This window comes from Muntiacus reevesi, chromosome 4 (genome assembly GCF_963930625.1).
Source record: "Muntiacus reevesi chromosome 4, mMunRee1.1, whole genome shotgun sequence".
In the NCBI taxonomy this organism is placed as follows: domain Eukaryota; kingdom Metazoa; phylum Chordata; class Mammalia; order Artiodactyla; family Cervidae; genus Muntiacus; species Muntiacus reevesi.
The window spans coordinates 146755508-146863746 of NC_089252.1; the positions used below are offsets into that span (position 1 = coordinate 146755508).

Below are 108239 nucleotides of genomic sequence, written 5' to 3' on the forward strand. Positions count from 1 at the left end.
ACTCCCCACAGACATTTACAGTCAAGATGCTGCACGTTATGTCCCTTCCCCAACAAAATTGAAAGTAATGGGCACAACCAGATAAGTCTTTCTGTAGAGAAGAAATCTTAGAGGCCCGTTGTGGTTTGAAAATACAGTGTTTCAAAGACCTTCACCGTTGTTAACACTTCCTAAAGCTAAAAATGGTGGATTTGATTATTATGGTATAATTGTTATTTAAAACAATCTATAAAGGAGAGTGAAAAATAGAACCCTATAGGGGCTCTCTTTCATTTATCCCATCCTGCTTTATTTACAAAATAATAAAAGTGGTGATCAGAAGCAAATTGGAAAAAACCAGGCAGAAGGTTGAATTTCAAGGTGATTGTGCTTATCATTTCTTATTATGGCCCCTCATTTTTATTCCAGGGTTGTTGCAGTTTCATTTCTGGAATCCCTCCTCCTCTCCCCACTTCCTTTTTCTCTTCACTCATTTGACAGGAGCCTCCGCAGTCATCGGCCTAGAATACGTCATCGTCATCCACTGGGAGAGAAGTGTGGTACCACCTTTCTCCCCCTATGGCTGAAGCCCGCGGAAAGAAGATGAATGTTGCGTTTCTGCTCCTGACCCAGTGCGATTGTTGGGAACTGTTAACCTGCAAGATGATGCCAAAGCGCAGCCTCCCTCCTTTTACGCTGTATAGAGTTTTAGGTTGCCCTTCATTAACCTGATGCTTTCCCCTACAGAGCCCTATCCTTCACATTGCCCAAATGATGTGCTAATAACCTTCTCCTCTTATACTTGCAGAGAGTCAGTGCATTAAGCCTAAGAGTTGTACACCGCCCCCCCCCCCCCCACACACACACACTTTGTCTTCTTTTAAGGGAGTTAAGACCCATAGGTGAACAATTTCATTTAGATTAGTCATGCAGTGTATCAGGTCGCTGTTCTCTTGACATGAAAATTTCCATCTCCCATCAAGGCATAGCTGTAGGCACTTATTATAGGCTCTGGTTCAAAGTAGGCCCTCTCTTTTGAGCAGGAGCACCAGAAATTAGGAACCTGACTGGAAGAGAAGCTTCATGGGGGTCCAGAAGGAACGTTGGGCTCCCAAGTCCTATTTATGACTGCTGTATCCTTCACAATCTGGATCCGATCAAATGAACACTGAGAGCACAGTGTCTGGAGTACAAAGAGGAGTGATGGATATGTAATAACTTGACTGAGTAGGGGACAGGATCCAAGACATGCCTGACATTTGTTTATCAGCAGAGAAACAGAAGTAAAGGAGGAGATGTCTCCCTCAGTCTTACAAAAGTGTACTTCGGGGAGACGATACAGGAACAGGGCGCTGATAACATTAATACTGTGCAGGCAAGCACACGCCTCCCCACATCCCCAGGACTGCTGAACCGAGTTTATTAAGCTAATCGGCAGGGACACAGCTCTGAGCCTCTCCTGCCACAGTCCTCAAAGGGAGTCGGCTCAGACAAAGCAAAGTGGCTTTTCCGAGGGGGAGGGGTGCCCGCTTTCTCTTTGTTCTTCCTTGGAAAATAGGCTCTCTCTCAAGTCTCATAACCAGCTGCTTTCATCTCTCAGAGGAAGGCAAAGGAAGTTAATTCCCAATAAAAATTTGGACAGCATATTTTTTAGAGCCCTGAACTCTGACTGTAAAATGCAGGGGCAAACTCATTACAATTCTAACACGCTATAAGTTTTATTCTGGGTTTCTAGGCAAAAATTTCAAACAGGTGCCTCTCCTTATCAAATAAAAATATAATAAAAAGGTCATCTTCAGAAAGGGGTAATAGAGACAGTGCTTTGAGCCCTTCTTAACCAAATAATAGATGTCGTGCACTCTGTTCTTAAGAATCTCTTCCTCAGAGGTATGATTTAATGAACATATTCCTTTGTCTGCTAAGAAATAAGGGCTCTCTGAGAAGTCACACTTTTTTATACTACAAGTGATTTTTTTTTTCATAAGAATGATTTAATATAGCTCCTTTAGAGATAAAAACATTTAGTATTGTCTGTGCCTGACTTACGTGTGGAATTAAGAGAAAGGATGTTTGTCCTTGTATCAGGAATAGGCCTGCCACACCCCAGGCACTCAGAGCATCTGCTCCCTGGACTGATTCTTAAACCAAAGCTGCACAAGGCTTCTGTGCTTGACAGCTGAGGTGGCCTTTTATATCCAGCTGGAATTTCTGTTTGGGCCTGCTTGAAAGGGTTTGCCCATGCAACAGAAAATGGACTCTGTTGGTCAGAGAAAGCTTAATGGGCTGAGGACTAGGCTAATATTTTGGAAATGCTGTAGGTTCATTTCCTGGGAATTTACCCCCCAAAATAAAGTACCTTCGGTCCCTTCAACTGGCATTCTCAGGCTCTTTAAGACAATTCCATTTTGGGAGGATTTTAAGTGCTCACTAAATATCAGGTATTTTGTCCAGAGTAACAGAATATCTGCACATTTGTATTCAATCCTTGGGCCCTGTGGAAAGCAGCTGTCTACCAGCTCCTGGGGAACCTCGTTTTTTCCAGCAGGTTAAAGAGGAAGTGAGAACAACCTCCAGCCAGGGAACCAGCCCAGTGTAAGTACGTGATCTGTTGGCTCAAGTTCTACAGGTAAGCTTCTAAAATGATTCTGAAGCTAGACAAGAAATGAATGAGCAGGTGTTAAAGGATTATATATACCTTTGTAATTAACAGGAAAATTGGATAAAATAGCACTGGGCATGTATAGTCATAATACTACCCTGTGTTTAGGTTATTACCTGTTACCCAGAGACTATATTGCAGAATGCCTTTCATCTGACAGGTTCAAAGTTCTTTCCAGTGTTAACCTCATACATTAAGGCATTTCAATTTAACAACTAATAAGCGTGTGTGTGTGTGTGTGTGTAGGCTGTGCTGTAATCCTGAGATTAGGCCTGCCTTCTTTGTCACATGTGAAGAAAATGGATAGTGATACTTTGAGGACAGAAAATGAAAATGGGGCTATTGCAGCTTCTCTGATAATGACCATAGCAGCTGACTTTGCTATACCAGAAAACTGTGTAAATGCTTCACACAAATTATCTCATTTCAACCTCACCACAACCCTACAGGCTCAGTTTACTATTATTACTATCGTTATTTTACATATGACAAGATATTATTCAAGTCACGCAACTAATAGAGAGTCACATCAGGGACTTGAATCCAGAGAGAGATCCGTCTCCAAGGTAAGTGCTTTGAGGCTCCTGCTCCAGAATATCGAATAGGGATACTTCTAGTTCCATTTACTACCTTCTTTGAGGGGTTGCCTCACAACATAATATCTGAAGTGGGAGGGAGAGAGGGAAGAAACCAAGTAAACACACTTCATAATGGACACATTTCGGTTTGAGTCTGATGTTCTTTCCTATATGTTGTCTCATTTAATGCCCACGGCACTGTCAAGTATGTTACTACTGTCTCTTATATAAGGAATATATCTCTGGAGAACGGGCTGATTTTTTAAAAAGCAAATGCTCAACTTCTTAGCTGAGAGGCAACAAATCTGATAACACTGTCCTTGCCCTAAGCATCTCACCTCAGCTGAGAGTGTTGGTACGCGTTCTTATGTTTCCCTCCTTTCTTACTAACACTCCAGTGAGCCATACAGCTTACGCTTGTCTCTACGTGTCCCATAAATGCAGATACAATTAAATGTTGACTCACATGGAATAAGCCATTTCAAAAGCTGAGGCAAAGTAGAGAGGAAACAGTAAAAGGAAATGCTATGTGATGTAACAAAAAGAATGAATTAGATTTAAATATGTGGCTAAGAAAAGATCTCCACAAGGCATAGTAAATTAGAAAAAGAAAGGAGAGCAAGCTGCAGAATAAAAAGTACAACAATGGTACCATTTATGTTTTAGAAAGATATGAAACCGTATAATATGAATATACACACATCTATGCAAACACACATAGAAAACAATTAGTTTCACCTCAAATTGATAATAGGTTTATCCAGAGAGACAACTGGGTCCAGGCTGAGGTGCGTAGTATTGGCAGACTTCTTTGTTATCTTTTTATTAGATAATTTATTCAAATAATGTGTATGTAAAAGGGAAAAAAAAAGGACAGAAAAGAAACAAGTAATGCTGTTAGAAAATGAAAGATTAGCAACAAAAAGTAAATGATACAAATACACAAACTAAAATCCACTGCCTCATTCACATCCATAAGAGACTGAGAGATTCGAAGAGATTCCTCGTGCTGGCATTATCATTATCAATTGTATGGTTTTTTTAATGTAATGTTTCCTGACTCTACCAGAACTACAAGGCTGCGAAGGACACTAGGCTTGGAGCCAGATGACTGGGTACAAGGCCTGACTCTGCATTTCTCTGTAACCTTGGGCTAATTTCTCAGGGCCCTAGTTTCCTTATCTATCAAGATAATAGTAACATACTTCAGAGGGTGCTTTGAGGAGTAAATGAAATAATGCTCAGGAAAGAACAGCAAAATCAAGCAGAATGACATTTATAAATGTGTTTTTGCATCTTTTCTTCCCATTCTCTCTCCTCCACTTCAGATAATGATTATTTTATGTACCTTTAGATATTTGAATGCCCCACAATGAGGCAGAGTTAAATTAACAAACCATTAGTCTTCAGATAACAGTTGCTAATAATAGGCCTCCATTACTTGAAGCTATAGTTATGCACATGTGTAGTTTTTAAGCTTAAATAACCCATATTCATGTATTTATTTTAAGGAATATATCTGTTTGACTCCATATATAAAACATATTATTTTCTTATAAAACCTTACTTTTGATACAAAAACTAAAATATCCAAACAGAGAGGCCATTTAAAATATAAGCCAAAATGCATTACACTTTTTTTTTTTTTTGCATCTTAAAATGTGCTTATTTGTGGTCCTACTGAAATTTCAGGCTGTTCTGAAATTTGAGTAGCCAATTATAAACCTTATAATAAAAAGGATTGCAAAAATAATAAGAGAAATATTATCACCAATATAATTAAGCACAAAAGAGAAACGAACACATTAATAAATATCAGTTGCCTACAGACAGCAGCACCATGTCCACGCCGCATGATCTATTTTCAATTACAGCCTCACCTTTGAAACAGAGCCAGGTTCTCATCTGCTTTTGCTGGATGTGCCTGTGTTAAAAGGCGCAGGGACCTGAAGATTTCTAGTGAAGTAAGTAAGAATCCAGTTTAAGTTGTTTTGCAGTTTGAGTTCAGAAGGGATTCATATTTAAAGGAACCAGTTCCAGGCAGACAAAGCACGCCTCCCTCCCAAGCTCCTCCACACCATTAAACTGGGCTGTCATTTTAGAGGTGGGCGCTCATTGTTCACTTTCTTCTCCTCTAATTAGACTTGACAGATTGCTCTTTCTAGCTAGACTGGCTATTGCCAAGAACAGAGAGGAAGAGAGGAGGCCAACCTTGTCTTTATGCCCTTGGAATCAGCTCCCCACCCCCATTCCCAGTCTACAGACACAGAAAGGCATCCCCAGCCGCTCAAATCTCTTCTCCTTCTCCTCTAGCCTCCTTCTTGCTTGGCCCCTGGCAGTCTCAGCACCACTGACTTTTCTTACTTTCAACACTGTGAGATTCAAAGCCTTATAGGCTGTGTGAGTGGAATGAGTGTACACTAATATTTAATTTATATCTTTCATATTAATACTCTTTTTTTTTTCCCCTCCTGCAGGCCTGGGGGGAAAACAGACCAGCTTACTAAAGGAAAAGACACAGCAGTTCTACCCAAGAGCAGCAAATACTCATTGCTTCATAAGACAGAGCTCTAGAAGGATTCGGGCCCTGGCACTGCGTCCTGCATCCATTCTTCTGAAGCAAATCCCCAGCCCCCTGCCTCCAGTTTCCGTATCTGTAAAATGCCATTAATAATTCTTGAACCTTTATCATATCATGTTACACTGGTATTATATAAGAATTAGATAATAAAATTTTAGGACTGGAAAGAATCTTAGAGATCATCTAGTCTAGTATCTTTGTTTGGAAGACATGAAAAACACAGGCTGAAAGAAGGAGGCGACCGGCGTAGTGTTATGAAATTAGTTCACAGGCTTTAAACACATGGTGCTGAACAACAGCTTGCTAATCAGCTTTGTCACTAACAGGCCTTTTCCTAGTTTAGCCTATGCTTGATAATAAGCTTTATTGGCCAGGAAAGCAACTTTCTTTCTCCAAGGAAGGAATTCCCCTCACCCAAGCACTGTTTTCAGAAATGCTTCCCTTTACTAAGAACCAACCCAGTGGTCTTGTAATAGAACCTGAGTCACCCAATGCCACATGCCTCTCACAGTGGCTCAGGATGACACTCAATAGGCTGAGGTCTGGGGCCCTGCTCTCAGATGAGCGTGGGCCTGTCTCTGACCTCAGCCTGGCCGTGCCTACAGCCTCAAGAACTGTGCGCAGTAGAGACTGTCAGGAATTTCTTCTTGGAACAAATCTAGTGTTTCTAGGTTGAAATGTAAATCCCTTCATTTATCATTCATCCACTTACAACCTTTTAATAAAAGCCCATGTTTTGCTAATCCCCTGAAAGCTGATAAGACTACTACAATGAGTAGGACCCAGCCTCAAGGAGCTTTAGAAAGAACCAGAAGTGTAAATTGCTTAGGTGCAGTGGAGCATGGGTGGGAACCTGTATGGAAGGAGGAAATGGTCAGTTTGCCTTGGTGGGGGTTTAAGGAATCAGAAAAATGCCATAGAAGAGGTAATACTTGAGCTGAGCTTTGGGAAATGAAGGTTATTTTCCAGGTGGAAGTGAGGCGAGTGCATGGCATTCAGATAGAGAGTGAGTCTGGTGCTTGATGGTGGGGGGGAGGGGGCGGGATTTTTTTGGTCTGCTTAGTATAAGGAAGCATCGCACTAAACTGGAAATTTAGGTAGAGATCAGTGAAAACATTATATGACAAATGAAGAAGTTTAGATTTTATTGTGGCAGGTCATGGGGACCTTTGAAGAGTTACAAACAGGGGAGTAACATGATCCAAACTGCAGTTTTGAGAGATGGCTCTGACAGCAGCGTAGAAGATAGAAAAGGAAGAGGTGGGAAGAAGCAAGACCCAAGGCAGAGAGACAATGCAAAAATTTAGGTGAAACAAGACAGCTAATTCAATCTCTTTAAAGAGCCAGGAGGGAGAATTCCCTGGTGGTCCAATGGTTAAGACTCCACACTTCCACTGCAGGGGGCCCAGGTTCAATTTCTGGTGGAGAGACTAAGATCCTGCAAACCACAAGGTGTGGTCAAAAAAGTAATTAATTTAAAAAAGATTTCAATGGGAAGGATCAAAGAAGGGGAACTATTTTACTTTCCAAGAGGCTTCAACTACATGCAGTGTGTGGACCTTGTCTGGATCTTGATTCAAACAGGCCAGCTGCAAACAGAAAATCTGGAAGAAAAACATAGTATTAGATAATATTAAGGCATTCTTGTTAACTTGGTTAGGTGTGAAAATGCTACTGTGGTAATGTAATACAACAGCATACTGAAATGTTTATGAGTGACATATCATGATGTCTGGATTTGCCCTAAAACACGGTAGAAATAACAGATGAAGTAGCTATGGCAGGAAGATAATAATTATTCAGCTCAGATGATGAATATGTAGGGTTTTATTACACTCCATGTATATCTGACAATCTTCAAAATAAAAAGCTAACATTTTGGTAAAGGATCATGAAATGCTAAGGCTTCCCAGGTGGCCCAGTGGTAAAGAACCCACCTGCCAATGCAGGAGATGTGGGTTTGATCTCTGGCTTGGGAAGATCCCCTGGAGAAGGAAATGGCAACCCACTCCAGTATTCTTGCCTGGAAAATCCCACGGACAGAGGAGGTTGGCAGGCTACCATCCATGGGGTTACAAAAGAGTTGGACACAATTTGGCAAATAAACAATGAGATGCTAAATTAAAGAAATTATAATGAGAATGGAGAGAAAGAGCTATGAGAGATACTAAACAGGCAGAATGAACAGTACTCAGTGACTGATTATAAGTGGTTAGTGAAACAGAAGAACTGAAGTGACTTCCAGTTTTTTGCTTGGGTGGGTGGGGAGATAGGAAAGAGTTTACTCTTTCAGGGATGCAGAATTAGACTTCTGGTAAAATATCAACTCAGTGCTGCATAGTAGGCAATTGGACACACAGCTTTTTAAAATTCAGGATAGCACCTGGGGCTGATGGTATGGATTTGTGAGCTGTCAGTTCACCAGCACTTGGGTGATGATTCAAAGCATTGAAGGAGCATAGCAAGTGAGAGGAGAAGATGGCGGAGGAAGAAGCCCAAGGCATACTTATATTTAAGAAGTGGAGATAGGAAGAATTTGCACAAGAGATTGACAGAATGGCCAGAGACATATGAGGAGAAACAGGAAAAAATAATTTCTAGAGAATCTGTGAAGAAACAATGGGTCAATAAAATCCCCAAGTTAAAACATGAAGCCCATTGGATTTAGCATCTAAATGATAATTGCCAAAAAACATTCAGTTGAGTATAAATTGAAGAGGGAAGAATAAGTGAAGCCTGGAAGATGAGGGGGAGGGTTGGATGGTCCTCAAAAGAAGAGGGAGGTGGCTAGAAATGGTTTTTAAGTGGATTAGTTCTAGTCCAGTGGGATGATCAATTACCTCTGCTCAAGGGGGTCAGTAGAAGTGAATTCTTGAGAGAAGAAAACAAAACAAAACAAAAAACCAACAAATTTTAGTTAAGGCAAGAGAAGGGTATATTCTGTAGATTAAGAATGTAGGGTTGGTCCAATAAAGCAAAGATTTTAGACGGCATTAGGAAGAGCGTTTACAAGATCAGCAAGTGTCTGAGAGTCACAGGGGCAGAAGGGGACTCTTGACCTCTAGCTGGCATACTTTAGCAACCTTTGTCCATATATAATTCTTTCTGCTCTCTGACATCTTGGAGGTACTGAATCTGGAAAATGTTTATAAAGTATAGCTTTGGTCAGGTCAAACCCTTGCCCTAAAATTTCCATTAGCTCCTAATACCTACTGAATTAGGTATACTACAGATATTGAAAGCCCTTCCATACTCTGATTTCAACCTGTTTTTATCAGGCTGATCTTTTGGTGTTTGTTTACTTGTTTTTGTTATGTTTTGTTTTTCTTCTCATGCACCTTCCTTCTAGGATGCTAGGTTATTTGATATTCTCTGAATATATTAATTATATGAAATATAATTAGGAAAAAGGGCTTAGGAAAAGGACTGAGAAGTGTCTAGCATATAGTAGCATTCCACAGATGTTAGTTTTGGGATACTGAACTATTTATAATTCCCCTCTAACCATTTCATTCAGTTTTCTTTATCCTAAAGTCTCTTTCCACCTTCTTCATGTCATATAGCAAGATTCAGCTCAGGTGTCATTTATTCTAGAAAAACTTTCCTGGGTTCTCAGGATGTGGGTGCCCTTGTCTGGGGTTCTGCAGCAAGCCCACCTCTCCTAACACTCAGCCTATTAGATCTGTTTACATGTCTGTTTCCTCATTAGAATATAAATTTCCTGACAGCCAAGGCTGAATTTTTTTTAACATGTTATAGCATCAGTACTCAGTACAGTACAAGGCATTATATATGCTTTTTTAAAACTGATGTACTGAACACAGGGCTTCCCTTGTAACTCAGTCAGTAAAGAATCTGTCTGCAATGAGGGAGACCCAGGTTCAGTTCCTGGGTTGGGAAGATCCCTGGAGAAGGAAATGGCAACCCACTTCAGTATTCTTGCTTGGAGAATCCCATGGACAGAGGAACCTGGCAGGCTACAGTCCACAGGGCCGCAAGAGTTAGACACGACTGAGCACCTAAACTACCACCATATTGAACAAAACTTCACTGCCTCTCTTCTTTAACTGCATTTATGTGAGTGTGATGTGGTTTCTCCTATGATATCTTCGCTCTACTCCTGAATGGAAGTGGACATTATTTTTGTCACCACAGTGTCCCTTCCTGTTCTTTTGGCAACAGGCTTGATTTTCTTCCTGAATTCTCTGCTCTCGAGGTTTGTAATCTGGATGGGGCTTCCCCAACACCCTGTCCCAGGGTGGAGGAAAAAACACAGGCCTAAATCAGCCAGTTATTGTCCTGTTTCCGGTGGCCTAACTGGTTTAGGGGAGCCCTGTGCTCTGAGCCTTTCCAATCATAGTAAATCTCAGGACTTTCTCCAGTTACTAGAAGAGGAATTCTTTTCTTTCTCTCCCTCTTTCTTCCACACATAGTCAGTAGGGCGCAGGGCTACAGTCATTTTCATATCACAAGAGATAAATCTGTTTGAAAATAAAGGCACTAGTTGGAGAGAAGACAACCAAGAGAAAAAGAGAGAGAAACAAAATCTTGGTGATGGAAACAGAATTGAATTCAGCTATGTTTGGAAAGAAAACTATTGCTTGTCAGTTTGTGTTGGGTTTTCTGTCATTTGCAACAAAACCACCTTCACTAATATAATATTTATGGGTAACAAATATACTACTTGACACATGAGACTATTCAACAAATGTGTGTTTCATAGATAAATAAGTTGTGAGGAGCAGCAATTATTTACTTCTACAGTGCGATTTGATCATCCTTCTGGAGATGGATAACCGTGATGTATTCACAGCCACATGAATACACTTAATGCCACTGAACCGTGCACAGAAAGATGGCTAAAATAGTTAACTTTATGCTGTATGTTTTACTCCACTAAAAAAAAAAAATGAATAAGAGAAAGGAAAAGATCATCATGAGATTGGAAATAATGGTTTGCAGCCCAGTTATCACATGAAAACATAGGGAGAGGAAAGCTTGCTGCATTGTACCCGTAATGCAGGTAATCATTCTCTGCTTTTAGAAATGCATCCTAGGGAAATAAATAGGTAAGTATACAAAGCATGTCTATCTGAACATTATTTGCAGTATCAGTAGGGACTAGCTAATAAAATTATATTCAGAGAATAGAATATTATATAGTCATTAAAATAAGGTAGACTTATGTGTCACTTCTTATGAATATATATGTCAGAGTGCTATTGGAATTATATTAATATCAAATAGTTTCACAAAAATAATGTAAGACTTTTATGAGATTTAAGGGCTTCCCTGATAGCTCAGTTGGTAAAGAATCTGCCTGCAATGCAGGAGACCCCAGTTCAATTCCTGGGTCAGAAGATCTGCTGGAGAAGGGATAAGCTACCTGCTCCAGTATTCTTGGGCTTCCCTTGTGGCTCAGCTGGTAAAGAATCCACCTACAATGAGGGAGACCTGGATTCAATCCCTGGGTTGGGAAGGTCCCCTGGAGTAGGGAAAGGCTACCCACTCCAGTATTCTGGCCTGGAGAATTCTATGGACTGAGCAACTTTCACTTTCATTTTTGTAAAATTTATGAATTAGAACTAAATTTGGTTGGAAGGAAGAACCTCATTCAGTGGATGGTAGGAGGTAAAAAAGCTCACTCAAAAAGAACTTACCAAAAAAAAAAAAAAAACTTACCATATTTCACTGAACTTCAGATACCACTGGTTGTGAGGTGCTTCCTGACTTCAGAGATATTAAAGTGTGAAAAACTATACAGCAGAAAATTGTGCATAAAGGTAAGTGGGATGAGGGGAAATAAGACATGAAAATCATTAGATAAAGTAAACTCAAAAGCCAAAATGTCATAAGATTTATGGAATAAAATAATTTCATACCTAGTAAAAGGAAGCTTTGAGGAGGAGAGGGCATGGCAACCCACTCCAGTATTCTTGCCTGGAGAATTCTATGGACAGAGGAACCTTGCGGGCTACCATCCATGGGGTCACAAAGAGTCAGACATGACTGAAGTGACTTAGCACACACTCGCATAAGATGGCCACAAAACCATGCGCTGAAGACTGATTTTGTAACTAAACTAAAGTAGGAAGCAAGCAACTCTCCCTGCTGTTTTGAGCACTGCATATTAGGTAACAGTGAGTGTTAATTCATTTACATTTGTGAGGTTTCTTTCTCTATTTTTTCTTAAGTGGAGGCCAGGCTTATAATTTTAGCTTCGCCTTCTCCCGCTTTAAGAAGGAGTTTGGCAGCTCAAGAGAGATAAAAAGGAATGAGAGTGACGAACCGCTAATACTCAAGGAGGTCAAATGTCTACATTTTTCTTGTAAACAGAAAGTACGGAACTCAAGACTTCCCCTAAAAGTGTTCAGTATCTCTTCCCATCTTGTTTAAAGTAGCCTCACAAGATAGGAATTTGACCAGTTGTCTAGGGGGAAATGGGCTTTTAAAACATCAAGTATTCTCTCTCCATCTGCCTCTCTCCCTCTGTCTCTCTTTCACACACACACAGTCACAGATTTCAGTGCTTAGGAATACACCACACGTATGCTATCTACTCACATAGCTTGTTCCTTATTTTCAGTTATTTCTGTCCTCAGTAGAGAGGGAAGTATTTGGGAACGCAAATTGCTCTTGGTTATTTCTATGACTCACAATGAGTTCAAGGCAGGCACCCAGGACCACTACCACCAGAAACTGCTGTATCCAGAGCATCATCACAAGGACCTCACATTTGATGTAATTACTGACCACAGACAGAGGGACTTCACCAAAAGCCACAGGTATGAGTCTAGGCAAAATGCACTGGTAAATAAATTTACCTCACAGGATGTCAGATCTAGAAGGAAACCTAAAGAACATGTAAGCCCTGAAATACCTAACGCCTGTCAAGCAACAAACTCACCTTAGAAGCTTTTGAAATATCTTGGGGTGAGATCCCAGGATTGCTTTTTTTTCCAAAAAGCTTCACATGCAATTCTATTGTATGTTAAAGGTTAAGGATGGCTGTTCTAATCCCATTCCTCTTATCTTACAGATGGTGACCTGGGGCCCAGAGAGGTGCTGCCTTGCTCGCGATCACACACCTGGTTAAGAGCAGAAACAAGACAAGAACTCAAACCTCCTGATTCCTGGCCTAGAGTCTTTATCCTTATACTACTGTCCTGCCCCACTGACTGTTTTCTGAATATTTACTATTATTACTTCCTAATACAATTGAAAATGTATAACCATTGGTTATTTAATGACAAATCATGAAGTTGCAAGATCTAGCATTTATAAAAGAAGTCAGTCACAAAAGATCACATATTCTTTGAATCCTTCTATATGAAATGTCCAAAGTAAACAACCCCACACTGATAGGAATAAACTAGTAAATTACTAGGAGCTGGCAGAAAAGGTGGAAATGGGTTTCTTTGGGGAGGTGATGAAAAGTGTTATAAAATTAATTGTGGCAATGTTTGTGTAAATCTGTGAATATATTAAAAACCACTGAATTGTACACTTTCAAAATATGTATTGTATGGTATATGAATTATATCCCAATAAGACTGTTTTAAAAAAAAAATCTAGCACTAACTTCTCACTGGATTCTGAAAGATAACTTAAATTTTTTACTTAATTTGTTTTTCAACATATCTCTAAAACAATACATAGTTTCCAAATGGATCTTATCCTTTAGTTTAGTTTATCCCTACTGAGGTCTATTTCCCAGCACCCCATACCCTCAAAGAGATTAATCTTCCCAGAGCTTAGTCTGGCATTTAGGATCCTTGTTCTTCTTGCCACCAGACATGGTGCCTTTGCCAAGATTGTTCCCTCCACTAAGAAGGCCAAATTGTGTGTTCAAGGCCTGGCTCATACGTCATCTCTTCAAGGGCCCTTTGTATCCGCCACACTGGAGGCTGTCTGTCTTCCAGGGTGTAAGAGGTGACTTTTTAAAAGAAATTTATTTATTTACTTATTTTTGGCTGTCCTGGGTCTTTGTGCTATGTGCAGACTTTCTCTCTAGCTTCGGAGAGCAGGGGCTACTCTCTAGTTTCGGTGCATGGGCTTCTCATTGCAGTGGCTTCTCTTGTTGTGGAGCATGTGCTCTGGGTCACACGGGCTTTAGTAGTTGTGGCACCTGGGCTTAGTTGCCCCATGGCATGTGGGATCTTCCCCGACCAGAGAGTGAACCTGTGTCCCTTGCATTAGCAGGTGGACTCTTAACCATTGGACCACCACGGAAGTCTTAAGAAGTGACATCTTGATCAAATGTTTAGATACCACAACAAGGTCATCAGCCTTCCAGCCTGAAATCTGGGCCCTCACCACCCACTAGTGATACCCGTCACTAAGTTAACACCACCTTTGATTTTTCTTATTGCATCACCTCAGGTCTAGCACTAAATTCTGTGTCTGTTAACTTTTTTTCTTTCTTCTGCCCATTATGCTATCCCCCCTCTCCCCCTCCATCTTGTTCCCACCTTCTCAACCCCATCCCCATTCCTACCTCCTCCCTTCACACCTAGCTAATTCTTACTAAATATTCAGAACTCTGGAAAAATGTCATCTCTTCCAGAAAGGCTTCTCTGATGGCTCCCTTTTCCCTTAGGATGGTAGCCAAACTAAAGTAATGGCAAGGAAGTATAGAGAAATGGACAGCTTTGAAAAGTATTGTAGAGATCAAATTGGTAGAACTTGCTCATGTGAAATAAGGATAAAAATAAATCATAAAGATTATACAGAATAAACCGTGAATTTGAGAATAAGAATTGGTAACAATTTAGAGTAATTTCATACATGTTTTTCTAAGCTTTATATCAATCTTTAATTGGTGGATTTTAATAAGAGGGATCGTCTATATCCTGCCAAGCACATCTTCCTTAAACATTCCTTTTCTAATGGGATAGCCCAATATTGCTTTATTGATCCAGGGCCTTTAATGACTCCCTCCCTGCTGCTGCACAAGCCTAAACTCTGCTCTGCTTTAAAGGACGTCATAGCCAGTCCAGCCCCTCCCTTCAGCCCCACAGAGCTGTGGGCAGGCTGAGTGCTTCCTCCTCCTGCACAGGTCTTGCTCACTCTTGCTTCCAGCTCTTTTGCCTCCTTCTTGCCTGAGGTGGTCTTTTCTCTGTGCACGTTTCAGAGACAATTCAAGGATCAGCTCCAAGAAACCTTGCCTGCCTGATCCATGGCTCCCTGTGCCTCCTGAACTTCTGAAGCGTTCACAGTTGATAGCATCTAATTTAGCACTTGATTATATACGTGCATCTAACATAATTTACAGTCATTTTAATGTGTGTTAGACAGGTTTCACCCAACTAGACTATAAATTTACTGAAGGTGGGAATCATGATGTACAGTTCCTTAAGATCATAAATTCTGGAATCAAACTATGCTCAAATCCTGGCTGTCCCACTTGCCAGCTGTATGATGTTGGGCAAATGACTACCTTCTCTGTGCCTTAGATCTAATGTTTAAGGTGGACATGGTAACGGGACCTATCTCATAGGAGTGGCTATAAGGGCAAATGAGGCAGCTCACGTGCTAATGCTCAGCTGACGCTGGGCATGCTGTAAGAACTCAGTAAACATCAGCTATTACTATTGACCTCCATACTACTAGGTGTATCACTGAACACTGAGTCACCGCATCACTGCGTGCATGCTCAGTCGTGTCCAACTCTTTGCAACCCCATGGATGGTAGCCCGCCAGGCCCCTCTGTCCAAGGGGTTTCCCAGGCAAGAATACTGGAGTGGGCTGCATTTCCTTCTCCAGGGGATCTTCATTGGCAGGCAGATTCTTTACCACTGAGCCACCTGGGAAGCCACTGAGTAGATGCCTAAAAATTAATTTTTATTGACTCAGTTGGTCACATGTAAATTTTTTTAATTGTCTTTTATTTTTTTGGCCATGTGACATGTGAAATCTCAGTTTCCTGGTCAGGGATCAAACTTGGACCCCCTGCAGTGGAAGCATGGTGTCTTAACCACTGGCCCGCCAGTGAAGTCCCATACATTTCTTTTAGATACCTGAAAGAATGAGAAATTCTTGTGTTGAGGCAAAAGGGTGTATTTATACAGACATTAATCATTTTAAAACATTTATGTGGACAATTTTACTTCCCCAGCTTTGAAGAATATCTCTTCATTTCCCCATATATGCCCTCACCTAGGTCTTGGAGACCAGGTGAGGAAAGCAAGAGGATTATTACCTCCCTTCCTCTATAAGGAAATACGGAATAAGCATTGGATGACAAGATAAAACTCAGATGCCTGGAGGATTCTGGGTGCTAGGTACCAGCCATCTGTTAAGAATCCAAACTAAATAGTCCCCATTTGTGTCATTCTTGTTTTTTACAGTGTGTACCTCAAAGAAATAAACATAAATTACTATATTGGCTTGTTGGTAGTTGAGGCGACAGTATGTCTAGTAGACTACAAGATGATAATAAAGGTGAGAAGAAGGTAATTAAAGACCCAAGGCTGAGCTCTAGACAAACACTATTATTATGTTTTATATTATACCCATTACCGTGCATGCCCCTCCCCCAGTATACTACAAATTAAATGGTTTCAATCGGTTTATCTGGAAGAGCCAATACCTTAAGTCCTTTGTGATCCTTGGACTGCATCCTGGTAAAATCTTTGGGATTCAGGTTAATACAAAGAACAAACTTATTGTAGGTGGGGGAGGGGATATGAGACTGCAGCAGATGATACTACAAGTGTGGGATATGTGTGGATCCATACCATAATAAAAGATCATAGAATGTGAACTGCTTTGTAGAAAGATCTTTTAGGACTATTCTTCTTCTTTTATACTTAAGTGTCATATTTTCCAAATGAAATATTAAGAAAATAAGAGCTGGTGGAAAAACAGAACTGATTTACTTGTTTTAGGATGAGATGATATAAGACAGAAGCTGAAGGGTAATTGTACTGAGTCAGAATCCCACCTGCTAACTGTTCCCTTTGTCCAAAACCTCTGATGGATGAGGGGCCAGAGCTGTCAGGCAAAGTGGGAATCAAACACAGATGGATGGGAAGTTAGGGTTTTGTGACAAGAGTCAGCACCTGGCATCTAGCCCTGTTGTGCCACCACTTGGCACTGCGTCTTTGGACAGGTCGCTCCACTTTTCCTCATTAGTAAAATGACCAGTGAGGGACAGGAAAATCATCTCTAGAGCTCTTTCTAGCCCCACCATCTTAGGATTCTGTTGTGTCTAAGAAGACCTATGTCTTCCTCCACATTGTAGATGTGCTGTTGTTTAGTCACTAAGTCCTGTCCAACTCTTTTGTGACCCCATTGACTGTAGCCCGCCAGGCTCCTTGTCCATGGCGTTTCCCAGACAAGATTTCCCCTCCAGGGATCTTCCTGACTCAGGGATCTGCACTGGCAGACCCTTGTCTCCTGCATTGGCAGGCCGATTCTTTACTTCTGAGCCACCAGGGAAGCCCATGTTGTAGATTCAGTTCAGTTCAGTTCAGTTCAGTTCAGTCACTCAGTCGTGTCCAACTCTTTGCGACCCCATGAACCGCGGCACACTAGGCCTCCCTGTCCATCACCAACTCTTGGAGTTTACCCAAACTCATGTCCATTGAGTCGGTGATGCCATCCAACCATCTCATCTTCTGTCGTCCCCTTCTCCTCCTGCCTTCAGTCTTTCCCAACATCAGGGTTTTTTCATATGAGTCAGCTCTTCGCATCAGGTGGCCAAAATACCGGAGTTTCAGCTTCAACATCAGTCCTTCCAATGAACACCCAGGACTGATCTCCTTTAGGATGGACTGGTTGGATCTCCTTGCTGTCCAAGGGACTCTCAAGAGTCTTCTCCAACACCACAGTTCAAAAGCATCAATTCTTCAGTGCTTAGCTTTCTTTATAGTCCAACTCTCACACCCATACATAATTACTGGAAAAACCTTAGCCTTGACCAGACGGACCTTTGTTGACAAAGTGACATCTCAGGTTTTACTCTTCACCTAAAAACTTGATCTTTCTCTCTCCCTCCCCTGCTCTCTTTCTTCTTTCCCAAACATCCCAGCATGTACACACTGTCCCTTCCTCCCTCTGAATTACATTTCAGAATCTGAAAAATATTCCCTAGCCTGTAATTACTGGTTATTAACAATGCTTTCCCCAGGAGGTTTCTAGGAAGCATTTGCTGAAAGTTTGAACTTAAATCTGTAGTTTCCAAGGAGGAGGAAGATGGTGGTACTGAATGTCTGGCCATGTAGAGCTGTCTCAGGGCAGTTTCCCTACAGAAACTGAACAGTGGTTGCACATAAAACTAATGATTATACTGCTTCACCACTGCCCTTTAAATGGTCCCTTAGAACTAGGATTGCTCTAAAGTCTCCATAATTGTCTTAAATCACTGGGTCTTTCAATACCGTTCTCTGATATAATTTCTGAGTAGGCAGTCAGCATAAAAAAGGACTAGGTCAGCTCTCTTTGTGTGTCAGGACTTGGCAACCCAGCTCCTCTGGGATGTCTCCTGGCAGTCACCCAGCCTAGCTATCAACAATAAAAGCTTCTGTTTGTGCTTCCAGTAAGTCACAAATAAATCTCCTCAATCCCACCTGCTTTCTGAGAAGAGCTTCAACCGTGTCCTTTATCTTGGGGTTGAAAGAGAGAGACATGATTGTAGCTTTAGGAAAATAGGTTTTCAATGTCCGCTAAGCAATTGTTCCTTTTCATTGTTCCCTACTCCCAGTGTTTAGATGTGTGATTTGAGCTGCAGTCCGCTGGCTGCCAAGGTTTTGAGACTGCTTTCCCACTTAATGTTAATTGCCTTTTTGAAGCTGCTCAGCCCAAAGTGACCCTTCTGGGTATGGAAAGTGTTCCTTGTGGAAAAAAGGCTCAGAACCCCAGAACAGGAAAGGCATACCCTCCAGTGGCAACCACGCAAGGGGCAGAGAGGCAGTGACCTGCCTGGCTTCGACTTCAGGAAGCCTCATTATCACCCTCAGAAGGTGAGAGGGCCAGGACTGTTGGCCTCTGGGGGAGTACCAGGCACCCAGGCCGGTACTAAAGGAAGAACAAAATAGAATTCCTGTTTAGCTAAACAAGAAAACAGGTGACCTCAGTTGCAGCTCAAACAGGTTGAATTTCTTAAATACCACTCATCAAAAACCTCCTCTGAAACATTAAGCCTCGTATTCCTGTTCTGAGGTAAACATTAATCCTATTTTCTGGCAAGATGGAGAATGAGGTCAATCACATTGTTTTCCACTGCAAGTCAACATTTTGGAATTAAAGAAATCTTCTGAATCTCTTCTCAATTGTTCATATGAGCAACCTATTTCCTGAAGCATTGTCAATGGAAGCAGGGTTTTCCCCCCATGTTGTGTTCCACTGGCCATTAAAGATGCCCAGAAGGACTAGAAGTGAATGTTACCAAAGAAAAATCTCCTATGCATACTTCGGTCCTTATAAAAGGAAACAGATTTCTGTATTTGCCCATACTTCCTTCTCTTGTTGTTATTGACTTTTTTTTTTTTTTTTTGCTATGCTGTGAGACATGCGGGATCTTAGTTCCCCAACTTCCCAGCCAGGGACTGAATCTGTGCCCCCAGCAGTGAAAGCAGGGAATCTTAACTGCTGGACCTCCAGGGAAGTCCCCATACTTCCTTCTCTTGTAATGCCAAACTCTGCAAGAGAACTTTGCACGTGTTCCCACAATTCAGATGTGTCCAAGTTTCCCCTTTTCATAAGAATCCCAGGGGATGAGGGCCCACCCTAATTACCTCGCTTTAATCCTCCTTAGAGACCCTATCTCTAAGAAAGATCACCTTCTGAGCTACTGGAGGTTAGGACCTCAACATATGAATTTTAGAGTGGGATACAATCCAACCCAGAGAAGGCAATGGCAACCCATTCCAGTACTCTTGCCTGGAAAATCCCATGGACAGAGGTGCCTGGTAGGTGCCTGCAGGTGGCTGCAGTCCATGGGGTCGCACAGAGCCGGACACGACTGAAGCGACTTAGCAGCAGCAGCAGTACAATCCAACCCATCAGACAGTCACAAATAGGATTCCCAGGGAAGCAGACTCTGAGATGGCATTTAGCATGCACAGTGCTTTTTCTTATTTTTATTTATTTTAAAATAATTTTATTTATTTATTTTGATCTGTGCTAGGTCTTCGTTGCTGTGGGGGTTTTTCTCTAGCTGTGGTGAGCAGGAGCTACTCTTGTGTTGTGGAACACGGGCCCGAGGGCACAGGCTCAATATTGTGGCACATGGGCTTAGTTACTCCACGGCACGTGGGATTGTCCCAAACCAGGGCTCGAACCGGAGTCTCCTGCGTTGGCAGGAGGATCCTTTACCACTGAGCCACCTGGGAAGCCCTGTGTTGTGTTTTTAAATTTATTCTATTGATGTATAGCTGATTTACAATGTTGCGTCAGTTCTTACTGTCCGGAAAAGTGATTCAGTTATCACACATATTCTTTTTCATATTCTTTTCCACTATGCTTTATTACTGGATATTGAATACAGTTCCCTGTATTATGTACAGTAGGACCTGTTGTTTATCTATTCTATATATTAATATAATAGCTTGCATCTGCTAATCCCAAACTCCCAGTCCATCCCTCTCCCACTTCTTCTCTCCCTTTGGCAACTGTAAGTCTCTTTTCTATGTCTGAGTATGTTTCTGTTTCATAACTATGTCCATTTGTGCCATATGTTAGGTTCCCCTCGATAACATATAAGTGATATCATATGGTATTTGTCTTTGTCTTTCTGATTTACTTTACTTAGTATGATAATCTCTAGGTCCATCCTTGTTGCTGCAAATGGCATCATTGCATTCTTTTTTATGGCTGTGGAGTAGTCCATCATACCAGAGATGGCAATGGCACCCCACTCCAGTACTCTTGCCTGGGAAATCCCATGGATGGAGGAGCCTGGTAGGCTGTGGTCCATGGGGTCGAGAAGAGTCGGACATGACTGAGCGACTTCACTTTCACTTTTCACTTTCACACATTGGAGAAGGAAATGGCAACCCACTCCAGTGTTCTTGCCTGGAGAATACCAGGGACGGAGAAGCCTGGTGGGCTGCCGTCTATGGGATCACACAGAGTCAGACACGACTGAAGTGACTTAGCAGCAGCAGCAGCAGTATTCCATCATATATACATATACTACATCTTTTGCATCCATTCCTCTGTCTATGGACATTGAGGTTGCTTCCATGTCTTGAGTTTTGTAAACAGTTAATGCACAGTGTTTATTGAGACTCATCCTTGGGCTCACCATCTGGAGAAGCGGGAGAAAGGAAACAGACAGGATGGGTAGAGGGATGTCATGTCATCATGCAGACCCCACAACTGCCAATACCACAGGGTTCTCTGGAGTTAGAATGATCCTTCAGGGTTGTACCAAGTTGGGCTGAGAGGGCCAGGGCTTTATACTGCCACATCAGTCAGTCACTGGAACTTGTCACCTCAAAAAGTGGTATGACCCTGGTTGAGGCAGCTCTCTACAGCTGAGGCGGTCTCTGAAGAGGCTGACAGCTGAGGGCATCAGCCAGGGCAACACGTCCTCAGTAAAGGGAGATCTCGACAGTGTATCATAGAGCCCACCACACTGGCTACAAAAATGGAATATGATGTATGTCTTTTGCAACTTGCTCTTCAAAAAGGTTAATGATTATTTTCAAATATATTCCAAATAGAAAGAAGAGTATAATTAACAGCTATATATCCACTGGGCTTCCCTGGTGGCTCAGTGATAAAAGAACCTGCCTGCCCGTTCAGGAGAGGCAGATTTGATCCCTGGGTTGGGAAGATTCCCTAGAGAAGGAAATAGCAACCCACTCCAGTATTCTTGCCCAGAAAACCTCATAGACAGAGGAGCCTGGCTGGCTAAGTCCATGGGATCACAAAGAGTTGGACACAGTTTAACAACTAAACAACAAAAACAACCCATTATCTAGATACTTCGATTATCAAGATTTTGCAACACTTGCTTCATCTATCCCTTTCTCTTTTTTGATTCATTACTTTGAAGTAGACTTCATATCATTTCATCCTTGCAACTTCAATATCCATCTCTAACAAATATGAACATTTTCTTATATAACTTCAATGCCATTTTCATACCAAATAAACTAGTAACAATTCTTTGATCCATATGAAGATTTTCCTAATTATCTTTAAAAATTCAATTTTATAATAAGCTTATATTAATTAGAATCTATATTAGGGGAACACATTATTTTGGTTATGTCACATTTCTTTGAATCTAAAGTCCTTCCTTTTCCCTTTTATCTCCATGCAATTGTCTTGTTGAATAATTAAAAGAGTGTGAGCCATTCTTATTTATTTGCTTCTTAATGGTTCACTTAACTTGTTCCCCTATCCTCCATATTTCCTGTAATTTTAAGTTAGCTCTAAAGCTTGCTTAGATCCAGGTTCAAGGATCATAGGTAGCAAAGAGTAAAGAAGTGCCATTTGATTGCCTGAAACAGTCCATATGGAAAATATAGGATAAAGCTTAATTCTTTCCCTTTATATTGCCAATTTTCAGAATATCTAAGAATGTTTTTCACTTTCTTTCTGTAAAATCTCTTAAGAGATCATGATTTTTAAAATATGGTAAGTGCTTTCCATCAATTGCTGTAAATGTTCTTGTGAATGCTTATGGTATCCAGTTTTTTTTACCAAGAAGAGTCTCTTTGTGCCAGCTTCCTATGTCCTTTTGACATAATCCAACTGATTTTTTTGAGAACTTACTTGCTTTCTAGAATAACAAGATGTTTCAGGCTATTACTGTACATTTTATTCCTCAAACCAGGAATTAGCCATTTCTTCAAAAAGCTCTGCTTCTTTTTAGTGGGAAATTGGTTTTTTTAAACAAACTTTTTGTTGTGGAATAGTTATAAAGAAAAATTGTGGGGATAATACAAAGAAAAATCTCATATACACCATACAGTTTCCCTCATTATTAGCATTATTAGTGTGGCATATTTGTCACAATTAATGAACCAATACTGCATTTTTTAAAAATAATTTTACGTATTATTTATTTATTTATAGCTATTATTTATTCATAGCTGTGCTGGGTCTTCATTGCCACGTGACTTTTCTCTAGTTGCTGTGGGTGGGGGCTACTCTCTAGTTCCAGTGCGCAGGCTTCTCATTGTGGTGGCTTCTCTTGTTGCGGAGCACAGGTCACAGACGTGTGCACTTCAGTAGTTGCAGCTCCTGGGTCCTAGAGCACAGGCTCAACAGTTGTGATGCATGGTCTTACACGCTCTAAGGCACGTGGGATCTTCCCAGATCAGGAATCAAACCCATTTACCACTGAGCCACCAGGGAAGCTCTGCTGCATTATTGTTAACTGAAACCCACACTTTATTCAGATTTCCTTAGCTTTTAAGTAATCTTTTTTTTTGTTCCAGGATCCCATCGATAATACCACATTACATTTAGTCAACAAGTCTCCTCAGGCTTTTCTTGGCTGGTTTTTTTGACTCAGTCAGCTTCTCAGACTTTCTTTGTGATGACCTTAACAGTTCTGAGGAATTCTGGTCAGACATTTTACAGACTGTCCAACAACTGGGGTTTGTCTGATGTTTTCCTCATAATTGCCCTGGGACTGTGCGGCTTGGGGAGGAAGATCACAGAGTTCTCACCACATCCTATCAGAGGTTCATGCTATCAAGATGATTTATCACCAATGATGTTAACCTTGATCACCAGACTGAGGTAATACTTGTCAGGTTTTTCCCACTGTAAAGTTACTCCTCTCCTCCCTCTTTGGAAGTTATTATGCACAACCCACACTTAAGGAGTAAGGTATGTTCCTTCTCCTTAAAGGGGGAGTATCTATATAAATTGGAATTCTTCTGCATGACAATTTTGTTTATACTCCTCCATTTATTCATTCAATTATTTATTTATTTATAGCACTATGTATTCATAGATATTGATTTTATATCTTGATTTTTAATCCAATATAACTTTATTTATCTGTGCTCAAATTGATCCAGTTTGGGTCATTGAGCTCTTTCAGTTGGCACCTGTGTCCATTTGATATAATTCTACCATTGCAGGTTTCTTGAACACTTCATTACTTTCTGGCACTAGGAACATCATGTATATTTCTTGCCCTAGTGTTAGAATCAGCCATTTCTCCAAAGAGCTCTGGTTCCTTTTACTGGATAATGTTATTAGAAATACAAGACAGGAGTGCTTGCTGCTATTGGGGTGTGTCATTGCTTCTAGGCACTCTCAGCTGACAGAGAAAGAAAATACATGTATGGATATATAACACATGGACATATTTATTAATATTTCTATATATAACCATTATATCTATATCAAGCTAAAAATGGGTTCACACTGATGTCCCCAACTCTAATCCATTATCACATGGATAATTTAGCTTCTTCTTGCCTTTCTGTAACTTCCAACTCCAACACTAAGAAAGAAATCTGACTCTCACCATTCTCCATCCATTTACTTGATTGTTCAGTTCCAGTATGGATGTATATTGGTTTCAGAATTGTTAATCTGTACCCTTGAGGGAAGCATCTTTATTGACTATAGTACTTATTATGTACAATTCCTTTCACTTTTATTCATACAGACTCCACCCATTTCCAAAGTTACTGAGGTCAGCACTTTTTCTCCCCATCCTTTTCAGAGAGGTTGGTTCATTTGTTTGTCATACAGCTAGATTCTTTCATCACATTCTATTCTAGGATTCTCTGACCTCCTAAATGTTTTGGGAATAGTTTGTCAAAACTTACAATCTTGGTGCTGAGGGAGCTCTTTGCTACTGGTATATAATTATTTCTAGACCTATTCAGTAAACAGAACCAGGAAATAATTTTTTTCATGGTTATAATTTTTTTTAACTTTATACATAATTAACCCATTCAATTATATCTAACCCATACAATTCACCCACTTCAAGTGCACAATTTAACAATTTTAAGTATATTCACAGAGTTGTGCAACCATTGCCAAATCAACTTTAGATTATTTTTATCACCCCACAAAGAAATTCTGTATTCATTAAAAGTCACTCTCCATTACCCCAACCCTTTCCCATACCCCCTTCTCCCTACCAGCCCCAGGCAACTATCAACCTGCTTTAGGTATGGATGGATTTGTCCATCCTGGACATTTTACATAAATGAAATCACATAAAATGTGGCTCTTTATGTCTGGTTTCTTTCACTTAGCATAATGCTTTCAAAGTTCATCTATGTTGTAGTATGTACAAGTACTTCATTCCTTTTTACTGTTGAATAACATTCCATTGTGAGGATATACCACGATTTATTCATTCATCAGTGGATTAACATTTGGATTGTTCCCACTTTTTGACTATTACAAATAAAGCTGTTATGAACATTTGTAAACTAGCTTTTGTGTGGCCATATGTTTTCTCTTCTCTTGGATATATAGCTAGGATTAGAATTGCTGAGTCATATGCTAACTCTGTTTAGTATCTTGAGAAACTGAAAAATTATTTTCCTATATGGCTGCATCATTTTATAATCCCACAGGCAATGTGTGAGGTTCCAATTCCTCCACATCCTCAATAACACTTGTTATTATCTGTGTTTTTTATTAGAGCCATCCTAATGTGTGTGATGTAGTATCAGATATTTTTAAAAAATATTTATTTATTTGGCTGCACTGGGTCTTGCAGTTATGGGATCTTGCAGTTGCAGAATGTGGGACCTTTAGTTGCAGCATGTGGGATCAAGTTCCCCTACCAGGGATCAAACCCAGGCCCCCCCCTGCATTGGGAGGGCTGGGTCTCAGCCACTGGACCACCAGGGAAATCCCAGACATTTCTTTTTATCATAGAATCTTCTAGCAACCGTGCTCTCTTCCCAACACATATTCTATGGTAAGGAAGTTTATCAGGTAAGTTTCACTTAATGATTGTAGTCTATTGTTGATAAATAGTTCTGAATTAGTAGAAAGAGAATGAAACTTAAATTTAGATATACTTAAGCTCAAGACCCAAGTTTCTGCCTTCTTATGTGTATAAAATGAATATATGTGTATAATAAGAATATTTATCTCACATGGTTGCTGAATGAATTAAATAACACGAGAAAGCTCTCTGTAAACTATAAAGCTCTACACAAAGTCATCACTCCTGGCATTGTAGTATGGTGAAAAAGTAAAAGCTTTTCCTTAATGATGCCCCTTTATAAGATGCTGCACTAGACTTTGAACTCCTAAAGAAGTAAAACCATGTATTACTCTTTAAGTCCCGGATAGTGTCCAGCGTATGTTGTGCCTGTTACCACCCTCTCCTTTACCTAAACTCTCAGGAAACACTCAGACCACAGATAGGAATCATCTGCTTGCTTTTTCCTCAAGATTCACTTTTTTGTCGTCATCTCAGATAATTAGAATTTCTGCTGGCAGGGGTTCTTCTGGGTCTCCATCTTGTTTCCCCCATGTCTTGCCTCCCCTCTTGTTTTGCCCATTTGGAGTTAGCAGTTCAGCTTTAGAATGTGACTTCCTAAGCTCTACTTGCCCGGAAACTTGATGGGCCTCTGAGTCAGGCTATTGCCTCATCTCTCTGCCCAGCCAGAACAGTGAGGACATTATGATACACTTGGGATGTTGTATTATCTGAGGAGGGACACTAGACACTCAAGTCCTATCAGTTATCAAATCCTGAAAATCTGCCTCTAACTCTCTCATGTCAGATTCTTCTTTTCCATTTTCACTGCCATCAATCTAAATGGATTTTATTACCTCTTGGATCTTTTAAAATCATGTGTTCATCTTCAAGTGACTTTGTTATTAATACTAGACCATAGGGTAACTGGAAAGGGAATAAGAATACTGTAGATTCCATTTTAAAATAAGACACCAGTAGTAAACTGAGCCCTGGCATGGAGCCACATATACAAAATTCTGGTACAGTGAATTTCAAAGAGTAGGTTTACTATTCATTAGCAAGTCAAGAAATCAATTTAGTGAATTGTGACCAGCATTCAAAAAGTGAAGTAGAATAGAATTTTAGGTAGAAAATACAAGATGATATTATGTATAGCAAACATATTCTATTTTAGATATATAATATGAATGCAAAGTGTATTTTTTACAATGGATTGATGATCAAAGGTTAAAAACATTGAACTAGTATATTCCATACATTCTTTTAAACCTAAATGTTAATCTTGATCTACATCTAACATAAAAAACATACCAGAAGGCTTATAAAGGATTAGAACTCAGACTTCTTGGGTTTGAACTCTGGCTGTAATATTTACTTGGTGACTTTTAGCAACTTATAAATATTTTGTGTCTCAGTTCTGTCATCTGTAAAATGGGCAGGCATGCTTATACTACCTCTCTGTGAGAGTTATAAAGAGGAATAAATGAGTTAATACAAAAAGCATCTAGAACAGAATCTGGCACAGAGTAATAAATTAAGAAATGTTAGCCATTATTATAAATTTTCTCATATCATTTAGTAATGGCAATCAGGATTTTAAAATTCCATGTTTCTAACACGTACCATTTTAAGTCAGGTCATAGGCTTCTCACACACAGGCCAATCATCTATAGATTAGGCCTGTCATTTATAGATTTCAATAAAGACTCTTTGGGCAATCATCTCAGAATCTTCCCAGAGCAGAGATTGAATCTGCGTCCCTTGCATCGGCAGGTGGATTTCTAACCACAGGACCACCAGGGAAGCCCTTTTCTTTTCTTTTTTTGGCCACACTGCACAGCTTGTGGGATCTTAGGGACTGAACTCAGCCATGGCGGTGAAAGCGGGAGTCCTCACCACTAGACTGCCATGGAATTTCCTCTATTAAGTATTGTGATTGAAGGGCACAAGCTGTAGGCCCTCATTTAAAACCTGTACTGTGCACATCACTGGGGGGAGGACTTCCTTCATTTATACAATATAGGGGAAGTCCAGTGACATAATGCCAGTAACACAAGGATTGCTAGGTTTCACTGAAGTTAAACAGCTGATACACTGCTCTTTGAGAAGTTCTCTCTTCGTGGTTTTCTAGTAAATGTCTAACAACTAGCTCTCCGAGAGGGAAAAAAGCCCTGATTTGTAGTGCTGGCCAATTTCCATGTATAAATGCTTCCCTTATGACCAATTTCAAGCTACCAATGTGAATCACTGAATACAGAACCCTGGGGGAACAGTCAGTTCTCATGAGCCTTTACAAGCAGACACTGCATGTAACTGTTTCATGATTTTTTGCGTATGGAAGAATGAAAGGTTTTTTAGATAAAATACTTTTTAATCATCAAATGTTTCTTTGCTTTGAAGTATCAAATCAATGGACTCCTTAGTCATGCAAAGAGAAAGGAAAGATTTATTCTGGAATGAAGATTTTGAGACAATGTGACTCCAAGACACTGAACCACTCTTTGAATAATGTAAAATGCTACAGCTCTCCAGAATGTTCTTTTGAAAAGTTTTCTTTTCAAAATTAGAATTCAGACCGAACAGCCCCTAAAAATGATCTCCTGTTCTTATTAGATAAGAAAATGAGAATAGGCGATCAGATGAATGCAGGAAGGCTGTAGGGGCAAGTCTGCCTCACACTGAAAAAGAACTGCCAGCTTGACTGGACTAGGACTGCAGAGCTCAATCTGAACCATTCATCTAAAGATCCTACTCGGTGTTATTACATATCGAATAACCTAGATTTGGGGAAATGGAAGGATGGAGAAGTTCAGGGTTCTGGAGGACTGTCCTGGAAGAACCATTACGACAAAGCCAACCACACAGGGAGCAGACATTTGAGTTTCAACTACCCTACAAAGGGACAGAAGAATTTCAGAGCCTACATCCTTCACCCTGACACAATGATGAGCTGTGCTCTGCTCAGTCGCTCAGTCGAGTCCGACTCTTTGCGACCCCAAGGACTGCAGCCCACCAGGCTCCTCTGTCCATGGGATTCTCCAGGCCAGAATACTGGAGTGGGTTGCCATGCCCTTCTCCAGGGCATCTTCCTGACCCAGGGATCAAATCCGAGTCGACCGCATTGCAGGCGAATTCTTTATCGACTGAACCACCACAATTTATTCCTATAAAAAAAGCATTCAAAAAAAAAAAGCATTCCCTATTAAGTGAAAATATAGAACAGCAGTTCAGAGCCAAACACTGAAGCAGAATAGGTCCCGGTGTGAATGATCATGTTGCCATTTATTAGCTGTGGGAGACCTTGAATATATTATTTAACTTTTCTGAACTTCAGTTTCCTCAGCTGAGGAGAAAAGGGAATATAACTGTTCCTACCTCCTAGAACTACTTTAAGGATTAAATTAGATAATACATATAAAGTACTGAGCCTTGATTAGGTGCTCAAAAATTAGTACTATTAACAAAAGTAAATAAATTTCAATCCTACTTTTGGAAGCTAGATGCCTGATGTAGTAGATACTATACTATTTAAGTAGGGATTATGTCTTAGCATCATAATAAATCTCACCCCAGATTTATAATTGTTTCCAGGTAAATTCAGAGCTAAAACTGTCTATGATTGGGCAGGAGCTGCATGGGAAAGAAAATTTAAAGCCTGCATCTGTACAGGATGCCTTGAGTAAGTCGGATGTATTGACTGTGAGGTTCAGCTAAGAGCTGACGGTTAATTTCAAGAGAAGATGTCAGTTATTTTGGGGATGATGCTGACATGGATCTTTTTTTTGTTTCAATTAAAGTATAGTTGATTTACAATGTTTCAGGTGTATAGCAAAGTGATTCATATATACACACACACACACATTCTTACAAGATACTGAATATAGCTGGCATGGATATTTATCAGAATCTTCCAGATTTCGATTTAGAATGGTGCCATCATTTGTACCACGGCTTCTGTGGGCACTATGGCGTCATGCTGTCAGCAAACATTAAAGGGACCATCCTACCTCAGAGCAGGAAGTCATCTAAATCTATCAGAATCATTCTTGTCTGCATTCCCTGTCCCAGTCTCTTCATTACATATTTAATCAAAGCTGGTGACACCAGAATATAAACTTATTTTAATTAAACCATCCCCCGGTGTGCTTCAGTGCTCTGCAGTGAGAGCACTAGCAGTCATGAAGAGGAAGCTGAGGATGAATTCTTTGTGTGAGGTCTCCATTTTATACTGATTTTCACTGAACACAAGATGGACTGTTTGCAGCAGGATCACCGGGGACAGCAGGCACTGGAATCTGTGCAATGATTTCTATCTCTGGTCTTTCTGGCATTGATTGAGGTTTCAGGCAAACAGAGGCACCGAGGGCCTAGCAACAATCGCTAGGGAGCTTCCTGGTTGCCAGCAACAGTAAATACCACAGAGACACAAAGACTCAACCTTTCACATGCGCACAATGAAACCTAGAGCCTGGTTTCTTATTTCAGATACAACAGAGTCCTCAAGGTAGAGCACAATAGCTTCTTCTTTCCCCTCTTTATATTAGATCTGTTTAATTCTGTACAGAAATACATACTGCCCAGGAGCCTAAATGATCATCTTGTTTCTAAGTTTGTCCAAGAACATTTATATTATAATCTCCCTCTCAGTATTATACTTTTTTTTTCACTATTTTGAGAGAGAAATGGAAGGAAATGGTGCTGTATATCTGACTTTGGAATTTTAAATAATGTATGACTTGTTTAATGTGTTTGTAACTGTCAGTCTTCTGTAAGAGTTACAATGGATATGCACCCTTCTGAAAATATTCAGGAATAATATTTGAAAGATCTTCTTCTCCAAGTTTACTGTCTCATTTGTTTTTAGAAAAGATAGAAGGACAAAGAATATGAGCAATTTAAGATTTTTTCATGACTCATTCAAGGAAATTGCATAATAGTCTCTCTCAGCCAAGTTCACATACTCTTCTCAAATACCTTGCTGTTTTCTTTATTCTGTTCCTTCATCCTGATCTCTTTTTCCATCCTTTCCATGGGCCATTAACTTTTCTTTCTTTTCTCTAAGGCTATAAAACTCTCTAGGGTATAATCATGTGGTTTGCAAGGTGATAAGGGAAAACTGAACTACCCCAAGCTTGCCAGTCTGTCTCCTAGCAACTGTATAATACGTTGCTTAGTAACATGAAGGGTGACAGTAAGTCTCTCTTACATACCTAAAAATATTGAAATAATTTTTAAAATATTAATCCTGGGCTCATTCACTAAAATACACAAAATTCAGAGATACTCTTACCATGAGGAGGGTCTTATTTAAGGCCATGATATCTTGAGTATATCTCTATATCTTATAATCTATATACAAGAGTAAAAGATTGCTGTTTTTATAAGCAGATGGAAAAAAACCCAAACCTGCAGCATTTTCTAATCCTTTCTCTTCAACACATGCATAATCAGTGTTTAAGGGAAATGGAGAAATGATCTTTTACGCTGAGCAGAGGAAGAAAAAGGCAGCCTTTCCTCTCTTCTGCACATGTATAATTGATTTTTAAATCTAAAGGAAGATGGGGAAATGTTTCCCAAAACCTTTTTCAGCTAAACATCTTTGAGGATTGTGTTTTTCAGGATTACAACTGTCTGAAGAGTAATTCTCTGTCAATTTATCCAGGAGCTATCAAAATTTAGAAATAACTGAATCACACTACCACAAAGCATTAAAAATCTTTAGTTTTCAAATGGTAAATAATTAATTATAAGAGGTTATTATTTACTGAATTAGACCTACTGCATCAGATTCTTCAGTTCAGGAACTAGCACCCTAGTTACTTCAGGACATCAGGAAACACTGATGCAGTGGATGATTTCCATATGTTACAAAGGGTTAGCTTCTACTATTCTTGCTCCTGGATTTATACATGTAATGCTTAAAGAGGAAAATTCAAAGGCCAACTCCTAAATATTCTGCCACATCCTCCTTTTGAACTAGGCCCCTTGGCTAATAAAATTGGTCAAGTTTTTAATTAGTCATTTCTTCATTCTGCAAATATTAAGACAGTTTTGAAATATAATTGACAGACTTTAGTGATTAGTTGGGATTAACTTAAATCAGTTAATAACATATATAAAGTGCTAAGGACAGAGCCTGACACATAGTAGGTATTACATGAGGTTATTATTATTTTAAACTAATTTGATCAACTGGAAGGATGGCGACAATGAACTGATATTGAGAATACGGAACAATTGAGAGTATAGAATACTGAGGAGGATAATGGAGAAAATAATTAATTTCATTTAGATATATTGAATTTGAGATGCCTGCATGTTATCCAGGGGGATAAAAACAAATAAGAAAAATAAATCTCAAAGTTAGGGGCATACTGTACAATACTTAAAAAATATTACTTAAAAAATAATACTTATTTTTTAATATTTAAAAAATAAATCCTTACTTTGTGTGTGGCTAGCTCTACATAAAAATGAACCAGTTATAATTCATCAGTATTTTACTTCTAACAATATCAATGCATCTATAAACACTTATGGAGGCAGTAAAAATTTTTTCTCACTAGTAAATCAATCTCATCCTGATTTATCCATTATATGGAGTTAATTAAGACAAGGACTTGAGAGGAAAAGAGAAACACACACTTGGATGACTGGGGGAAGGGACCCTAGAGCTTCTTTTGATTGCTATTAAATCCCTGAAGCCAGTACACCATGGCAACGTTCCCAGTCTGCCACCTAATTTCCATCTGCTTTGAGTGAAAGGAGGGGCAAGTCTGAGGCAGTTCAATGTGCATTCTTGTGAGCATATGTAATTGGGGTTAATGAAATGCAACTAAATTATAAATTGTGTTTCATGGAAAACTGAGATTATCCACTGTCTTTTATACTTCCTTCTCCTTCTCTTCTCAGGATGCCTTTGAGCCTCTTCCAAGTTTTGTCCCTTTTTCCAAATGTCAGATTTCATCAGTAGATGTGGGGAAACCACCTCTTCAATGTACCACAGCAAAATTACAAATTAAAATTTGTATCTCAGTACATAAATATTATGTTTAAAAGAGTGGTTCAGTAAATAACTGAACATCAGTGAGTGACCTCAAAGCATTGCATTACAATACCAGAGGTATATTTTTCATATTATAGAGTACATGTACTTATTATGTTATTATGTTACAAGTCTTACTTCTGCAACAGAAATTCATTAATATTTATTTATCTCTGCTATACACACAAAAGTCCTCCCCAAAATAGATGAAACTCAGTTATCAGAATCACCACGGATAATTCTTACCATTGTTATCCAGAAAAAAACTATTATTTAGTAATAGTGCATTTGTTGACAAGAGGTTGAAAAGGTGAATGTTAAGCTTTAAATAAAATTCTGAATTCAGATGTGGGGTCATATTCTTACCTAAACTTTTAACATTAATATCTGGCCAAGGGGGATACAGTAGATATTCCTTAAAGGCCATACTTAGCAAGAGTCAATTCACTCAATATATTGATCAGTGCTGAACCTGAAAATAAAGATAAATGTAAATTCAACATGTCAGCATAATCATGTTCATCTCCTTGCTTAAATTAAAATTTGAGGTGTGTTTTTGTTGTAGAATTTAAGGGAAATTTACTTGTTTGAATTTATCCATTTACAATCAAATATGCCTGAGGGGGACTTCCCTGGTGGTACAGTAGTTTAAGACTCTGCCTGCCAATTCAAGGGACACGGGTTCTGTCCCTGGTCTGGGAAGATCCCACATGTCATGGAGCAACTAAGCCCATGTGCCACAACTACTGAGCAAATGTATCACAACTTCTGAAGCCTGAGCATCTACAGCCTGTGCTCTGCAACAAGGAAGCCTCTGCAATGAGAACTCCGCACATCACAAAGAAGATTCAGCACAGCCAAAAATAATAAAGAAATAGAAAAAAAATTCTTTAAACCTGCATGAGGGAGGCAGCATGAGGTGACAGGTATTTTCATTTCACAAAGGCTGCAGAGGCAGTGATGACCTGGTGTGAGGCAGGGTACACCACAGCGGGATGAAGCGGGGAAATGGGACACACTTCTTTGTGTCTGAAAGCTCCTGCACTGACCTCTCTCACAGCACTCAATGTAGTTTCCATCCTTGGGACCTTGAACTCTGGGCCAGAAAACACATTTTGTCTTTCGTATCAAGCCCTTGCTATATACTCATTTCCTGGTAGCCAAATCCAATGAACACTTTACTATCCTTATTAACAACCCCTCTACGTATTTGATGTTACTCAGCACTCTATCCTGATGTGGTCCTTCCTTTGTTTTTGTAACATCAATGTCTTCAGCTTTTTCTCTTCTTCATGGCCACTGCATCAGTGTTTCCTTTTCTGACACTTCTTTCAAAGTCCTTTCTTGTTTTTAATTTATTAAGTCTATTCCCAAATCTAGTAAGTCAACCTCTAAAATATCCCCCACATGTACACTTTTCTTGCAATGCAGATCGTTCCTTCTATCCCCATGGCTTTCATCCTAAAGCCTGGATGACTGCAAGTGAAAGTGTTAGTCGCTCAGTCATGTCCGACTTTTTGTGACCCTACAGGCTGCAACCCGCCAGGCTCCTCTGTCCATGGGATTCTCCAGGCAAGAATACAGGAGTGGGTTGCCATACCCTTCTCCAGGGGATCTTCCCAACCAAGGGATCAAACTGGGATCTCCTGCATTGCAGGCAGATTCTTTACGGTATGAAGTACAAATTACTCTCCTTGTCTTTCATCTCAAATGCTTCCATCCATTATGTGATAGACACATGATAAACTCTCACTGAATGACTACAGTGAAAGAGGATGAGGAATAACTCTCCCATACGCTGGTGGGAATGTACATAATCACAACCATTCTGGAAAAATTAGCATTTTTCTACTAAAGTGAACATAAATTATCACCCTACAATTCCATTCCTAGGTATACAGCAGCAGAAATTTGTAAATATAATCACCCAAACACGTGTACAAGAATGCTAGTAGCAATGCCATTTGTATTAGCAAAAAAATCGGAAACTAAGCAGATATTCATTAACATTGGGAAATACATGAGTAAATTACAGTATAATTATACAATGGGGTATTACATAGAAAGGAGAAAAATGTAAAGAATCTGCCTGTAATGCAGGAGACCTGTGTTTGATCCTTGAGTTGGGAAGATCCCCTGGAGAAGGAAATGGCAACCCACTACAGTATTCTTGCCTGGAGAAATCCATGGACAGACCATGGGGTCGCAAAGACTCAGACATGACTGAGCGACTAACACTTTCACTAAGTAAATTTCACAAACATAATATTGAATAAAAGAACCCACATATAAAAGAGTATATTCCACATATACAAACTTGGAAAACAAGCAAACGAAATCTATTGTGCTAAGTCAGTGGGAATTACTAATAGTAGATAGTTTCAGGGTAGGGGAATAAGAAGGAGGCCTCCTAGGTAGTTCCGTTACTTGATCTACATAGTGGTTACACTAAGTAAATAATAAGTTTGCAAAGATTCATCAAACTGTACATTGGTTGATGAATATTTATGTATGTATGTTATTCTTCAATAAAAGTTCTCAAATAAAAGAATAAAAAAGGAAGTCTTTTCACCTGGTGAACATAACTGTACCTGAACTGTGTTGCCTGTTTAGCAGCATAACTTGAAATTCTGGGTTACACTTGGAGAATTCTACTCTTATACCATACTACTGGCAAATAATACTGTTGTCATTAGGTTCCAAATATACATTGTCACCCCTCTAATGCTGGCCTTTCTCTGAGCAGTGCCAACTGCAGATTCCCTGTGGCCTCTATGACTTCTTCACTTGATTCACCTACCATCTCAAACAGTGTAACATTCAACTTGTAAGATCACATTGACTGATGGGTCCTGCCCTCAATGGGCTTCCCCAGTGACTCAGCAGTAAAGAATTCACTTGCAATACAGAAGACTCAGGTGAGGTGAGTTCAATCCCTGGGTTGGGAAGATCCCCTTGAGGAGAGCATGGCAACCCATTCCAGTATTCTTGCCTGGAAAATCCCATGGACAAAGGAGTCTGGCAGTCTACAGTCCATGGGGTCGCAAAGAGTCAGACACAACTGAAGCGACTCAGCACGCACGCATCCTCAACACCCTCCTCAAAACACATACACAGGAACATCCCTGGTGGTCCAGAGGCTAAGACTCTGTGCTCCCAAAGCAGAGGACCCAGGTTTGATCCCTGCTCAGGGAACTAGATTCCACATGCTGCAACTACAAGATCCTGCATTACACAACTAAGACTTGGCTCAACCAAAATAAAATAGATAAATATTTTAAAAACACACACAAACGCATTTCCTGCTTAAACATGCATTCCTTTTCAACTTCCCTATTTCTGTAAAGAGCACAACTACCGTTTCATTCTCTTACTTCTCCAAGTTGAAAACTTCAAGGGTTAATGTCGACTCTTTCCTTTCTACCTCATGTCCAATCAATCACCACTGGGATTCATCCTTTGGGTGGTCTCTTCTGTTATTCCTTTCTACCCATTCCCATGATGGTTACAATGGTTTGACATGTTCTGCTTAGGTTATTACAATAACCTTCTTATTGGTCCGCTTATCTGCAATCTCTTTCCCTACTCCACTAACCTGTCAGATTAATTTTACAAAAAGGCTGTTCCCTTCCCTTCATTCCTTTCTATGAGAATACGAAAGCTTCATGTTTTCTATGTGTGTGAACTCAGCCCAAACTCCTTCTTCAGACTGGGGTTCAAAATGCTTCATTAACTAACTCCACTCTCCCTATATAACACATCACCCACAATTCTCTTGCATGCCCTAATCGAGTAAATTTCTTTGCCCTCCCTTATACAGGTACCACATCATCATATATTATGTCTTTGCTAATATTATTTTCCTTAAATATTATTTAAGTACTCACTCTACTCCTATCCCATTCAGTTAAAAGCCACTTATTCCAAAAAAAGGTTTCCATGATAAACATAGATCATAATATAAAGACTTTTTCCTCTCTGAAATTTCTGTAACTTTCCATTCAAGGCAGTACAGAATAAATTCTATAGATAAAATTTGTTTTCAGCATTCATAATTTCCTCTTTTTATATATCCTTTAGAAATCATTTAAGAAATTTTCAAACATATGCAAAAGTAGAGAAAAATGTAATGAACTCCTTATACCCATTATTAAAATTCAGTAACTATCAAGATTTTTGCTACAATCTTTTATCTACCACGTTTTCCCTTTTTCTTTGCTGAAGTATTTTAAAGCAAATCTTAGACCTTATTCATTTAACCTACTACTCTTCTGCATGCATCTCTAAAAGTTACAGAAATTTTCTTGCATAATCATACTACCATTATCACACTTAATAAAATTAATAATAATTTGTTGCTATTATATAATAACTAGCCCATATTCAAATTTCCCTGGTTATCTCCGCCATGTTTTACATTTGGTTTATTTGAATCAGGATCCAAACAACATCTGTTGTTATATGTAGTAGTTAGTCTCCAAAAACTCTTCTAATCTAGAGCTGTCCCCCTTCCCCACCTTTTCCACTCATTCCATCCATTCCACCATTGACTTGTTGCAAAAACAAGATAATTTGTCCTGTAGAATATCCTATACTCTGCAGTTGTCTATGTTTTCCTTCTTGGGTTATCATCTGACTTGTTCCTCTAGTTCCTATATTTCCTATAAATAGAAGTGGGCTCTAAAAGCTTAATTAGATTCAGCACAATTGTTTCTGATAGATGGCTTCACCAGTGATGCTGTGTACTTCCTATGGGATCACATCTTAGGTTCACGAGGTGTGACTGTCTCACTGTTAGTAATGCTGTGATTGCCTAAGGAGTTCAGATGACAACAGCCTATGCTTCTTTTAAAACATTCCCCACATTCCCCATCAATATTTTATTTTTCATCCACTGATACTCTTTTCCTGATCAAATTATTTTGCTAGAGGATGTAAAGGGTGATTACTCTAACTCTATTATTACTTCTATATTTACAAGCTGGCATTACTCTATAAAGAATGATTTTCTCTAGTTAATGAGGATCATCTGGTTACCTTGAAATACTGGCAATGCAAGACAAATGCTCAATTCTTTGACTACATGCCAATATATAGAGAATGGAGTTGGTGCCCTCGTTATCTCCAATGGTGCAAAGATAACATTATTTTTAGTTCACTTTTATCTTTTTTAATTTTTCTTTTGCTCTGTAGGGATATCTTTATGAACTCATGAGTTTGTACTGTTAAAATACTACATAGTTACAGTATGTTAACATACACAACTGTACAGGTGACCTTATCAGTGATATGTATTACAATAAGACCACTCTAGCTGTTGCGTGGAGACTGAACTAGACAGCAGTAGGAGTGACTGTAGGGGAAATCTAGAAGGGCATTGAGGTTGTCTGGGCAAGAGATGATATACTTATTAGAGTGGAGGCAACAGAGATGCAGAGAAAAGAATAATATTTGAGAGATATCTAGGAGATAGACTTACCAGGATTTAACTTATTCTATGGTGTTTAGAAAAGGAGGGGAAGATGTCAAGAGTAATTACTGTTTCTGATTTGAGAAACCAGATGCTTCTTTACTTACTGAGCAAGAGAAATTTGTAGGAGGTACATATTTGTAAGACGATAACTAGTTCAATTTGGGATATACGTGAGAAACCTAGCCAGAGACTGGAAGTTTACTATAAAATCTGGATCTAAAAGGAGATGTCAAGAAGCCATAGGCACACAGAAAGGATCTGCAGTCTTGGGAATGAATGCACTAACCATCCACCAGAGTAGGATCCACAGAATAAAATGAGGAAAAAGTCTAGGACCAAACCTTGAGGAGCTCCAATATTTAAAGATTAAAAGAAGAAGAAGAATCAGAAACTGAGAAGAAACAAAAAAAAAAATGTAGGAGGGAAACCCGGAAAATAGAGAATTTTGAAGCCAAAAGCACACAAAGTGTTTCAAGAAACAGATAACAGTCAACTGTGACAAAGCTTATCACAGGTCAACAAGAACCCAAAAGTGCCCAATGAATTTAGCAACAGAGGGAGCATTTGGTTTCAAGGAGTGGTGGGAGCAGAATCCAGACTGAAATGTATTTAGGGTTAAATAGGAGGTGAAGAAGTAGAAAAGAAAAAAAAAGTAGGAAAAAGAAGTGATAAATAACTCCCTTGTTTCCTACAGAAGTTATGATATTTGGGGCCATTCAATGAATTCTACAAGGCTCCTCCCCATACACATACAGAAACACATGCCATTCTTAAACTTATATACATGCACTTGTTTTATGTCTTTAATTGGAAGAATCTAGAGAAAAGACCTTTCTACTACCTCTGAATTCTCTAGGCTATATAGGATGGTCCAAGGCTTATTGTAGATAGCGAGTAAATGCTTATTGAATAAAAAAGGAAAATGCTTTATTAAATACCTCTAAACTACTGACCATGAAAAGTTAACGAAAATATGCACAGAAAGAAACCGTTCATTTAATTCAACAAACATGTATAATAATGTCTACCATAAGCTAGGCAATTTGTCAAGGACTCGGATTCACATTGTAATGGAGGAGAGATACAGACCATCAAATAAATAATTTAAATTCCACAAATACTATGAAAGAAAAATGTTTTATGCTAATTTTACTGTCAACAAGAAATAATACATTAGTAGAATATTTATACATGCATGCTGATGTAAGTTATAGAAGTCAACAGTAAATACAAAAAAAAATGATCTAGTTAAAAAAAAGTTTTGTTTCCTATAGTTTGCACGCTATTAAGCCAGATAATGAGGAACAAAAATAATAGACTATTATTTTCCCTCCTTTTCCATGTATATATTTAAGATTAACGGTGTTCATATATTTGATTTCTGACCTAGATCTTACTGTTACTTATGGCCAAGGGGAGGGGGAAAAAAAGCCACATTTCACGAATGGTTCTGAGATAGAATTACAAAGAATCAATTGCATGAACCCGCCCCTCTTTTATTGAATCCTCTGTAAATTGCATAAAGAACGGAGGCTGTTGGGGAAATGACATATTTCTTTCATATTATAAAGAAAATTAAATTCAAAATGGTGTCTCTCATTCCAAAAAAAGAGACTTTTATACTGTATCATGGTCCAAAAGTGTGTGATTTATTTCATTATTAAATTTTTGAAAGAAGTATTTTCAATGAGCTACTTATTAATCCTTACACTTCCCTATGACATTTAATTCCTATTTTTGTTAAGTGTATCTCTGGGTTCAGAAAAATACTTCAAGTCATCCTTAATCCTATGTCTTTTTTTTTTTTTGTAATCCTATGTCTTTACTGAAATATACTTCTATTTGCAAAAGGGATATATAAAGATAAGATAATAAAGACTATTTTTCCTAAAAATATGCAAGAAATAGATAAAATTACTTGTGTCGGGTCTTGTTTTTTTCTAGAGAACACTACTGCAGCAAATTTGAACAAGTAAAGCAGAGCTGGGGCTGGCAGGCTAGAAAAATCCATGGCTGCCACTGTCACACCAAACCTGCAGCAGCTGTCTCAAGTCCCTCCCTCCCACGCCCAAGCACTGCCTGCCAGCCCAGCAGGAATGAATGGATTCTGCAGAGCACTATAAATGGTGCTGCAGACCCTGAAAATCTCTTGCTAAAAGCCAAAAGGAAAAATTATCTGCCAAAATACATATTTTCAACTTCGGTGGCCATAACAAACCTCTTTACCTCTGAAATTTCATTAGCAACGTCAAATGGTACCCAGTCCAGAGTCATATTCTGCATTGTACATCCTTGTTGATAATGGAAGCTTTCTGAATAGCAAAAGAATGTTACTGCAGTCCACTTCCTTAAGCAAAGCCTTTTGTCCCAAGAGGCAGTTGAGCAACCACCAAAGTCTCTGACTGAATAGCAGCTGTATGAGGCTGGCTACAATTCCCACAGTTGGAAGCGCAATCTTACGAGGAGGAGAATTCACTGAATTTACATAAGATTTACATTAAAAAAAAAAAATGCAGTTATTGAGCTGACATCTACACAGCTGTCTATGGGAGGAGACAATATTACAAAATGGTCTTCTTTTTTACACTATACAACTCTCTTCCTTTCTAATGTGGTGTCCCAATAATTTTTCTTTCCAGAAGAGAGAACAATGCAGAATGTAACTGAATGCACAGGTAGTACTAGCTTCTAAACTCAATTCTCTCTCCTTGTATTTTCTCAATTCTATATTAGAAAAGACGATTCATTTTAAGGAACAATACAATACATAAAACACATTAACATAGACTTCTGGAATACTTCTAGTAGAGTTAGTATGTTCATTAGATCTGAATTATCTTCATGTTAGAACTACTTGTGTGCTTCCATATTTAGTATGATTGTTCTTTTCATCTACTGTTTTTGTTTAGCTATGAGGGAGAGGGTGGCAAAAGCAGGTCTGAAAAAAAATTACTTGAACCTGAGAAACCATTTTGGATGGTTATTGAATAATTTTTTAATTAAAAAAAAAACCACATTTACCCAAGTCATTTTAAGCATCATTCCCATCTTCTCTTCTATTTTATTTTTAAAGCATTTGAGATGCTGAATCTTCATCGAATGTGGGTTTAGAACACTTTGAGGGAAAAGCAGAAAGTAATTTTCCATTAAAATATTTCATCTCAAATTCTGCGATTAAATGTTGGGGGAAAAACCTTACATAGATTTTAACTGCAGTTTGAGATTCAAACAATATAAAATCACCCAACTCCAGTTCTCTTTCCCTCCATCCCCTCACCCCTTCCCAACCCCACCCCGTAATGGATGCTCGGCTGACTGTTTTTGCTCGGTCTCTTTGTCTGAAGGATGCAAGCAGTCTATGGATGCTAGGGGAAAAGGGGTGGGGGAGAGATTACCTCATCCCATGTCGCTTGCACCAATCACCACTCTTCTGTCGTGGCTCCTCTGGGCAGATTGAGGGGTCTGGACCAACAGGAAAAGGCCCCAGCCCATCCCCATGGTGACCGAGTTGTATATAGGGAGCCGCAGACGCCCATGTGCCGCAGGTTCTCTTACATCGACCGCCTAAGAGTCGCGCTGTAAGAAGTAACAACCTCTTCTCCTCTCCGCCATCTGCTCGGCAGCCGCAAAACAGCAACTATGGTAAGAGTGTCTCCTCCGGCTCTTCGTGACCCTGGGTGGGGTCAGCCTCCCCAGGGTCTCCTTGGAAAATCTTAAAACCTTTGTCCTTTACCACTCGTTTGGGTAAGAGTAGCTTTACGCTTTATTTGCGAGGTTTAGCTTTGTCTGCCCGGGATCCTTGAGCCCGGCCGCCGCCGCAGTGCGGGGTGCAGGAGCCCCGCCACGACTGCGTCCAGGGCGCGGCTGAGCCGTGAGGGGGAACAAAGGCGGCGCCTAGGGAGGTTTTGTTATCCGAGCCCCTGGCAGCCGCGTGCAGCAGCCCATCTGTCGGTCATGAAAAGGGCTGGGGCAGGCAGGGCGGTCTTGGCGTCGCCTGCTCGGCGCCCGTGTGCGCACGATAGTCGTGTGACTCCGAGAAGCCCTTCCTCGCGTTGTTCCCCGGGGACAGGGAGGGGAGTCGTCGGTCGAAAAGACGGGGGTCGGTGGTTGTAGCTGGGAAGACTCGGGGAGAGAAGGAAAGGGACAAAGCGGAGCCTGAGGTTGGTATTAAAAAAGGATCCCTCGCCAGTACGTTGGCGTTTTAGAAAGACACCCATGTATTAACAGGGAAAATGGTTAGTTTCTGTGGCGGCCGGCGTCGAGGCGGCGCAGGGGCGGAGTTGTTTGTTTCTGCCGCTTTGGCCTTGGAGCCGCTGGGCGGGGTTCGTCCTCACTAAGCCTCCTCTGTCAGGAAGACTTTTAACAAGCCTTTCATCTTTGCAGAACCGTAGGTGGTAAAAGGTTTTTCATTCACTGTCAAAAGTTAGATTACTTTTTTTTTCCCCTTGAGGAGCAAAGTCACAATTCACATGACAAGCCCTTTAATGTCTGGTCTGGGGCCGCCCCGCCCTGGCTGACTCCTGTGTGTCTGTCCGGGTAGCACGTTTAGCGAGAGAAAAAGCCGATTTTGTGAGCCAGGGTGCTCTAATGCGGAGGACCCAGGGAAACGCCCTTCCCCGCCCCCATTTGTCAGTGACTAGACAATGGACAGACAAAGGAAGCTGTAACAGTAAAGGCTACGGAGGGGACACTCTCTACTGAATGTAATGAGTATGAATATTCTGTGGTGGGTACGAAATTTCAGAATGAAAACATTATTTTGTAGTTTTATATAAATATTTCATTATTCTTTCACTGGGCTTTAAGCTTGGTAGCTTTTCATGTTCTACTTATTTCTAGTTTAGGAACTGTTGTGTTAAAGATACTAATAATTTTTCAGTTTTTTGCAGTGGAGAAGATTCTGGGAAAACTTTTAAATAATGAAAATGCTGCAGACAAAGAAGACTTATACTCTTGTGCAGCTGTCTTTTGTTCTAGTGCATCTTCATTAATTCATTTCAATTTAGGCATATGGTCCCAGGCTGGGTCAGAAGAGGAAAACTGGCAGATAGCACAATGAGATCATGTAGGCAGATGCTGGAAATAGAGCTTGCTCTGTTAAATAATGTAGCAGACAGTACAGGCTGGCACCAGGCACAGCAAATGCAGCAATGCAGGGGACAGTCCTTGTTTAGCTTCTAACCCCCTAATACTGATGGATTCTGCAGATAGACTGCAGAAGGGTGTGGCTTCTAGCCTCAGCTGCAGTACCGATGTCCATATTGAAATACCAAGTCCTATCAGGAGAAATGTTCATCTTTAAAGGTGAAGGAGGCAATAATAATGATTCCAATTAACTAGTGACTGAATTTACTTCATTTTACAAAAATTTTGTGCTTGACTTTTTTAAATATGAAAAATCTTCTTTTCAAGTATGGCTGTTGGAACAGTCGGCTTGCACAACGTGCTTAACAGTGCAGCCTTATTATTCAGACCACACCCATCTGCAGCATTTGTAGCAGGTGCTTTTTAACTGCTTCTATTATGTTATGGATATGACCTCAAATAAATTTGAAGAATACTTGTATATTACTAGAAATAGTTTTGGAAATTTACTGAAAATTGAAAATGCTAATATAACTAATTTTACATTTTTTTTCTTTTCCTTCCCACAGCGTGAGTGCATCTCCATCCATGTTGGCCAGGCTGGTGTCCAGATCGGCAATGCCTGCTGGGAGCTCTACTGTCTGGAACATGGCATCCAGCCTGATGGCCAGATGCCAAGTGACAAGACTATTGGGGGAGGAGACGACTCCTTCAACACCTTCTTCAGTGAGACAGGCGCTGGCAAGCATGTGCCCAGGGCAGTGTTTGTAGACCTGGAACCCACAGTCATTGGTGAGTTGGCTTCAGTAACCCCATAGATCCCAGGGATCTGGGACAGGAGGTATGTCCTGGGAGTTCCACTGAATCCCTGGGATGGAGTAGACTTGTGTGGGTTGTCAGTGATGGGTGGCTGCTTCATTTTCCTTTTCCAGACGAGGTTCGCACTGGCACCTACCGCCAGCTCTTCCACCCTGAGCAGCTCATCACAGGCAAAGAAGATGCTGCCAATAACTATGCCCGAGGTCACTACACCATTGGCAAGGAGATCATTGACCTCGTCTTGGACCGAATTCGGAAACTGGTAATGTTTATTCTTAAGAATAAAGTAAATCAATGAACCTAAGGGAGATATTTGAAATATGCTCTTTTTTTTCAAACACAACTGAAATGCAATAGTGAGGTTAATTATTCCTTCATAGTTTTTTAAAAGTTCAATTAAAATATGGATATTTGATGTCTTTTGATAAATATTCATGAAGATATTTTTAATAAATGCTGAGTAATTTAAGGAAGGTCTACATTTTAAAAGTTTCTGTCAAAATGCAATCTAATTCTTTGGAATTAATATGAAAAGTGAAAATCTTCACTATGATGACATCACAAAGAGCAATAACTGTTTTCTCTATTCCTCTTTTTTAACAGGCTGACCAGTGCACGGGTCTTCAGGGCTTCCTGGTTTTCCACAGTTTTGGTGGGGGAACTGGTTCTGGGTTCACCTCCCTGCTGATGGAACGTCTCTCTGTCGATTATGGCAAGAAGTCCAAGCTGGAGTTCTCCATTTACCCAGCCCCCCAGGTTTCCACAGCTGTCGTTGAGCCCTACAACTCCATCCTCACCACCCACACCACCCTGGAGCACTCTGATTGTGCCTTCATGGTAGACAATGAGGCCATCTATGACATCTGTCGTAGAAACCTCGACATTGAGCGCCCAACATATACTAACCTGAATAGGTTGATAGGTCAAATTGTGTCCTCCATCACTGCTTCCCTGAGATTTGATGGAGCCCTGAATGTGGATCTGACAGAGTTCCAGACCAACCTGGTGCCCTATCCCCGAATCCACTTCCCTCTGGCCACATATGCCCCTGTCATCTCTGCTGAGAAAGCCTACCATGAACAGCTCTCTGTAGCAGAGATCACCAATGCTTGCTTTGAGCCAGCCAACCAGATGGTGAAATGTGACCCTCGCCATGGTAAATACATGGCCTGCTGCCTGTTGTACCGTGGTGACGTGGTTCCCAAAGATGTCAATGCTGCCATTGCCACCATCAAGACCAAGCGTACCATCCAGTTTGTGGACTGGTGCCCCACTGGCTTCAAGGTTGGCATTAATTACCAGCCTCCCACTGTGGTACCTGGTGGAGACCTGGCCAAAGTCCAGCGAGCTGTGTGCATGCTGAGTAACACCACAGCCATCGCTGAGGCCTGGGCTCGCCTGGACCACAAGTTTGACCTGATGTATGCCAAGCGTGCCTTTGTTCACTGGTATGTGGGTGAGGGCATGGAGGAAGGAGAGTTTTCTGAGGCCCGTGAGGACATGGCTGCCCTTGAGAAGGATTATGAGGAGGTTGGTGTGGATTCTGTTGAGGGAGAGGGAGAGGAAGAAGGAGAGGAATACTAAAGTTAAAACGTCACAAAGGTGCTGCTTTTACAGGGAAGCTTATTCTGTTTCAAACATTGAAAAGTTGTGGTCTGATCAGTTAATTTGTATGTAGCAGTGTATACACTCATATACAATTACTGACCTATGCTTTAAAACATGATGCTTTGTTACAGACCCAAGCTATCCATTTCTCTGATGGGTTTGAATAAAGTATTCCCTGTCTTAAATGAGCTCAGTCTTGTGTTTTCTATTCAGGTGTCTAGAAATTTTCATCTATTCAGTACACTGAGAAGAAAGAATAACTATTGACTGTGGTTTATACATATTCTACACAGCAACTTGGTTTTTAATTTTAAACTGTCCTAGTATATTATAAAACAATATAAAATACATATCTAAAAATTATCATTAGATGTAAATAAACTGCACTTCAACTTTAAAAAATTGGTTTTTTAAAAAAGTAAAGAATACCATTAGATAACATCCACGCTACTCTTAAATTTTGACACCATTGTAATAGTTAAATTCCTGGTTCTTTGAGAATTTATATCTAATGCACAACTAAAATCTGGTTGCTGAGTCTCATGCAACTAAACAGATAAAATGGTGAATATTCCAAATGCATCATGAGGGCATATAAGCCTATTTTCAAGGGCCTTACCTTGGCAAGTGTCTAGTGCCATCATGCTGCTTCTGCCCTGGGTTCTAAAAAGATGTCTGCTCTCTCCAAGCAGTTTCTTACTATACCGGACCTAGTTCTTTACTTTCTTCTCTCCAAACTTATTTTCAGCTGAATATCACATTGGAAAAGCCTGATACACTTATTCACTCTAATGTATTAATCATATATCTGAACTTTAACTTGCAAAGGGTTTTCTTATTTTAATATGAGCCAATAACTTCAAAAGAGAACTCATAGTGTAATTGTAGGCAACAACCAACATGATGAAAGAAACAGTTTTGGACTAAGGACCTCAGCAATAGAGGTCAGCTGCCAGTCCAACTGAAAGGCTAAAGAATCCAGGAACAGCAAGTCGTCTTGTGCCATCTGGTTACCTTGTTCTGGGATAATACCCAGCGATGATGAAATGATTTTCTGGTATTAACTACCTATTTAATCTATTTTTTTTCTCTGGCACTGCAAACTAAAGGGTGTAATAGTATTGTAGTACTATAATCAGTTTAGTGTAAGTTAATAGAAATAAAACTAAGAAATAAGATCAACTAATTTGAAAGTCAATTCAGTATTCCTTAGCAGGTTTTTTTTTTCCTTCATTTATTTTTATTAGTTGGAGGTTAATTACTAAACAATATTGTAGTGGTTTTTGCCATACATGGATTTACATGTGTTCCCCATCCTGAACCCCCCTCCCACCCCTTTTTTAAAAAATATTTATCTATTTGGCTGTGTGGGTTTTAGTTGTGACACTCGAGATCTCCGATCTTCGTTGTGGATGCAGGAATTTTAATTGCATGGGGGATCTTTAGTGGATTCATAGTTGAAGCATGTGGGATCTAGTTCCCTGATCAGGGATCGAACACTGGGTCCCCTGTATTGCAAGTGCAGAGTCTTAGCTACTGAACCAAGAGGGGAGCTCTGCTCAGCAGTTTTAACTAAAGCTAATGAAACAGATCTGATACACAAAAGTAAAAGGATTTGCTCATTCAGATAAAAAACTAGCATGGAAAGGAGATCAGATGTCAGCATTTAATTTACATTCCCAGCATATAGCAAAATATGATACACGGTAGATGTACAATGGTCATTGGCTGGAAGAGTAAAGTGTAAGATAAAATAGGAACAAATATAAAAATCATAGAGTTAAAAGCCCTATGATCTTAATCTCAATCGTAAATATCAGAACCAGGACATTTTATAGAAATGACTGATTCCAAGCCTGGAGCATGAAATATAAAGTTCAACCTCAATTTTTTTTCTCATCCCAGAAAGCAGGGAAAATATAAAAGACCAAAGTCAAACCAAAAAGACAAAGGAGTCAATTGAACAGGCTCTCACTGATGATACAATGTATTGAAAACTATAGTGACTACACTGGATTTAACCATACAAAATTTGTTAAAATCCATGAGCTCATTATAGTTGTTGTTTATCTTAAAAAAATTAATGTAAAAAATTACTAAAAACATTGAATAGAATTACCATATGATCCAGAAATTCCATTTCTGGGTAAATACCCAAAAGAATTGAAAGCAGGGACACAGATATTTGTACACCCATGCTCACAGCAGCGTTATTCACAATAGCCAAAACGTGGAAGCAGCCCTAATAGTCATGAATTGATGAATGAACAAAATATAATATACAGGCAATGGAATATTATTCAGTCTTAGAGAAGGAAATTTTGACACATGCTATAACATGAATGAGTTTTGAGGACATTATGCATAAGCCAGACACACACAAAAACAAATATTGGTACTTTCCTGGTGGCGCAGTGAATAAGAATCCACCTGTTAATGCAGGGAACACAGGTTTGGGCCCTGAAGGATCCGACATGCCACGGAGCAACTAAGCCTGTGTGCCACAACTGCTGAGTCTGAGCTCTAGAGCCAGAGAGCTGCAACTACTAAAGCCTGCTTGCCTAGAGATGGTGATCTGCAACAAGAGAAGCCACTGCAATGAGAAGCCACATGAAGAGTAGCTCCCACTCACTACAACTAGAGAAAGCCCACATGCAGCAATGAAAACCCAGCACAGCCAAAAATATATATTTTTTTAAGCAAGTATTGTCTCATTCCACTAATGAGGTAACTAGAATGGTCAAATTCATACAGACAGAAAATAGGAGTTCCCAGGGCATGGGGGGAGCATATAAACGGAAGTTATTGTTTAAAGGATACACTGTTTCATCTGTTTGGAATGATGAATACTGGTGATGGTTGCACAACAGTGTGAATGTACTTAATGCTACAACTTCAACTGGACATTTAAAATAGGTTAAAATGTAAGCAACAGGGATATATTGTATAGCACAGAGAAATACAGCCATTATTTCATAATAACTTTTATTTTTATTGAAGTGTAGTTGAATGCCAAAGAATTGATGACTTCAAACTGTGGTGCTGGAGAGGACTCCTCAAAGTCCCTTGGACAGCAAGGATATCAAACAAGTCAATCCTAAGGGAGATTAACCCTGAACATTCACTAGAAGGACTGATGCTGAAGGTGAAGCTCCAGTATTTTGGTCATATGATGTGAATAGACGACTCTTTAGAAAAGTCCCCGATGCTGGGAAAGATTGAAGGCAGAAGGAGAAGAGGGCATCAGAGAAAAAGATGGCTGGATGGCATCACCAAATGCTATGAACATGAACTTGGGCAAACCCTGAGAGATGGTTAGGGACAGGGAGGCCTGGCATGCTGCAGTCCATGGGATCACAGTTAGACATGACTGGGCAACTGAACAACAAGAACAACATAGTTGACATAATATTTTGTAATAACTTTAAATGAAGTATAATCTATAAAAATATTGAATTTCTATATTGTACACCTAAAACTTCTATAATATTGTAAATCACCTATATTTCAGTTTTTTAAAAAGTTAAAATAGTACATTTTATGTTTGTAATATCTTGCCATGATTAAACAAACAAACAATGGAAGCATAAACCAAAACAAATGTTTTTAATTACTTGTAAGGGAAAGGAATATGGTCTAGCTAGTCTTCTTTGAAAGTATTTGTTGTATCATTTGACTGTAGAAACATGTAACTGTATTATGTATTATACAAATGAATTAAATCAAGGTGGAAAAAATATCTACCAATCAAAAGCAAAGTGAAACAAATCAATCTAACCAAGTATGAAGTTGGTGGCTTATTTATAAACTAGAGGATTATTTCAAGTGACTTTAAATCATAGTATTTTGGGAATTTCCTGGTCATTCAGTGGTTAGAACTCCATGTTCTCACTGCTAAGGGCCCAGGGTTCAATACCTGGTTTGGGGGACCTAAAATCCCACACACTGCAGGGGGTGGCCAGAACAAAAGAAATACTTTGATTGTATATCCATAGTAAGTATATAGTCTAAGGAAGAAAAGGAACTCCAAAAAAAAACCTGCTCTCAGTAATCATATTTCTATTAATAATATTGATATTGTTATTTAGAAAGTATTATATACCAGAATAAATTAAATAATTCATTAATGTTATTAGTAAACAAAAATCTTAAAAGTTATTACAATTATATGACATATGTTCAAGAAAGTAGAGATACAGAAAAAACTTCTAGAGATGAAAAATACATTTGAGATTTCAAAAAAAATAGTAAATGGGATAAACAGAGAACTTGGTTAAGATTCTGAGCTTCACTGTAGGAGGTAGGGTTGGGGAAATGAAGATCCCACATACTACAGTGTGACAAAAAAAAAGAAAAGCTGAACAGTAGATTAACCACCACAGAAGAAAAGGTCAATGAATTGAAGACATAACAATAAAAAATATCCAAAATGAAACAGAACAACAAAAATAGAGGGAAAAAATGAACAATAAATATGGATGTTAATTAGCGGAGCACATTGAAGATGACTCAGCATTTTTAAACAGTTTGTAAACCATCAAGAAGGAGATTTTAAACTTTTTGTTTTTATATTTTCTCAATTACAAACTACTTTTAACATAAACCACAATGCTATAAATAAATTGAAAATAAATTTTATAAATTTATAAGGAAATACTTTTAATATTAGAATTTAAATAACTTTAAACACTTTGTTTTGTTTATTTTTATATACTATTTATTTTAATTAATTTCCCTTTTTTTTTTGCCATGAGGATTGTGGACTCTTAGTTCCCCAACCAGGGATTGAACCCCCAGAGAACTCTGTTTTACTTTATTTTTAATTGTGGGAGAACACACATAGAATAAAATTTACTATCTTAACCATTTTTTAAGTATACAGTTCAGTAGTGTAAAGTGCATTCACAGTTATGCAACCAATCTCTTGAATTCCTTTCATCTTGCAAAACTAAAATTCCATACCCATTAAATAATTCCCACTCCACCCTCCCCCAGCCTCTGGCAACCACTGTAATAGGAAAGAACAAATCTGGACCATATTGGACCTGTTTCTTTTAGTTTAACCTTTGTATTCTACTACTTTTGCTATAAGTTAAAAATGTCACGGGAATGCCCTGGCTGTCCAGTGATTAGGACTCTGCTTTCATTGCAGAGAGTACAGGTTCAAACCCTGGTCAGGGAACTAAGATCCCATAAACTGTGCCATGTGGCAAATAAACAATGTTGCCTATATCTTGAAATAGACACAATAGCCCATCCTCAAGGCTCTGACTTTTAAAGATACAAATCTTTTCTATTCATCTAGAGATTAAAAGTTTCAGAACAAAATATACAAATAGCTCATACAGCTCAAGGACAAAAAACAAACTAACCTAACTGAGCCTGCAGGAGCTTGAGCACCTCCTCTGCTGACAACCTGGGATCTGGGAGTGGAGTGGGAGTGTGAGCTCAGGCTCAGGTGGCCCCTGGGGAGATTCCTCCTGCTGTGCGCCCAGGCAGCAAGGCAGCACAGGCTGCCCAAGGCTGGCAGCCCCCACCCCAATCCACTGCCACTGCAGTAGCAGCCCAACCCTTTGGGTCTGGAAACTGGGGCAAAGGGTGGGAGGTCCACACCTGCGGCCCCCAGCGGGGACTGTGACCCATGCTCCCCACTCAGGATGCAGTGCCCAGGCTTCCTCCTCCTTGCCCTCCTCACTCTGCTGGTGCTCACCTCAGAGGTGGCCAAAAAGAAAGACAACGTGAAGATGGAAGGCCCAGGGAGCGAGTGCATGGAGTGGACCTGGAGGCTCTGCATCCTCAGTGGCAAAGACTGTGGTGTCAGTTGCTGCCAGAGCACCTATAGGGCCCAGACTCTGTGCATTTGGTGTCAGGTGCCTGGATGCACTGGAAGAAGGAAGGAAGAGTTTGGAGCCGACTGCAAGTACAAGTTTGAGACCTTGCGGGGCATGTGATTGGAGCACGGGCACTAAAGCCCGCCACCCTGAAGGAGGCACAGTACCATGCCAAGTGCCATTAGACCATCCATGTGACCAAGTCCTGCACTCCCAAGACTAAAGCCAAGGCCAAAGTCACGAAAGTGAAGGAAAAGGGCTAGCGGCCAGGCCTGGATGCAAAAAAGCCCCTGGATTTACTGGGAGTCCCGGCCCACACCCTCCCTCCACAGGCCCAAGATGTAACCCATCAGCGCCTTTTGCCTCCTAGAAAGCTTTATCAAATCATGCCCTGCTTCCCTTCGCTCACCCACACCCACCCCAAGTGCCCAAAATGGGGAGGGACAAGGGATTCTGGGCAGCTTGCACATCCCCCAAAGGGATCTGATTCCCCTGGACCCACTTCTCTTTCCATAGTGATGCCATTACTAAGAATTAAATAAAATAAGTGTCCTTCCCCACCGCCACCCCCCATGAAAGCTTTTCTCCTAATTAAAAAAAAACACAAATTGTTAGTTGCTCAGTCGTGTCCGACTCTGCGACCCCATGGACTGCAGCCTGCCAGGCTCCCCTGTCTGAGCATAGCACCTATATAGACATTTCTCCAAAGAAGACATACAGTTGGTCAATAGGCATTTGAAAAGATGCTCAACATCACTATTAGAGAAATGCAAATCAAAACTACAATGAAGGGACTTCCCCGGTGGTTCAGTGGTTAAGAGTCTGCCTGCCAAAGCAGGGGACATGGGTTGGGTTCAATTCCTGGTCTAGGAAGATTTCACATACACTGGCAACTGAGCTTGAGTGCCACAACTACTGAAGCCTGTGTGCTCTAGAGCCCATGCTCTGCAACAAGACAAGCCACCAAAATGAGAAACCTGAACACCACAGTGAGAGAGTAGTCCCCGCCTGCTGCTACTAAAAAAAAAGCCACACATAGCAACGAAGACCCACTGCAGCCAAAAATAAATTTTAAAAAATTAAAAAAAAAACAAACCTACAATCACTTGTACCAAATCACACCAGTCAGAATGGCCATCATTAAAAAGGCTACAAAAAATTTAAAAAAAAATAAAAAGGTTACAAATAACAAATGCTGGAGAGAATATGGCAGAAAGAGAACCCTCCTACACTGTTGGTGGGAATGTAAATTGGTGCAACCACTATGGAAAGCAGTATGGAGGTGAGTTTGAGCAAAATCCAGAAGATAGTGAAGAACAGGGAAGCCTTCATAGTGCAGCCACTATGGAAAGCAGGATGGACATGAGTTTGAGCAAAATCTGGGAGATAGTTAAGGACAAGAAGCCTAGCATACTGCACTCCATGGGGTTGCAAAGACATGACTTAGTGACTGAACAATGACAACACTGGAGGTTCCTTAAAAAATTAAAAGTAGAGTTGCCATACAATCCAGCAATCCCACTCCTAAGCATGTATCCAGAGAAAACTCTAATTTGAAGACACATGCACCCCAATGTTCAAAGTTGCACTATTTACAATAGCCAAGACATGGTATGTTAGTCACTCAGTCATGTCTGACTTTGTGACCCCATGGACTATAGCCCACCAGGCTCCTTTGTCCATGGAATTCTCCAGACAAGAATACTGGAGTGGGTTGCCATTTCCCTCTCAAAGGGATCTTCCTGACCCAGGGATTGAACCTGGATCTCCTGCATTGCAGGCAGATTCTTTACCATCTGAGCCACTGGGGATGTCCAAGCTTCTGAAGCCTGAGACATGGAAGCAAGCTAAATGCCCATCAACAGATGAATGGATAAAGAAAACGTAGTGTATTTATGGAATACTACTCAGCCTCCCCTCAAAATGAAATAGTGCCATTAGCAGCAACATGGATGGACCTAGAGATTATCATACTAAGTGACATAAGTCAGAAAGAGAACAACAAGGGAATTCCCAGGTGATCCAGTGGTCAGAGCTCAGCACTTTCAATGCCAAGGGCCCAGATTCAATCTCTGGTCAGGGAACTAAGATCCCACATGTTGTGGCCAAATATTAAAAATTGAGACTTCAAAAAAAAAAAAAAAAAAAATTGAGACTTCCCTGGTAGCCCAGTGGTAATGAATCTGCCTGCCAATGAAGGGAACCATGGGTTCAATCCCTGGTCTGGGAAGATTTCACATGCCATGTGGCAACTAAGCCTATTGCCACATCTACTGAGCCTGAGTTCTACAGCCAATAAGTTGCAACTATTGACAAAACATAGAGACAGAAAGTAGCATAAATGGTGTTACTGAGTCTAAGCTTGTACTGCTTGCCACACCCCAGGTCAATAAATCAAGAGACAAGTTGTTGGGGCAAGGAATAGTGACCTTATTCAGAAAGCCAGCAGACTGAGAAGATAGTGGGCTACTGTCCCAAAGACCCATTTTCTCCAAGTTACAATTCAAGCTTCTTTTGAGAGGCAAGGGGGTGTGGTTGGTCACTGCAAACTTCTTGGTGGCAGAATCCTTTGTCCATATAGGTCTGGTCAGTTTTCCTATAAACCTCTGACAAGCCAAATGTTATTTTGTTTATCCATTCATCCCTTGATGAACATTAGGGTTTTCAATATCTTTTGCCTATTGTAAATAATGCTGTCATGAACATGGGTATATAAACATCTCTTTCAGACCCTGGCTTTCAGTTTTTTTAGTTTTATACCCAGAAGTGGAGTTGTTGGATCATAATATATGGTAACTCTATGTATGATTTTTTTTGAGGCGTCCCCAACTATTTTCCAAAGAGACCAAACCATTTTCCCACCAACAGTGTATAAAGTTTCCAATTTCTATATATCCTTGCCAACACTTGTTATTTTCTGGTTTGGTTTTTTTATTCCCCCCCAGGAATTGAACCCAGGCCACAGCAGTGAAAGTATGGAATCCTAACTACTAGACCACCAGAGAACTCCCCTTGTTTTTCTTTTTTTATTTTTATAGTAGCCATTCTAGTGAGTGCTAGGTGGTACTTCATTCTGGCTTTGATTTGCATTTCCCAAAAGATTACTGATGTCGAGTATCTTTTAATGTACTTATTGATTATTTGAATATCTTCTTTGGAGAAATGTCTATTCAAAATCCTTTGCTTACTTTTAAATTGGGTTGTTAATATTAAAACATGTTTATCTAGCTATTTAATCTATGAGGTTACAACAAACTTGAGAAAATCAAAATTTAAAAATTGACAGCAAAAAGAATATTTATCTTGAGACATCATATAAATTTTACAATTACCCTGTATATGACAATTTCTTCATATTGAAAAGTAAAATAATAACAATAGTGGTGATGATGCTCATCTTATCCTTTTCTCTGTCTTTAATTGGATGTTATTCTTGGCCTTGAAATAACACGTCTTATAATTTTTTAAATCAAATGTATGGAAAGGACATATCTCAATGTAAAAACTTCTATATTATTTATACAATGTTAAGGATTTTTGTCAGAATGGATATTAAATTTTTTTTTTTTTTCAATTAGCAATAATCGCGCCTCGGATAAACCTCATTGGCTACGATACTGCCACTGCGCAAAGCTTGGATATTAAATTTTATTAAATGTATTTCCAGTAATATTTGGAGACTGACATGATTTTTCTCTTTCGGCACATTGTAATGAATTACTCTAAAAGCTTTTCTAATGCTGAGTCATTGGTGCATTTCCAGTACAAAACACTTGATCATGGTGAGTATTCATTTTTCTAGTGTGATACCAGATTCTATTTGATGATGTCAGTTTTCACTCCCACCAGCATTATATTATTTTTAGTATAAGTTCACTAGAGTCCTGAGAATGAGCTGAAGCTAAAATATTTTCTCCCTGAGTTTTTACCAGTCTCATCTTGTGCCACTAAGCCTTGAGTAGTGTTTCCAATTGTCCTCCTTCCGGGGCGGGGTGAGGGGGGATTTTGCAGCTCTTTTACTGAAAAGAAGGTCTATGTGTGAGCATCTTTCACACTCATACACTGTCCTCTATTATCTTTTTGTTTAGGTTGGGAGTGTGGAAGGTGGTAGGTGGGAGAAGGAGGGATGGGAAGGCTTCACTGTCTTTGAAATGAAAGTTTGCTTTCACTTTCTTCTGTTGTCTCTGAGAGCTTTGGATCTGGAGGCTTGACCACCAGGCCATTGGCTGCCTGAGTGTAAAGCCTAAAGATGGTAGATGATCCCTAAGTCACAGACTTTTTCTCTCTGGAGAACTGCCTTCTTCAGAGAGGACAATAGGAGAATATGAATTGGCTATTAGTTTCTGAATTTTGCCAAATAAAGTAGAATCTAAGGAGAAAAAAAAACATTTGAGTCATATTACATACTTTTCAATAGACTGTACCTCACTATAGAAGGCATGATGTTAGCTGTCAGTTTTTCATATATGCCCTTTATCAGATTAAAGTTTCTTTCTGTTCCTAGTCTGTTGATGATTTTTTTTTTATAAATGGATACTGGATTTTGTCAAATCTTTTTCTGCATGCATCTACTGAAATGATCAAGTGAGTTTTCTTCTTTTGTCTTACTATTAATAATACCGTGAACTAGGTTCATTGCCTTTTGAATATGAAACCAAACCTGCATTTCTGGGATACACTATACTTGGTTTATATTTTAAAGCTGAGATACTTAACCTAGGACTCTGACAAACATAGATACTTCATAGGTGGTTCTCATGGGTTGATGAACTCCCTGATGTTTTATGCAAAATTCTGTGTGAATATGCTAATGGTAGATTGTCACCAAAGATAGTCACTAACCATTTATCCCATCCCTGTTGGTACATGCTATGTCTCCCATCAAGAGGTGGAGTCTAAGCTCGCTCACTCTAAAGTCCACAAGTCACAACTACTGAGCTTGTGTTCTGCAACTACTGAAGCCTGTGCACCCTAGAGCCCATTCACAGCAACAAAGAGTAGCCCTTGCCTGCAGCAACTAGAGAAAGCCTCTGCAAAGCAATGAAGACCCACTGCAGTAAAAAATAAATAAATAAATAAATAAATAAATAAAAAGATCAAGGATTAGTTACATAGGGCCTAGTGAGCTGATGTATACAGTTGTAAATTAAAAAAAAAAAAGGTGGAGTCTATTCCTCTCCGCTTATAACTTAGTCGGACTTATGACTGCTTTGACTAATAGAATGTGACAGAAGAGAAGCTATGACAGATCTAGGTCAAGCCCTTAAGAAGTCTGGCAGCTTGTTTTTGTTCAGAGAGGTCATGTGGAAAAAAAACAGGACACTCCATCCAACAGCAAACATAAAGATCCCAAACATGGGAATGTGACCATCCTAGGCAGTCCAGCCCCTGCTAAAATCCCAGCTGCATGCAACTATTACATGAGTTAGCCAGATGATACCATGTGGAACAGAACTCAGTTAATCATAGGAAATAATAAGTGATTTTTACTTTAAAGTTAACAAGTTTTGGGGTAGTTTGTTACACAGCAATAGATATCTGAAACAGTGCTTACCCACACATCTGGAGAGAAAACATAGTTTTTATTAGATCCTCCAAAACAGTTAAAACCACTAGAGAAACGAAAGAGTGAATATTCTTTAGGAAACACCTGATAATTTTTTTTTTCAGTGTTTTTGATAGATACTAGCAGCAATGTGCTTAAGATTATAATCTTTTGTCCTGTATTAGTAGATGATAACTACTGAATTTGGCAATTAAATGAAAGGTCATATGCTTTACAATCTAATGCAACTGACAACCTAAGGTGAAAAGTGAGAAAATTTATGGGACCATCCCTCCCATATTCCGAAACAAGTTCAAGGGCTATTTTAAAATTCTTCAAAACTTCTTACCAAAAAACATACATATGAACATGTGGAATAATACACACAAAAATTATATGCAGAGGAGTGAACAAAAGCAAACCAAATGAACCAAAGTTTTATATCATAAATATAGTTAAAATATGTTTGCATACATAAAACAGCTGAATGTATTCAACTGTAGTCATAACTAGTGTACCCAAGGTGGGAAGTGAGTGTGATCTGAAACTGAGCTATAACCTACCTGGATAGAATCTGGGTAAAAACTGACTGAGACATAGGGCATGGTTTCCATCTAATAACTGAGATGGGATAGAGAAGAGGGTTAGAAGGAGAATGGTAATATTGTAGACAACTAGTTCCTATCAAATAACAGGCATAATGCATCAGAAGGGTGCAAGATAATATGGCAAAGAGAAGCTGCTGCTGTTGCTGCTTAGTCGTTCAGTCATGTCCGACTCTTTGTGACCCCACGGACCTTAGCCTGCCAGGCTCCTCTGTCCAAGGGATTCTCCAGGCAAGAATACTGGAGTGGGTTGCCATTTCCTTCTCCAGGGGATCTTCCTAACCCAGGGACCAAACCCGGGTCTCTGGTATTGCCGGCAGATTCTTTATCACTGAGCCACCAGGGGAGAAGCTAACCCTAGAAAAAGGAACTTGAAAAGATCAGGCAAGGTACCCAGAGAGTTCAAAGAGAATACATCATGGACCCAGGCAAGGCTTGCTAGGCAGACTATCTGGCTCCTGTGTTAGGCATTATTTAGGAAAACAACAGCTAAATATTTCATCAAGTGTCCAGGATATTGAGAAGGCCAAGACATCCAAGGTCTGACCTACAGATGAAAGACAAACCCAGGATTCTGGGTGGTGTTCATAGAAATCCTCGCCACAGCATATCACAGAAGGAATGACACAGCCCAGTGAAAATATACAAGAGAAGATACCAAATGAGTTAATACTGGAACTCATGGGGAAACCTTTGATGAAGCAAACAACAGAAAACAAGAACCAAAGAAGCTGATCAATTGTAATGCCATACTAGAAAGACTAGAGCAACAAGCAGATGAGGAGGTAAAGTGAGTGTCAGAAATATGAGTACAGCCAGGATGGGTTCTACTAGGAAAGATTTCTCATGAGGTTTTAGTCATGCTGTCGGCCAGGGCTGCAGTCTAATCTGAAGACTCACCTGAGGGAGGATTCTTTTCCAAGCTCACTCCATGGTTGTTGGCAGAGTTTAGTATCTAGACAGCTGTTCACTTGAGGGCATCAGTTCCTTGCTGCCTCTTGGCTAGAGACCTCCTCCATGCAGTTTCCTGACACATGGACCTCTTCAAAGGGCAGCATAACATGGCAATTGGCTTCCCTCAGAGTAAGTGAACAAGAGAGCAAAAGAGAAAAAAAAAGAGAGAGAGAGAGAGCAAAAAAGAGCCATCAAAGTAGAACCCAAAGTCTTTTTCCAACCTAATCTCAGAAACAACACCTTATTACTTTTGCCGTAGTCTGTTAGGAGTGAATCACTAGGTCCAGCCTATAGTCAAGGGGAAAACATTACATAAGGACATGACTCTTAGAAGGAGGGGTACAATGGGGAACCCACCTTAGAAGTTGTGTATTATATTATGCAGCTCTAAAAACTCTATCTCTATATTTAATTGTCACATATGTCAAATTTCTGATAGGGAGGATTTGACTGGACCAGTTTGGGTTAGGATTTCTCCTGTGGGCCAGTTAGCCTTGGCTAGATGGGGCAAGATCATGTAATAATTTTTATTATTGTTAGAGATTTCTAGAGAATAGGAAATTGTTGAAGGATTGTTAGTTAAATGAAAGCTTGTTACAAAGATACACTATCAAGTTATTATTGCAACTATATAAAAACTAAAAAGATTACTTGAGATTTAGTATTGGAAAATCAAGCTAAGGAATGTTTTCACTCAGTCTCATTGATGATTGGCTTATTCTCTAGAGCTAAAGAGAGACAGTGAGCCATCATTTTATCACCTGCAGATATAATTTAATGGGACAATTTAGACACATCTTGCCTGAGTCAAACTAGAGACTGAGAATTATGAGGGAAGTAGTGGGGGAAAGACTAAAGAAAACAGTAAATATGGCAGAAATAAGACCAACAAGAGAAGAAATTCTTAAGGAAAAATTCACTTGTTGCCCTTAAAAGTCAAGGCATCTCAAAGGTAAATAAAACCTAAACTTTGCTGACTTTGACGCAGTGTTTACATAAAGGCAAATAACTTAAGGTAGGCTCTGAGTATCATTGTCTTGCATCAGTTGTCTTATTTTTAAAGTTATTCTGTAGGGAGTTCTGCTCTCAGTAAGGGTGCAGTTTCTTGCATATCAATTCTACAGCAAAAAACAACTGGAAAACATGAACAAAATTTAAAATTGAAACAATCTATTTGTAGATATCAAAGCGGGACCAAGGCAGCAAGGACTTGAGGGGTTAAAATCTCAGACAGAAAAGGAGTTTGAAGAGATAAGCCTAACATTCAGTGTTTCTTTTCCTTTTAAGGAATTATTGATTCAAAAGTAGTAACAAGAGGTTGAGAAGGTGAGCAGAAAGCAGTAGCTAAGTGGCTGAGAAACTAAACTGGTCTTCCTATAGTCCTACAGAGCTTTCGGGGAAAAACCTGGAAGTTCAGGACGTAATAAGATAGAGGCACCCAGGCAACCACTCCTTACTTTTAACTGAAACCCTCAAAGCCCTAAATCAAAGGAGAGACCAGCTCCTATAAATGCTAAAGTTCAACTTCTCATCACAAAATCCCTGATTAGATTAAAATAGTCAGAGGCAAAAGCAAACCCTTGCAAGAAGAATATACCATCCACAGCCTCAAATTATCTCTTTGTGAGAATGCTAAGTCACGTCAGTTATGTTCAACTCTTTGTGACCTCATGGACTGTAGCCTGCCAGGCTCCTCTGTCCATGGGATTCTCTAGGCAAGAATACTGGAGTGGGTTGCCATTTCCTACTCCAGGGGATCTTCTTGACCCAGGGATTGAACCTGAATCTCTTGTGTCTCCTGCATTGGTAGGCAGATTTTTTACCACTGTGCCAACCACCATGAATAGGTTTGATAAATTAAATGACAAGACAGACAAATTCAGTAGAGGAAACTGTATGGAATATAGAATGGAAATTCTAGAACTGAAAAATAATCACATTTAAGAATTCAACAGGGCTTATAACAGCACACTGCACACAAAGGTGAAAGTCACTTAGTCTAGTCCCACTCTTTGCAACCCCATGGACTATACAGTCCATGGAATTGTCCAAGCCAGAATACTGGCGTAGGTAGCCTTTCCCTTCTCCAGGAGATCTTCCCAATCCAGGGATCAAACCCAGGTTTCCCACACTGCAGGCAGATTCTTTACCAGATGAGCCACAAGGGAAGCCCAAGAATACTGAAGTGGCACACAAATGAAAGGTAATTAGTGAATTAGAAGGAGGTGAGAAAAACCAGACTGAAGCTTAAGAGATTAAAAAAAGAAAAAGAATGAGAACTTCCTGGTGGCCCAGTGGTTAGGAATCCTTGCTTCCACTGCAGGAGGCCCAAGTTCAATCCCTGGTTGGGGAACTAAGAGCCTGCAAGCCACCCTGCAGGGCCTGAAAAAAAAAGAAAAGAAAAGAAAATACAGGGGGAAAAGCATAAATACATTAAGAGACACTAAAAACAAAAAACAAACAAAACTAACACAGATACAACTAGAGATCCAGAAGACAAGAAAGAAACAATGGGATAGGAATATTATTTGAAGGAAAAAAATGGCCAAAAATGCTCAAAACTAATGAAAGTCACAAATAAGAGATCCTATGAAATCAAGCAGGATAAATACAAAGAAAAGCACAGTTAGGTATATCATAATGTAGTTGCTGAAACCAAAGATAAAGAAAAAATCTTTAAAAAATGGAGAGGAGCAGTTAGGAGTGGGACACATCTTCAAAGGAACAACAGTTGACTATCAGTTGGCTTCTCAATAGTGATGAAAGTCAAAGATAATGGAATGACACACTGTGTTGTAAGATAATAACTGCCAAGCTAGAACTCTAAACTCAATAAAAAATACCTTTCAAAAATAAAGTAAAAAGAAAAATTAAATATATCTTCAGACAAACAAAAACTGAAGAGAACTCACCACTTGGCAGACTTGTATTAAAGGAATACTAAAGGGAATTCTTCAAGCAAAAGAAAAATAATCCTAAATGAAAGCACAGATATGCAAGAAGAAATTTAGCAATAAAAGGGGTAAATAAGAATGTAAATCCTAATGTGTAATGAGCTGACACTTAAGGATATATGAGAACAGGTAAAAGTAAAGAATTTATAGAAAGAAAAGCTATGGTTGTTCAAGAAAATAACTTGCAGGTGAATTAAAGGATAGAATGTTTACTGTTGAGATCTGAATTGTGGCTGGAAAATTAAGCAGAAGAACTATCACAAATCAAAGAACTGAAATATAAACAGAAATCATGATAAAAAACACAAGACTTAGAGGATAGATCCAGGAGACCTAATAAGCAAATAATGGTAGTTCCAGAAGAGAAAAGAGAACAGATGGCAATACTTTAAAAAACACTATAACTTGCTGGATATAAAAGTCAACTACATTTTTATATATAAAAAAAATTAGAAATTTTAACTTTACAAAGGATATTGTTCATAACAGTATCAAAAAACATATAAAAGTGCCTAGGGATAATATTACAAAATACACAAGACATATTTAATAAAACTTTATTGAAAGACACTAAAACACACTTAAATACATGGAATTATATACTTAGCCTGTGAGTAGAAGGGTCACATCATAAAATATGAAAAGTGAAAGTGTTAGTCACTCAGTCGTGTGTCTGAATCTTCGAGACCCCATGGACTGCAGTCCACCACGCTCCTCAATCCGTGGAATTCTCCAGCAAGAATACTAAAGTGGGTAGCCATTCCCTTCTCAAGGGGATCTTCCTGACTCAGGGTCGAGGTCAGGTCTCCTGCATTGCAGGTGAATTCTTTACCATCTGAGCCACCAGAGAAGTCTTGTCAAATCAATCTATAGATTCAATACAATTCCACATACATTCCGTGTATGTATGTGCACATGCCATCTAAGCGTGCACTAGACAAACAGCGTATATCAGAGATGGCATCTTACCAGATTTTTTTTTTCTAATATAGAAGGAATAAAAGTCTTGGTGGACTATTTTATACTAAACGGGGAACAGTGACATCATGAGACAAAGTACTTCCAGGGGGTGTGCTCTTTTAGAGCAAACCTCTTCATCCTTCCAAGGCTTGAGATCACTTATGTAGGCACTACATTTATTTAGACACTGTGCTATAAATTGCCTTTCTGTTATAAAACTGAAGGATAAGAATAGTTATTACTCAGAAAACTACATATTTTTTAATCTGGCTATTCCAGATAAGGTGAAGGACTTAGTTAAGATTAAATTTGACTATGTTCTGTTCTCTGTTCAGAAACAGAAAATCTGTTCAGATTTTCTCTGCTATAACAATCTTTTTGACAGATCACATAAAGAGACAATGATTTTGTAAGTGTGTGTTTGAAACTATTATGCTACTAGTCTATCTTTACCACTCAAGACTTGGGATAATAGCAAAACTTTTATAATATGATCTAGAGAATTAAAAAGGAGAGTCACAAATATGTCCATTAACTGATTTTTGTTATACCTGATTTTCGTTATAAGTTATAATGAAATTATCAGTCATATGTATCAGTTATATAAAACTGATTTTCATTATACCTGATTTTTGTTATAAGTTATAATGAAATTATCAGTTATACCTGATTTTCGTTATAAGTTATAACGAAATTATCAGTTATATAAAACTGATTTTCGTTATAAGTTATACCTGCATTAATCAAATAAGCTAGTAAGATGAACTTACTAGCTTTATTCTCAGTTCAGTTCAGTCCCTCAGTCATGTCTGACTCTTTGCGACCGCAAGAACTATAGCATACCAGGCTTCCCTGTCCATCACCAACTCCAGGAGCTTGCTCAAACTCATGTCCATCAAGTCGGTGATGCCATCCAACCATCTCATCCTCTGTCGTCCCTTTCTCCAATTACCTTCAATCTTTCTCAGCATCAGGGTCTTTTCCAATGAGTCAGTTCTTCACATCAGGTGGCCGAAGTATTGAAGCTTCAGCTTCAGCATCAGTCCTTCCAACAAATATTCAGGACTGACTTCCTTTAGGATACACTGGTTGGATCTCCTTGCAGTCCAAGGGACTCTCAAGAGTCTTCTCCAACACCACAGTTCAAAAGCATCAATTCTTTGGCGCTCAGCTTTCTTTGTAGTCCAATTCTCACATCCATACATGACTACTGGAAAAACCATAGCCTTGACTAGACAGACCTTATATTTGTTGGAAAGTAATGTCTCTGCTTTTTAATCTGCTATCTAGGTTGGTCATAGCTTTTCTTCCAAGGAGCAAGCGTCTTTTAATTTCATGGATGCAGTCACCATCTGCAGTGATTTTGGAGCCCCAAAATATAAAGTCTGTCACTGTTTCCATTTTTCCCTCATCTACTTGCCATGAAGTGATAGGACCAGATACCATAAGTTTTGTTTTTTGAATCTTGAGTTTTAAGCCAGCTTTTTCACTCTCCTCTTTCACTTTCATCAAGAGGCTCTTTAGTTCTTCTTCACTTTCTGCCCTAAGGGTGGTGTCATCTGCATATCTGAGGTCATTGATATTTCTCCCAGCTATCTTGATTCCAGCTTGTGCTTCATCCAGCCCAGCATTTCACATGATGTACTCTGCATATAAGTTAAATCAGCAAGGTGACAATATACAGCCTTGACATACTTCTTTCCCAATTTGGAACCAGTCTGTTGTTCCTTGTCTGGTTCTAACTGTTGCTTCTTGACCTGCATACAGATTTCTCAGGAGGCAGGTAAGGTGGTCTGGTATTCCCATCTCCTGAAGAATTTTCCACAGTTTGTTGTGATCCACACAGTCAAAGGCTTTAGTGTAGTCAATGAAGCAGAATTAGATGTTTTTCTGGAACTCCCTTACTTTTTCTATGATCCAATGGATGCTGGCAATTTGATCTCTGGTTCCTCTGCCTTTTCTAAATCCAACTTGAACATCTGAAGTTCTCGGTTCACGTACTGTTGAAGTCTAGCTTGGAGAATTTTGAGCATTACTTCGCTGGTATCTTAGCTCTTTACTATTTACTATGATATTTATTATTTACTATGATATCTTAGCTCTTTACTATTATTAACTTTAAAGATTTATCAAAGGATACATGTATATAGTTTAAAAATGAAATATTATTCATCTCAACTCCAGTTTACATAGGTTTATTCACTTTGGTTAATTTTTTTTTTCACTTTGGTTAATTTTTCAAGCTATACTTTTACAAGCTGTCCCATTTTCTGTATTTAGGTTGTTATATACATGTTATATTTCAATTAAAAATTTATGAAAACCACAAATCAAGTACTATTATTTTAAAACAACAGCTTTCCTTCTTCATTCCTCCTCTAACCTTTTCACCAGAGGCAATTACTCCCAATTCAACTATTTCCTTTGGAACTAACCTGTTTATTTCTAAATAATATGCCTATGCTGGAATGTTTTGATTTATCACTTTTAGACATTTTTTATCTTTCACCATATTGGTTGAAAACTTAGTTCTTTTATACTTGTCACATTTTGCTTCCTGGCTATTATCTCATTGACAAAGTTTTGATTTAAACAAGCTCGTGTTTATGTTACTATGATTATTTAAGTATTACTCATTGCTGAAGCAAATAGTGCATTATAATCATGCTTCCTTCCTCAGACAAATTTTTATTCTGCAGAATTACATAACTGCCTCCTTTTTTGGTTGATTTTCCATATAAAATTTTAAAATGCTCCCACATCTCTACCAAATGCCCGTTAGTCTTTTTTTTTTTTTAAGTTCATCTGGATTTCCCTTCTCTATAACTGAAATTCATCATCTCACAAACCCCCACCAACTGAAAAAAACTTAAATACTACTTTTAAGATAAATCAGTTACTTCCTAATTAGAATAGTCTCGTTTGAGTGAATATTTGGTCAAAATCAAGACTTAAACTCTTCTATCCTCTCTTTCTCTTATTTTCTCTAAAATGATTTAAGTTCCTAGAGGGGCTTGGGTATTATTCTTAAATTCGAGGAAGGGAATATGACCCCTGTACTGTCTTCTGGCCTTGCTGGCCTTTGCTGAATCTGTCTTTAGACTTCCTATGCTGATATCTTGGGTTCCTGCCTTGACCTCTAGTCTAAGTCCTTTTTACGCCAGTTTGCAGTCTCTTTCAGATTGCCAGCCATCTCAGAACTTCCACACCCCATTGGGTACTTGGGATCTCTCAGCTGCTTTGCCCATCATGGTGGGATATGGGGAAGGAATCTGTAAGGTTGCTTTTAGTCTGCCTAGGCACTTCCCTCAGCTGTGGCTACTTCCCTGCTCAGGCACTAAGTTGTACTTCTTTAAGAGACTTGCAGTTCTCCATGCTATACCCTAGAAAGTGAAACACAAATTTTATCTGCTTAGAACATCTCAACCAGCTAATCTACCCTCATCTCAACAGCCAGGGTCAAGGCCCAGTGGAGTAAGATATAAGAATGTTAGATCTTATCACAGGAATCCATAAGCAGGTAAATATTAATCATTCTGCCTTAGATTCACCACTTCCTATCTGTTGGTTGAATTCTTTCTTCTTTTTGGATAGATAGTGATTTTTTTCATCATCACACATTCTTCACATTTTTGAGGATCCTGGCAGGAACTTTAAATATGAAGTCCTGCTACTCTAGTTCTTTCAAATCCACAAAGCCTTAACAAAACCTAGTTCCTGCAAATAAAGGCCTTGCTTTCAAAATATTACTAAATCAAGATACACCTATGACAACAGAATATTCTGTAGATGAAAAATAAAAATAATGAGAATACTCACCAGGTGTTGATAGGAAAAGATATCTAGCATATATTGACGAGTGAAAAAAACAAGGTAGAGGGAACTTGCCTGGTGGTCCACTGAGCTCCCAATGCAAGTGGCCTGGTTTTGATCCTTCGTCAAGGAACTAGATCTAACAGGCGGCAACTAAAGATCCTGCATGCTGCAACTAAGACATGGTGCAGCCAAATAAATTAAAATAAATTTTTCTAAAATAAAGCAAGGTACATTACAGCATGCACAATAGTTTGCTACTACCCTTTTGTATGTAAGAACAGAATGAAATAAGAATAAATAGATCAATCATTTGGTAATATATGCACTTTCATAAAGAAACGCCAAAAGAATTCACAACAAAGTAATACGAATGCTTATCAATAGTGGACAGAGGGGAGGAATAAGATGATTAAGCACGTGAGTACGTATTTTAGTGAGGATTCTCCAGAGAAACAGAACTGGTGGTGGGGTGAGAATTAGGTTGAAGAGAGAAAGAGAGAGAGATTTTATAAGGTATCGGTTACAGAAACTGAGAAGTCTCACTCTGCTGTCCATCTGCAAACTGGAGACCCAGAAAAGCCAGTGATGTAGTTCAAAGGTTGGAGAGCCAAAGATATAGACTCCTGTTTAGATCCGAAACCTGAGAACCAGGAGCACAAAGGTCAGGAGGAGATCCCAGTTCCGTCAGAAGTCACTTTCAACTACTGGATCCTCTTTCTAATCATTAAAAGCTGGAGTGCTCCAGGATTTAGTCCTGGGACCTCTTTTAATCTACACTTTCTTCCTCAGTGATCTCATCCAGTTTATATTCTGATGATTCCTAAATTTATCTCCAGTGTGACTTCTCTGCACTTTAGCCTTTTGCCTATCATTGTCTCTATACTGCATCTCAAACTTAACATCCAAAATTGATCTTTTGATTCCTTCCATTTCCCTGAACCTACTCCTTCTTCAGTATTCCCCAGTGTTGCTCAGGCCCGAACCTTTAGAGTTATGATTGGTGTCTCTCTTTCTTTCTCACCCTCATCCAGTACATTAATAAATCCAGTCACCATCACCTTGAAAATATATCCAGAAACCCACCATATTCTACCACCTCCCCCAGTGACTGGTCCACTGGTCCAAGCAATCTTTTATCTGCATTACTGCAATTCCCTTCCAGCTCCTATTCTTTACTCCACTCTTAACCCCCTATAATTTATTCTGACAACAACCAGAACAAGCCTTTTAAGATAAAGCAGAAAAAGTCACATCTTTGCTCAAAGCTATGTAATGGCTTCCCATGATTTTTAGAATAAAACAAAGTCTTTTTGCAGTTAGTATGAAAGACACTAACATGATCTAGACTATTTACATTGCTACTTCTCTGACCTCATTTCATAACACTCTCCTCCTTACTCTGCTCTGATCTCATTGACTTTATCCATGCTTAAAAAAGATGTACATGCTTAACATCAGAGCTTATGTACCTGATGTTCCCTTTGCTTGAAATGCTCACTCTGTTATTTCATCCAGGTCTTTGTTGAAATAACTACCTCCTCAGAGAGGTCTTCTCAAATCACTCTATCTAAAATAACACTCCTCAAAAAAATAAAATAAAATAGCACACTCCTGTAACTTCAATGTCTTTTCCAGACTTACTTTTCTTCACAGCACCTAATAGTACCTAACATATCTCATCTCTTTGCTATATGTTCATTTTCTTTCTCTTTCTTAGACTATAAACTCCATGAAGAAAGGACATTTTATTCATTGTTTTATCTGTGTGCCTTGTGCTCAGTCACCTTAGTCATGTCTGACCATTTGTGACCCCCTGGGCTACCCCTGGACTGTAGCCTGCCAGGCTCCTCTGGCCATGGGGTTTTCCAGGCAAGAACACTGGAGTGGGTTGCCATTTCTTTTTCCAGAGGATCTTCCTGACTCAGGGATCTAACCTCTGTCTCTTATGCCTCCTGCATTGGCAGGCAGATTTTTTACCCACTGAACCACGTGGAAAGCCCAGATTATAACTACCTAACACTTAAAAGGAGTACCCGCCATCATATGCTCTCAATATATATTTAAATAAATATATATTATCCCATATTATCTCATAAATAAATAAAAACAGAAACCACATTGCTTTCTACAAGCACACAATGTACACTTTCCAGTCTTTAACTTCTCTGCAACATTTGACATTTTGCCACTTCTCTGTCTTGAAACTCTCTCCTTGGATTGTGAAAGTCCCCTAGTTGTCCCTCTCTCATCACTGCTTCCCAGACTCCTTTTATAGGACCCTTTTCTCCACTTCAAATATGATCATTCTTCAGATTCCCTGCTAAAGTTAGGTTCTCTATTAAGACCACAACTCTCAGGACTTCCCTGCTGCTCCAAAGGCTAAGACTTTATATTCCCAATGCAGGGTGCCCAGGTTCAATCCCTGGTCAGGGAACTAGATCCCACACATCACAACTAAAAGTTTGAAAGCCACTACTAAAGATCCTGCATGCCACAACAGTGGTCAAAGATCTCATGTGCCACAACTAAGACCCAATTCAGTTCAGTTACTCGGGCGTGTCCGACTCTTTGTGACTCTATTGACTGCAGCATGCCAGGCTGCCCTGTCCATCACTAACTCCTGGAGCTTGCTCAAACTCATGTCCATCAAGTCAGTGATGCCATCCAACCACCTCAACCTCTGTCATCCCCTTCTCTTCCTGCCTTCAATCTTTCCCAGTATCAGGGTCTTTTCCAATGAGTCAGTTCTTCACATCAGGTAGCCAAAATATCAGAACTTTGGCTTCACCATCAGTCCTTCCAATGAATATTCAGGACAGATTTCCTTTAGGATGGACTGCTTTGATCTCCTTGAAGTCCAAGGGACTCTCAAGAGTCTTCTCCAACACCACAGTTCAAAAGTATCACTTCTTCAGCACTCAGTTTTCTCTATGGCCCAACTCTCACATCTATACATGACTACTGGAAAAACCATAGTTTTGACTAGATGGACCTTCGTCAGCAAAGTAATGTCTCTGCATTTTAATCTGCTATCTGGGTTGGTCATAGATTTTCTTCCAAGGAGCAAGCGTCTTTTAATTTCATGGATGCAGTCACCATCTGCAGTGATTTTGGAGCCTCAAAAAATTAAGTCTGTCACTGTTTCCATTGTTTCCTCATCTACTTGCCATGAAGTGATAGGACCAGATACCATAAGTTTTGTTTTTTGAATCTTGAGTTTTAAGCCAGCTTTTTCACTCTCCTCTTTCACTTTCATCAAGAGGCTTTTTAGTTCTTCTTCACTTTCTGCCCTAAGGGTGGTGTCATCTGCATATCTGAGGTCATTGATATTTCTCCCAGCAATCTTGATTCCAGCTTGTGCTTCATCCAGCCCAGCATTTCACATGATGTACTTTGCATATAAGTTAAATCAGCAAGGTGACAATATACAGCCTTGACATATTCCTTTCCCAATTTGGAACCAGTCTGTTGTTCCTTGTCTGGTTCTAACTGTTGCTTCTTGACCTGCATACAGATTTCTCAGGAGGCAGGTAAGGTGGTCTGATATTCCCATCTCCTGAAGAATTTTCCACAGTTTGTTGTGATCCACACAGTCAAAGGTTTAGTATAGTCAATGAAGCATATGTTTTCCTGGAATTCCCTTATTTTTTTTATGATCCAATGGATGCTGGCAATTTGATCTCTGGTTCCTCTGCCTTTTCTAAATCCAGCTTGAACATCTGGAAGTTCTCAGTTCACATACTGTTGAAGCCTAACTTAGAGAATTTTGAGCATTATTTTGCTAGCATGTGACATGAGTGCAATTGTGCAGTAGTTAGTTACAATATTCTTTGGCCCGATACAGTCAAGTAAATAAATATTAAAAAAAAGAAAAAAAAGACCATGACTCTCCTAGTTCTACATCCTGGCTTATTTATCATCTTTATGTTGAAAACTTTCCAAATCTGTATCTCTCTCCTCTCTTCATATCTGCATATATGACTGACTGATGAATATCTCCAAGTATGTGTAGCACAGATACTTAAACCTCAAAATGTGTCAAACACTAAACTATTAACTTCTCCTCTGTCCCTTCTTCAGTTCCCACCCACTTCTTCCTTCAGGATTCTGATCTCATTGAAAAATACCACCATTCAACCAGTTACTTAAACCAAGAACCTGAAAATTAACCTTCATTTCTCAGTTTTCTTCACACCCTGTGTCCAATCAATCACCAAGTTCAACATTTCAACAACAAATTTCATACTAAGCACCTACTATGTAGTAACAAATCTGAAGAAAAGTGGCTTTAAGATTGGCTAAGCAACCTCAGTGTTAGAGCACTCGTTGACATCTCTAATTCTGTTTACATTAAGGCCCTCAAGGTCTTAAATTGGCTCCTGGCATCATACCATCACAGAACATTTCCAAAAGCAGAAAGGAAGGGATAGGAGTGAAACAAGAGGGCTTTCCTCAAGTTGCAATCTTTTTTGATCAGGGAGAAAAGTCATTCCCAGAAACACCCTAGCAGACTTCCCTTTATGTTGCTTTGGCCAGAACTGGGTCCAGTTATGAAGGAGACTGAGAAACCAAGCATCTGGCAAAGCGAAACAGGGTTCCCTCAATCCCTGGGATTGAGCACATGAATATCCTTAAAAAAAAGAGGGGAGTTATCTTGGCAACAAATAAGAGAAAAAAAGTGTTTTCAGAGACAGCAATCAAAATCGATTTCCACGAAAACAGACATGGAGCTTGCATTCTAATTAAGGATAAATTTTAAAACATAAATATACAAACAAGGTAATTTCATATTCTATAAATGCTATGAAAACAGGCGATGTGATAAAAAGCAATGGGCATATTTTGATGACAAAGCTGATAGAATCTACTAGTGGAATTGAACATGACAGCATGATAAAAAGGTGATTTCAACTGTGAATCTCTCCTGGCAGCAGAGGCACAGAGTACTACTCACAATGGGGGCTGGTCAAGGCATCACAGGGATTTAGAAAGTTTCTTCCTCTCTTTGGCCAATTTTAGTTGAAATGAGCACAACTGAAACTGTAACCAGAGGAGGCATTATGCTTCCAGGAAAATCTCAAGGAAAAGTATTGCAAGCAACAGTAGTAGTTGTTGGATGGGGCTCTAAAGAAAATCAGCTCCTGTGAAAGTTGGAGATAAAGTTAGAGATAATTCTTCCCCCAGAATATGGAGGCACTAAAGTAGTTCTAGACAGTAAGGATTATTTCTTATTTAGAGATGATGACATTCTTGGAAAATAAATAGACTGAGATAAATTACTATTGAAAGGGCATCACGTGAAGCTGCCAATTCCAGGGAAGTTTTGAAATCTTTCATGTAAATCATTTCCATGTTTTCCTTTTATAATAAACTAATGATATCCAAACTAATGACACCCAGTATCTCTAAAATTCAGTTTTATTGCACTGATTTAAACATTTCCAAAACAAACAGACAACAACAACTCCAAACAGAAAAAATGACTCCAAAGGTAATACTCATTTCCATTCATAAATGAAGCTTGAGAAAGATAATAATGAGTCTAAAGTCATAACACTATTAACTGATAGTCAGAATTGAAATTAGTACTATCTGAAATCAAAGTCAATTTTCTCTCCCCTATACATCGATCTGTGGGGGGAAAAATACACAAAAAGCCATATATAAATTTATAACATTGTAGGGACTTCCCTGCTGGCCCAGTGGTTAAGACTCTGAGCTCCCAATGCAGGGGGCCCAGGTTCGATCCTTGGTCAGGGAACTAGATCCCACATGCTGCAACTAAGACCTGGTGCAGCCAAATAAATGAATAAAAAAAAAAAAAAAAGAATCTCAAAAAAAAAAAAATTATAACATTGTAACAAAAAGAATAAAAAGTCAAGTATTTGAAAATAGTTGATGCTTAGAAACTTGTTTCTATTTATTTTTGTCTTTCATTATAGGATTAGTAAAATGAACAAAATACTTTGTAAAGTTTTGTGTCTAAACCAAATATGGAACTATCAAAAATGTTACTGACTTTAAAAAAAAAACACCCATTACTGACTGTTAGAACAGTAGCAAATGGCCATGATATTAAGTAGCAAAGATAGGGGACTCAAATAGCAACACAGGGTTTGAGCACTATATCAGACTCAGACCAAATAGCTACAGGTCCAGAAACACTCTGACAAAAAGACCTACAAAATCAGTTAAAAAGTTAAGACAGTGGATAATACTGTGCTTATATTAAAGTGATTGATAACTACTACTTAGTTGTTAAATATAGACAAAATATACACACACATATATAATATAAACAGAGCCATGTACTCCAAAGTCTTTGACTGTGTGGATCACAACAGACTGTGGAAAATTCTTCAGGAGATGGGAATACCAGACCACCTTACCTGCCTCCTGAGAAATCTGTATGCAGGTCAAGAAGCAACAGTTAGAACCAGACATGGAAAAACAGACTGGTTCTAAATTGGGAAAGGAGTACATCAATGCCGTATATTGTCACCTCGCTTATTTAACTTCAATGCAGAGTAGATCATGCGAAATGCTTGGCTGGATGAAGCACAAGCTGGAATCAAGATTGCTGACAGAAATATCAATGACCTCAAATATGCAGATGACACCACCCTTATGGAGGAAAGTGAAGAAGAACTAAAAAGCCTCTTGATGAAAGTGAAAGAGGAGAGTGAAAAAGCTGGCTTATAACTCAACATTCAGGGACTTCCCTGGTGGTAAAGCAGATAAGAATCAGTCTGCCAATTCAGGGGACACAAGTTCAATCCCTGGCCCAGGAAGATCCCACATCCCACAGAGCAACTAAGCCCAATAACTACTGAGCCCAGCTCTGGCCTGGGCTCTACCATGCTTCATAACAAGAGAAGCCACCATAATGAGAAACCCACACACTGCATTTAAGATCCAGCACAGCCAGAAATTAAAAAAAAAAAAAAAACCCTCAGCATTCAGAAAACTAAGATCACGGCATCTGGTCCCATCAATTCAAGGCAAATAGATGGGGAAACAGTGGAAACAATGACAGACTTTATTTTGGGGGGACTCCAAAATCACTGCAGATGGTGACTGCAACCATGAAATTAAAATATGCTTGCTCCTTGAAAGAAAAGCTATGACCAACCTAGACAGCATATTAAAAAGCAGAAACATTACTCTGCCAACAAAGATCTGTCTAGTCAAAGCTATGGTTTTTCCAGGAGTCACGTATGGATGTGAGAGTTGGACCATAGAGAAAACTGAGTGCTGAAGAATTGATGCTTTTGAATTGTGGTGTTGGAGAAGACTCTTGAGAGTTCCTTGGACTTCAAAGAGATCAAACCAGTCCATCCTAAAGGAGATCAGTCCTGAATATTCATTGGAAGAACTGATGCTAAAGCTGAAGTTCTGATATTTGGCTACCTGATGTGAAGAACTGACTCATTGGAAAAGACCCTGATGCTGGGAAAGATTGAAGGCAGGAAGAGAAGGGGATGACAGAGGTTGAGGTGGTTGGATGGCATCACCGACTTGATGGACATGAGTTTGAGCAAGCTCCAGAAGTTAGTGATGGACAGGGAAGCCTGGCGTGCTGTAATCCATGGGGTTGCAAAGAGCTGGATATGACTGTGTGACGGAACTGAACTGAAATTTAGTATGAGTAAAAAAGAAGAAAAAAAAAAAGTCAGCCTTTCCTCTCAGATACTAAAAAGGTAGCAATATAAACCGCCTTAACATTATTCAACATTTTTCTGGCATAAAGATACCAGACTAGATTATATTTAAAGGTCTCTCATGGCTCTGCTACTCTCTGAAATCTAAGGTATTATCAGAGATCTTAAAAAAAAAAAAGATTCAAATACTTCCTCATTCACAGCAGGGGAATTCACAGATTAAAAGGTTAGCAAAGCTAATGATTTTAGAATGGTATTTGGGGAAACATATGGGCCCGCAGGAGAAATATTCTGCAGTGAACGCGTTAAGGTTCTGCAAAGCTAGGAGGGGGGAGGTGTCTGCTTTCAAATGGCTTTCATCCAGAGCAGACAGCAAAATGGAGTTCAGCAGTATGATTCGCTAACACTCATCTTTCCAGTCAAGGTAATTATTTTCCATCTTCTTTTAAGAAAAGTGAGACAATATTCAAATAAATTCCTGTCTCCTATGACCCTGTTTGGGACATGTGTACAAATTTGGATTTTGACTTGAAAACCATTTTAAAGGTTTATGACTAGAAGAATAATTATTAGAGGGACTTCCCTAGTGGTCCAGTGGTTGGGACTCTGTGCTTCCACTGCAGGGAGCACAGGTTCAATCCCTGGTTGAGGAACTAGGACCCCAAATGCCTCATGGAGTGGCAAAAAAAAATTTACGTATACATTTTTTTTCTTATTCTGATTTGATAAAGCTTTTACCAAATCTGAATAAGAAAATTATTCAATATGAACTATGAATTTTTACAGTCTATGTTTTACTGCTTTTGTTCAGTTCAGTTTAGTCGATCAGCTGTGTTCAACTCTGCGACCCCATGGACTGCAGCACACCAGACTTCCCTGTACATCACCAACTCCCGGAGCTTGTCAAACTCATGTCCATCGAATTGGTGATGCCATCCAACCATCTCATCCTCTGTCGTCCCCTTCTCCTCCTCATGCTATTTCTGTTACAGAATTTGTCAACAGCAAAAGACAAAACAAAAACCTAAGATGATGATTATCTGTTTAACATCTAATCCAAGCATCACTGTTAAAAACAACTTATTTTACATGAAAATAAAAGTTTATACTGAGCTAAACAAAATAATGGATTTCCATTGAACATCTAAATCATCTAAAGCATTTCCAACTAAAATAAATATTAAATGGCATACATAAATGTGTCTACTTTTGGTTTTTTAATTTTTACAGAGACAAAAAATATTTAGGTCCATTAACAAATGTTTTATGCCACACTGAAAAATTTTATTATGAGGAAGCATTTATAAATGTATATATGGACATCCCTGGTGTCAAGTGGTTAAGAATCTGCCTGCCAATGCAGGGGATGAGAACGTGATCCCCAGTTCCGGACACCTGCCACAAGGCAACTAACCACTGAGCTTGCACTTTAGAGCCTGCAAGCTGCAACTACTGAAGACCATGCGCCCTAGAGCCTGCGCTCCACAACAAGAGAAGCTAGCACAGTAAGAAGCTCTTGCACTGCAACTAGAGAGAAAGCCTGCACACAGCAAAGAAGACCTAGCACAGCCACAAATAAACAAATAAAAATTATAAATGTGTTTGTAAGTTTGCTAATCTACTGCAGGATACTCATATTGATAAACAGTTCACAATTGTCTGCTAGTTTCTAGTTTTCACTGGGAAGCAAAGATTACAAACAGTAAAAGGCCAGAAAAAGAACTGAGAATACAAAATTAACCAAAGAGAAAGTGTCAAACATTTAGAGTAATAAGCACAAATTAACTGCACAAACTACGTGGACTGATACTGAGAAAATGAAGGCAAAGCAACAAGCACCCCTTTGGAAGCTAAGAAACAGTGGAATGCCCATGAAAGTGTTCTCCTACCACTGTGGGAGGATTTATTGCAATTTCCTCATTTTTTCAGACTGTGATTATGGGACATTGGTGAATTATGATTACCATGTATTTGAATATAAAATATATATATTATCTATATTTATCTGTATAGACAAATGGACACTATGTGTCTTTAACTTATCTATAATTTTTAGATTTATATTTATTATTTATAAAGAGAATAATTTCATAAAATGCAAACTAGAATACATGCATGACATATACTAAAAATAGGAAATACATGTCAGCTTATTACACTTTTATTTTAGTTACTTATTTGGTTTTATATATGTAAGTATGTGCTGGGCCACAAATGCACTTCATTTCTTACTGTGAAATCATCCAACTCATTTGAAGGTTGCTGTTCTTATGCCACAGTAAATTAAGCAACAAAAAGGGTCTACGTAGCCAGTTGAAAAGGCCAAAACAAGAACCACAACCCTTGCTGCCTTATACATACGCAGATGACAACTCAAGACTGTAGTCAGTCTCTGGTAGGCTCATACTTTGTTGCCTTGTCTTTTCAGACTTAGAGCCAAGCAGCAGTCCTTTAAAAGAACATCTTCCATTTCTTACAACTACTTGCAAGGCTAATGATCTCTGCTGGTAGCTTCTCAGATATTTGTAAATCTGCCATCAGTTTAGAAGTTGTTGTACCACCTTTCAAACTTTTATTCTTCCTACTCATATTAGAGCAACCCTTTCCAGCAATAACATGGGAATTCTGTGCCTCTCCCTGTTCTATCATTCCCAGTATAGCAGAGCCCTTTCAGAATGAAACTACACTGTAATTTCCAAAAAGCATATGGCTTATTTTAACTATATTATGTAGGAGTTTATAATCATTTAATGTAATGCATATTTACCTATGGGGCTTCCCAGGAGGCTCTAGTGGTAAAGAATCCACCTGCCAATGCAGATGTAAGAGACAGGGGTTCCATCCCTGGGTCAGGAAGATCCCTGGGTCAGGAAGAAAGGTATGACAACCCACTCCAGTATTCTTGCTTGGAGAATACCCTGGACAGAGGAGCGTGGTGGGCTAAAGTTCATATGATCACAAAGAGTCAGACACGACTGAAGCGACTTCACAAACAAATATAGGTAAATATGCTCTCCTCCAAGAATAAACCTGAAGTTACTCTGTAACAACTGCCTTGCATCATTTCTTCTCTAGATAAGCTTTATAAGTTTTTGTGAAGACAATATTTGAACTACTAAAACTGGATTTATGAGGGGAAAAAGATACTCTTAAAAATACAGATTGCTATAGAAGATCCCTTGCCAAAATCAATTTGGTTTTTGTGTGTGTGTGTGTGTAATGAAGTTTTATTAAAGTATAAAGGAGATAGAGAAAGCTTCTGACATAGGCATCAGAAGGGGGCAAAAGAGTACCCCCTTTGCTAGTGTTAGCAATGGAGTTATATACTCTCCAGTGAATCCAAAGAATGTCTGGAGGTTGCAAAGACCTTTCTTGCAGCTATGCAATCTTCTATAATTGCTTTTGAAATCTTTTTATTACTTGGGTAAAATGAATATTTAAATATTATTTCATAATTATCTGTGATCTATTTAGTTAAGTGAACCTTCTGATATTTTTGACAAACATTACCAAAATCAAATTCTAAACAAAGACTTTTTGACATTAGACTAACTGGCATTTTTCCAGAGGGGCCCTGGAGCATCTCAAAGGATCTGTTCTCTCTCCTTATAAAAAGAAAGACATTAGAGTAATTAGGTTTATTTGATATGTTAAATTACATGGGAAGCACTTTCAAATAAGAAATAATACTAAGCCTTCTTTACATTACATCTGCATTGATCAGCAATGCTTTTGCGGAAAGATTTTGATCAAAAGGGGTAAATGTGAACATAAATAAAGGAAACCTCATTTTAAATGGAGTCAGGAAGCCCTGAAGGAGGGACTCGCAGTACATGTAGCACCAGTTGCAGTCTGCATAACCAGCAGGGAGAAGGAAGATAAGAATCTTACTTTTCTTCTGGTATGAGAGAGGACATTTTAACACAGGTATTTCATCTCCTGCTTTTAAAAAAAGGAAGGCAGATCCCTCTCTGCCCCAGCAACTACACTCTAATCAGAACTTAGAGCCAGTGAGAAATGGCAGCAATCTTGAACTCTCATTCTTCTCCACGAAGTTTTCTTCAAACAGTCCCCCCTACAGTTTCCTCCTAAAAGCGAATAAAAGCACTCTCCTTTGTTCTCTGGATTTGCCTGACTCCCCATAAACTTGCCTGTCCCAAATTGTGATTCTCTTCTGTTCCTAAATATACCCATCTTGCTGGTTAAACAACTAACTGGTTGTTTTAAGAGTGACAATGTATATAAATGTAAAATCACAATGCTGTACACTTGAAAGTAATGTAACATTGTATGTTAATTACATTGTATGTACAAAAAAAGAAGAGTTTTACAAACCTAGTGCTTCCCTGGCGATTCAGTGGTTAAGAACTGTCCGCCAACGCTGGGGACATGAGTTTGATCCCTGGTCTGGGAAGATCGCACATTCCTCAGAGTGGCTGAGCCCAACTGCCAGTAATTACTGAGTCCCCCAACTCCCCAGATCCCGAAAGCCACAACTACTAAAGCCCTCACACCTTAGAGCCCGCAGTCCCCAAGAGAAGCCACCACAATGAAAAGTCTGTGGCCCGGAACTAGAGAGTAGCCTCCCATCACCTCAACTAGAGTAAGCCCATATACAGCAAGGATGACCACCGCCTCGCCCCAGCAAAAAAAAAAAACAAAAAACAACCAACTCTAGCCCAAGCAATCTCTACCTCCTCACATCTTTGATAATCAAACAATTTCCTCTCTCCCCAAGTTTCTGTCCTCACTTCTTCAATTCGGCTACCCAATTTGAAATGTGTCTTTAAATCTCCCGTTCTAAAAGGCCCTAGAGCTGTTTCATAAAGTTGGTTGGTTTCCGACTAAAAACGGGGCCTGCACTACCCTTTTAACAGCTCAGTTCTTCAGTGCTTAGGTGCTTACTCTTTAAATGACTGAAATACTATTTGGGGACTTTAGTTTAAAAGAACAAGTAAACCAAGTAAAACTATTCAATTTTTTCTAAACCTTGCTCCTCCACAAGATCAGGTAAATGCATTCTGTACTGCCATTTTAAAGAAACTGGGAAGAGAAAAACAAAACTCATTGACAAATGATGACAACGTGGAAATAATCAGCTGAGCTATCTGGACCAGAAGTTTCTGCATTTCATGGTGCTTCATCTTTTTTTTTTTTTTTTCTGGTGCTTCATCTTTAACACTGTGCAGACTTCTTAAATCTTAGGATTCGCCCAAAATAACGGCAATCGAGCCCTCATCCCCAAGTTGGTTTCTTCCAAACCTGCGCCCCACCCCCATCCTCACCCCCGCCCAGGCCCCGGCAGCCATGCGCCAAAGACTGCAGCACCGGAGCTCGCGGTCCGCAGGCGCGGCGGACCCCGCCCGGTACGGGCGACGCGGGGAGGTGGCTCGGGGCCAGGAGCCCGCCTCTGCGGCGGCTGAGCCGAGCGCCTAGTGGGTGCTCTCCGGCGGAGGAGGGGCCTGCGGCCCTGGCACCGCCTTTGCCTGCCCGCCCCTCCCCGGACCGCTACTTAAGTGGCTCCCGCACCACCCCCGCTCCAGTGCGTTACTTACCTCGACTCTTAGCTTGTCGGGGACGGTAACCGGGACCCGTGTCTACTCCTGTTGCCTGCGCCTGCTGACCCGTAGCCACCATGGTGAGTGGACCGTCGACTTCGCTAGGGAAAACGGGGGAAAACGAACCGGGGGAGCGCCAAGGGCTTCTAGCTGGAGAGGGCTGGCCCCATCGCTGTCCACTGGGAGGGCGAAGAGCGAGGCGGGAGCCGAGGGTGAGAGTAGATAGACCTCGATTTATGGAGAAAGGCTGGGGCCCAGGAGGAAGGGCGCCACCGCCTTTTCTTCTGGGACTGTGGAATAGGATGGCGGGACACTGCTTCTCCTTCACCATGGTTGGCGCTCTCATTTAGTCCTAGCTTCTGGGTTCGGCGCCCCCAAGACCCTGCAGTCTTTTCCCGCGCATTCCCATCCCCCCCTTAGATTCTCCCCAGCCTTTAGCGAGCGCGCGCGCGCGCGCGGGCTCTCCCCTCCCTCACTTCCTCCTCAGCACGAAAACCGGAGGCGGGAAGGAACTGCGCACGCGCGACCGTTACCTTCCCGCCTGGGAGTGGCCGGGAGCCCGCCACTGCAGCAGGCGCATGCGCGCTTGGGCGCTGCAGGTCCATGACTGGAGGGCCTATCTCCTGTTACCCTGGGTTCTCGTTTAAAAAATAAAGAGTAAGGTGAATGTGGAGAAGGACTCCTTATCGATGTGCTGCACTGCACCAATATCTTAGGACAACTAACTTTCAGCAGCCTGTAGAGGCCATCTGTCTCTTCCTGCCCTCCGCTGTGTTAGGAGTGCGTGTGGGAACAGGTGGTGGCGGTGGGGGGTTTTGAGGGAATAGAAATCGGATCTGGGTCTCCGATAATCCCCTGCTGCGTCGTGACAGATATGGAGGTACTGAACTGAGCTTCCCGCCTGCACGAAGCGAAGATGGTTGGCCATGGCTGAGCTTCTGCAGACGTGGCTTTTAAGAGCTTCTGCAGCTGCGCGACTCCGCGAACCGCAGAGGGGCGCGGGCGCGCGCGCCCTGAATTGCTCATTCATCCTTTGCCGCAGAGCCCCACCCCTCGTCCCTGCGGCCAGGCATTTCCTCTGCACTGCTCTGGCCACGTGCTTCCTGTGCTGGGAGCTGCCCGGAAATCTGGCCACCTACTCTAAAATGGCATTCTGGGCCCTGGGCGCTAGATGGATGACCTCGTCTTTATCTTGATCCTCAAAGGAGGAAGCAATGACTAAGCTCTCCTCTTGGTCTAAAAAGAGGCCTTCCGGATTTACACGGTGAAAGGAAATTAATTAAAAGCAATGTACATCAGAAGTATAGCCCACCTACCCTAGATTTTTTTAAAAAGCATTCCATTTTAAAAGGAAATTTAAGATTAGGTTTCCGTAAACATTTAGCATTTTTGTTAAATGTCTTGTGGGTTTTGTGTGTGTGTGTTAATGTATTTTTTTTTTCTCTCTCCCACAGCGTGAGTGCATCTCCATCCACGTTGGCCAGGCTGGTGTCCAGATCGGCAATGCCTGCTGGGAGCTCTACTGTCTGGAACATGGCATCCAGCCTGATGGCCAGATGCCAAGTGATAAGACTATTGGGGGAGGAGACGACTCCTTCAACACCTTCTTCAGTGAGACAGGTGCTGGCAAGCATGTGCCCAGGGCAGTGTTTGTAGACCTGGAACCCACAGTCATTGGTGAGTTGGCTTCAGTAGCTTCAATGAGAATCCTGGGGGGCTGGGACAGGAGGTGTGTCCTGTGGGCCCCACTGATACACTGGGGTGGAGCAGACCTATGTGAGTTGTTAGTGATGGGTGGCTGCTTCATTTTCCTTTTCCAGATGAGGTGCGCACTGGCACCTATCGCCAGCTCTTCCACCCTGAGCAGCTCATCACAGGCAAAGAAGATGCCGCCAATAACTATGCCCGAGGTCACTACACCATTGGCAAGGAGATCATTGACCTCGTCTTAGACCGAATTCGGAAACTGGTATGTTTATTCTCAAGAATAAAGTAAATTGATGAGCCTAGGGGAGATGTTTGAAATATACTCCTTTTTTTTCCCCCAAACACAATTAAAATGTAATAGAGTGAGGTTAATTGTTCCTTCATAGTTTTTTTGAAAGTTCAATAAAATATGGACTATTTGATGTAATTTTATAAATACTCATGAAGATATTTTTGATAAAATGCTGAGTAATTTAGGGAAGGTCTACATTTTTTTAAGCATTTTTTGTCAAAATACAATCTTAAATTTTTGGAATTAATACGAAAAGTGAAAGTCTTTACTATGATATCACAAAGAGCAATATAACTATGTTTTCTCTATTCCCCTTTTTTAACAGGCTGACCAGTGCACAGGTCTTCAGGGCTTCCTGGTTTTCCACAGCTTTGGTGGGGGAACTGGTTCTGGGTTCACCTCCCTGCTGATGGAACGTCTCTCTGTCGATTATGGCAAGAAGTCCAAGCTGGAGTTCTCCATTTACCCAGCCCCCCAGGTTTCCACAGCTGTCGTTGAGCCCTACAACTCCATCCTCACCACCCACACCACCCTGGAGCACTCTGATTGTGCCTTCATGGTAGACAATGAGGCCATCTATGACATCTGTCGTAGAAACCTCGACATTGAGCGCCCAACCTACACAAATCTTAACCGCCTTATTAGCCAGATAGTGTCCTCCATCACTGCTTCCCTGAGGTTTGATGGAGCCCTGAATGTGGATCTGACAGAGTTCCAGACCAACCTGGTGCCCTATCCCCGAATCCACTTCCCTCTGGCCACATATGCCCCTGTCATCTCTGCTGAGAAAGCCTACCATGAACAGCTCTCTGTAGCAGAGATCACCAATGCTTGCTTTGAGCCAGCCAACCAGATGGTGAAATGTGACCCTCGCCATGGTAAATACATGGCCTGCTGCCTGTTGTACCGTGGTGATGTGGTTCCCAAAGATGTCAATGCTGCCATTGCCACCATCAAGACCAAGCGCAGCATCCAGTTTGTGGACTGGTGCCCCACTGGCTTCAAGGTTGGCATTAATTACCAGCCTCCCACTGTGGTACCTGGTGGAGACCTGGCCAAAGTCCAGCGAGCTGTGTGCATGCTGAGTAACACCACAGCCATCGCTGAGGCCTGGGCTCGCCTGGACCACAAGTTTGACCTGATGTATGCCAAGCGTGCCTTTGTTCACTGGTACGTGGGTGAGGGCATGGAGGAAGGAGAGTTTTCTGAGGCCCGTGAGGACATGGCTGCCCTTGAGAAGGATTATGAGGAGGTTGGTGTGGATTCTGTTGAGGGAGAGGGAGAGGAAGAAGGAGAGGAATACTAATTACCATTCCTTTGAGCCCTGCAGCATGTCATACTCAGCTTCAGCACTAGCTGACAGGCATAAAAACTTTCTGACGAGATTGTCTTCGCTTTCAACAGTGATCATGTATTGCTTTTCCATGTGTGTCTGTAACACTTATGTCCAGTCTCAAAAGTAAAGATTTTAAGAAAGAAAATAGAGTTCTGTGCTTCTTCTAATTTGGTTTCTCCAAGAAGTACTTTTCACTCCTACACCTAAAAGCCTGCCACTGGAAGTAATATCAAGGATTTTGCTCTAGGTATCTCCGGGAGGAAGGTGTACTTGAAGGTAAAGCAGAAGAGCTGTCCTCTGAAATGTCTGTTAACATCATTTCAACCAGTATTTTGTTGAAATCTAGCTCAGAGGCCTTGGAAAGATGCAAATTTCAGATAGTGATTTTGGTACTCTAGTTTTTGAGGTTATAAGGTAATTATAAGTTAGGTTTGGGAAAGTTTTTAATATCCTACAACTATGCTGTGTAAAGAGGCCTGCTAACCCATCAGAATCAATGACTTTAGAACAGGTAAACATTTGGTTGGGGGAATATTTGAGCAGAAAGATGTTAAAAACTTTCCTACCCTGTAATGATGGAAGGAGGGAAGTTGTGGGATCAGAATTCCTGCTGACCAACAAAACTAATGGAATAATTGAAGAGTAAGCCTTAACACCTGTGGAAGAGCAGCTGCTTTACAAGGGATGAAATGGCAACACTTGCAAAGGTTAGGACAAAGCTACAATTCTTAGCACTGGGCATAGTTTACATTCTTCCCAATATATAGTGTGACTACATCTAAAGCCCACTGTAAAAGAGGTTAAATCCTCTGCCTAGAGAAAATGCATTTAAAAAGTTCAGGAAGCACATGGATTATAAAGGTCTGAAAAGTTGAGAATAGAGGTGAGAAAAATTTTGCCAGGTCTTTCCCTAGTCAGTATATCCTGTAAACCTAGAGAATGTTAATAGTTCTCAACTGATAAATCCACAGACATGTCAGAGAGCTCTGTTGGGAGGCACTACAGGCCAAGCGCAGCAACCCATACTGTAGCCAGAAACCACAGGCCCCAGGGGAAGGCAGATAGAGGCCTATATAGCACGGATGGGAACACTAATGAATTAGTGCCCAGATAAAGGTAGGACTTCGCCGTACTATTGAACTTGCAGGGAGGCCGTCTTTAGAGCTGACTGAAGACACCTTTGAAAGCTCTCTTGCCATACAAGAGAGGAAGTTACGCTGGAGCCTGGGAAATCAAGCCAATGCAGAGGAGCTTTTCGGGGGAAGAGCACACTGGTGTGCCATGTTGCTTTTTGAGTCCTGAGGCATAAAGCAGGGACAGGATGTTTTGTTTGGGGGGTGTGTGTGGATGTTTGTATTTTTAAGAAAAGATATGTAATAAAGAGTTATGACAGTTTGGGTGATGGGTACATAGGTATTTGCAATGCCATTATCTATTGCCCTAAAACTTAATAATATGTATATGAAACATTTAATATATGTATATGTGGCTTAATATATGCACATTAAAAAATATATTTGTATGACCTCGTGCAGTTTCTGAGGGTCAAGAATTCAGGAGCACCTTGGCTGAATGGTTCTGACTCAGGATTTCTCAAGGTTTCAGTAAAGATGTTGACTGAGGATGCAGTTATTGGAATGCTTGATTTTATTTTTTTTTAATTTTAATTAGAGGCTAGTTACTTTACAATATTGTGGTGGGTTTTGCCATACATTCACATGAATCAGCCATAGGTGTACCTGTGTTCCCCATCCTGACCCTCCCTCCTTCCTCCATCTCTAGAATGCTCGATTTTTAGCTGGAGGATTCACTTCCAAGGGGGATCATTCACATGCCTGGCAAGTTAGTGCTGGTTGTTGGCAGGTAGCCTTTGCTCTTCACCACAGGGACTTCGCCATAGGACTGCTTCAGTGTCTTCACGACATGAGGGTAGTCTTCCCCCAGAGAGAGTGATCCAGGACAAGGCAAGTTGAAAACCACAATATCTTGAAACTAACACTCTCATTTCTATAATATCCTATTGGTTACACGTCAGTCCTATTCAGTGTGGGAGGAAACTACACAACAGTAGGAGACGTGTGTTGTTGGGATTTATGTACAAAACCCAGAAGGATACCAATTTTATTACCTTTTTCCCCTGTATACTTGGAATATTTCATCTTTTAAAAGGGAAAAAAACCTGTAGTTTAGAGAGAAGGAGTTTTCCATTTTCTATAGTTCCAATTCGAATTTCAGTGTCTTTGGTTGCCTTTTAAGCAATCCTTTGGTGGCTCAGACAGTGAAGAATCCTTCAGCAATGCAGGAGACCTGGGTTTGTTTGATCCCTGAGTTAGGAAGATCCCCTGAAAGAGGGCATGGCAACCCACTCCAGCATTCTTAGCTGGAGAATCCCCAAGGACAAAGGAGCCTGGCAGGCTCATGGGGTCTCAAATTTGGACATGACTGAGCAATTAACACATTTGGTTGCCCTTTATAAACCACCTTCTATTTACATTCCTCCTAAACTATCCCATCTCCCTTATACCCTAGTTATTTGGTTGCTGCTCAAATTCAATATTTCCTTCTGTCCCCTCTGTTCCCAATCATCATATAAATCAAGATGATGACTAGTAGGTACTAGTAGTCAAAGCCTTTGGTAAAGTGAGATACTAAGTGTGGGACACGGGGGTGGGAGGTGGGAAATGGCTATAATGAAATGTTGAGGCAACCAGGAAATTCCATCAAGCATCCCTTTGTGTGGGGGGGTGGGGGTGGAGGTAGGGCATGCCTGTGGGTCTTATTATCTACATCTCTGTCCCAACAGCAATCACAGTAATGTTTATGGCCCACACAGTGCTTTAATGGAAGTAAAAATAAACAATGATTATTTATTTCCCTCTTAGGCCAGATTCTTTATTGGTTCTCTTTTATATAAACAGTAAACTCTAAGGTTTTGTAAAATGCATTCACTCTCCTTTCAGGCCAAGTCTCTTTTAGCACCTCCTGAGAAATTGTACCTCAGGGTAGAGAGGGCTTGGAAACTGACTGGTTGAGACACTTCTTGTTCTGTTACTAGTCAGGGGCTCTGAATCTTCTGAGCCTATTTCCTTTTTTCACCAGAGAGTTCCATCCTATCTTTCTCCAGGTGTCTTTTGGGAGTTGAGGGTGGCAAATAGCGCACTCAAATCTGAAAGGACTTGTAAGTTTCTAGTTGTGTGTCCGAACTTGGGAAGTAAGAAACAGGCGAAGCAGTGCTCCTCAGGACTTGACAGCCCTCCTCAGCAGGACACCAGAGCTACTGTCCAGGAAGACTGAGCCATTTATTTAGAAAATAAATAGAAATAAATAAAACACAAGAAGGGTTTACTTAGAGATGGTGAGGATGATAATACAGATAATCATGATTATTAACCTTAACCACAACACCTTCAATTTACACCCACTCATCTTTTTAAAAAAATTTTTTTACACATCATTTTATTTTTAAAAATTATTTATTTTTGGCTGTGCTGTGTCTTAGTTGTGACAACCGGGGGCTACTCTTTGTTGTGGCATGTGGGTTTCTCATTGCAGTGGTTTCTCTTGTTATGGAGCCCCAACTCCAGGGCACGTGAGCTTCAGTAGTTGTGGCTCGCGGGCTCTAGAGCAAAGGTTCAGTAGTTGAGGCACACAAAGCAGTTGCCCCATCGTGTACGAAATCCTCCCAGCCCAGGGATCGAACCCCTGTGTCCTCCGCATTGGCAGGTAACCACTGGACCACCAAGAAGTCCTATATCTATCCACTTTTAAAAGAATGTTAAAGGTGAAGTGCCTTCACAACTTAGCATTCTTAACTTCATTGAGTTGACCTTAAAATGGGAGAAGCCCACTTCTTTGTTTTTTACAGAGGACAGATTTAAATGGCAGGAAAAAAGGGAAGTCATACCACAGCCCTGTGTCCTGCCTTGCAGGATCAGATGTCTTAAATATTGCCTGCAAAAAGGCCACAAGAAATAGGGATCTTTTAGCCTTATGGAGGACCAGGGCTATGATTTAGGGACGTGCTCAGATTAAGAGGTTTGAGGGAGGGAAGAGGGAGAGAGATGCCATTTCCCTCTCTCAATCCCATCAAATTCCTGGCAAATTCCTTAATGCCCTGCAGATGGCACCACTGACAAGGAGTTCTCTGCTCAGAGGAGTCAAGCTCAGATTTGTGAACTCTGCCCTCCCTGTCATCTTGAAGCTGAGCCTAAAAGATACACCACAAAGAGGAAGTGACTGATCTGGCATACCTGGCATTTATGGGCTTGTCATTTCTTGTCTTGTCCATTCCTGGAGACAGCTGAGCCTCCTTCTAAGCCACTGTGAGTCAGTTAGCCACAGAAAACCCCACACTCCGAGTTCTTGACTTCATCTCCAGCCTCTAGGGTACTTCCCAGTGTGGAATGAGTTTAAATATATGGCTTTGTGGTCAACATGTAGTAATGGAGGAGGCATGCTGCCTGATCAATCTGAACTCAATACTGATACAAAGTTAATAACATGATGTGGGCATCATCATATAGATACAGATATCATTGTGTTGCAAGTGCCATCTTCTGCTCTCTGCCAAAATGAATACCCTACCCCATCCATCCATCCCTCAGCTGACCAGCTCATCTCCCAACTGACAGCCTGCTATGTGTTACTGTGTCCAACAGTGATGGATCAAGCTCATCACCGCATTCCCACTTTTGGCCTTCAAACAGTCTTCTCTCAGCCTATAATACCTTTTACAACCATAATTGATCCTACCACCTTTGCCTTGTTAACTCATTCTGTCTTCCTTTGATGATAAAAACCCAAGTGTCATCTATTCAAGGCCTTGAAGTTTAGGTCAGACGCGATCAGATTCTCCATTAGATATTTTCATAGTGTGAGAATTAACCTTGGAGCAGAGATTTAGACTTTCAACTCTGCAAACTAGAGGTAACTGTCCCTCTACTGCTTTCCTCTTTTCCCTGGGCTCAAAGATCTAAAATGCCTCAGGAAGACACTCTAGGGTGGACAGTGACATCAAATGGAGGTAGAAGGGAAAGCTGCTGTTCTGTTCTAAAGATTCCTCATAAATAAGATCTTTCAGCCTCTCTCTGGCCCAGTTCTAATGTCTCATGGTACAGGCATGTAGGAACTTCTACTGGCTCATGTTGATCAAATGCATGCACACGTGCCATGAATCAAGCTGTGACCCAGCTGCCATAACCGGCTGATGTCACCTTAGGCACTCCTTCTATACAACAGTGTGGAAAGCCAAGCAAGGGAGCATTCCCACCAGCCTCTTCACTGATCACCCTTCTTTGCAAATTGCTACCCAGTTCTGGGCACCTCAAGAAGGATATGGACAGACCAGAGAGCTTCCTCCAAGGGGCAAGTAGAATGGGATGCCATACTGGGTAAAGCAACTTGGAGAACTAAGGATGCTTAAATTACAAGAGAAACCCATGAAGAGCTGCTGTCCAGAAATGGCAGGAACCCAGAGAGAACAGTAAAGAATGAAGAAAAACACTGCAGGGGTTTTGGCAGTGTTCAGTGGCTAAGACTCCATGATCCCAATGCAGGAGACCCAGGTTCGATCCTTGGTCAGGGAACTAGATTCCACATGCCACAGCTAAAGATCCCATATGCTGCAACTAAGTCCTGACACAGTCAAATAAATATTTTAAACAGCAAACAAAACCAACCACAAAATAAAAACATCACAGCTCACTTTGTAACAATTAGCTAGGACCAACAATGGACCATAGTGCCATCCATGTCATGAAGGACAAACAGGTAGAACTCAAGACTTCTAAGATTATTCTCCATTCCCAGAGACTAGGATTTCACAAATTTTCCTGGTGTCTCAAGCCAATCTTTATGACTATTCTCTCACATATTTTTGGAGAGGGCAGAGATAGGTAGGGACAAAGGAACAGAATCTATCAAAACACGCTTTTTGTAAACCTTTTCCCTCACCCTTGCCAGCAACAATAAAAGTTTTCAGACCCAGAGAGGTCTTGCCTAATGGGAACCCCTGTTTTTCTGACCTCCCTAGCACCCTAGACAAGAGGGCAATTCCAAAGTTGCTGGTCTATTTCTAGGAACCGGTCCAAATTCCACCAGAGATAAGGAAGGAGGTTTATAGCCTGTCTTAATTTTGATTGGTCTAACAAAATACCACAAATCAGATAGTGTGATAGTGTAAACAATAAATGTTTATTTCTCAAAGATTTGGAGACTGATAAATCCAAGACCAAGGTGCTAGCAGATTCAGAGTCAAGAGAGTGCCTTCTTAACTGGTTTGCAGATGGCTGGCCATCTTTTGCTGAGTCCTCTTGTGGAGAAGAGAAAAAACAACTATTTCCTTCCTCTTCTTAGAAAGATGATAAATCCTGGGACTTCCCTGGTGCTGCGGTAGTTAAGACTCTACACTCGGGAGCGGGGATTGGGATGGGGAATACGTGTAACTCTATGGCTGATTCATATCAATGTATGACAAAACCCACTGGGGGGAAAAAAAATCTAGCTGCTATTGTGGAAAAAAAAAAAAAAAAAAGACTCTACACTCCCAGTGCAGGGGACATGGGTTGCATCCCTGGTGGTGGGATTCTGCATAGGGCATGGAGCTACCAAAAAGAAAAAAAAAAAAAAAAGATAATAATCCCATCAGGAGGGTTGTACTTCTTGACCTCATCTGAACCTAATTACCTCCCAAAGTTCCCACCTTTTAATACATCATGCTGAGGGTTAGAGTTTTAACATGCATTTTAGGGGTACATATTCAGTCCATGGTAGTCAGAGTGAACAGGAATTTTTCTGTAAATACTGTGTTTTCTGTGGGAAAATTAGGACATGTAGATAAGCAATGAGAAAGTGAAAATAACCTATAATCTGAAAGAAAAGCTTTTGAAACTTTCATTTAAAGAAAAGAGCAACTTTTTCTCATGTCCCTCTCTGCCCTCTCCCACCCCAGTCACCTCTGGGACTGGTGGCCCTAGGTCTTCCGTCTGCTCCTCTCAAAGTGCTATTCAGCAATAAATCTTTATCATTTGGAAGCTCAAAGATAGCCCCACAAGAAGGAGCAGAACAGTGAGCCCTTTATTTTATTTATCCATCTAAATACTTATTTCTGTATTTATTTAGTTAGTTATTTGGCTGTGTTGGGTCTTAGTTGTGGCGTTTGGGCTCTAGAGAAGGCAGGTTCTAGTTGTGACTCGAGGACTTAGTTGCACTGTGGCATGTGGAATCTTAGTTCCCTGATCAGAGATTGAACCCATCTCCCAGCATTGGAAGGTGGATTCCTAATCACTGGATCACCAGGGAAGTCCCCAGTGAGCCCTTTAAATAAGCTGGAAGGTACCAAGGTTCTTGAGGATACTGAAGTTCAAACTTTAGCAGTCTATTACCCTACGTATCTAAGCAATATAGTAATGAAGGGAGTACAGAAGTAGGGGGAATGTATTTATTAAAAGACAACAGCAGAATATCGGGGGAAAAGGAGGTTTTGGAGTCAGAGAGGCCAAGTTACACCACTTACTATTGTAAGTCTTTGTACAAGTTACTTAATCTCTTTGAATTGATTCCTCATCTATAAATAAATAAATAAAGTCTATTTTGTAAGGTCCTTGTGACACCCAATTAACTAATCTTTGTAAAGTATCTGTTAATCTTTAGCATTTAGTGGAGGCTCAGTCTGGATTAGTTCCCTTCCCAGTGTTGCCTGAGGACACTGAAATTTACTCTCCACAGTCCAGGTGGCCCCTCCCCTACTAAGAATAGGTAACTAATCTCCTGGGCAGATCAGATCCACAAACATTGTGTTTATTGTGAGAACTACACTGGGTTAAGAACTGGGGTTGAAATGAAAGGGGTGAATTAGAAGCCAAATACAGGTTTCCAACCCTCTAAGGAGAGAGGAAAGGAGAAAAGACACAAATGGAGGTAAAGTTAAACAATACAAAAGATTTAAATAACAGCTCAAGGTAATGAATGTTCCAAGACAGGGCATATATGTCTAATTGGTCACTGAACTATACAACTGGGTGCTGCTTTGGGAGCCTAAAGAGGGTGGAAATCCCTTCAAGAAAAGATGGAAGAAAAGATAGTTGGGTTGAGCCTTGGAAGAAGATAGGATATGGACAAAGGGAGATTTGGTAAGTTTAAGAAGCAAATGTGTAGTGTCTTTTTGCATAGTGTTCTGAGTGATAAGTCAGTAAACAGAGATGCTTTTGCTAATTCTAAACATAGGCAATGGAAAGAAATTTATTATGCTTCCAACAAATTTGTAAACAAGGGCTCAAGGACCTGAATGCAAATAAATTCGATTACGACTTTCTCAAAGGAAGTCTTCTAGGTTATTTTTCTCAGTTCTAAGCTCATTTGTCTTGAACTATGCACTTTCCAGTTTGTTTATTGATATTTTGCCTCTTAAAAATTTACTTCAAAAAAAAAATTTACTTCAGTTGTATATTTTGGATGATGATAAATCCTTAAGCAGGATCTATGTTAGGCAGTTGCTAAAAGAATCACATGTAACAGTTTGTGATTTGGGTGATGTCACTGTACTGTGTAAACTGTAAAGGGCAGTGAACATTAGATTCATAAATTTGGAAGCAATATTAAGGGTCTTCTAGTTTGGCAAGTGAGATCAAGTGTAACCCAGGATGACAATGCTAGAACCAGAACCCAGCTCTTCTGATAATCAGCAATGTCTGCCATCTTTCTCACTACATCTGCCAATATTTGAGTGCCTACACGAATTACACGTGGGGTAAGAGTTTAAGAGTAACTGTATTCAAGACATATATGATTATTTCCCTTTAGGAGCCTATATGGGGGAAACAAACAAATGCAAACAAATTAAATTATGGCAACTTGTGATAAATAAAGGACTTCTCAGTGGCACTAGTGGATAAAGAACCCACCTCCCAATGCAGGAGACCTAAGAGACTCAGGTTTGATCCCTGGGTAGAGAAGATCCCCTGGAGGAGGGCATGGCAACCCACTCCAGTATTCTTGCCTGGAGAATCCCATGGACAGAGGAGCCTGGTGGGCTAAAATCCATAGGATAGGAACCAAACAGACACAACTGAAGTGACTTAGCACGCATGTGATAAATAAAGTGACAGAATTACATTGCTTTAGATAAGGTACTGGGGTAACATTTAAGTTCAAATTTGGAGACCAGAGCCAACAAAAAGTGGACTGGGAAGAAGGAGGGGAAGGGAGAACTCTTCCAGATAGAAGAAACAGCAAGTATAGCTCTTTCCTGGGCAGGAAAGAGATTGGCAGTGTCCACCAGGAACTGAGGAAAGGTCAGGGTGAGGATGAGGCCAAGTTGAAGCAGTAGAGAAGTGCTTCCTCACAGGTCACAAACTCAAACGCACAACTGGGCTGACAAGGCGCATTTGTTCAAATTTGTTGAAGATTCCATAAGCCAAACAAAACACAGCATGCCTACTGCAGCCCAGAGGTCCCCATTTTGTAACCCCTGAGGGCTTTTTTGTTTGTTCCTTTGCTTTGCTTTTTTTTTTTTTTTTTTTTGGCAGCCTCTTGCATCTTGTGGAATCTTAGTTCCTGGACTAGGGATTTAACCCAGGCCCTTGGTAGTGAAAGTGCCATGTCCTAACTACTGGACCACCAGGAAATTCCCCGGGGCTTTGTATTCTTACTTTAGTTCAGTTCAGTTCAGTCACTCAGTCGTGTCCAACTCTTTGCGACCCCATGAATCGCAGCACGCCAGGCCTCCCTGTCCATACTCAAACTCATGCCGATCGAGTCGGTGATGCCATCCAGCCATCTCATCCTCTGTCATCCCCTTCTCCTCCTGCCCCGATCCCTCCCAGCATCAGGGTCTTTTCCAATGAGTCAACTCTTCGCATGAGGTGGCCAAAGTATTGGAGTTTCAACTTCAGCATCAGTTCTTCCAATGAGCACCCAGGACTGATCTGCTTTAGGATGGACTGGTTGGATCTCCTTGCAGTCCAAAGGACTCTCAAGAGTCTTCTCCAACTCCATAGTTCAAAAGCATCAATTTTTTGGTGCTCAGCTTTCTTCACAGTCCAACTCTCACATCCATACATGACCACTGGAAAAACCATAGCCTTGACTAGATGGACTTTCATTGGCAAAGTAATGTCTCTGCTTTGTAATATGCTATCTAGGTTGGTCATAACTTTCCTTCCAAGGAGTAAGCGTCTTTAATTTCATGGCTGCAATCATCATCTGCAGTGATTTTGGAGCCCAAAAAAATAAAGTTTGACACTGTTTCCACTGTTTCCCCATCTATTTCCCATGAAGTGATGGGACCAGATGCCATGATCTTAGTTTTCTGAATGTTGAGCTTTAAGCCAATTTTTTCACTCTCCTCTTTCACTTTCATCAAGAGGCTTTTTAGTTTCTCTTCACTTTCTGCCATAAGGGTGGTGTCATCTGCATATCTGAGGTTATTGATATTTCTCCCAGCAATCTTGATTCCAGCTTGTGCTTCATCCAGCCCAGCGTTTCTCATGATGTACTCTGCATAGAAGTTAAATAAGCAGAGTGACAATATACAGCCTTGACGTTTTCCTATTTGGAACCAGTCTGTTGTTCCATGTCCAGTTCTAACTGTTGCATCCTGACCTGCATATAGGTTTCTCAAGAGGCAGATCAGATGGTCTGGTATGCCCATCTCTTTCAGAATTTTCCACAGTTCTTACTTTAGGGCAGGTGAATTTCTAAGCGCAAGTAGATTGCTTTTGAGGGATTTTGAGTAGGGGCAGATTTGTGTTTTAACAAGATTGTTAAAGTACTTTGCTTGAGATGAGTTAAGTGCCAGGGTCACTCAGTAGACTCAACCCACTTCTCTGTGCTCTCCTCTCCTTCCATGCAACAAAGCCAAGGACCCAGCCAGCTATATTTGCTTACTATCTCTGCCCACTCTCCCCATTGGATTCTGTTCACTCCAAGTTTGGTTGCTAAAAGGGAAATCAGCTCTTAAGGGCCATTCATGATCTTGCTACTGTATATACACACACACATATGTATTGATATTATATATACACACAAACACTAATCAGTTGTGTCTGACTCTGCGACCCCATGGACTGTATGTAGCCCACCAGGCTCCTCTGTCCATGGGATTCTCCAGGCAAGAATACTGGAGAGTAGGTTGCCATTTCCTTCTCCAAGGGAATCTTCCTGACTCAGGGATCGAACCCCGGTCTCCCGCATTGCAGGCAGATGCTTTAACCTCTGAGCCACCAGGGAAGCCCATGTGTGTATATACAAGTATATATTTCCAAGGTTCTACTGCAAATCACTGGGGAAATAGAAAAGAGATAAAAGTAACTTGCCCTGCAGAAATTTCAAGAGAACTCAGTTGTACATTCTGGCCCCAACTCTTGCTCGGATAGTAAGGGGACACAATCTAGGCCACTAGAATTGTGTTCTTATTCTTCAGCTGGGGGCTTTGCAAAAGTCAGGCCTTCTTTTAAGTTTCTCTGTAATGCTCCCTGTATTTGAGATGAACAGTTTGAGTCCATGAAGGTGAAAGTGAAAGTGAAGTCACTCAGTCGTCTCCGACTGTTTGTGACCCCACGGGCTGTAGCCTACCATACCAGGCTCCTCAGCCCATGGAATTCTCCAGGCAAGAGTACTGGAGTGGGTTGCCATTTCCTTCTCCAGCGGATCTTCCCGACCCAGGGATCAAACCCGGATCTCCCGCATTGCGGGCAGACCCTTTACCGTCTGAGCCACCAGGGAGGCTCTGGGGACTTCCCAAAGAGTAGCCATGATCAAGGTCACAGGAAGCGAACTTGCATTCCTTAATTTTGTGACAACCTATCACCATTTTCTAAAATCTAAAATGCTAATCACGCCTTTCCCTGAAGGGTTGTTCAGGTAAAGGTAAAATGAGATAAAATCTAGAAAGTGAGTGGCACATAGAGGATGGTCAGTTAATGTTTGACTCAGCTCATGATCCCCTGTGGGCATTTCCTCACAAAGCTTCAGGTGGATACTTCTAAACTGTAGCTTTCTATTCCGTTTTCTTTTGTATTTGTTTCAGCACACATAGGGGCTCCTACAAAAGAGACTGAATGAAAATTTCTTGGCGGCAGAGTGCTCCTCACCCCAACAAAAACACTTTCAGAAAATGCTACTATGGATCTTGGGTTACTGAGCAACGGTACCTTTCAGAACCCCTATGGTCTCTCATATCCCACCTGGCTGGCCTTATTCAAATGGCTCATTTTTGCCAAGGTCACACTGGTCGCTTATCAGTTAACTAAGCGAGGTGGAAAAGGCAGTTGCTTAGTTTTAGAAGGAGCACCGGTAGGCCCCAAAGATCCCGCCTCTTTTCACGGGGCAAGCCTATCAGCGTTCCTCTAGCGAAGAGCGGCAGCTCCCTAGAAGCCAATGAGTTCCGTTTCCTGGAATTGTCCCGCCCATCCGTTGTGTCGTCACTCGGCCGCCTGTAAAATAGAACCAAGACTACGCTTCCCCTTAGCTTGCCTGTTGGCGGGTGTTTACGTTGAAACTATATCGAAAGCCTGACCTTAAAGGGGAGGGAGCAGAGGGGAACCGGGGCCCTTTAAAAGGAGGCCAGCTGGTGCCTGCCCCTTTAAGGGCGGGGCACTCAGACGACAGAATCTGAGCCCCAGATTACCCCGAGTTTCCGTCACAAGCTGCAAGGTAAGGCTCCTTCGCTGGGTCCGGGTGCTTGGCGGCGGCGGTTTCATCGCCGCTGGTCCTCCCCGGGCCCAGAAACACCCCAGCCCCAGTCATGCTGAGCAGAGTATGGAAGGAGCTGACTACGAAGTGCTATCCGTGCGAGAGCAGCTGTTCCACGAGCGGGTCCGCGAGTGCATTGTGAGTCCGGGACCCGGGCTGGAAGGGTAGGACCAAGTTGGGGAGAAGCACGGGTGTCGCGGGAGAGGGAGACGTCCGGATCGGAGTGAGACCCCCTGGGCACAGCGCCGGCAGACCCTGCTTGGTCTAGGGGCGAGCGACCAAGAGCCCTGGTCCGACTAGTGCTCGGCTGGCGAATCCCTAGATCGGCTCCAGCTGAGTAGCTGCGCGATAAACAAAGCCGATCGGTTTCCGTTCCTCCCCTCTACACGCCCCTCCCCCCACCCCGCCTTCCCTTCTGTCCGCCCCTCTCCCCCGCGCACGTGTTCGGAGTGCGGGTCTTCCAGTGTCTGGGAATCTGGTGAGCCTACCGATCTAAGTAAGATGGTCGGAGAGGGATGGGTTTAACTTGGGGAAGGCTTCTTTGCAATTACTTCTCAAACCCAAATGATGTTTGATGAAGGGGACATGAACAGGGAACTTTGGTGGGTTTCTCACTTTGGAGGAAACGACTCTTCCTGGAGTGGATTCTACCGTGTAGAAATGGAGAACAACTAAAATGCCCCCTTCTTTTCCTCGCCCTTATTGGTGTTTTGTTAGAGACCCTGCAGGCCGAGTTTCCTAGCTTCGCAGCCATTCAGGGATTTCCTCTGAGGGGTTGCCCCCGGTGCGACCGAGGGCTCCTGGCTGCTTTCCTTACTCGCTCACTGCCACCTAGAGTAACAGCTGAAACTCACACAGCGAGGGACTCCTCACTTCTGGGCCAGGGGCACCCGGGGGAGCTTAGGGGATCGCATCTTTCTTGCATCTGCTCTAAACTCTCATATCTTTCCCTTCTCCTCTCCTTCCTCAGAGCTCCCCAGGGTTGCCCTCACCCCCAAATACAAAAGGGACAGGGAAAGGTTTAGAAGAATAGAAGTTGGTGAGTGGAGAGGACTCACTGCAGGGGTCGTCCTTCATTTTTCTCAGACTGGGCTCCAGTCTGTCCTGGGCAGCCTCAGATTGGAGGAGGGCTAAAGTGAGCCAAGGCATAACTAAGTCTGCCTTTTTATCTGTAAGGACTGAAAAGTAGGGAGTTTATCAGTGCATGTGTGGGAACTCCAGATCTGCTTTCAGGAAGCTTCCCTTGTGCGTTTCTTAGTGGAGAGTTGCACATGGCAGGGTTGGGCATATCGTGGAGTCATACCCAGGCCTTGAGGCAGTGGAGAGCCAGAGACCCACTTTCCTAGAGAACAGGGAGGGAAGAGATCTTGGAGAGAGAAGCAGCCTCCTGGATGTCGTTCCATCCTTTATTCCCATTAGCTGAGAATGTCAGCGCTGGTCAAGGGCATCCTGAGGGCTTCTAGTACATCTCCCACCTGGCTCTAGTCCCCTGCTCTAGAGAATCACCTAACCTCTGCTGGACCTGCATGGAACTCCAGCCTGACCTTTTGAGCCCTCGCGCCTTCCTGCTTATTATGCATGCCCAGGGTAGAGCACTAGGCAGTAAAAATCTTGGAGTTGAAATCTAAGTGGCTCATTCTACTCTACTTTCCTATTGTTAAAAGCTACAATTAAAAAAAAAAAAAAAAGCTACAATTTTGTCCTAGACCCATGTTTCTCCTGGGGTCTGTCTTCTCTCTGCATAGATAGCTATATGCAAATTCCCTGTAGGGTCAGCTTCTCTTGGGGATTGGAGCACCTATGAGACTGATCCTGCCTTCTTGGCCGAGTTTAAACAATAACATCTCAAGATTCTCTGACCCTGATTGTGGAGCGAAGGTGATGAGTGCCTCCTCCCCTGGGCAATAGCAGCTTACTTGGGGTAGGGTGGGAATGTATGCATGTGTAGGATAACCTGGTCAAGTCCTGCCATAACTGTCCATTGGAGGACTAGTCATCAAGGGCATAGGACAGACCCTAAGAGACCTACCCTGGGAGCTGGAAATTACTTTAGGTAGGGACCATGGATTGATAGCTTTTAAAGGTTTTGATCCCAGCTCTAGAAGCTTTATAGATGTGGAACCCCAATTAAAGCCTACTATTATGGGCAGGGCATGAAAGAGACTCTGATTTGGCTCAAAGCAGACCTAATCTTTTAGGGCCCCTGAATAAACAGAGTAGAAGCACTGAGTTGGTCTAGGAACACGATTCCTACTTATTCTCTCCTGGAGCTTGGATCAAGGTGAGAGTGGAGGGAGAGGGAGTGGAGCACAATGAAGACATCCCCTTCTTCCCCTCAAACTTGCTTTTCCATTTATGTGCTAGGAAGAAATCCCCTCAGATTCTGTGGCCTTTTTCAGATGTGTGGATATGTGCATCTCTAGGAGTCTTCTCTGCTCATGCACCAACCAGGGTTCAGCTGAAACTATTTTCTTCCAGGGAGAAAGCCCTCATAGAGTTGGACATGGTGCTCTGTTCCCAAGTGCATGGGTCAGCCACTGAGGCCTTGATTAGTAGGAAGTACTGGGGAGAAAGATGGAACCCCTGGATGTATGGAGCCTAGTTTGGGGAAAGTGTCCCCATGATTAACAGAGAGGCCACTGGGGCTGTGAAATGTGTGGGGATTAGAGCTTCTCATCTTGCTCATTTCTGCCGCAGATCTCAACACTGCTGTTTGCGACTCTCTACATCCTCTGCCACATTGCCCTGACCCGCTTCAAGAAGCCTGCTGAGTTTACCACAGGTACCTGTGACTTCCCTCCCTCCTGCCTGCCCTCTGCCAGCGTTCCTGTTGCCATGGCACCAGCCTCAGGGGAAGAGGGCTGTGTTGCTTGCCAGGAAAGTAGAGGTGTCTGTTCTTGAGCTTCTGCCTCCCTTCCTCCACAGGCAGGGACAAGGTGGTATAGTGGAGAGTCTAGGAGGACCAGTCATGTAACTTTTATCACCGCAGTTTCATTCTCTACAAAATAAAAGCCTAACAATTTACCCAGTCCATTGATATTGTGTGGACCAAATATGATGGCTAACGTGAAAACTCTCTGTGAACCTCAACAGGGCAACTGCAGGGTGAATGTTATCATGGGCATAAGCTCTCTCATGTCCTCTTCTAGTGCTTCTACACCCAGGACCTCCCTGACCACTGGGGTCCCAGGACCTGGTGATGGTGACCTTTCTCTTTGCAGAGATTTCAGATTAAGGCTTTCAGTCGGCATTCTGTGATTGAGGGGGATGCACTTGTCCCAATTCCTAACTCCAGTCTGTCCAGATCTTCCAGTCCTGGCCTGAACCTTTCCTCCCCTCCAGATGACTTCATGCGCTCTCAGCCAAGAAGGCAACCACTCCTCAGTGTGATTCCCATGGGGACTTTCTCTGTGATTTCCAACCCCCGTCCCCATTTCCCTTCACTGTACCTAGCCACTGATGTCATCAAGCTCACAGACTGGTCATTGATTGTATTTTCAGCTTACAAAGAGGAACCTATGGTGGAGAAGATCTAGGGAAGGAGGGGAGTGGGAGAATTTCATGCTCTCACCCCCTGGGACCACTGATCTTTGAGCTGCCACCGGGCAGAGTGGATTGTGGGGTTCATAGTGTGAGCTCTCCTGAGCCTCCTGTCCAGCTCTGCCTCGGTGGCCCAGGCCCCTCTTCAAGGGACAGGGAGGGAGCAGGGGGGCGCTGTGCAACACAGATGGTTCCCAGAGCTGCCCACTGATGACCTGCCTCTTCCCCATGCCTCTGTCTTTTGTAGTAGATGAAGAAGATGCCACAGTCAACAAGATTGCGTAAGTACTGCTGCCTCAACACCTGGCACCAGTAGCCTTTGGAAGCTGGAATCTAGCGAGGCCCTGGGCGCAGGGAGAGAGTGAAATCTCAGAAGAGACGATTTCTGCTTCCGCCCCATTTCTGCCTTCTTCCGGCTTTACACCATCCTGGGGACGCTTGGAAAAGCCACTCTTCCTGTCTCCCTGGTTTGGCCGGGAGCTTCAAGGAGCCTCTTGGCCAGGAACTGTCTGCTGGGGTCCTGAGTCACCGGAAGCAGCTCCAACTTGGCTCCACCTTCCAGCAGCCATTCGAGAAGGGGTGGGGTGGGGATGAAGACTGATGGAAACACCAGGGGGTGGGGAAAGTGGAACCCCCGAGGGTGGGGCTTGCTTGATTCTGAGAGAATGGCCCTAACTGTAGGCTATTATTATCCACTAGCACCTATAGAGAAAAATATAGAGATGACTCCTCTGGTTCAACAGACAACAAATTAAAAGGCAACCCCCACTCTCATCCCTCATGGACCAGCTAGATAAGTGTCCCTTCTTTTGAGCTGATGCAATCTTGGGCACAGGTCTTGGCCATGAAGCTGGGTTTCAACTCCCCTTGTCTCCCTTTGCCTTAGTGCGCTTATGCATATGGGTTGACCCTACTCTCTCCAGGCTCAGAAATCCACATCCCTGAGGTGAGCAGAGCAGTCAGGCCCATTATCTTGGCATCATGCCTGGCACACCCTACAGACATTGCAGGATGACCACATTCCTGGGGACAGTCTGGGCAAGTGACATGGCTGGTGACCATGAATTCCTGAGATGTGCCCATCTCACATGCCAAGGATTCCCTGGAGGTGAAGGCTGGGTTACAAGGAAGCAGGTAGAGTGCCAACTCTTTCCCTGGGTCTGGCATTGCTCCAGCTGGTTCTAGGAGGAGTCACAGGTGCCCAGGGATGAATGGGGCTTCTTGGGCCCAGGGAAGTGAATGTCTGAGCTAAGCAGGGGCATTACCCCTTCTTTGCCCAGGCTCGAACTGTGCACCTTCACCCTGGCAGTCGCCCTGGGCGCTGTCCTGCTCCTGCCCTTCTCTATCATCAGCAACGAGGTGCTGCTCTCACTGCCTCGGAACTACTACATCCAGTGGCTCAACGGCTCCCTCATCCATGGTGTGTTGATCCTGGTTGCAGCTGAGGGTGGGGACAGGAAGCAGATTGGGTCAGGCAGACACAGACAGCCTGGGGCTAGTCAGTCATAGATCACCCCATCCCTTCCACCTTTCCTTGGTCAGTCCTCAGTGGGTTAGGGTGTCCCTCTTAATGACCATCTCTGCTTTTCCTTTTTTTGCTCTAGGTCTCTGGAACCTTGTTTTTCTCTTCTCCAACTTGTCCCTCATCTTCCTCATGCCCTTTGCCTACTTCTTCACTGAGTCTGAGGGCTTTGCTGGCTCTAGAAAGGTGAGTTGGGGAATGTATCAATCAATCAATGCAGACCGGAAATAGAATTCCACCGAGATGGTTCAACTGAAGAGGTTTTAATGAAGAGACTATTTGCAGAGGTTTAGTCAGCACTGAGGAGCCTGAGGCACTAGTGACAACAGGAAGTAGTTACCATCCCTAGGCCTGAGGGAGTCAAAGGAAGAAATAATTTCTGAAATCCACTGATAGTTGAAGCTGAAGAGGTGTGGCCACCCAAGAGAGAAGCTAGTGTCAGAGGTGCCAAAGGTGGAAGGAAACAGAAAAAACACCCTAGTCTCTCTGTCTTCCTACCTTCTACTCTTCTACCAGCCCTCCCCATTGGGCAAGATGAACAGAAAACCAGAGCTTGATTTTTTTTTAAGTGTCTTGTGGGATCTTAGTTCCCAGTCCAGGAATTGAATCCATGCCCCTTGCGGTGGAAGCGGAGAGTTGTAACCACTGGACTACCGGGAAAGTCCCAAGAGGGCAAGGAGCTTGTGTGATGCAGACCTCAGGGGTCAGCTTCCCAGGGCAAGACAAGGATGGAGAAGGGGTTTGGGAAGGGGGATTGCAAATGAATATCCAGTAGAGGGAATGGCCCCAGATTGCGGGGTAGGAGGACAGAATAACTAAACAGAATAAGAAGGAAACCACCTCTCCTGCCTCCTGAATCCAGTCCTGTCTGGTTCCCAAGCCAGGCTGCCATCTCCCCTGTCTCCTTCCTTCCCCACACTGCCCTCCCCACCCCCGAAACCTACTGCCTCCTCCCATAGGGTGTCCTGGCCCGGGTCTATGAGACGGTGGTGATGCTGATGCTCCTCACTCTGCTGGTGCTGGGCATGGTGTGGGTAGCTTCTGCCATTGTGGACAACAACAAGGCCAGCAGGGAGTCCCTCTATGGTGAGAAGACCAGCTTCCTCCCCACCCCTCAGCTGGCTCATGTTCCTCTGTCTAGAACAAATGTATCCCTCTAAGGCGGTGAAAGTTGGGACCTTCTCCCTTAGACCGACGTTTCAAAACTGATGGGCTTCAGGCCACATCTAACCTGTGGAAGTGTTCCACTGGGCCCATGCAATGAGTTTTAAAAAAATATGAGTCCATTGAAATTGGGAGATTTCACACTGACATCCAGGTTTTTGGTTGTGCATCAGCAGGTTGAGGATCTGGCCACACTAGGCCCCAGTGACTTGGGCCAAGTAGTGGCTGTGCCCTTTAGAGAGGGCTGAGGATCTGCAGTTTGCTGTAGTCTCTGCCACTCCCTCTCCTGCCAGCCAGTTTTCCCTATCTTCATGACTTACGTCGCCCCTATAGACTTTGGTGTCATGCGCCTGCCTGGACTCTGGGGCCTGTCAGCCCCCAGTAAGCAGGAGGAGAGAGATGGGCTGACAGTCCTTTTTTTTTTTTTTTTTTAATCTTTAGACTTCTGGGAGTACTATCTCCCCTACCTCTACTCCTGCATCTCCTTCCTCGGGGTCCTGCTGCTCCTGGGTGAGTGTCCAGAGCCTGGGAGGGAATGGGGAAGGTCCTGGGGCCAGAGCACCCCCGGTAGAGGATGGAATGAAGGGGCGGGCAGGGCAGGCGGTAGAGAGAAGGCTCTGGCGGGTGACTGCCTCCTGTCCCCACAGTGTGTACTCCACTGGGTCTCGCCCGCATGTTCTCGGTCACTGGGAAGCTGCTGGTCAAGCCCCGGGTATGTAGCGCTCCTTTGTCCTTGGACCCTGCCGGGGGAGCTTTCTGAAGAGCTGGGGCCCATCAGTGAAGCCACTGTCCATTTGTTCTGTGCACACCTCGCCGAGGGCCACAGCCTTTGCTGGCTCCTGTATCCTTGACCCCTAGCACCTGGAGCTGGTCATCAGACATACAGAGCAGACACAAGACAGTTGGGAGGGACTGGATAAGGTCGCCGGTCACAGGGTGGTGAATGAGGGGAAGGGAAGGAAAAGGACAGTGGATCCTTGAGGTGAGCAGGGTTCTCCTGGGCTCTTGTGGTCAAGGAGCCTCTGACAGTCGATCCCTCCCTTTCCCTATGCCCACAGCTCCTGGAGGACCTGGAGGAGCAGCTGCACTGCTCAGCCTTTGAGGAAGCAGCTTTGACCCGCAGGATTTGCAGTGAGACACAGTCCTTCCCAGCTGGCATGATGGGCGGGCGTGGTTTAGGCAGGGGTGGCGGGACTGGGGGACAGCACCATCTTCTCTGCCCCCAGATCCCACCTCCTGCTGGCTGCCCCTGGACATGGAACTGCTGCACAGACAGGTCCTGGCTCTGCAGACACAGAGGGTCTTGCTGGGTATGTGGGTTGGTAGGCAATGGGATGCCTGGCTTTCCCCAAGGAGAGAAGCTCCTCATTCCAGGCCCTTGCAAACGGCTTTCCCATTCCTGCACAGAGAAGCGGCGGAAGGCTTCAGCCTGGCAGCGGAACCTGGGCTACCCCCTGGCCATGCTGTGCTTGCTGATGCTGACGGTAGGTACACCAGACTTGGTGGGGGTGGGCAGTGCTAGCACCTTGAGCACTTTAGCCCTTCACAGGGAGGAGGGAGGTGCAAGAACCTCCTTCAATAATAGTAGCTGCCTCTCAATGAGTACCTACTTTTGTGAAGCACATCAGTCCCCATTTTGTAGATGAAGAAACAGAAGTTAAAGAATTTACCCGTGGCCACACAGGGCCTAAGCCATTATGCAGTTTTGCTCTGGGATGAAAATAAAGGTTAAAATCCAGTCCGTCCCCTCAACTTGCTACATCGTGGACTTGGAAATAAGTCTTATTGGTTTGGAGAAAGATGTATATTTTTCTATTTTGCCTTTTTGGGACTTCCCTGGGAGCTTCCCAGGTGGTACTAGTAGTAAAGAACCTGCCTGCCAATGCAGGAGACATAAGAGATGCAAGTTCGATCCTTGAGTTGGTAAGATCCCCGGAGGAGGGCATGGCAATCCACTCCAGTATTTTTGCCTGAAGAATCCCCATGGACAGAGGAGCCTAATGGGCTACAGTCCATAAGGTCACAAAGAGTCAGACACGACTAAAGTGACTTAGCACGCACGCATGCACGGGAGCTCCCTGGCAATCCAGTGGTTAAGACTCTACACTTCCACTGAAGCAGGTATGGGTTTGATCCCTGGTCGGGGCAACTAATATCCCATGAGCTGTGTGGCATGTCCAAAAACACCCCAAACAAACAAACAAAACTATTTGGGCTTTTTGCATCTGTACCTGTAAGTCTGCTATAAGATACTCTCAAAGGTACTCTGTTGCTAGCATTAACCTTCGGGAGGTCCCACACAGCTAACCGAAAATGATGGACCAGAGAGTCCGCTCTTAACATTCTCAGCTCTGGATACATCTGTGAGCTGGGACAGGGGTGGGAGTCCATGACCTTGCCTCTCACAGGGCCTGTCTGTGCTCATTGTGGCCATCCACATCCTGGAGCTGCTCATTGACGAGGCTGCCATGCCCCGGGGCATGCAGGTACCGGGCTCCCCTCCCACCCACCCACCACATCATTTGGGGAGGGCCTGAGCAAGGCTGGGTGAGGGGGCAGAAGGGGAGGCCAGAGGGGAGGCCAGGCACTGGTGGTATTGATGACGATGGAGAGTGCTGCGTGGTGACACCTCTTTGTCCCTCAGGGTGCCTCCCTGGGCCAGGTCTCCTTCTCCAAGCTGGGCTCCTTTGGTGCCGTCATTCAGGTCGTCCTTATCTTGTATCCTTCTGGAAACCTGCCATTGCCTCTCTTCTTCAAACCCATCTCCTCTGGGGCTCTGGGCAGAGCTACAGTGGGAGTGAGGGGGACGCAGGCAAGACTTGGCCAGCCCAAGGTTCAGAAAGAAGAACACTTGATTCAAAAGGAGGGCTGGGGGAAGAGAGGGCCATCTCCTTTGAGATGAGGCGTTGATCCTTGGGAGCAGGCCAGTTCTTCCCTAACCCAGTGGCAGTTACCTGATGGTCTCCTCGGTCGTGGGCTTCTACAGCTCTCCACTCTTCCGGGGACTGCGGCCCAGATGGCATGACACGGCCATGACGCAGGTAGGCCATGATGCAGGTAGCCGGGAACCTGCCAGATGGGCATGGAGGAAGCATCCTGGGGTCGTAACTGGGCGCTCAGTGCTGGCAGCTCTGTGACCCTGACCTCCCCTTTCCTCACTCCCACCCAGATAATTGGGAACTGTGTCTGTCTCCTGGTTCTAAGCTCAGCACTTCCTGTCTTCTCTCGAACCCTGGGTAAGTAGGAAAAGGAGGTAAGGGAACTGGGTTGTTTTGAGTAGCTACTGATACTAAGCAGACCCTTTATATTCTTGCTCTCTCTGATTCCCACAACAAACCTATGAGGAGGTATTACCTCCATTATACAAATGGAGTAACAGAGGCTCTACAAAGTGCTGTGCTGGGCTTCAGAGTAGTGTTGCTTCAAAGCTTATATTTTTTCCATTTGCTACATCCCACGGCCTCTCCTATTTACTTCCATTTTTTCAGTGAAGAAGCACCACTTTCTCCCCAAATCTTTCTTTGGGGGATCATCTGAAACATTTTTTTTTTCTTTTGGCTGCACCCATAGGGCATGTGGGATCTTAGTTCCCCACCCAGGGATTGAGCTAATGCCCCCTGCAGTGGAAGTATCGAGTCTTAACCACTGGATCACCAGGGACATCCCAACATTCTCATTTTAGAGATGAGAAACAGGAGAGCTACTTGATTTACCCAGAGTTACACAGCTAGCCTGAGGCAAGGCTGAGTCAGGTCAGAACCTCTGTATCCTGAGCCGCAGTCCAGTGCTATTTCTGTATACTGGGCATCAAATGATAAGCTCAGTTCTCCTCCCATCTTCAGAGCTAGGATCTAGATGATGGTGGGGGAGATGGGGAGCCCATGCGACTCCCCTACTACTACGGGGTAAACTAGTTACACTTTTGAGCATTACCTGGTAAAAGTGTTCACCCCAAGGTAGTAGGGGAGTTGCATATGTTCCCCACCTCCCCTGCCATCATCATCCATCTGTTGTACATTATCAGTCATGTCCGATTCTCTGCAACCCTATGGACTGTATCCTGCCAGGCTCCTCTGTCCATAGGATTCTCCAGGCAAGAATACTGCAGTGTGTAGCCATTTCCTTCTCCAGGGGACCTTCCTGACCCAGGAATCAAAGCCAGGTCTCCTACACTGCAGGGCAGATTCCTTACCATCTGAGCCACCAGGGAAGCCTTATTTAGTATTTAAATCAGTTCCATTTGGTTTTTAAGTTTATATTCTCTCTACTCTACCATTTCTACTTATGCCTTGGGATTTAGGACACTTGGCCTGTGGGTCCAGCAGTTAGTTCCTTTTAGGTTGGAAGCTTGTAGGAATATTTTTTTTAAGTGGGGGTGGGGCTCAAAAATTTTAATATATGATAATTATATTATTATTATTAGGGGCTCAGTAAGTGTTGGAATAGTGCCTGGTACATATGGTTCCTCATGTGTGTTGTCTCATTCAATTCTCACAGTCCCATTATTTTGTCTCCTTGGTTTTTTTTTTAATTCCCTACTTTATAGTTGAAGAAACTGAGGCACAGATGTTTAAGGAAGTTGCTTCAGATCACAGATGGGGTGGAGTTCAGATATGAACCAAAGCAGCCATAATAAGAGCCCAGTTTCTTAGCCACCACACTGCTGTGTCTACTAAAAAAGAACACTTGGTGACCAGCTTGAGGTTTCTGGCCCAGGAACAAGGAGCAGGCCCAGGGAGCTCCTTGGGACACCTGGGGCCAGAGGGGATCCCCCCAACCCCAACACACACAGACACACACACAGGCACACACACAGACACACACACACAGGCACACACACACACACACACACTCTGCAGGAGAGGATGCCAGACACACACACACACACACACACACACACACACACACACACACACACACACACACACACACGCAGGAGAGGACACACACACAGAGACACACACAGACACACAGACACACACACACACACACTCTGCAGGAGAGGATGCCAGACTCTGGAAGGGAAGTTGGAGCAAGCCTAACAGCTGACACTTGCTTCAACAGCCCTGAACTGTCCCCAAGACAAGTTGGGAGGTAGGAACAACCAATATGTAGAAGCCAACCTATCAGTTGCAGTGTTGAGATATGGCCACCAGGAGGCAGCAGAAAGCTCGGCTCTGAGCCAGGGAAGGGTTGGGGAGCCTACCTCCCATCCTGGCCTTTGTACTTCAGGGCTCACTCGCTTTGACCTGCTGGGTGACTTTGGACGCTTCAACTGGCTGGGCAATTTCTACATCGTGTTCCTCTACAATGCGGCCTTTGCGGGCCTCACCACTCTCTGTCTGGTGAAGACCTTCACGGCAGCTGTGCGGGCAGAGCTGATCCGGGCCTTTGGTGAGAGTCAGGGTGAGGCTGGTGGGGTGGTTGTAAGGTGGAACTGTCTGGAACAGTGGTCATCCCAAGCAGGAGAGATGGCATACTCAACACCCATTCTGTGGCTTCTGAGGACTGACCTAAACCCTGCTTCTGACTAACCCCCTGCCTCTTCCCCAGGGCTGGACAGACTACCGTTGCCTGTCTCTGGTTTCCCCCGGGTGTCTAAGAAGACCCAGCACCAGTGACCTCCAGCTGGGGGTGGGAGGGAGAAAACTGGACACTGCCATCTGCTGCCCAGGCCTGGAGAGGCGCCCAGGGGTGGGTGGCCCTCAGACCTGGAATCTGAGAGGGTGGGTGGCAGAGGAAAGCTGAGCCTTCTGCACTGCTGCATAATCTGAGCCAGAGTTTGGGACCAGGCCCCCTTGCTTCTCCAGATTTAACTGTGGGCCCCAGCATGGGGTGGGGCTGGGGGCTGGGTCTTGCTCCTGGTCTCAAATCTGTTTACACGTCAATCTGCCTCACTGCTGTTCAGGGCCATGCCCGTAGCCATGTTTACATGATTTGATGTGCAATAAAGTGGGGTGGGGGCAGGGGAGGGTCAGAGCCAATGGCCAACTTGGGAGGCAGATTGTCTTCCCTTGCCTCTGGCCCAGCAGAGCCTAAGCACTGTGCTATCCTGGAGGGGCTGTGGACCGCCGGAGAGACGAGGGCATAGGGAGGAAGAGGCCACAACCGTCAGCAATAAAGTTGATACCAGGGTTTTCTTTGGTTTTTTTAAAGGTCCTGTCTCTGTGTCTGTTTGAACAGCTTTGCTCCCACCAGTCCTGAGTCTACAGAGGGAAATAGAGGGGTCCTTTCCACCTCCTTTCCCTCTCCTCTATCTGCATTCTCAGTGACCTCTGGGGACTTGGGTCTGGTGTTAGGCCATACAATCAGTCAGTGGGAAGCTCCTTCCTTGGCCTTGCTAAAACCTGGCTGGTCACCTGACTTTTCCTTATACCCAAGCCTTATTTCTTGGGCGC

At 41.7% G+C, this 108239-nt stretch overlaps 3 protein-coding genes and 3 pseudogenes across 3 annotated transcripts; 5 read left to right on the forward strand and 1 right to left on the reverse strand.

The window, feature by feature from the left end:
• Positions 1-41689: 41689 nt before the first annotated feature.
• Positions 41690-45894, forward strand: LOC136167160 (tubulin alpha-1A chain). The gene is made up of 4 exons (XM_065934492.1): positions 41690-41836; positions 43849-44071; positions 44212-44360; positions 44702-45894. The coding sequence occupies exons 1-4, from the start codon at positions 41834-41836 to the stop codon at positions 45680-45682; spliced, it is 1356 nt and encodes a 451-aa protein (XP_065790564.1). The 5' UTR covers positions 41690-41833; the 3' UTR covers positions 45683-45894.
• Positions 45895-51363: 5469 nt separating this feature from the next.
• Positions 51364-51800, forward strand: LOC136167536 (midkine pseudogene; annotated as a pseudogene).
• A 13-nt stretch (positions 51801-51813) lies between these two features.
• LOC136167537 (10 kDa heat shock protein, mitochondrial pseudogene) lies at positions 51814-71641 on the forward strand (annotated as a pseudogene).
• On the reverse strand, positions 55051-55172 carry LOC136167950 (U4 spliceosomal RNA; annotated as a pseudogene).
• A 7882-nt stretch (positions 71642-79523) lies between the features above and the next one.
• On the forward strand, positions 79524-83070 carry LOC136167164 (tubulin alpha-1B chain). Its single transcript, XM_065934499.1, has 4 exons — positions 79524-79670; positions 81045-81267; positions 81411-81559; positions 81915-83070. The coding sequence occupies exons 1-4, from the start codon at positions 79668-79670 to the stop codon at positions 82893-82895; spliced, it is 1356 nt and encodes a 451-aa protein (XP_065790571.1). The 5' UTR covers positions 79524-79667; the 3' UTR covers positions 82896-83070.
• A 12274-nt stretch (positions 83071-95344) lies between these two features.
• Positions 95345-107968, forward strand: LMBR1L (limb development membrane protein 1 like). Its single transcript, XM_065934500.1, has 17 exons — positions 95345-95753; positions 98313-98397; positions 99403-99436; positions 100436-100575; positions 100760-100863; positions 101637-101763; positions 102283-102351; positions 102489-102553; positions 102900-102972; positions 103068-103151; positions 103249-103325; positions 104250-104327; positions 104486-104559; positions 104792-104882; positions 105011-105077; positions 107074-107235; positions 107395-107968. The coding sequence occupies exons 1-17, from the start codon at positions 95682-95684 to the stop codon at positions 107460-107462; spliced, it is 1470 nt and encodes a 489-aa protein (XP_065790572.1). The 5' UTR covers positions 95345-95681; the 3' UTR covers positions 107463-107968.
• Positions 107969-108239: the final 271 nt, after the last annotated feature.

Excerpts from the sequence above, each read along its gene's own strand:
- LOC136167160 (XM_065934492.1), top strand. Across the intron at positions 44,072-44,211 it reads CCTGGAACCCACAGTCATTG|ACGAGGTTCGCACTGGCACC; the intron begins GTGAGTTGGCTT and ends TTCCTTTTCCAG. Across the intron at positions 44,361-44,701 it reads TGGACCGAATTCGGAAACTG|GCTGACCAGTGCACGGGTCT; the intron begins GTAATGTTTATT and ends CTTTTTTAACAG.
- LOC136167164 (XM_065934499.1), top strand. Across the intron at positions 81,268-81,410 it reads CCTGGAACCCACAGTCATTG|ATGAGGTGCGCACTGGCACC; the intron begins GTGAGTTGGCTT and ends TTCCTTTTCCAG. Across the intron at positions 81,560-81,914 it reads TAGACCGAATTCGGAAACTG|GCTGACCAGTGCACAGGTCT; the intron begins GTATGTTTATTC and ends CTTTTTTAACAG.
- LMBR1L (XM_065934500.1), top strand. The coding sequence starts at position 95,682 with ATGGAAGGAGCTGACTACGAAGTGCTATCCGTGCGAGAGCAGCTGTTC. Across the intron at positions 104,560-104,791 it reads ATTCAGGTCGTCCTTATCTT|TTACCTGATGGTCTCCTCGG; the intron begins GTATCCTTCTGG and ends ACCCAGTGGCAG. Across the intron at positions 105,078-107,073 it reads TGTCTTCTCTCGAACCCTGG|GGCTCACTCGCTTTGACCTG; the intron begins GTAAGTAGGAAA and ends TTTGTACTTCAG.